Consider the following 106,392-nt stretch of genomic DNA (forward strand, 5'->3'; position numbering starts at 1 on the left):
AGGATAATGTTCATTGTTGTGGCAGAGAGGGACTTTGAAATTAACTGCAATTCATCTGATCACTCGTCACAACATTCTAGAGGTTATGCTAGTTGGCTGTATTTTTATATTGCATTGCAAAACAAAATGATTCTTCCATATGCAAATTTTGCACCTGGTAATTGGAATTGTTCCTAGCTAAATCTGCCCCAGAGATTTAGCAATCTTTATTTGGGGTAATGTGGTGGTTCCTTATTTTTGGGCAGCCCAACCTGTTTCTGATTTATATTTAATTTTTTTTCCCTGTCTTTAGCAGATAACTCAATCTGTCATGTACATGGGTAATCTGTGTGTTACTATATATGGCAGACAGTCACACTAGCCCCAACGCATGAAGACTTGTAGGATGAATCAGCCTTATGGTCCTACACAGTCACCTGCACTTTGGTCACATACAGTCATTGGATGTTTCAAAGGAACTTGATAGCGACGTCTGTCATGTAGTATCTGCACACAGATGCCCTTGCAATAATTATTAGACAATATCTTCTATTCTGATCAATGTGTTCCAATTGGAGTGCAGTTGGATCGTCTAGAACAATTGTTTTGGAACCCTATGATTATCCTGATCAGGACACAAGTGTACTTTTGCGGCTAGCTTACATTTTTTTAATAAAACTACAGAAGGCATCAATAAGGAAACATTTATACCTGTCAGACTTGGTTATGTATTAATTGCTTTCTTGGCAGGATAGAATTAATTGTTGCTTTGTATTTCAGGCTGAGCAATCTCTTCCACGGAATGGATAAGAGCACGCCGGTCAGGTACACCGTATACTGTGCGCTCATAAAAGTAGCAGCCACCTGCGGTGCAATAGTGTACATTCCTACAGATCTTGATCAGGTCAGTGCGTTGCTGGTGTCCTGCGCTGCGTTTTACGTCTATGCGTTGTACTACGTTACCATCTCGTATCTGTGCTCGTCTTCCCAGGTTCGTAAGTGGATTAATGACTGGAGCCTGAACACAGAAAAGAAACACACTCTGCTCAGGCTGCTGTATGAGGCGCTCGTTGACTGCAAAAAGAGGTGCCTTGCTTTACTTACTATAGCTGGGACTTAATCACCGTGTGGGTTCTGCTTTATTTACAAAGGACACTTGTATTTTTTATGTGAGTTTGGTCTCTAGCATTGTTACACTAATAGAAGCTATCGGTGCTGGTTAGGCTTTCCAGAATACTGTAGGTGCACTTTGTAGGCAAATACCTGCAGATACATTGGGGTTTTTCCAGTGTGTTTTTTTATTTTTCTGATTGCTAGCTTTGTCCTGATCAGACAATATGTCAGTTATCAGGTCATACCCATTTACATTAAAAACTCAAAATTGCTGACAAGCTGGTTATAAAGAGCACCTTTTAAGAAAGGGGCAAATGAGAAATATTTTGTGTAAAGAGTGCAAGTGTCCTTTTGCCGCTAGTAATGCCTTGCAGTGTCCTCTGTTGGTATAGGGGTATTTAAAGTACTTGGTTTTTTTTTGTGCAAGGACAGCTATGAGAAACATTCAGATAGAGAATTACTAATTTCTATGTAGCTGTTGTGCAGTGCTAATAACTTTCATGCATTAATCCTGAATCTCCAATCGCACATATGGTGACAATTTAAGCAACATTTTGGTGGCTTTAAATTTGGCTTTGATTTTTTTTTGCTGCTCTAACAAGCTGTCGCTAATTATTGAAATCTCTGGGTGGTGGTTGTGTATGGGCAGGGGACTGGTGAAAGACGCCAACGATCTGCTCAAATTGAGTTTAGGTCTAAACCAGGCCTGTCCAACCTGCAGCCCTCCAGATGTTGTGAAACTACAAGTCCCAGCATGCCCTTCCAGCTATCAACAGGTTGTCTACTGGCAAAGCATGCTGGGACTTGTAGTTTCACAAACACCTGGAGGGCCGCAGGTTGGACAGGCCTGGTCTAAACATTAGTAGTTTACAGAGCATGGTCACAAGAAAACCTCTAAGTCAGTGGTGTACATCTGTACTGAGTGGTGTTGTGCTTCATTGAGGGAAAACATAAGTAATAATGTAGCGAGACATCATAGTAAGAAATATACTTTATTAAAATTATTGTCATAAGAGGATATTAGATGTCTGTTTTTGTAAATGGACAATGCTTTATTTAAATAAGAATTTCCTGAGACGTAAAAATTGCTGTTTAATTTTGGAGGATGGCAGTGATTTGTAGCAGGGCCCAATTCACATAAACTCTGTTATGCATTAAAAGAAACTGAAGATAACGATTTTGTTCTTTAAAGCTCCACTATATTAAATATTTTCACACTACTGCGCAACAGCGTGCGTGTGACACAAGTAGGGACGTGGTCTATATTTGATGGGGAAGGAAATAACTTTTATAACTTATATATTTATGGGGAACACTGGATCTAATAGTTCTAGTGGCATGTTAGGTCCAGTCTGCACTAAATCTAGTGTTTGGAGGACTCCTATGATGCTGAGCATTCCAGGCGATGTCATCATGATGTCACCAGGACCGCCCGGCTGCCCTTTGTGCAGAAAGAGGAAGGGGTTTGCACCGTGTGCTGGCAATCAAAGGGGCGGAAACCATATCGCTCATCTCGCATTACCAGTTACAGAATATCCTTGTGTTAGCGAGAGCCAAATATACTGTGGGCCCATACAGGTTAATCACAGTTCCAGCTGTGAATGATCTGCTGAACACACAATGGGTGGATGAATGCATATAATGGCTTAAAACAAAATGTGGAAAGAAAACTTTCTTGCTAATGTCTGTTAGTATCTTAAAGTACAATATTTTATCCATAATACATCACAGTGGTTATGTATTGTTGCTGCAACACATTGGCCGCTGTTGATGATTATAATGAACGCTTTCCTGCTTTGTAGGGTGCAGTAAAGCTCCCTGATAATGGGCTGCTTGCAGGATGACGTTGGTAGCTAACCCTTTCGGGGTCCGTTGGGTGTAGTAACTAGGCGGAGGCACTTTGTAAGATCATTGAATTGGCAGGAAATGTAGGTCATGTTAAGGACGTGAGTCCGGAAGGTAACTGGAACTTTTGGCCTCTGTTCAGTCTCCCACAACACATAATCTCTTCCTCCGTCCTCTGACAATCTGCGTCCTAGATTGAGCAGTGTCTCTAGTATGAATCAGCGCTCAGCACCTACACCGACCAAGGGACACGGCAAGATGCGGGTTATTTACAAATCCACTATTCCGTCCCTCTGTGACCTTACATTATCTGTGTGTCAGTAATACTTGCTGCTGCTTCAGATGATTTTGGTAGATACTTTACAGTGGAAAGTGAAACAAGCTATTACTAGTATCCTAACTAGGATTACATTCCAGTTTAGTTAGTTACAGTTAGATGGGTTTCAAGAATGACATTTGTAACCTCCCAACTATGACTGACTGACATCTCTAGGTGTCAGGCCAGCTTGTAACTCTCCAAACTTCTTTGGCAACAACTTGATTCATCTTTGGGATAATGGGTTTTGCTTGCTTACTGCTTAATTGTGCCAGCAGAGCATCTCTTGGAAATTGGCTGTGGTAGTCGACTTAGAAGTGTCTTGTTTTATAGTAAAGTATAAAATAATAAAATGCATGCCTCTAATGAGTCTCCTTTTCCAATTAGTGATGATGAAGCCGATCCCTTCAGGTACATTTCATATTCATTCTACAATTACGTTTGAGTACGGGAGTACGGGCTGCGCATGAGCATTAATATGACCCTTTTCTTCACAGCGACGATGCTGCGAAGGTGATGGTGGAGCTGTTGGGGAGTTACACAGACGACAACGCGTCTCAGGCTCGCCTGGATGCTCACAAGTAATATCTCCATCCTGCTTGTGTTTGCATAGAACACTGTGCAAATGTTTTCTTTTGCTCGGCTAAATGATGTAGGTATAGTGAGATGTCTCTAGCGTGCGTCACAGTAGGTGCTCATCCCCTGTCATCCCTCAACTAGCGACAGATGCAAGGCTTAATGTACAGCCCATCCATGGACCTATGTATAGCTGTGGATGTCTGTGACACCTTAGTAGCTGTAGCCTGGTACCACTATGTATATCCACAGTCATTTACCGGATATATGGTTTATTAAAACTGTAATCTCCAGCTACAGAGAGCAAACTTAATTGTGGTACATATTGTAAATAAAATGTTATCAAAGTATTTTAGACCAGGTAAAACATTTCCAGCTATGTAAGTAAAATGCTTTGTATGCACAGACAGAGCGATCTGATTTCTCACAGTCTCTGGTAGTGAAGCAGTTAGTACAGTACGGAGGGGACTTGGTTAAAATGAGGTTTGATAACCCAAAATTGCTTCTCATTCTGTTTGACGTAGGTGTATTGTAAGAGCACTCAAGGATCCCAAAGCATTCTTGCTCGATCACCTCCTTGCTTTAAAGCCAGTGAAGTTTTTGGAAGGAGAACTTATTCATGATGTAAGTACCGTTCTTATTGTTTTAATTTCTCACCACTGTTACCCACCTTCTTCTTTCTCACCCAGATATTACTATTGATTATCTTGACAAAATTGGAGCTTTCTATACAGTTTATTAGTAATGATGATGCTGATCATTTTTGTTATTTTGGGTTTTTTTTTTTTGTTCTTTATTTATATAGTAGCAATATTTTATTCAGCATTGTAAAATAAAAACATTCACATCCGTCTCTGCCCCATTGGATCTTAGCCTGTGTTCCTGTGGTAGGGAAATTAGACTATGAGCAATTTAGTTAAAAGGCAAATTGTATGTGTGTAATGTGCGTTAACTTTTATCCTGTTTATTTCTTCAAGCTCCTGACGATATTCGTCAGCGCCAAGCTCTCTTCATACGTCAAGTTTTACCAGAATAACAAAGATTTCATTGACTCTCTGGGTAAGCAAATAAATTATTTAAAGGTTATATAACTCTTCTTGTATTTAAGATTGTGAGGGGTGTTGTAAATGACCAGTGATGTCATGGTGGTGTGGCCTGAAAGAAGTGTGAGCCCATCAAGGAGAGAGTATGGTGGAGAGACATATTTGAACAAAATAAAAAACATATTCGGTATAGGAGTCTCAAACATTGTCCCAACCTATATAGTTATGTACCATGCATGCTATAACTTTGTTATACCATTGTATGAAGTACATTGGTGCTGCTATAATGGTTTCTCTCTTCTTGAAGCTTTTATGATTATTTCATTACATGGACTTTAACCCTTTTTTTTTTTTTCTCCATTTGTATTTGTTTAATGTCTTAATTGATGAGGATTCATCCTCACACTGTGAAAATGGGTAAAATGCGTGGTCCATGGTGCTGGCAGTATGTGTTAACACATGTTATGTTCGGAAACTTTATACATTGCATTTTTATTTTATAAATCAATGGCGAAAATATGTCTGTAATAAAACATTCATCAAATTTATTTTTAAAGAAATCCAGTTTTCAGGTGTTAGAGGCTGAAAAGAGCGTGCACAGCGATTTGTGTGATGGAGCCAACAATGTATAGGATTTAACCTAGGTTTTATGATCTTGCTTGTGTGTTTGCACGCAGACCTCGCAATTCAGTAGTTACTCATTTTTTTATTATTATTGCAAATAACATTAGACTTCCACCACCTTATTGCTGGCTGTTTGGTCTGGGGAGAATGCTGGAGGACTTAAGCCGCAGGAACAAAATCATGTTTCTACCGCAGTTTGGGTGTAGTGTATGCGGCACTTATATCGGATCGCCTAGTAAGGTGCCACGTTCCCTATACTCTGGCATGAGAATCTGTTCCTGCGACTCAAGTCCTCCAGATCCGTTATGTGAAGTCCCCATAGTCATGAAGACATGAGGCACTGGCAATGATTACACATTGGTTTTATTCATTGCTGAAGAATAGGCAAACTGATGATTGTGGGATGAGGCCGGTTCCTCCACAGTTGTGCGCTTCATGCAGCGTGGGGGATTTAAGTAAAGTGTCAATAGACAGGAGGGGGGGGGCAGAATGTGCTGCAGACTGTGCTCCTATAAACTTGGCCATCTAGTCTGCTGCTGTTAATTTGTTTCATAGCATGGATCTGTGTGATGGAATGTTAATGTCAGCAGCTCTTTTATTTACACACCAAGGAAAAAGGGAGTAGTCATTAACACTGTGACACTCCCCCATTCATGTGTAATTGACTGTTTCAAAGGAGCACAGGTCCATAAGCTATTGCATGCATTTACAATTACATTTTCCATATTGTATTTTTTTTTTTTCTCCCCTCTTTGGCTGGGGGGTCAGAGCCAATGGCAGACATGTTACATTATGCATTTCAGAAATGATGCACTAAGGTTCAGATCGTTACTTTGGACATGAGTTTTTAAGGGAGAAAACATTGCACTGGAAATGCTTCTGGTTACAGACTGTAGTGCTATATATATATATATATATATATATATATGTAATATACAGTTTGTCACGTGGATTATGGCATAAGATTGTTTACACTTGTGACATTGATTATAATCCACTATACACATAAACAATTATACAGACAGTTGGGGCTTATTGGTAACGCTAATATTAAGCACATTTAGAGCTGGTATCCCCCTTTAGTTGTGGGAAATACCCATTCTGCAGCGTTTATTAATATGCCGTCTGGTTCGCCCCTGCCCATTATATGTGCTGAATATGCTTCATCTCTTGTGAGTTGTTCCTGACTGAGGAGGGGTCACTTGACTTCTGTTTTGGTACTGAACCAGCCAATCAGAAGAAGCTTTGACTGGTCCACTTTGATGTGAGGAGCAGGGAATTGTTATGGCGCACCAGTAGTTCATCACTACACATCAATATGGCTTAGGGAATTTCCATCTGTACTCTGATACCAGTGAAGTCGAAAATAATATCTGTCAATCATGACTGGACATCAACATCAAGAACGTACAAATGTGTTGTCCAGTTATAAATTTACAGATGTATATTGTCTATAACTACCCCTACCTTCTTTACCTGGGCTTCCCTTACCCTTTATTACTTTGTTTCTATTTACCGCTCTGGAAGGATTTTTACTGTTTTGCAATAAAATGAAATATGTAAACCTTTCTAATAGCGCTAACTGTTTGGATGTGTTAATGTCGTTTCATACAGAGCTGCTTTTGACACCAGTTTTCTTGCAGCAGTTTAATACGAGCCTTACTTCACTAGTTCTGTAGGAGGATCCTGCACCTTTTACTATATGGATTCCCACTTCCCTCTATTCCCATCCTCGCGCCATTACACTGCTCCTCTGGCATTCATTCCTGTTCTCTTATAATCACAGTAGCGTAATGTGTGACTGCCTCCCACAAGATCAGCATCTGATTGGCTGCAGGTTATTCTGTCCCCACCCCCTTAAAAACATGAACAGGAGTTGAATACAATAAGATGATCAGACCTTAGCACATGTGCCTAGATAACATTGGTTGAGGTAGGCTGCTTGAATTACTCTTGGTTTTGCATTCTGTTAAATCTGGCCATAGATCCCATAAAGAGATGGGTATTTGTAAAATGTTTGGAAGAAAAAAAAAAAAGTCTCATAGCTTTGACCTCTAATGAATTTGTCTTCTTGGAGCTGGTCTGCAGACACATTTGGAATGTTGGTTCAGAATGGAACATTATGTGGATGGTTTGTTGACATTTGCAATGTGTTAAGAAGTGATGACAGTACAGCCCCTCTCACTACATCACATCATAGCAGGACATTACTTTCCCAAGTGTTTGGGGATGATTGTACTCGGAAGTTTATTTTAGATGGCATCTAATTTGACTTGTTAGTTCTGTGACAAGAATGTGCTGATTACTAATTAGAAGAGAAGCGTCGCAATTTGTCATCCGCATCGCCCTTACTTGTACACCCATTATGTGCAAAGCAAGCCCTTTATGCTACACATAGTTAATTGGGTTGCATTTGCTAATTATTTTAATTTGTGCTCATTTATTTTTAGATTTTTTTGGTGATGTCGGATCATAGCCCTTGTGATTGCCTTGAGTTATGACTCTCTTTTATTGGGAGCCTGCCCTCTTGTTGTAATTACTGCCAATTAGTTAATTAGTAAAGCATCTTGCAATTGTATAAAACCTGCAGTACGTAGTTAAATTATGTCTCTTCCAAGCAAATATCATTTTGCGCTTAGTTAGCCATTAGTGATTTTCAATACAGATCCATGTTCTTTGTGGTGTTGGATAAAACATGATGCTGTGTATATCCAGGGAGGATATAGGCACTTTCAGTTACTTTTAGATGTTCAGTAACACATGGGACAGTGATTGCTGCTTGCAAATGTTTTGGTCTGTACTTATCTCCATAAAATGGAATTTCCACACTACATTTATATATTTATTTTTATATAGTTTATCAGAAGAGGGGGGGTTTCATCCCCACTTTTCCCAACATGCAGCAAACTGAAATCTGAGTTCTTCAGGCAACATTGCCTGGAGAAATAAGAAGGGTGGGTGGGGACAGTGGCTGAAATCTGTGGAAGCTGATCTGGTTTACTCCGCAGGAACAGAATTTTAACGTGTTTTTTTTCTCCTATTCAAAGTACTTAAAATTGTTATATAATTTTAATATATTTGAGCATGATTTTTTTTTTTTTTTTTTTTAAAAAACATAAACGTGACCTTATTTTGATCTATAGTGCAGTTGTATATCTAAGGTGTGCAGATACTTAGAACTCATGGAATTTATTCTTTGTAGTTTTATAGAACTGATGTATTACCCAATTAGTACCTTTTTTTAAATTAATTTGGAACGAGGAATTTTCTATGTATGCAGATGTGTTGTAAGATTTTTTTTTAAAGTGAGGTTATATAAATCCTGGAATTTAACAATTAATGTGATGCTAAGATTTTATTTACTTCTAGGTCTTGTGCATGAGCAAAACATGGAAAAAATGCGACTCCTAACATTTATGGGAATGGCTGTGGAGAACAAGGAGATTTCCTTTGATAATATGCAGCAGGAGCTGCAAATTGGGGCGGACGATGTGGAAGCCTTTGTAATTGATGGCAAGTCATTCTCTTTGTATCTAGCACTAATTTGCATGATGCCCGTTTTTACACTTGCAGAAACCAGCAGAGCATGTAATAGTGCAATCTGTTTTACTGTGTAAAAGGTGACTTAACGTTTGGTCCTAGCAAGTTCTGCTAGTAATCTCTTGTGTTTTATCAGGTTTTTACAATTCTTGTTTTAAAATTCTGTACGTTTTATGGAGCTGCGATAGCTGATTAGTTGGCACATAGTTCTAATGTCTTTATAACAAGGGAGTAGTTATGTGGTTGTGATTTAGCTTTTACAAACCCCAATTTTATATGCAAAAAAAATTGGAAATATACTTTATTATAACTTATTTTGCTTTACATTCATTTTAAATCTGAAAAGAAAATCTTGTTTGTAATTGCAGCTGTGAAAAGCAAGATGGTCTACTGCAAAATCGACCAGACCCAGAAGAAAGTTGTCGTGATGTAAGACATTCATTTCTCTTCCGCACTTTGCAATCTAGTGTGTGTTTTAATTATATCACGTAATAGATCTATTCAATATTTTAGACTGTTCCCATCATGTGCTTGTAGTTAAATGCTGGCTATTTATCATAATTTTATTAAAGCCTAGACCTGAATGTGATTAGCTTATTTAATGAAAGTGTCCTATTTTCCAGCACATTTCACTTAATGACCGTGATAGTAGCCTGAATGTTAATTAGCTGCACATCTCTCTCTCTGGCGGTTTTGTATAACGGGACTTGTGCTATGGAACTGCAGGACAACATGACATTGCTGGAAACTACGGTTTGAGTCATTGCAAAGAAAACACGGCTGGGTTTAAAGTACATTTTTATGTTTTTGTCTTTTGTAGTCACAGCACACACAGGACATTTGGAAAGCAGCAGTGGCAGCAATTGTACGACATCCTCAACTCCTGGAAAATGAACTTGAACAAAGTGAAGAACAGTCTCCAAAGTATTTCTACTGAAGCTTGAGCCTTTTTTTTTAGCCTATTAACCCAGCTGAGCATTGCCGCAACTCTGGACTTTATTCATATATGCCTGGACCGGCTGTTCTCCTCACATCTTAAATTAAGTCGCTTACAATTCTCATGTTAAAGGGAAAATATATAGTGCTCTTGTCTTCCTCTTGTGTTATGTAAATATAGCATTGGGTTTCAACTGTGATCCATCTCCTTCAGGTAGGATCATGGCTGAAACAAATCCTTTAGGACCTGTTTATATTCTCTCTCTGCTCCATTCTGGGGGGCCTGATGATATTGGGCTTCTTGCTTGTTACCCAGTCAGAAGATCCTAAAACCTCTTGGCTGTTTCACAGATGGAACCTTAAATAAAGGAACGGAGCATAATATATTTTTCTTTTGAAAATTCCCAACCAGATTGAAATTTGACTACAGTGGACATTGTTTATAATGCAGTCTGATATAAAAAAATTATCAAAAGTCTGTTTTTGGTATTCTGTGTCTAAATGTGTGGAGATTAAGTTTCTGTGTTTTTTACTCAATGTCCAGAGCACTTTGGGCCTGATTCATAAAGGAAAGGAAAGCTGAAAAAAGGAGTAATTTTTTTTTATGCTTTTACTAATCATGTAGCATTGGAGGGGGGAGGTAAATGTAAAATGTGGGGATAGATTTATAGTCGGGGTAGGACATGTCCTAGATCTACTTTAAATTTCAGTGTAAAAATAAAGCTATCAAGTATTTGTGTGCTATATGAAAAAACAGCCAGTATTTTCCTTACGTGCAAAATAATAAACTAATTTACACCCCTTGCATTATAACATGGTTGCTTTACTTTCCTTAATGAATCGGGCCCTTTGTGTTTTGGAAAAGGTATCCCTAATGTAAAATATAGGAATGTTAGAAGTTACAGATGAGTTACATACCCCTATAAAAGCAGAACACAGTATTCTATGTTCCAAGGTGAATTCTGTAATATTTCACAGTAGGGGTGCCGTATTCCTTAATGCACAACTTGTCCAATAAAATGACATCAAAACTCATCATAAGTAATCATTGTTTTATAAATCTATTATTTACTAAAGTTTATACACTTATTTATTACAATACTTTCAGTATCCTATTGAATTTACGTTTGGCGGATCTTGCTGCTATGATGCGCTGAACTTTTATCTATCTATTATATCTAATGCTGCCCCTATACAATGTAATGGGACCAAACACATTATACCATGACAGTCTGCTGATATCATACACACCAAATATGATGTCTGAGGACAAACTGTCATACTACATTACGGGAACTTAGATGTAAGCATGGATTGGACTCTGTCTCCATCACCAGTAATGACTAAGTAAGTTGTATCATTTAATGTTACATAGTAGGATAGCATTGTTCACACCAGGGTACTACATTCCGTACAATGTGGTTAAGGGGTAGGGATATCTCTACATAACACTTGGAGAAATATCAATCTGTACGCTGTCCTTCTGTTTTACATGAGCGATCATTTTGGGGATGAGAAGTCGATATTCATACTAATTCTCCTGCACCTTGTACAAGATAGATCAGTGAGGGTCATAAATATATATAATATTGTCCTCTTGAGTAATACCACTAGTTACCACCCTCATCTGTTTGGTTGCTACAGGTTACAGCACCAGTTATCCTGCATGTCCCAGCATTAATATCTGACCAGTTTTTCATCCATCCCCCTCTGTCGGGTTGGGTTATAACCCTGAAATACACCCATTGGTGATCCTAATATGTACAATGTCCCTCTCCTATTTACAAATCTCTCACAGTACAGGTGTGTTGTCTTTCCTATCCCTACCTGCACTCAATGTTCCAGAGACAGCCCCAGTCTTTAAAGATTTAATTAATAAAAAAAATAAAATTCTTCCAATTTGTTATTCGTAGGCTATTTTACAGTTAATATTTATTATAGTGCAGCAATTAAAAAAAAGAAAACCATTATAAGCAAGTTCGTTTAAAGTACAAAACACTGGGATGGGAGTGTAGGGAGGTCCAGCTAGATCACAGCGAGCACAGAAGCAGCGTTACTGAAGACTTGATACGTTGGCAAGTGTGCCTTTCACTTATTTAGATAAGGTATACCCGGACAAAACGTAATAGAAGTATTGTTTCCTTTCGTATATAAACTATCACTTGTGTTTTATATGAAATAGGATCATTCTGTGAAAATACAGAGAAAAGTCCCGCAGCAACACTGCTGTGAGCCGTTAAAGGTGCTGCTATTCTACTAGTACATAGAAATTAGGGATGTGCACCGGCGACTTTTGAGGTCTCGTGTTTTGGATCCGGATTTTCGTTATTTTTGGGGTTCGGATTTGTCTCGCAAAACACTTGACGAAAGGTCTCGGTTCGGATTTAAGGTTTTGGATTCGGATTTTTTTTGAAAAAAACATAGAAAGTTTAAAAATCAAGTTTTTGGGCTTATTTTCACTCCTAGGCTATTATTAACCTCAATAACATTCAATAACAAGCATTTCCACTAATTTACAGTGTATTGTGAACACCTCACAATATAGTTATTAGTCCAAAACGTTGCAACAAGGTATCTTTCTGGACTGCGTAGAGGAGTGGGTCACCACAATATATATTAAAAACCCTGAACTTTTATGAATCGCACCAATAAATGTACCTGGACTGCGTAGAGGAGTGGGTCACCACAATATATTAAAAACCCTGAACTTTTATGAATCGCACCAATAAATGTACCTGGACTGCATAGAGGAGTGGGTCACCACAATATATATTAAAAACCCTGAACTTTTATGAATCGCACCAATAAATGTACCTGGACTGCGTAGAGGAGTGGGTCACCACAATATATATAATAAGAAAACCATCAACTTGTATGATTCGCACCAATAAATGTACCTGGACTGCCTAGAGGAGTGGGCACTGGGCACCACAATAAAATATATAAAAAACCTTCAACAGGTCTGCATTACACTACACATACGGCTGCTCCTCCATCCTCTCCATCATATACATGTTGGAGTTTTAGCGTGTGACAACCTCTTGTTTTTGATAATGTCAGTGCATTTTGAATATTTTTCAATTTGCCCCACACCACTGAATGTACTTTATCTATGATACGCATCTATCTATCTTGACTGCGTAGTGTGGTGGCCCCGGTACACAATTTGGTACCGAGGCCACAATATAATTAAAAAACCCTCCACGTGTCAGAATTCCACCAAAAAAGGGTATGGACTGCGTAGTGTGGTGGCCCCGGTACACAATTTGGTACCGAGGCCACAATATAATTAAAAAACCCTCCACGTGTCAGAATTCCACCAAAAAAGGGTATGGACTGCGTAGTGTGGTGGCCCCGGTACACAATTTGGTACCGAGGCCACAATATAATTAAAAAATTGGGCATCAACTGTCACCGTTGTTTAATATCTGATACACATAAATATGGACTGCACAGTGGAGTGGCCCCGGTAGTAAATTTGGTGCCGGGGCCACAATACCTCCTCCAACTTCCAAGTGTAGTGTTTATAAAGACAGACAGCGTCGAAGTGTTATTAGTTGACTTTCTTAACCCTAAAATTGTCCCTGTTGCAAATATTCGTGCAATGGACAGTTACTTTTTTATTGAAAGACTCAAGCTTTCAAGTGTAGTGTTTATAAAATATAAACAACAATACAGTAGTTTTAGAGCACGTCAATACCTCTTGTTTTAAATTATGACACGGCATTTTACTTTTGGTTTAATTTCTTGAATTTTTTTAAATTTGGTTTTACTTTTTGAACATGGCAAACGACTGTTGATTGGTCATATAATGCAAAAAAAAAAGGTCCAAGATGGAATTGTCCTTGGGCCCTCACACCCACCCTTATGTTGTTGAAATAGGACATGCACACTTTAACAAACCAATCATTTCAGCGACAGGGCCTACCAAACAACTTTGGCTGAAATGATTGGTTTGTTTGGGCCCCCACACCAAAAAAGCTATTCATCTCTCCCTGTACAGACTAAACAGGCTCTACTGAGGCAAGATGTCGTCCTCATCCTCAACCTCTGATTCCTCTCCCCCTACAGTGTGTACTTCCTCCTCATCACACATTATCAATTCGTCCCCGCTGGACTCCACAACCACAGGTCCCTCTGTAGTATCTGGAGGGCAGTGCTGTACTTCATTGAGGAATTGATTATTCATTTTTATAAACATCATTTTTTCAACGTTCTGAGGAAGCAACCTCCTTCGCCGCTCACTGACCAGGTTCCCCGCTGCACTAAAAACTCTTTCCGAGTACACACTGGAGGGGGGACAACTCAGGTAAAATAGAGCCAGTTTGTACAGGGGCTTCCAAACTGCCTTTTTTTCCTGCCAGTAACAATATGGACTGTCTGACATGTCTACTTGGATGGTGTCAGCAAAGTAATCATCCACAATTTTTTCTATTGTGACAGCATCCAATGCAGCGAGAGTAGACATGTCTGCAATGGTTGGCAGGTCCTTCAGTCCGGACCAGATGTTATCAGCATCCCCGCCAGTGCCTCTTTTGGGAAAACTGAGCTTTTTCCTCGCAGCCATAGATGTGGAAGAAAATGAGGGTGGAGCTGTTGGCATGTCACGGTCCTCTTCAGAGGACAATCTCCTGACCAGCAGGTCTTTGCACCGCTGTAGACTTGTGTCCGCCGGAAACAGAGACACAACATACGCTTTAAACCGAGGATCGAGCACGGTGGCCAGAATGTATTCCTCTGACTTTAAAAGAGTGACCACCCTCGGATCCTGGCAAAGCGTACGAAGGGCTACATCCACAAGAGCTACATGCTTGGTGTAATCGCAATGGCTTACCAGCTCCTCCCTCACTTTCTCCAGCTGCTTCTGCAACAGCCTGATCAGGGGAATGACCTGACTCAAGCTGGCAGTGTCGGAACTGACTTCTCGTGTGGCAAGTTCAAATGGCTGCAGAACCTTGCACAACACGGAAATCAGTCTCCACTGCGCTTGACTGAGGCGCATCCCCACTCCTTTGCCTATGTCGTAGGTGGCTGTGTAGGCCTGAATGGCCTTTTGCTGCTCCTCCATCCTCTGCAGCATATAGAGGGTGGAGTTCCAGCGCGTCACAACCTCTTGTTTGAGGTGATGGCAGGGCAGGTTCATGCTTTTTTGATGTGCCTCTAGTCTGCGGTAGGCACTGGCTGAATGCCGAAAGTGTCCAGCAATTTTGCGCGCCACCGCAAGCATCTCCTGCACACCCCTGTCACTCTTGAGGTAATGCTGCACCACCAAATTAATGGTGTGGGCAAAACATGGGACGTGCTGGAAATTGTCCATATTTAATGCCCGCACAATGTTACTGGCATTGTCTGACACCACAAATCCCCATGAGAGTCTAAGTGGGGTAAGCCACTGGGAGATAATTTCCCTCATTTTCTCTAATATGTTGTCAGCGTTGTGCCTCTTATTAAAGCCTGTAATACACAATGTTGCCTGCCTTTGCACGAGCCGCCATTTTGTAGTTGCTGCTACTGATGCAGCTGTTGCTGTTGCTGCGGAAGGGGATGCATCTACCCAGTGGGCTGTCACAGTCATATAGTCCTTCGTTTGCCCAGAACCACTTGTCCACATGTCCGTGGTTAAGTGGACAGTGGGTACAACCGCATTTTTTAGAGCACTGAGGACACTTGATCGTACTTCTCTGTACATTTTTGGTATCGCCTGCCTAGTGAAGTGGAATCTCGACGGGATTTGGTACCGGGGACACAATACCTCCATCAACCCTCTAAATCCCACTCCACTGATGGCGGACACCGGGCGCACGTCTAACACCAACATTGCAGTTACAGCCGCAGTTATACGCTTTGCAATAGGGTGACTACTATCGTATTTTGTGGTCATGGCAAACGACTGTTGGACGGTCAATTGTTTTGTGAAAGACTTAGCGGTCTTACGACTTCCCCTCTGGGAAGATGACCGACTAACAGCAGCAACAGCAGCAGTGGCAGTAGTAGGCGTACCGCTGCAGGATTCCTCGGATGAATCCCGTATTGAGGAGGACTCAGTCTGGCTGCTGACTTGGGCTGCAGAACTGAATCTGATGGAGATTGTGGAGGAAGTTGACGAGGAGGGTGTTGCTGGTGTGTATCCAACTGGACCACGGGATTTAGCTGTCCCTGTACCGATGAGGGTCCTAGCCCCAGTTCCTGAACTAACCACTGAACTATGAAGGTTATTCAGGTGACGTATAAGGGAGGATGTTCCTAGGTGGGCAAGATCCTTACCCCTGCTTATTTGAGCTTTACATAAGCTACATATGGCCATACATTGGTTGTCTGGATTTGGATAAAAATAACTCCAGACCGAAGAGGTACATTTTTTGGTCTTCTGACCAGGCATGACGATGGGCTTTTTCATCCCATGGACATCAGCTGTTTCCCCCCCTGGTGCCTCATTTACAATAACCACATCACCATCCTCATCATCAAGTTCCTCCACAGCGCCAGCTACATCATCAATAGCCTCCTCCCGAGCCACCTCTTCCCGTACAGTGATGGGAAGGTCAGGCTTGACAACCACCAACATCCTTGGACTCGCCTTGTGGATTTGTGATAATTTCTCTTTAGAAGGCAGAGTTGTTTGCTGTTTTGTTGCTGACAGCATAACTCTCTTCAATTTTTTGTAGGGGGGGGGAGGAGGAGGAGGTCTAAGATCCGTGGGTGAAGCTGAACCACTAGTCATGAACACGGGCCAGGGCCTAAGCCGTTCCTTGCCACTCCGTGTCGTAAATGGCATATTGGCAACTTTACGTTTCTCCTCAGATGATTTTAAGTTTCTCTTTTTGCTACTTTTTCTTAACTTGGGCTTTTTGGATTTTACATGCCCGGTACTACGAGATTGGGCATCGGGCTTGGAAGACGACGTTGATGGCATTTCATCGTCTATGTCATGACTAGTGGCAGCAGCTTCAGCATTAGGAGGAAGTGGGTCTTGATCTTTCCCTACTTTATCCTCCAAATTTTTGGTCTCCATTATATGTAGCACAAGATACTGCAGAATGTGTGAACTTGGTAATATTGCAGTACCAATGGACTTATACTGCTGGATTGGTTTTGCAAATTTGGTTATAATTATTATATATTTTTTTTTTTTTAAATTTTTTATTTTTTTTTACTTTTTTTTTATTTTTTAAAAACTTGGGAATAATGGGGAAATAACTATGCCCTTAGAAGCACAGAGCACAGGACACAGCACCACTGGACTGAACAGGACACGGCACAGGACCCAGCAGCACTACGGAACTCAGCAGGACAGAGCACAGGACACAGCACCACTGGACTGATACTGCAGAATGTGTGAACTTTGTAATATTGCAGTACCAATGGACTTATACTGCTGGATTGGTTTTGCAAATTTGGTTATAATTATATATATTTTTTTTTTAATTTTTAATTGTAATTTTTTTTTTACTTTTTTTTTATTTTTTAAAAACTTGGGAATAATGGGGAAATAACTATGCCCTTAGAAGCACAGAGCACAGGACACAGCACCACTGGACTGAACAGGACACGGCACAGGACCCAGCAGCACTACGGAACTCAGCAGGACAGAGCACAGGACACAGCACCACTGGACTGATACTGCTGAATGTGTGAACTTGGTAATATTGCAGTACCAATGGGCTTATACTGCAGGATTGGTTGTGCAAATTTTGTGGTAATTAAAAAAAATTAAAGTAGTTTTTGGTATTTTTTTAAATAACTTTTTTTTATTTTTTTAAACACAGGGGAATATTGGGGAAATAACTATGCCCTTAGAAGCACAGAGCACAGGACACAGCACCACTGGACTGAACAGGACACAGCACAGGACCCAGCAGCACCACTGACCTCAGAAGGACAGAGCACAGCACACAGCACCACTGGACTGATACTGCAGAACACAGCACAGCACAGCACAGCACAGAACTAAACAGCACAGCACAGAACTAAACAGCACAGCACGAGATCTACCAGGACAGAGGACCACCTAACACACCCTCCCTCTACCCTGATCAATGCCCGAGTGAAGATGGCAGCGACTAGCGGGGAATTTATAGGATCCGAGTATCGCAAGATCCGACAACGGGATTATGAGTCAGAGCCTCAGTTTCAGATTTGAATTTGGCGCCAATACCCGGATCTGTCTCGGATCCGACTCGGATCCGCAACGTTCGGGTGGGCTCGGATTTCATAAATCCGAGTGCGCTCATCCCTAATAGAAATGCAGAATTTTTGGTTGCACACATTTGCAAATGTATGATAAGCCACCCGCCCCGTCAAGGCACTTCTGCAAATAGGGTGGGTGCTAGCTCTAAACAACGAGTCCCTATATACTGGTTCATACCTTCATGTGTTTGTAAAAGAGGTACTATTCTACTTGAGCATACTGTGAAAATATAAGAATATTAGACATCGCTCTGTACTGAGTCATTGTGGTTTGTCCCCTGACAGTAACGTATTTTCCCCCTTTCACTGACAACCACCTGAGATATAAAAGTTAGACCTCTAAGTCAATTTTCACATTTTAGATGTATCATTAAAATGTATTGTGGAATGCAATTCATTACAACCCCCCCCTCCCACCATATATTTTTGAAAGTAAATCATAAATTCAGTGTCCATGATTTTATTCCTGCAACTGTTTTAAAAAGTACATTGTTAATAAAAATTGCACATTACTTAATAAAATAACTTTCCTTCAAAAGTATAAAAGTACAGTATCCCCTAGCAACCACACATTTGGTTTAATTTTCTACCTTACAATTTTAAAATTGCCATTGATTAAAGCACATTTTTCCTCTGCACCAGTTTTCATAAATGTCCCCCATTCATTGTTTTTAAACCACAAAGGGTCATATGCAGAGTTGGATGCAATTTAGGGAGAAGTGTAAATTACATTGCAATGTGTGTAATATGGTACAAGTCTGCATAGTATACAGATCTTGTACCCTAAATATTGATGGGGTACTGGGCTAAAAAAAATAAAGTAAATGTGCTGCCAGCCTAGATGGATAACTGAAAAATAGGTGGGCAAAAAGTGCGGGCCCCCCCTGAAAATACCAATACCGGCACTAGGCTATGCCACACAGTGCTGTTGGCACTATAGCAGGGAAATATGCAGCATAGGGTGCCCTGCCTTGGTGACAACCAGTCCTAGGCTACAGCCATTCTGATACCCTGATGGTGTGCTAAGTAAAATTAAACAGAGTAAATCATTCTTCTATGGTGCCCTGCAGATCCCAGCATGGGGTGCATGTAACGCCTTTACTGTATTTGGGCTATGCCAGTGTGCCACTTCCATCCTATACATATAACCGCTAGATACGGCCAAGTCTGCACATGGATTTAGATCTATGCTATTTTACTCTGCATGCACAGTACAGAAAAGCGCATTAGGCCCAAAATTGTTTAAACATCTTTAATAACAGCTGCTACAAATTTCCTCTACAGTGAGTTAGTGCTTTATTACATTGGATAATTACAACATAACATACTAGATTACTTACACGTTACAACATGTGGTCAGTTTTTGGTTGCTCTGCTTGGACACAATCCTCCAGTTTTCTCCTCTTTGGCCCGTTCAGTCTGTGGTCAATTAAAAACTTCTCAATTGCACTTATCTGACACTGTATACTGGACACTGGGCAATTGTTCTCGTTGCCACACGGTGCCTCTGGCTGTGGTTTAGTCTGTGCGTTTGTTACGTCAGTAGAAGAGTGAAAATCGATGATGACCGGGCAACCATCTAGCTTCTCCATCATATCTGACTAAGTAAGAAAGAAAACCTTAAGTACAAAATAATTCAAATATCTTTTTATAGCAATCGGAAAGGAAAATAAGCAGTCTGTTGTATCTCCATAAATACAGAGAGACATGAGCCATTGAATAGTTGATGGATAAGTCTTAGGCTGGTAAACATTTGCAAAGCTATTATTTATTTTCACAAGAAATGTATAGTTTCACTAGTTAGCATGGCAGAAACAAATAAACATTGCTCCCAAGTCAATGTATCCTGTTGATGCACAATTAATTTTTCAATAAATATATCATTGAGTTACTTGTCTATTTCACAGAAGACAGCAACTTCATAAATCCAACTGGTTGATAATAGTAGAATGTATGTTATACAGCAAAGACCCAATGTAAAGACTAAATGTCCCAATGTCCACTCACTCTCATGATTGTCATCTGTTTATTTATATAGCACCACTAATTCCACAGCGCTGTACAGAGAACTCACTCACATCAGTCCCTGCCCCATTGGCGCTTACAGTCTAAATTCACACACACACACACACACACACACACACACACACACACACACACACACACACACACACACACACACACACAGAGAGAGAGAGAGAGACTAAGGTCTATTTTATAGCAGACAATTAACCTACTGGTATTGTTTGGGAGGAAACCAAGGGAGAACATACAAACTTCGCACAGCTAAGACCATGGTCAGGAATTGAACTCATGACCCCAGTGTTGTGAGGCAGAAGTGCTAACCACTGAGCCACCGTGCTGCCCACAAATGAGGCTAAACCGCACAGTCATTTAGGAGAAACATACAGAGAGTTCATGTGGAGTATTTTTATGGTGGCTGTGCCCGTTTTTATGGGCAATATTCTGACACAGTGTAAAATGAACATTTACACACTTTGCACCAGCATATTTTGTGGTCAGGACACACTAATAGCCAGTTGCAGAATGCTTGTGCAGTATGAACACTTGGGTTTCCACCATTGTAGTCAGAGTATACTGTATATCCTATTACTAGAGAAACAATCAGTAAACTACATTTTCTCCCTATTGTTGCCTGCTTTTACCTAGGTAATGCTTATAAAATAATAAGGTATTTGTTTCAATTTGCCACCAAGAGAAAGGAATGTCTGTCCCTGAAAAAATAAATAAATCTAATTTGAGTAGACTAAGAAATCTAAAAGTTATTCCAATATTAACGGATGAATTCTAAAAAGTGAAAGTTGGTCCAGTCATCCAGTGGTCTCATCTATCAATAAATGCAGAAACCAACATTGTTTCATTATTTAAACCCTGCAACAACAACAACATGACACATTACCCTAGTGACTACGGTGTGAAGGATCCAGCTACTTGCATAGTCGTACATATAGCAGCCATGGGGTTAGATGAGTCAGGGTACAGGCACTGGTGACTTACGTGGTCTGTGGGAAAAGAGGATTTGTGAAACGTCTGCTGTATTGCGTTCCATTCTGCACTGTGATCCTTTCTGGGAACTGGATAGATATTAGTAGACAAGGTGTCAAATGCTCGTCTCTTAGTTGTTGAACCTGACGAATAATGAGTTGAAGCATATTGCATGACAACAGACTTTCAGCAACAACATTCCTTTACAGGCACCTTTTACATTGGTTACCACTGTTGAATGTACAATATGATAATACATAAACAGCTGTGCTAAAACCAGATACATCACTTAAGCTATAAGTCCCTAAAAGAGTTGTGCAACATTATAAAGGATGATGAGAGGCTGCAGGATTTTTATACAACCCTGTAGACATCTTTATAATGTACAGTACAGGAAATAATTTAATACATGCTGCAGTGGTTACTAATCACTGTTTATAGAAATGTGTATACAGTTATAGAAGTATAATCAATACTATAACACACAAGTGATATTAACATATGTATAAACTCCTATAAATAATACTTGTATAGTTTGTAGTTCTTATAATCAGGGAGTAAGTGATATAATCACTTATTTATTATTGATACTTACATAATATGAGAATTAACATATTGTCTACTGTAGATATGATAAATATGTTGTTACCCTGTAGTTATTTGATTTTAAACACAAGCAAGTGGACCAGGCTCTAACAACAAGCCTTAATGGAAAATGGTCTTGATGTAAACCTGTGGGTGTGGTTTTATATAGCCGATGCAAAAAGATTGTTATGTCAAAGATTTATTATCAAATACAACACAGACCCATCCATCTGTATCGAATGCAGAGACTATTCTGGTGACCTATATACAATACAGGCAGCATTCTAGGGACCTCTACATAATCCAGACAGCATTCTAGTGATCTCTATACAATAGACCATTCTAGGGACCTCTACATAATACAGACAGCATTCTAGTGATCTATACACAATACAAACAGCATTCTAGTGATTTCTATACACAATACAGAGAGCATTCTAGTGATCTATACACAATACAGACAGCATTCTAGTGACCTCTACATAATACAGGCAGCATTCTAGTGATCTCTATACAATAGAGCATTCTGGGGACCTCTACATAATACAGACAGCATTCTAGTGATCTCTATACAATAGAGCGTTCTAGGGACCTTCATATAATACAGAGGGCATTCTAGTGATGGATATACAATACAGAGAGAATCCTAGTGACTGATACACAATACAAATTACATTCTAAGGATGGATATACAATACAGAGAGCATCTTAATAAACAATATACAATAAAGAGAACATCTTTAAAGCTGCTATACAATACATAGAGCACCTTTATGAAGAACATACAATACAGTGCTCTCTATACAATAAAAAGAGCATTCTCGCAACCACTATCCAAAGCAAAATTCATACTACTATCTACTGTTCAATGTCAACACTGATCTCGAGCCTACTATAATATGAAGCCCTCAAAATATGTGGTGGTTTTATAATGCAGGTTCCCCAAATCTTGTGTGTCTTTATATGGGCAATATATGCAACATCACATATGGATCAATAGATCCTTAGACCACAGTATTTTACCAGATGTATATTTTCATTCTGTTTCATTTGGATTGCCATATGAGTAGTTTCTGAAAAGGGCCACATCTGGACATACCCTTACCAGTTAGGAGAGCCCTAAACCAGCCAATCCAAGTGTTCTGTTCTGTTTTTTCATAGACGTGAACTGTGTGTTTGTCTTTATATGATTTTTATGTGTTTTGATGGTCATTCCCACTATCAAAGGAAAACTATTACTTAGGATTTACTTGCCTTTGTATCCTTTATTTATCATTACTATCAGAGTAGATGCTGGGGTTAATATCCTTTGCTGAATAGAGGACAGACAAAATATTAACTTATAGTCATACTTCACCCTTAGATGAACGTCTAGCCAAGCGGGAGAGCAGGCCAAACAGCTTCACGTATCATAGTTGAAATAAAGCAGGGAGGTACTATAGGCATAGACACAGACAGGCTTAAGAGAAAATAGTTACTGGAAACGTCCAAAAGCCACCTGACATGATCTGCAGGGTGGAGAGATTGTATAACATGAAATCTAAACTCCTTTCATGAACCATTGCGTGTTATCGCAACGTGGCAAACTGTTCCCAGTGTCGTTTGTTTTAACAGTCTTGATTTGGCAACACCTTTGGTACATGCTGTGGTTATGTCTTGTATTTTATAATTACTTATTTTGTATCATTGTATTATTTATGAACCTCTGCAGCTCAATATGGGTACCATCAAGTATAGATGCGGTGTTCATGTATAAGGTTTCTTTTTATGACGGGTGCCAGTCACCTTCCAATGACTTTTATAGTTATGAAAAGTAACCTTTTTTTACCCTTCTGAAAGATGACTCTTTCTATTCTAGTGTTTGTTATTTGCCTGTTTGTTCACAGCATAGAGTAAAGTCACAATTTAGTTTATTGTATGTATAACAAAATAATAATACATACTTGATTTAAAAACATCTCTATTAAAATGTGATTTATTCCCATGACAGATCATATTAAGGGCTTTATGAGACAATACTCAGTTCAAAAACTCTACAGACAAATACACTGACCAAGAGGAATGTAACTTTCTCTGGTGGTGCCAATGGGACAAACCAGGGATTTCTCAATGCGAGACAACTGCATTGAAATCCAAAGAGGGTATGGGAATTTGAAATGGGGGCTTCATAAGTAAAACCATATGGAAGAACCTTCAAACATCCCGGGCAATCTTTAGACTGAACAAGTAAGAAAACACCTTCATCAACTGAGTGCCAAGTCTGCATACCTTGATGGAAAAAGTCCAATATTTGTGAAAAATAATAATATTGTGGTAAAGTATACAGGATACTGAAACCTGGGGTTATAGGGATGTAACTAAAATTGTGATGTAATAATGTAAAATCTATCTCAAGGCTTCCAAACCTGTCTGCAACGGAGTGAAGTATCTGATCGTGGAACACTCTTTGTGCCTCAAGTGATTACTAAGCAGTGTTTATATATACACTGATCAGCCACAACATTAATAACCACTTGCCTAAAATTGTGTAGTCCCCGTCGTGCCGCCAAAACAGCTCTGAGACCCATGGGAGGAAATCTGACCACCCAGAGAAAACCTACACAAACAGGGGGAGAACACACAAACTTCACAGAGATAGTGCCCTAGTTGGAATCAAACTCATGGACTTGGCAATGCTAAACACTGTACCGTGTATATATATATATTACACTTGGAGATTCCTTGAGGATTTGCATGAGCAGCTAAAGCGAAACTGGCAATTGCTATCATTGTATTAGTGTTCTAAAATGAGATACTAGTTATCAGCACTCTACGGGGGGTATTCAATTGTCCGCGGGATCGAGCGCAGAAAAACTAATACCGTTAATACGGTAATCTCTCGCTGGATTTCTGCTCGCAGCTCCCTGAGCTGCGAGCTGAAATCCAACGAGTAAATTACTGTATTAACGTTTTTTCCGCGCAGGATTACCGTACTAACGGTAATCCTGCGCGGACCGCGGGATTTTCGGCAATCCCGCGGACAATTGAATATGCCCCTATATGTACTAAAATAAAGATGGAAGTTTGGTTTTGTCCATACAGGCACCTATTCAGAAACTTCTCTAGTTGTGTTTCCAAACATCATCTTCTTGTAATCACATCCATGCCATGTATTTCATTGCTCTCTGCATGTCTAGTGAATGTGACATGGCACGGGGATCAATAGATACATTGTTGGCATACATTGCGTAAACATATCAGAATCAACATTGGAAATAAAAATCACGTAAAATAAACATCAGAACTAATGCGAATTCGCTGCGCAGGGCGATGTAAAAGTGAAAGAGAGATCCCCGGTCATCAAAGTCTTCATCATCTTGGTGAGAGTGTAAAACAAACCACGACTTATACCAGCGTGACCAAACTTTGTGGTATTTGTTTAAGGCTTCCCTACTTTCATACATGAACCTTTCAAGATTAAATACGTGATTAACAAGGGCAATCTAGCAGGTGCCATCCAACATCTGGTATAACCTTAGTCAGTGTCATTAAATTGAAGATGTAAGTAAATTGAGGACTACTAAAACAGTCTTCCAGAGTAAGACCAAAGAGACAAATCTGGGGGCATTGGCAGGGGCTACCACCAAAGTGGTTTGAATACACTCCCACACCTTTTCTCAAAATAAAAGCACAATTGGGAAACTCCAGAGCATGTGCCAAAATGTACCAGATGAGGTATTGCATTTGGAACAAGTAGGACAACCATGTCTACCCATTTTGTATAACTCCAGAGGAATGAAGTAAACTCTATGAAAAATATAGAAATGCACTTGTTGGAATCCGAGGCAAGAAATCACCACCTTTGTGCCTCGGACCATTGCACTCCAATCTTCATCAGGAATTACACATAGATCTTCTACCCACTTGGCTCTAAGAGGGCAAGACCTCCCGGTGACAACTGAGGCAGTAGCATAGCATAAAGGACAGAGCCTTATGTGGACCCCTTTCATAGGAGAGTCTACCAGGTGAGGACCATCCTTCCCAATTTAAGCTTTATAAGCGTGGCACAAATCTAGGTAATTTTAAAAAAAGGAAGTGGGTAACAAGAATTCAGCTTTCAACTGCTTAAATGATTTTACCAAATTATTTACATAAACCTGGGGTATGCATCTCCATTTTGCACTACAGTACTGTCTGTGTGAGTGTAGCCATTTCCTGGAACCCACTGCTAGACCAGAGAGGGGTATCTGGCTCCAGGCCTTCACCTCCCATTAACTTATGGGCTATTAACCAGACTGTAGAGGTCTGTCTTATAATAGGATCTACTCCCTGAAGTTTGTGGTCCACCAAAAGTACCTGCAACAGACCCAGAGAGGGGTTCGTCCGCTTGCCCAGAAAGTGCCTAAGAGAAGCCATTGGTGAGCCACAAAGACAATCAAGTAAATGAGTAAGTTGAGAAGCCAAACAATAGATCCTGAGGTCAGGGAGAGCCAGAGCTCCCTCACCCTTCCACCTGCACAAGGAGCCCAATTTAACTCTCACTTTCCTGATCCCCCATATCAGCAACACAATGTGTCTATTAATGATGTGGAATTCTTTATGCGGCAGATAAATTGGACAGTGTTGTATCGAGTACAGATATTTAAGCAGGTTAATTCTCCCTGTCACCATGAGGGGAAGTATTTTCCAAGAATGACATTTACTTTTAAGGTACTCAGTTATTGGGTCAATGTTAAGTTCAACATAATTCTGCGTTGTCCCTGTCACCCATATGCACAAATATTTAAAATTACTGGTCCACATCAACGACAGACATGTAGTAATGCCATGCGGAATGGCTCAGCCTAACGGGTAAATGTGAGATTTATTCCAATTTATCCTAAGGCCAGAAAATTCCAAACTCCTCAACTGCTCGAAAAAAGGCTAGCCACAGAGTCCTCATGATCCAGTAGCATATCGTCCGCATACAACGCTATACTATCAGTGATTTCTACTTGTCAGGATTCCTAGCATGAACTCCAGAGAGATTAATAGCGTGAAAAAAGTGCCTTTATTAGGCAGAGATTTACAGGCAATGTATGGTACAGTAAATGATAATTGGCAACTCAGTCCAAGGCAGCAAATACAGACAGCAGGACTGGCTATTATAGCTTGAATAACTCTGGAAATCACAAATGGTAACACAGTTCATAGAGGCAGTACACAGTAGCCAGGATACCAGACCTAACTCAGAGGCCGGAGAAGCAGAGAAGGCTGAAGACACAGGATGCACCACAGTGTCAGGATAACTGGTTAACTCAGAAGGCACGAGGCACAGAATGAACCACAGATGTCAGGAATAAACCCCGTCTGGTCTGGGTGAGCATCTTCAGAAATAACCCCATTGAGCCTAATGGTTAGATTTTTGGTTTACATCCATGGTAATAAGAGATATAGGGTGATATGAGCAAGGAAGCAGGGTATCTTTCCCCAGTTAGGGATCAATATTATAAGGGCTTTGGACATAAAGGTGGGTAGAGAACCACATTTCAATAAATGGGCAAAATTATCCATAAATCTAGAAATAGTATAAAGAACTTCCTGAATTTCTTATAGGCCTCAATTGGGATATAATCAACACCCAGGGCCTTTATGTTAGGGAAAGAGGTAATAGCCTATACTAGCTCTTCCTCTGTAATAAGAACAACCAGAGATGCAGCGGAGTCTAGGGAGAGCCCAGGCAGCTCATTTTTGGAGAAGTAGTCCGTGAGTTGGGAGGCAATGTATGGAATTTGCGAGCCATATACTGTACAGTAGGTGTTTATAATCGTTAAAAAAACACAATCGAGATGTTATCACCCACATATTGCCTGGAGTTATTTCTATCCAGAATGACTGAAATTGTCCTATTGGACATTTCATCTCCAGCCAGGCAGGCCAAGTAGCTACCACCCAGATCTGTTTGGAAATACTGGTTATGCCTTGAAAACTGTTGTTTACATATAGTTCTATCAAATGGTTATCAATGGTTAGTTTTACACTCCACCTGAGCATGCAGCCATTTCAATCTAACTGATCTGGTGTGAGAGCCAATGCACAAAGCCTCCAAGTCACAACACTCCTGCTCCAACTCAATTTCTTTCCGCCTGTTAAACGTCTTATCCCCGCTACTCTATGTATAAAAGAACCCCTTAAGAAAGTGTCCCATGGCACACCCAGGCAAACCCCCAAGGAGTTACCACTAAAATATCCCTCCCTACAGGCAAATCAAATAAGATCCCAGGTCCCTCATCAGAAAGGGTTGAGCTTCCAGAAATGTATACCCTTGTCAGGCTGGAGATTAATATCAGTCATAATGGTAGAGTGATCCAAAATACCTCTAGGGAGATGATTCACAGTAGTATAAGGGGGGCCAGCCTATGTGAGGTGAGGATTAAGTCAATGCATGACAGGGATTGGTGTGTTTGAGAATGACAGGAGAAATGCTTAGTAGTTGGATTCCAGGACCCCAAAATAGCCCCATATCCACAATAAGTTTACAGAACGTCATTGGCCGCACAGCAGCAACCGAGGGACTCTCTACAAAAGTCTAACTTCTCCTTGTTGTTAGAACTGGGTAGCCGAATACTACACCCTTATCTGCAATCATTGAGAAAAATAACTGAGTGCTAATGAAAACAACAGGAAACACAGAAAGATAAAACACAAAAGTAACTAGGTCTCACGAGGCCTATCTGGACATCTCCTTTCAATTCAGTTCATTCCCTCATGTGGGGTAAAAAAGAATTGTGATCGACCATCAACTACCACTCGCAGCCTGGCTGGAAATAACATTGTGTAAGGCCCAAGGAGATAATGGGGCCCACTGTACAGGGAACTAGTGAGCTGTGGGACCCGGAGCAGGAAAGCGGGAAGGAGGGAACCGAGGCCCACGGCTCACTAGTTCCCCGTACAGTGGGCCCCATTATCTCCTTGGGCCCCAGTGCACTACACCTGCTGTACCAATGGTCGTTCCGTCACTGGTAAGACAGCTGGAGCTCATGCAGCTTTCTCTTGTATAAACTGAGAACCACCACAGCAAAATCATAATCATCATCATCATCAACATTTATTTATATAGCGCCAGCTAATTCTGTAGCGCTTTATAATTGGGACAAAACACAGTAATATATACTATTGTGTAATACAGACAAAGAGGTAAGAAGGCTCTCCTCACAAGCTTACAATCTATGGGAAAATCAAAATCACAAGGTTTTCAAATCTCAAAGGTCCTTGTTGCCTGGTCATTCTGAGAATAGCATCACAATCTTTGAAGTGCAGCAACTTAGCGATACAAGTGTGGGAAGGTGCACCAGGCTGGAGGGGTTAGGGAAAGCAACTGGTGAGCTCTTTCCACAGCAGAGTGAGGGGAAAAAGTCTCTCTACTGAATTCCTGAAAAAGCAAGAAAAGACTCAGCACAAGAGTCTTCAGCTTTTTCCGGGAGTCCAACAAACTGGAGGTTGTTCCTTGCAGTCTACCCACCAACTCCGTCATTTTAACTCTGATTTGTGCTGCTAGGCTGGAGAGTTCTTCTCTAATAGGAGCCGTTGTATCCTCAATAGTAGATATTCTGTGTTCTGCTTCCCCAACATTCTCACGCATCTTTTGCAGGTCACAACGGATCAGTGGGAGATCGGCCTGCACCTCCCCAATTATATCCGTGACCTTCTTTTCAGATGAAGTTATAGCTTGCAGTAGTTGTTGGAGAGACGGGCTGAGAAGGGGCTCAGGCACCTCATTGGCATTATTAGTATCCGGTTGGTGGCCACAGCTGCCGCCACATAACCTGGTTTATCCATATTGATAGGAAATGTACCAAGGACAAAGGTTTAACAGCGCTCTCTACCTAGCCCAGCTGCCATGTTTCAGGCACCACTCAGCAGACCGTAATATAGCCCCCAGACAGCAGACCCCAAGTCCCGAAGTAGTTGTCAGAGAGGCCTATACGTATTAGCCAATAGAGTAAAAGTGTATGCAGGCCCGGCGCTCCCATTAGGCAAGGTTAGGCACTTGCCTAGGGTGCCGGGCTCTGGAGGGCGCCTGGAGGGCGCCACAGAATACTAAATGACTTTAAAACTGTGCGGCGACCGCTGACCATACCTGTCACGGCCGCCGCACAGCATCAGATGGACGGGGAGGGGGGGAAGAGGCTATTTTGTCACCACCGCCGACCTCTCTGCTCCGTCTCCTCCCCTCCACTTACTAGTGTCAGTGAGTGGAGGGGAGGAGACGGAGCAGAGAGGCGGCGGTGGGGAGACAAGGTAAGGAGAGACGGGGTGAGGGGGGAGGAGGGAGGAGGGCGGCGATTTTTGCGGGGGGGGGGGCGGCGATTTTTGCGGGGGGGGGGGCCGCCTTTTTAAAAATGCCTAGGGCGCCGTGGACCCTAGCACCGGCCCTGAGTGTATGCCTTATATAGAGAAGTGTAATAACACTGGTGATACAGGTGTTAGGTGAAGAACAAGCAAGTACACAGTTAGTTGGTATCTAAAGCCGCTAAACTGTCTTCAACTATATTTCATTTGTCACATTAACTGCTGAAGGGATGTGGACTGACCACTGGACGAAAAATTGTTTAACCATTTACCATCCCAATTAGCGCCGAACTTAACCCTTTTGTGGGTTATTGGTTGTCATCTTGTTTATTAAGAGTTTAAAACAGCCTTAAGGAGTTTATTAACTACTTCTCTAGAGAAAGAAAAAGCCGTTTTTCTCCTTTCTCTGCATCTGATAATTGTTCCTCTTCCCCTGGAGCATCTGAGACTCTGGAGAATTGTTCTTCAAATCAAGTTCCTGTGCATGTTGTGATGTCTGTCACTTTTACAGAAAGAGATTCCCCTGTCGGTTTGTAAGGTAAAGGGGCAGACAAAGAATACATACGGCATTGGGAGACACAGAGGATGCTATGATATATTCTGCATCCTCCATCATCATCATCATTTATTTACATAGTGTCCCCAACTCCTTAGTTTTTGTTTTAAGACTTTCACAATTTCTCAATAAGCTATGTAGACTGATGGGGCTGGGGAGTCAGAGGGAGGTCATTCGGAATCAACAGTTACTAGTAGCTGTAAAACTACTGACTTAAACAAGCTGAAGGAGTAGTAGACCGGCTGACATTGCAAGGGGCAGAGGCTGGAGTACTGACATCATACACTAGCTTACTTCCCATGAGACACATGGTTAAAAATCCCCGGCAATGACAAGGCCCAAATGCAAGCCTAGATTTCATAATACTTCCATACATTTGCCATAAAAAATTGTATAAATTGTTATATATTACATTTTTGTGATTTACCTTAGTCTTGAAAAGGTCATTACATGGAAAACACACTTTTTGTGAAGGATATATACCTCTACAGAAGAAGCTGCTACCTTACCATACTCAGCTGCGGTGCATTCATCTTGACTTGGCAGTTTAGGGAACGTACAGTTGCTCTGTTTGCGGAATGAGATGTTTACAGACTGTCTATTCCATGGGTTTGCTCTCGGCAGAGAAAATAATTTTGCAAGGTTGCTACATGTGTCAATTGCCCCTTCATTTTGTGGTTTGGGCTTTTCCTCAGGTAGCCTGTCTGGTTTTGTGCAAGATGTCCCCACCTGTGGTTTCCCACTGTCTCCTTGATCTGTGCAGCTAAGAGCCATATTACTGTCATCCTGAATGCAAGCATTTCCTTTACCTACATATTCTTGGTCACCAATTTGCTGTGTCATCTGTTCAATGTGTTCGTCAGCATGTAATTCTCTCTTCCCATCACTTGTGCTAGATTTCACCATGATTGCATGTTCTTCACTCTCCGGTGGACAACTATCTCCCAAATCTAATTTGTTACCTTTCAAGGTACCTGTGTTCTCAGTATTTTGCAATGACTGTGAACTCTGGTTTTCGTGCTTAGGATCCACAGGAGACGGTAAGGACACACTTTTCATAGGTACCTGACAACTGGATGAAGGATAAGTTAACACTGAAGCAATAGAATGACCTTCTTGGCCTAAACTTTTACTCTCAGTTTCTCCTATTTGGGTATTGTTAAAACGGACATCAAAATTGCTACTCATGTCCTCATAGTCTATTTTGTTTTTTTCAAACACAAATGACTTTTGGTCATCTCTCCCAATTTGTTTACAAAGAGGTGATTCTACACAATCTCCACCGGGACTCTCTTTTGTCTGTTGCATGGAGTCTGTTTTAGACTGTCTACTTTGATCATTAAGACAAGAAGTTGTCTGTAAATTTGATGTGCCCCAGTTCGAACCAGAAGATTGATAACTACTTCCATCCCCAACAGTGCGGGTGTGGCTGCTTCTGGCTGTAGAATCGTCTCTATCTGCCCTCTGCCCATTTATCATCTGTTCTGTAGTTTTAGGAAACAGTTTGGATTCTTGTGTGGGTATCTCATTTACTAAGACACCTTTGCTGTTCTCTGTAATGTCTTCCTTATCAATTGCAATATAAACTACTTCACTTGTACCATCTCCAGATTTACGATTGCTGGAGTCTGTCTGCTGACTTGCATCTTCACTGAAGACAGTCAGCGGTGTATTATTGTCTAGCCACATCTTCTTGACGGATTCCACTGTGACTTGTGTCTGCATAGTGCTGCCTTCAGCTGCTCTCTCATAATATTCATCAACATCATTCAAACAAGCTGTGTCAGCTGGGAGCTCTTCAGTGCATTTCCCATCACAGCACCCTTCTACGCTTTGTTTAACAGTTGCAAAGTTGTCTTTGTTCTTTATAAGGCTGCACTCATCTTCCTGTCCTTCAGAAAGATGTGACTTATCTGTGATTTTATAAACATTTGGAAGGCTGTTCACATCTGTGTTAAAAACAAAAAAGACAGTATATCACATTGCCATCAGAATTTTTTGTCTAAACATAGATAATAAAATATACAGTTTATGCCGCTTTGCTGCAAACTGTCCTTAAGTTCTAAATCAGTATTGTACTATTATAGTTTATTTATACCCCTTTCTCACCCAAATCCCGGGTTAGACAGAGGATAATGAACACTGTTTCAACCTGTGTTGCAACCCTTCACACCACACCTTTGTCCCAGGTATATACCAGATTGCTGCCTGTCACACTGGCCCCGTGTCTGTCCTGCATTATCAAGTTGAGTCATTAAAAGGCAACAGCAAAGGCTCATATAGATGACGTAGCAGAGGCCAATAAACTGCTTTTAACAGAACCCGGCTAGAATAATCCGGGAACACCTTTCATACTACATTGTATCAGGCTCCAACACAGGGACAATCCTTTCAAACCAACATACTACCTGGGTTATTCCTGGGTCCATGGCTCGGTGTGAAAGGGATATTATATAGCACCAACATATTACGTAGTGCTGTGCAATCAGAGAACATCTATTCATCCACTTTAATCCCTGCCCAAGAGGATCTTACAATCTAATTTCATAGCCCAAAGCACACACACCAGGACCAGTTCAGCCATAAACCAATTAACTTGCCAGTATCTTTTCGGACCATTGGAGAGAACAAGGACACACAGGGTAAATCCAGGCAAACACAGGGACAACATACAAACTCCATTCATAACACTACAGTTGGAATGGAACTCAAGATTTCAAAAGAAAATCACAGATATACATAAGTTTGTAAAAAGTTAAACAAAATGTTACAACATTTTAAATACATAAAAGTGTCACACTTGGAATATGAGATACCTTATTTTCTACCTCCCTTTATCAAAACCAGAAGAAATCATTTGCATTACACACTTACAAATTTGATAGTGGTGCTCTTGCTATTGCTATCTATGGGGATTAGCGTATTGTTAAATAAAATAGAAAGGGAAAGGATGAAAAATGTACATGTATAACTGTATAGTATGTAAATACAAATATGCAAATAATGTTTGTATTATTGTAATAAGCTAAAATTGTCTTGTATAGTTCAGAGAGGTTCACTAAGTGGATATTCATTAACTTGAAAGATAACCCATATGATTCTTATTGTGATCCCATGAATGGTCAGAGTTCATGTGCGAACTGAGGCATATGGAGGGATTTTGGAGCAAGTGAAGGGCACGTGGGGGCATTTTGGGATAAGTGGGTACTGAGATAGTTTTGTGGCTGTTTTTTCATTTCTTAAATGAAATATGTGGCCCTTTTGACAGCCCTTAAAGTATATAAGGTCGCACATCACAGCTCTATACTCACTGAACTACAGAATTATTTAACTAAATGGCACACATCGTTTCATTCTTTCTCCATCCTCCTTAAGACAGTCTAGTGAGGTTTAGTGAAAGATCCGACTTAACCTTTCAATAGTCATATTTGAAATGAAAATTTGAAAGTTAATTTTGTTTAATATTAGGGGTATTTAATTTGATAGCACAAAATGCTGCCTGTCAGCTCGTTAACTAAAAGGGCAAATTCTCCCACAATAACCAATTTCAGCAATCGTTGTTCAGTATTTAGTAGTCGCTGCTGATCTCCATCTGCCAGGGTAAATGCTATTTTCTTCTATGTTACTTCTAACCACCTTCTGTTCCTATATTTATGTTGCTTGATGTTTCATATTAGTGCAGTATGTTAGTGTTTTACTATATTATTAGTATATACTTGTAGTCACTGCATCTATATTAAGCAATGTGCATCATTCAGTGTATGGTATTTTAATAAACATATAAGTATTTGACCATCAATCTCACTGACCTTTTGAATCACTTTCTAATTTGCTTTCATCCCTTCTCTGTATTTCGCTCCCTGGTAGACTAACGGCGTTACAGCCGTCCAAGTTGGAGCTTGTTGTATGAACTAAAGGATCATTCTGGATTTTATTTCCAGACGGGCTGTGCTCTGAATCACACTCTGTAATATCCATGTTATCTGCCTGCTGGTGCTCTTGAACCTTTTTTTTTTTTTTTTTTAAAAGCATAAAATAAAGAATAATTCAGTAAATGACACAATGTGATCTACTTCCTTACATTTTGCTCATATGGGTCAGTAAGTAAAAGTAATTTTGTGTGTTAACCTTGACCTAAACTTCTTTATAATTTACATTATGCCAATAAACAGGGAGAAAGCTCCTATTTCTTTTATTTTCACCACTGATATCAATAAATATGAATATGCAGAATTAAGTGCTATGCCCTTTAAACATTTTTTGAAAAATAAACCAAATACCAAAAATATAAATACAATTAGTGTCATTGATTGGCGTGGTCTGTGATTTGCTGTCCAGGTAGGAGGCCACAGGTATTGGAACTCTTAGGAAATAGCCAGTTGAGCCTGTTAATAACATAGAAATATCTATTGTGCAATAAACATATACTTCTACCTCCACTCATCCTGTATCACAGATTGAGGTATATTATACAATGATCCATTGCTGCATTCTCGAAGATGTTTATATACCTCTATTATAGATTGTAATTCATTGTTAATTGCATCATACTCAACACCAAAACTTTCATTCTGTAAGTATCATAATAAAGACAATAGACTATACGTAGATATTGCTGTCTTTCGCTTTACACACACACATGTATGTGTATGTATACATATATATATATATATATATATATATATATATATATAGATACACACACATATACATAATATATATATATATATATATATATATATATATATATATATATATATATATATATATATATATATACACACGCAAGTACACTTCTAGAATTTGTATTGTTGCATTATATGAATAAAGTCTTCAGTCAGCTATAGTTGTTTCTTCTGCTCCCCTATCACTAATCAAAATCAGCGTATTTAAGTTGCAAGTAGCAAATTTTCCTTTTGTAAATTGTGTCTAAATAAACATTTCAGTCTGTGAAGTATCCTCAAATAACTAACCTCTGAGGTCTGGGCAAGTATTTTGACAGCACAAAATATAAAATTACTGTAAGGAACACCTAATTCTCCACTGAGCCCATTGAACATCAGATGTTTTCTCCAGTTGTGTGGAATCTTAAAATGACCATCCAAGACCAGACCTAAGGTTGCATGGGCACACATCCTGTAGTGAGGGCAGCATCAGTAAAACAATATGATTACAGCACTGCTCTAAACAGAAGGAATTTAGAGAACTAAGAAGCTAATCACACAAGCTTTGGCTCCAGAAATACCCAGGAGCAGTCATCAGACCAGAGTTGTTCTGTAGAAATGTCAGCTCTGTGAACATGTATTGTCAGGTCATGGTAGTTTAACATGACTAGGTCTGAGTAAGAATGGGTGTTAATAAATTGCAATGTTGTACCTTTAAGTAGCAGAATTGTAGTAGAAGTCAAGTCCTGTTCCCCAGGATCTTTTATCATATTTACAACTGAAGTTAAGCAATAATGCACTAAACCAACATACAGTGCATCCGGAAAGTATGCACAGCGCTTCACTTTTTCCACATTTTGTTATGTTACAGCCTAATTCTAAGATGGAATAAATTCATTTTTTCCCTCAAAATTCTACACACAATACCTCATAATGACAATGTGAAAAAACTAAGAAATCACATTTACATAAGTATTCACAGCTTTTGCCATGAAGCTCAAAATTGAGCTCAGGTGCATTCTGTTTCCACTTGAGATGTTCCCACAGCTTAACTGGAGTCCACCTGTGGTAAATTCAGTTGATAGGACATGATTTGCAAAGGCACACACCTGTCTATATAAGGTTCCACACTTGGCAGTGCATGTCAGATCACAAATCCAGCATGAAGTCAAATGAATTGTTTGTAAACCTCCGAGACAGGATTGTCTCGAGGCACAAATCTGGGGAAGGGTACAGAAAAATATCTGCTTCTTTGAAGGTCCCAATGAGCACAGTGGCCTCCATCATCCATAAATGGAAGAAGTTCGGAACCACCAGGACTCTTCCTAGAGATGGCTGGTCGTCTAAACTGAGCGATCGGGGGAGAAGGACCCTAGTCAGGGAGGTGACCAAGAACCCGATGATCACTCTGTCAGAGGTACAGCATTCCTCTGTGGAGAGAGGAGATCCTTCCAGAAGGACAACCATCTCTGCAGCAATCCACCAATCAGGCCTGTATGGTAGAGTGGCCAGACGGAAGCAACTACTTAGTAAAAAGCACATGGCAGCAAAATGCACCTGAAGGACTCTCAGACCATGAGAAACAAATTTCTCTGGTCTGATGAGACAACGATTGAACTCTTTGGCGTGAATTCCAGGCGTCATGTTTGGAGGAAACCAGGCATCGCTCATCACCAGGCCAATACCATCCCTACAGTGAAGCATGGTGGTGGCAGCATCATGCTGTGGGGATGTTTTTCAGCGGCAGGAACTAGGAGACTAGTCAGGATAGAGGGAAAGATGAATGCAGCAATGTACAGAGACATCCTGGATGAAAACCTGTTTCAGAGCGTTCTTGGCCTCAGACTGGAGCGATGGTTCATCTTTCAACAGGACAATGACCCTAAGCACACAGCCAAGATATTAAAGGAGTGGCTTCAGGACAACTCTGCAAATGTCCTTTAGTGGCCCAGCCAGAGTCCAGACTTGGACCCGATTGAACATCTCTAGAAGGGATCAGAAAATGGCTGTGCACTGACGCTTCCCATCCAACCTGATGGAGCTTGAGAGGTGCTGCAAAGAGGAATGGGCGAAATTGCCCAAAGATAGGTGTGCCAAGCTCGTTGCATCATATTCAACAAGACTTGAGGCTGTAATTGCTGCCAAAGGTGCATCAACAAAGTATTGAGAAAAGGCTTGAATATTTATGTACATGTGATTTCTTAGTTTTTTATTTTTAATAAATTTGCAAAAATCTAAAACAAACTTTTTTCACATTGTCATTATGGGTATTGTGTGTAGACTTTTGGAATAAGATATAACATAACAAAATGTGGAAAAAATGAAGCTCTGTGAATACTTTCCAGATGCACTGTAGGTAGCGCTCAATTATAGTATTAAGGAATTTAAAGACAGATTTTAGTGTAAGGTTGCACCAAATATGTAATAGAATACTTAAACTTATTTAAATATATTTAAATATTGAAATATATTTTTATTCTAGACTGCAAACTTGAACTATTTTCTTTTTAACTATAAGTATATTAATAATAATTTTCCATATCTAAGCGCCAAAGAGAGAGACTCCATGAGTAATATTCACGTGGAACGGCTTGATAGTGTGCAACCACATTCTCATGAGTATTGGTCTAGACCAGGCCTGGCAAACCTGTGGCTGTCCAGGTGTTGTGAATCTACAAGCCCCTGTATGCTTTGTCATTACAGCCGATATCTAGCAAAGCATGCCGGGACCTGTAATTTTACAGCACCTGGAGAGCCACAGGTTGGCCAGGCCTGGTCTAGACACTAGACCAAAAAAATGGCTGTGTCCATTATGTACAATGGACAGGTGCTCTTTAAATGTTCAGTTGTTTTTGTGACCTGGAAGCAAATCTTAAATAAATGAGGGCTCCAGCCTGAAAGACTGAATCAATCCTACACAGGTTTCCTGGTGTCCCAAACAGCACAAATAGGTTTGTTTTACTCTCCTCCTCAATAGAACAGCCCTCATTCCATTCATTTGGTGTTATTCAGCATATTCTTTGGAATAGCTCAAAAAATGAACACCTTTATATTTACGGATTATAGGTAGGCAGATGTTATAGGTAAGCAGATGTTATAAATAGGTATATGTGTACTTGCTATTGCTTTATTCCTGAGTATAATAATGAGTAGGTTTATTTTTAGCTGCCTCAGTTAATAGACACTCTCCCTCCTGTGCTTCACACTTTCAAAATAGGAGGTACAATTTGAAATATTTCTATTAGTCAGCGATAACGTGAGTGCCATAATATTGTTTTGGCTGTTTCTTGTTAAAGCCCATCTGGAGGTAAAAGCCCTGACCCCAACCAAAGAGTACATAGAGAAAATGAAGGGTCCAGACATTTTGATGGTGCTAAGGGGCAAATTCTCAAAGGAGCAGATCTTACAACACCAAGCTTTTATCAGATGCCAAAAAAGAGGAAGATATAAAGATATATATAGCTTCAACTTTGAGTTTGTTGGTTTGTATATTAAAAAAGTAATAGATTAGCTTCAGACAGAACCACTTATATCTCATAAATAGTTCTAAATTCTAAAAGGATTGTGTGGTTGATCAATAAACGGAGTTAATTACTATCTTCCCAGAAATTGGAAGCACATTTCAATACCATTCAATGGTTGAATTTTCTTCAAAATAGCAAAATACAGTCAGTCTTCCAGGATGTAAAAAGAGTTTAATGCCCTTTCTGGACACTTTATCAGCGACTATCCCTACAGTCAGAGGGGCCTGATGGCATCAGAGAGTGTTACATAAGACTTATCTGCGGCAATGGGAAATTCACAGTCTACATCACACTATAATTGTATATTCATCTTCTTTGGTGGACAGCAAACAACCCAGATCTGAGTACAAGAGATTCCTACTAGACCTGGACTAGACGGGGTAACCTCCGATGCCATATTTCTAGGATAGGAAGATTATTCTTTGGTGAGGAAACACAGGGTCTCTGGGATACAATATGAGAAGGTCATCTAACATAATATAAATAAAAGCAGGTTATCAAACACTGAAATCTTCTGCTTCACGATTGCAAAACTGAACAGTAAAGTTAAGGAGAAACAACACAACAATAATTGTGTACATCTCCAAACAGGAGCATAACTACGTTAAAAGACATAAAAGTACGGATGGTGGGGACAGTAGAGCATCCAAATATAAATCAGGCCTGATATTTCCTTTGTACTTAATTCCACTATAATATATCCATATCATTGTATAATCCTTTCACCCTTACTCTCCTCTATATCTTGTACCCTATTTCTACCTTAACTCTCCCTCCTTGTTGCCCTTACCTACTCTATACTATGACTCTCCTATAAACTTATCAGCACTGCACTTAACACTGGTACTTTTTCCAACACTCCATCAAGGTATCTCCCTTATCCCCACTAATGTTATTTCCAGCTCCTCACTACTACATCCAGAAGGACTTACAGCTCCAGCTCTACATCACCAATAAGACCTCAAGTGAGTGCACAAAATTCTCAACAGCAACGAACAGCTAAGTATTAACCTGCTTTATAGTCTGACTAGATGGTAGACACCGCATTGCTAGCACGCACACACACACACACACACACACACACCCCTACTACAGCTAAGTGTATTATTAAAATACAATACCTTTGTTAACATTATGCCGGTTCCATGTGCAACGCTTTGCAGGAAAGCGCACCTCAACCAAATGCAATAAAAAGCTTGAAACACACAAAAGTGAAACAGGGAATTTAGACACAATGACCTCTCCCTCACCCTCATTATATAATATTGTGAGGGTGAGGGGTCATTAATAAAGTATCTTTGGAGAAAAACGTACAAAATAGTTGAAACAAATAAAATATGTGGTCCTAAATCTGTAGAACTTTGGACTATTTTAGCTCAACTTGGTCAGGTTGTGATGTTTTTACTGTTTTCACCATATGCACTTCCCAGTGCACCTGTCATCCTGCAAACCCTAGAGGCAGATTCTTCTTTTTTACCGGTATTTCCCAACACTGTGAAGAAGGCAGACACCTTGAAATGCACTTGGTGGACAAGTATGCAGAAAAGTATTGCTGGTTTGTAAATGTTGCTGTTCGTAAACGACCCTGGCGGTTTTAAATTCACATCTCATTTTTAAAATGATAAAGAATAATGTACATATTTTAGCCCAGAATGTTTCTTATATTTACTAACTGACTACGATCAAACACAATATTCTTATGCAAAAGCTTTTCCAGCGCTCCAACCTGTTCTGTCCACGTTCTGAAAGCTTTTTCATGCTCGCTCTGAAGAGCCAGGAACTTTTCCTCATTTTCCGTTGCCTTTGCCCTTTGAAGCTCATTATCTCTTTCAAGGGTCTGCAATAAAATTAATTATCCAAAAAATAATCAATACCACATTAATGAATTTCGATGTGTTTTATGTAGCTTGGACCTTTGTTTCTAACATGCTAGAAGTGCCACACAGATCAGTGATAATGTGCTATCAACAATAATTTTCATAAATTAACAGAAAGGTACTTATAGTTTAGCTAACAGGAAACAGTGGGAGTTTAGAGAGAAGAAATGGCAATAAAAGGATATAAAAACACTTGCCATTACTCAGATCCACTGCATGAGTTTTAATGCGCTTGAAGAAAAAAAAAAAAAGTCATATAAAGCGCGGGGAAATCTGAAATGTAGCACCGTGCAATAATGAAAATGCATAATGTAAAGAAATAGGCAATAACTGAAATTATCTCTGTGTACTTATTAATGGAATGCAAAGCGTAATGGCCATGTGAACTATCTGCATAATGAAACATCCATGATCACATGTAATATTTGCATTTATATCCTAAAACATACGGGATATGAAGACACTTCAGAAGTGTTTTTCGAGCGGTGTACATCACGACTCCAACACTGCCAAAGAAGAAGGCTTTATTCCTGCGTTTACTCAACATTAGCTGTGCTGTCACGTTGATAAATTGAGGTAATTCCGTATGAATCAACAGTAACAGTTCACACACAATTCAGGTTTTCTCTGGAATTTTTAGTTTAATCATATTTTTTTCTCAGCTGTGAGGATAAAAGGCTTTGCCTCCATGACAATGAACCGCTTCCAACCTCTAACAAGATGTAAACACTGCTCTAACAGACAATGGCTGTCAATGTATGAAACACTGGATCAATTATATTTATGAGTCCTTGCTTTTATTTTTTTGGATTCACATCAGAGCGGCTAGTCAAGTATGAAATTATAAAATGTAACAAAAATCCTCTCTACTTCTTTTGACCAGAAATTACAGAGGACATTTCTTGAGCTAAAACAGTTTTCGCAAAGTTCTTTTTTTTTTTTAGAGAATAAAGGATGCGTTCTAAAAATCAATATTTAAACTGTCCCGTAGAACAATATATTTCATATCGCCTGTCACTTACAAAAGTAAACTGTGAAATGCATCATAAAAATGATATTGGAATACATTTCTTTTTTTTTATCTAGAATGGACTAGAACAGGTTACATTAAAACACATTTTCTAACACAAGTTACAATGCATATTAAACACATACATGTTTTAACATGTGCTTCAAATATGACTGTAAAGTTTTAAATGCATTGAAATGCTGCAAATTCACAAAAATGGAACAAGTAGTTTTGGAAAAAATGCACCACAATGCTAGCTAAAAACGCAAACAGGTATGGTCTCACTTGGAACAAGGATTTTTCGTGTCACATTTGGTTATGCGCGTTCAACTTGCGTTTCAAACAATGTGTGGTTTCCCTAGGCTCTTCCTTACCTGGAGCCGGGAAATTAAATGCACAGCAGATCAGTCAATCTGTCCAGACCTCTTCAATAGATCTCTATTAAAGGAGGAGTTAACGGTTAACGTACCCCAGTGGGAGGCATCCCCCGTTACACAGCGGGTGGGTGGCTGGTTATATTAATGCTTTGGTGTCCAAAAGTGGAAAAGCACTTAATAAAAAACCAGAAACATATCCCTTTTTCTAGAACTCCTTAAGACCTTGATTAAGAGTACATATATTTGGTATTTATATACACAGGAGGACTAAACAAACACATTTCATGCATAATGTCCTGGGATTGCTCTAAATATGTAACAGTACCCATGGAAATTATTCTGGAAAAGTGTATTTCTTTGTAATTTTTGGTCTCATTTTCCCTAGCGAATGGTTTTAAAATAAAAGGTGACATATTTATTAATCTTACTAAAGGAAGGCCTCTACTTTATATCTATAAAAGGGCATATAATTGTTTTGGTACATTGAAAAATGTAAGTGCAGTTGCCAATGAAACTCATACTGCTCACAAGTATAAAAAATGGTCTGGTCACAGAGGTGTAAAACCCTTGCAGGGGTTAATATTTTTTGCATTATGACAGTATGCGCTATATGTTTATCTCTATGTAAGATTTGTTTTTGCTCAAATAGAGGCGCATGATTGCCCCTTTTTTTGCAGCATTGAAAAACCCAAACCTGTGTATATTTTAGTCAATTTAATAACCCCCCTTCGAGTTACTTCTTCAGACCCCCTGTCAGTTACCACTCTCCAGACATAGTGACCACAGGAGGAAGCACACAGCGATTTGTGACCCGCTGCAGTCACTGTAGGAGCGAATCAATGAATGCTTATCGTAAAACTAGGTACGAAGGGTTTGGGGGTATCTAATATTGAATGCTTTGGGTGACATTTAGGGCTGGTACACCCCTTTGGTTACTCATGTTTTGGAAGTTGCAAGTTTTCAGTCAAGGCACACTTCACAATAAAGTTCTTCCTCAATCAAAATAGACAATTAAAGTCAACAAGTTTGACACAAAGCCTTTCTGAAAATAGATCACTGTTTCACTGATGACTTAAAATGCACCTGTCACCTATACACAGGGGAGGCAGTCATTTTGTGGGTCAAACCATTATTTGCGCATGAATTAACTGGCTACAAGTGAGATCACTTTGCAGTTAGGTGAGGTCACAGGTTCATAGTGTATAGAACGCACAGAAATAATGCCCCTAATGACTTTAGCGAGGTATTAAAACGTGGATAGGTTATGTCACCTTGTAATCTTCCTTGAGTGCCGACAATTGGTTTTCCACACTTATGATGGTCTGATTGTGCCGTTGTACTAATGTCAGCATATTACTCAAGGTTCTCATATTATCCTAATAAAACATAAAATGCACCGAGTTATAAAATACATTTTAAAGAAACATGAACAATATTCCATAAGGTGCAACTTTCATACAGACAAATGCCGATGGTAGTGGGCTTTTGTCAAACTGTAATGACCATATGTTTTACCCAGATCCGTCTATTTATATAGATCTGGAAATTCAAAAAGATTATAATAAACAGCAAAACCTCAGAGGGATACTCTCATGAGTACATATTCATGTTTCCAAAAAACAATATAGAGATAATTGGTCGCTCTTTTATTTTATTGACTTGGAATTGCTGCATATGCAGTTCCACTGTGCCTTTAAAAAATAACAATCAATTAGCTAGACTTAACAATAACATGTTATTCTAGGTGAAAATTGAAATTATGTTGAGTTAATAGAGCAATTAAATTTCTGTGGCCACAATGGGGATAAAACCATGTTTAAATGTAGCTATAACTTCTAAACGACTGTTCACTGTAACACTGGTATAAACAACAGGACACCGCATGACATAAGCAATCCTGTGCCCGCATATTTGGGATTTTTACCTGTTTCTCCTCTTTCATTGCCAAATTTTCTTCCATGATCCTCCTGTTTATTTCTGTTTCCTGCCGAATGATAAATGATCACCACTTAAATATTTCTATAATGGATTATAAAAATAATACATTTGGTATTTAAAAGAATTATAGGCGATTTACCTAGTGAAAGGTGCCTATTACAGGTATCACTGACACCATGGAAGTACACCCCGACTGTTAAAATGTAATCCTGGTGTCAGCAATCCTCGCTTTATGCAGAAGCGTTGACTGCAACATGTTCAGTAATCGCTCTAAAGTACAGAGGAAGTCAACGCCAGCTCTCAACACAGCGGCGAGATCCTAATAACTGGGGCCAAATGTTACAAGAAAAACACATATATACCTTTTGAGCAAAGATAGAAATGTATTTTTTTGACAACAAATTGTATTTGAAGGAATTATTTCAAAGCTGTGCTAATGCCATATACAAACTGCTGCAGGAAGATTTGGCACCTTTAATACCGAGAACGTGATTTTTAGCACTATAAGGGGTTGATTTACTAAAACGTCTAAAAAGGAAAAGTGGAGACATTGTCTACATCAACCAATCAGATTCTAGTTAGCATTTTCAAGAATGTGCTAGATAAATGATAACTACGCTCTGATTGGTTGGTAGAAAATCTATCCCTAAGTGTTAACAACAATTTTCCGTGGATTGCTGGATTCACATAAACATGCCTGTCCAACAGTAAGGAGCATATAAATCAATGTATTTAATATTAAAAACTCCACCAATATGACACATGAAATTACAATAATTCACTTTCCCTGAGCTAATTCATTCCTCAAGGAGGGTCATACAAAGAGTTTACTGGAAAAAATCAGGAAAAGTTAAATTATAAGAGGGTGATGTTTAAATATGAGGGGGGGGGGGGGGGGGGGGGAGTGTGCTTTTAAGTAACTGAACTTTTGCACTCTCCTTTTTTCCCCCTTAAACTTGTTAACATGTTTTTAAGGACATAAGAAAATGATCAGAACATTCTTGGCAAATATCTCACTAAAGTAAAAAGTATCTTTTTTTTATCTACAATGAAAGTCTAGCTTTAAACATTCAAGAAAGACCAGAACTGATTCAGTTTGCAAATACCATGGAAACGTAAGTGGATACATCATTGGAAGGATGCAATCAATTAGAAACAAAAAATATTAGAAGTATGTTTTAATAACACATCATACTAAATGCCTGAGATTCTAGCATGAGCTGCGTAATGAAAGGACATTTCTGTTCATACCGTTTGAAGTCTTTCTTCCATCTCTTTCAGTTGCTGTTCTTTTTCAAAGAGGCTGAACTTCTCCTCACCTGCTCTTAGCCCATGGGTTACTTTATAGTTCATGAAATCGGAAGACAATGTATTTAACTCCTTCAAGGAAGTCAGAAAACAATTGCATTAGTTTAAAGTGTCATGTCCAAGCAATGAACATGTCTGGGCCTGGAGCCTCTAAGTTTTGGACCTAGTAGCAACATAATTAAATAGTAATAGAATGTTAATAAAATATAAACGCGATTGCAACCCCAAATTATTTATTTTTAAAAATAGTTTTTCTTGTAATTCAGTGGGAAATATTCTTAATCTGTAATTCACTGGAGAAAATTTGTAATCCAATAGAATTTGTCTTGCATTCCACAGGAAATATTCTTACTTTTAATCCACATGATGTTCTTGCAAACTACATAATATTAGAAGAGAAAAAAAACCGGAACGGAACATGTCATCCGCTTCAGAATGACTGATCTGAATGAACCTGGACTTCCCTTAGCTACTCAACCAATCAGAAGCGGTTTCCCAAGCTAGCCACGATCTGACTGCTTTGCATTGAGAGAGTTCCATGGACTCCCTTCTGTAATCACACATTAACAGATATTAATGTGTGGGAAAAACAATTAATGCTATGAGGCTCCATTTATGTCAATGGCCCATTCATTTCAGTGGAATTTGAACATGTACAGTAGATCTGCTTTGAAACGGGCCACTGGAATTGATGAGCCATTATCATGAATGACAACATAATGTTGATGTAACCACTCGTTGTAACCCTTAGTGGGTATATACACAATGAGTTTGCACACAGATCAATGTACTTCTAGTGTAGTGCCATGCTATGATCCAAGCATAAATGCAATTTCACTTGCACCTAATACAAGCAAATCATAGAAAAGTAAATTTATTTAGAAACTGTTGCAATATGTGTATTTAATCAGACATTAATTTTCTTATTAGCCAACAACAGTGTTCTTGCAATGAATGCAACTGCAGCAGTGGCAGATCTACTCTAGTTCACCGTCTCAAAACTCTGGTCCTTAGGAACTGCCAAAAGACGATGGTTAACCGGTCTTTAAATGGAAACACGGGTGAAAATAATTAGCACCATATGTGGCGCTTTTAGTATGAATAAGACAATAAGGGGGGTATTCAATTGACGGCGGGATCGCCGCAAAGCCCGCGCTCGAAAAATATTACCGTTAATATGGTAATATTGCGCGTAAATACCGTTAATATGGTAATTTACCAGGGAGCCGCGAGCTGAAATCCAGCGAGATATTACCGTATTAACGGTAATATTTTTCGATCGCGGGCTTTGCGGCGATTCCGCCGTCTATTAAATAGCCCCCTAATAATCCACTTGTGCTCTAGACTGGAGAAGTGGAAAACATGCACTGTTAGTGGTTCCGGAAGACTAGGGTTGAGGATAACTGCTCTTTACTACCATTAATTGAAGCCAATAGTGATTGTTGGTGAATAACCATTCTGGCAGACCTGAATTAGTAGAATATGGTGTCAAAACCTCTGCTAGCCGTAATTGGTTCCTATATATATTGTTTTCTCTTGTTTTAGACTTAGCTCTATAGAACTCTGAGCTTTTTTCACCACCCGTCATTTTTTTTTACATTTGACATCATTTAACAAAAATTACACCACTTGCATCAAACAAATTCTATGATTTCAAAGCAATGGATCCCTTTGTTACCTGCTACATATGACTCTCTCAAACTCCTAGGGGTATATGTACTAAACTGTGGGTTTGAAAAAGTGGAGATGTTGCCTATAACAACAAATCAGATTCTAGTTATCATTTATTTAGTGCATTCTACAAAATGACAGCTAGAATCTGATTGGTTGCTATAGGCAACATCTCCACTTTTTCAAACCTGCAGTTTAGTAAATATACCCCCTCTACCATCTCTAGTATAGCACTGGCCTTATAATGTTTCAAGTTATATATCTCTCCTAGGATGCCAATCCTATTTCATATCATAGTTATTTTAAAAACAAGTTTTATATTTGCAAATTATTGCATCTTCCAAGCAGGGATGACAATGCTATCAAACTCCAGACATTTGCCCTTTTAAGGTACTGCTTGTAAGCCTACGTGCATTGCAATGACGTGATTTTATACTATAGAAACACCACAATTCCCCCATCGTGGGTATAGCTGCATGCACACCAGTTTATAACTATAATGTAGGAGAACAAAAGTTAAAAACATTTGAACAGGAAATATCAGCAGTAAAAACTTGCAAGGCGCTCGCTCCAGCTAATGGAAAGAACACACTAGTAAAGCGTCTTCAGTAGGTGGTAGTGCAGCTTTAAGGATTAGTACTGCTTAGTTAATAGGCTGCTAGTCGTTAATTAATTTCATAGACCATATTACGTAATTGCTCTTTTTTTTTATCAATGCAAACATAAAAGATTTATTGGAGTTAGACTGTATAGTATATATAGCATGTATCGGATGACATTTTTTAGAAAACAAGTTAATGAAAAGCTCCAAGCACAGTAGATACTTTCATCTCTTTGAATAAGTTATAGATTCTTCGGCCATAAATATTGTACCCTTCTCTTGCTCACCCCTCTCCTTTCCCTTACAGGGGTAGTCTGTTTTATATCTCTCTCTCCTTGAGTGCTCTGACATTCACCCAGACGAATAGCAGAGGTTATGAATGCTGTTTGACGATAGTATCAAGAATTCCGCATAATGCCACAGTGGTAACCAAGCATTTAGTGTAGTAATAGTTTTATCTAGCCACAAAGTTTGGTCTGTTTAACTTTTCTCCACAAAACTGGAATTCCATCTTATCATAGACCTGTGGCTCAACTGTTCTGGACAAAATCAAATAACGATATAAAGAAAAATTAAAATAGTCCAATAGCTAAAAATCATAAGCACTTTGTTCAAACTATTCAACGTTACCTTTTTTTGTACGCAACTGTGTACATTATAAGTTTCAGAGTGAGAAAAATAAGTCTGTAAGGTGACCAAAAATCCAGTCCAGGTCTTAAGAGTAACAAACACGATCTTAGAGGAGGCAGTCATTTTATTGAGACAATATACTTAGAACATTCCACAGTACTTCTGTAAATATTGTACTGGCTTCATTTTTGTTAAAAATGTCAAAAATAGAGATTATTATGTACTGAGCAGATATACAGATATGAAACTATCAGAATCAACTTTAAGTAAAACAACTTTCTGACTCTGAATATAGTTTTCGATGTTTGAAGAATATAAGCCAATATTTCCAAAGATGTTATCATACAGGGCTCCCTCTTTATAACACTCCTGTTTTAACATCAGCATTACTTACCACTAGATATATTCTCTGCACAAAAGTACATTAACTCACTAAAACTTTAACTATGATGCATATATTGTTTTGCATGTATAATTTCATGTATAATTAAAATGCATGCTTCCCCTTCTGCACTACTAATTTTAAGGGTAACTATGTAAATATTATATTTGGGCTTTGAATCTTGTACTGTACATTAAATCGATTTGCTATCTCAACTACGCTCCTATTCCAGAATTCACCGATAGGATTACAAAAGCAATTGGAATAGCAAAGATATGATCCATAGATTATACATCTGAGCAAAACACATAAGCAACCTATTCCCACATGAACCCAAAAGATACGGGAAAAGTCCTGCAACGAGGACCTGTTATTGAGGCATAAAATGGCAGCTGATGTCTTTTTGTTTCCTGCAAACTAAACATTGTTTTGAAAGAGTTTTAATGTATTTTATATAGTGGAGAATATTTTGCTCGCAAGATGATATAGATGAAATGTGAAATAAATATGATCACTGTATATGTAAAGATATCAGGTATACTACTTGGGGGGAAAACAATTCTGGCCGATAGCAATACATAGCAGATAAGCACATAAGGGAAATTATTAAAAACAATCAATGTATTTGTGGAAGTTTATTATTATTATTATTATCATCATTTACTTATATAATGCCAACATAGTCTGTAGTGCTTTACCCAAAAAAAAATTGACCCTAGTCTCTCTCTCTCTCTATGTCTGTCTGTGTGTATGTTAGGGGATTTAGACTGTAAGCTCCAATAGGGCAGGGACTGATGTGAGTGAGTTCTCTGTAGAGCGCTGCGGAATCAGTGGTGCTATATAAATAAATGATGATGATGATGATGTGGGTATTACAGACAGAGAGGTAATAGGGCCCAGCTCGCAAGCATAGAATCGATAGGATAATAGGTGTTTGATATATGAGGTCAAGTGCCACAAATTGCATATTGGTTGCAGGAGGGTATGTACAAGTGAATACTGTGACAAAGTCAATGGATTGGTGTTTGAAAACAGGTATACTTCACCAACGTTCCATACCTACTGCTTTTAAAAACCCTAGGAGAATGTTTACAGTATCTGTGAGTTGCTATAGGCTCATTGAAAATCCAGAAAAGGATCCTGGGGTTTATGGATGGAGAGAGAGGGCAGGCTCCATTCAATAGGCCTGTTAACCGGATCTTCCAGGTTCCCAGTGATTCTGCTGGTAAACAGGAGTTACATCTAAATGGTGCAGGTAAAAGGCTGCAGCTCAGTTCAGTCGGTCTCTCACTGCCTGGACAGGTGCTGCAAAGTCTGTGTGAGAGAAAGCCTGATATCTGCCTGTAAGTTACTGTGCTGAAACCTCTTTTGTTTTGTCAGGAGTGACCTATGTTTAGTTAGAGCAGGACGGTAAGGTGTTTATTTTGGAGTTTTCTTCTGTTTTTTACTGAATAAAACTGTCTGAGGCCAGCCTGTGAAGTCTCTCGGCTGTTATAAACACCATCTACCCCAGGAGATGGTACCGGGCTCCCCTAGCCGGTCACAATACATTAAGTGGTATATTTACTAAACTGCGGGTTTGGAAAAGTGGAGATGTTGCCTATAGCAACCAATCAGATTCTAGCTGTCATTTTGTATGACAGCTAGAATCTGTTTGGTTGCTATAGGCAGCATCTCCATTTTTTCAAACACGCAGTTTAATAAATCTAGCCCTAAAAGTCATCTGAGGGTGGACAAACCATTTAAGAGGCTTTGTGAGGTTAGGAGAGAGAGTGTCAGGTATGGGCAACACGGTTGCTCAATTATTAGCACTTCTGCCTCACAGCACTGGGGTCATGAGTTTGATTCCCGACCATGGCCTTAGCTATGTGGAGTTTGTATGCTCATCATCATCATCATCATCATTTATTTATATAGCGCCAACATATTCCGTAGCGCTTTACAATTGGGGACAAACATAGTAAACTAATAAACAAACTGGGTAAAACGGACTAAGAGGTGAGAAGGCCCTGCTCACAAGCTTACAATCTATGGGACAATGGGAGTTTGACATATGAGGTCAAGTCTATATTTTGCATTTCGGCCCATTTTGTGGAACCTGTGTTTGTGTGGGTTCCACAAGGTGCTCTGGTTTCCTCCCACACTCCAAAAACATACTAGTATGTTAATTGGCTGCTGACAATATTAACCCTACTCCGTGTGTGTGTTAGGGAATTTAGACTGTAAGCTCCAATGGAGCAGGGACTGATGTGAGTGATAAATATTCTCTGTACAGCGCTGTTGAATTGGTAAAGCAATATAACTAAATTATGATGTTACCTCTGATCCCACTGTGAGAGCAGGATCATTGCTATAAATAACCAGGTACTTATCCAAGATCTCCTGTGTTGTGGGGGTGTTACATCTTAGAACTGATCCAACCACCCAGCTTGTGCCATTGGGCTCTGTTTGAATTCCTCTAAGGCAGTGGAGGGATAGAGTTGTGGAAGAAGCACCGGACGGCTCTAGTAGCCCAAAATGTAATGAACTAGTTCTCTCACGTATAGGCATACTACATATGTGCAGTTCAGTCAAGGTCTGATGCCGTTTTACAGCTATGAAATAAACATGATGTTTTCTTCTTTCATTTAACATCTTTGAACTTTTTTTATTTATTGTATTTCATTTATTAACTTTAATGAATCAATGAAAACTTCTGATGAATTTCGCTTGTTGTCAGAATTCACAAATTAGAGCCCGGGGGGTATATTTACTGAACTGCGGGTTTGAAAAAGTGGAGATGTTGCCGATAGCAACCAATCAGATTCTAGTTATCATTTATTTAGTACATTCTACATAATGACAGCTAGAACCTGATTGGTTGCTATTGGAAACATCTGCACTTTTTCAAACCCGCAGTTTTGTAAATATACCTCTACCCAGCACTAACCTTGCACCATCCTTCAGCCCTGAAAATCCCCAGTCATGTCACCAGATTTCCCATTCACTAAGGTAGATGCGAACAATATAGTATTATCAGCATAAGGACTTCAGTTTAAAATCTAATCTATCATTCATATGTCATGATGGGAAAATGGCTAACCATGTACAAATGCTTTGTAAATAAAAGCAATCATATGTAAACAACATGTGAAAGTGTAACTCGATGTTTGGTAAAACTAAGACAATAAAAATAAATAATAATTAAAATATCTCCGATAAACAAATGATGCTAATAAGCTGACAATAAAGGTTACATAAATGAAATGTGTCGGGCACACCGAAAAATCCACACAATATAAATCTGTTTGAAATAAAACAAAATGCAAAGTAGCAAATTAACCAAGAAGCGTACATATACAAAGTCAGAAATAAACCATTAAATATCACCAATAACAAACTGAAGAAGTATCTATAATTCTCCACAAAGTACAAGCATCCACTGAGTTATACAGGAGCAATGCATCGAAGAACATAGCAAATCAGAAAGTGCAAAAAACTAACGGATTTTCAAGTGCATAGATTAAAACATGTATTTATATAGTTGCCAAATGTCTTTAATTTCCAGGGAAATTTTCAGTTTTTAAAGACTTCCCTTGAACATATTTGTCCCTGAAAACATCCCTACTTTTCAGTATTTTCCAACTTTTCATAACATTCATATTTTCTGCATGTTACTATTATTCTACATTCTTGTCATCTGTTCTTATTCTGTTTTTCTGTTTCTTATTATACTCTTATCACCTGGTCCATACCACAAACTTAACTGTCCAACTTGTTCCTTCTCTCTTTTCACTCCACCCCAGAGGACAAGCTCTCATGGGAAGGGCTCTGTCAACATTACATCTCATGTTTCTCCACCCTCCGTGTGCCTTGTTTGTCCCTTGTCATGTTTGATGCAGAATTTTCTTGTATTGCATTCAAATTGTTCCGTTAATTGCATTGCATGTATGTATTATTCTGCTTAATGGTGTGCTTACTGCTTTCATGTATGTCTTTTATGTCAATTAGGTCAGGTGACACTGAATCTGAGGGGCCATACAAATTAATTGCTTCGATGATTATTATGATGATTAATATTATACTTTTTGAAAGTTGAAGTGGAAAATCAGTTTAATACTGAACAATGTATTTTATATCTATGATTCATAGCTGAATGATTTAATTTGGGGGTTTTAGTTGCCCTTTAACCTACATTTGGCTAGTGAGATACCACCACCCAAACATGGGCTAACAAGTTGGGTTCAATTTTGGGAGTGAGAAGTTTCAATCTCAGTTGCCTGATAGCCAGATAAAATATTTGACCCATATTATACAGATGAGTAGAACATCTTCATCAGCTAGCGGCTGAGTTCGGCCCTCTTTGAATATACTGAGGGGACCCTTTTTCCTGACTCCCTGAAGTGACCGATTGAGGTGATCTAATTGTTAGCAGTGGGAATGTCTGAAGTGGAGAAACCCAGGAATGACTGTGGGATGGTAACAGTGGGTAGATCAGTATAGACCAAATCACCTCCACATTAAGCCCTGCACATTGTACCAGAAATGCAATGCATATATTTATACCAGCAGTCAGCCAACACATGATTATGTCTGGAGTAACATGCTGCACCCCAACATAAACCAGCATTCCTCATATGTAATTATACCAGCTGTATCCACCCATGATTATACCAGCAGTGCCCAGGTAGGATTGTATCAGTAGCGCCCAGGTATGATTATATCAGCAGTGCCCAGGTATTATTGTATCAGTAGCTCCCAGGTATGATTGTATCAGCAGTGCCCAGGTAGGATTGTATCAGTAGCGCCCAGGTATGATTATACCAGCAGTGCCCAGGTAGGATTGTATCAGTAGCGCCCAGGTATGATTATATCAGCAGTGCCCAGGTGTGATTGTATCAGTAGCGCCCAGGTATGATTGTATCAGTAGCGCCCAGGTATGATTATATCAGCAGTGCCCAGGTATTATTGTATCAGTAGCTCCCAGGTATGATTATACCAGCAGTGCCCAGGTATGATTGTATCAGTAGCGCCCAGGTATGATTGTATCAGCAGTGCCCAGGTAGGATTGTATCAGTAGCGCCCAGGTATGATTGTACCAGCAGTGCCCAGGTATGATTGTATCGGCAGTGCCCAGGTATAATTGTACGAGCAGTGCCCAGGTATGATTATATGAGTATCGCCCAGGTATGATTGTATCAGCAGTGCCCCGGTATGATTATACCAGCAGTGCTTCGGTATTATTGTACCAGCAGTGTCCAAGTATTATTATACCAGTAGTGCCCAGGTATGATTATATCAACAGTGGCGAGATATGATTATATCAGCAGTGCCCGGGTATGACTGTATCAGTTGTGCCAATAAATAATTATACTAGCAGTGCTCTGCTTGGCCAAAAACAAGAAAGAAAAAAAATTAGGGACTGAATACAAAAACTAAGTTTATATCAAGGTGCCAGACTTAAATAGCAGCTATACGAAGAGGGTTATTGTTTACACCCTCAGCAAAGAAGACCCACACCAACAACAACAAAACAATTAAAGGACAGCAATCTGTGCTTTGCTTTAATAAAAACGTGTTTTAAGCCAATTTAATGAGACAGTAAGTTTTGCAATTTTGTTCGAATTTATAGGCTCATAATATATTTTTATACTAAGCGCTGGTCTGTCCTGCTTGGCCCCTCTAGTTATACCACAACATGACCACGCCTATAGTGCCAGCAATTCAACATATGTGCAGTGCCATGCTGTCTTCTGGATTATTAAAATTGCTAGTTGCTGTGTATACTTGGCACAGGGCAATTCTGCGGTGGACATTAGCCCACGCCACGTGTATATATATATTTTATGGCTTTTCACTCTACCCACTCATGATATTTATTTTTGCACCATACCAAGCAACGCGATCTGGCCCCACGGATATCGTGGGTATGTCCTTTGTACATAATAGGTTAGAAGGCACTGGAATGTAAAATGAAATCACTCACAGAGCAGAATGTCCCAGTCAGTGACATATTCACATAAACTCCTCCTCCTTGTGGGGAATTCTTGAACAGCAAAGAGTATTTTTTTTCTCTATTCCCTGAAAATGCCAGATGTGATGAAGTGGGATGTGTAATGAATATACAGGTTATGTACATATGATTAAGGCATAAGATACAGCTAAATTTTCTTGCCAAATGCTAGGATTTGGGATATGTACTATAATTACTAATATATTTTCGCCAGGACACGTCCTACCTGTTATGAGCAATAAAATGACCACAACACAGAACGGAAGCAAATGACTAAACCCATGCTAAATATTACCACTTCTAACACGTTCATACGTCATTTTTCTTTTACCTCTTTTAGATGATCTATTTCAACCTTTTTTTGATTAATTGCAGATTTCAGCTTTTTATTGTTTTGGATCGCAACCTGTACTGAGGAAAACATAATTAAGAAGTAAAACTTGTATTGGTACTGTTATTTACGTACATACACAGAGTAGTTGATACTATCTATTGTATTAGGATTATCCCAAAAGTCTATTAACAATGGACTCTTTGATACACATTAGGGGGTAAATGTATCAAGCTGAGAGTTTTTTGGCGGGTTTGAAAAACCAATCAGATTCTAGCTATCATTTATTTAGTACATTCTAAAAAATGACAGCTAGAATCTGATTTGTTGCTATAGGCAACATCTCCACTTTTCAAACCCGCCGGAAAACTCTCAGCTTGATACATTTACCCCTAGCTATTGTTTACATAAGTGTACTTTGGAAAAGGTGATTGTAAGATACAATTTGCCTTATATAGCTAGAAACATATATAATGGATAAACATGAGGCTATTGTAAGGATTCATAACTGACAGAGCCGTCTTAACACTTGCCAGTTGCCCGGGGGCCCCACAAGTATACATATATATATACTTGTGGGGCCCCATAGGTTTGCCAACTTTTCAGTACATTGTTTGGGGAGATTTATTCGGAACCTTCAAACTCTCTTTATTAAAATGTTTAGATGGACTAATCACCTCTGTATCAGCCGTTATCTGTACATGTGATCTTGCTGTTGCGAATACATATCTTGACCTTGATGAAAACAACGTACACATACTAATTGTACATAAGTGGGTGATTGGTTGTGTAGGTAGGGCTCCAGTGCACTGCTTTGCCTGGGGCAGTGGTAGGCTGTGCTGGGGGGGGCAGGGGGGCATTTGCTCCCCGGGCCGGACCAATAGTGGGCTACCTTGGGCTGGCATACTGGGCCACCTGTATTTTTTTTCCATTAAAATGTTCCTAATAGGTAGCTGAGTCGAGTCTTGCCCCCCAGGCTAAAATTTGTCAGCCTTCCCCTGGCCCGAGGGCCTATAATGCTGATCACTGAACGACCTACTGTGAAATATACAGATTTTAGAAGTCACTGATGTGTTCTGTGGTCACTAAACTCCAAAGGGGATTCTAATACATGATAAAGTAGCACTTGTAAGATGCAATGGCTGGCAATGGTCTGAAAATATTTTTACATATTTTTATCATAAACTGATGTAGAATTTCAGACCCTTCTATTTTTTTTTGTAAACTCTGAAGAAAATGCACAAAAGTTAGATGGTAGCAATAAAGTTTTTTTTGTGCCGTTATAAATTCACTGCTGATAGTTCACCTGAATAAAAATCACTGATTGGTAGTAAACACACTTTCCACAATTTAATGTGGTTTTACTATATGGGATTTACCATTTTGCTCTATCTTTTCATGCACCTCTTTTATCATCCCAAACTGCTGTGTCACATTTCCGAAGCATTTTTCACATTCGCCGAGTTGTTTAGCGTGGTCTTCCTTTGCTAATATGTGCAATTGTAGTTTTTGTTCCTGTATGAAGAAAACATAATAACATAAATTGTTATATAACAAAATAATAACTATTTCCTTCCATACCAAGCCAATATGAATCAGCCCAAATGCCTACCACACAATAACTCATAACAAAAAAAAATAATAAGGTGTTTTCCAATTAATAAAAAAAGTATTAATTAAGTGTACATAACTGCTTAAAAATACAGGCGCGGGGTCACCCAGGCATAGCCTCTTACAACCGAGCAATCTCTATTTTTTATGTCTTTAGATTAAACAATAACACTATGGTCTCATTTAATTACTTTCAATTTCATGTTTGTTAAACACTATTCACAATTTTCCATTAAATCTCTATTAAATAAAGTATATTTTATTTTTTTCATGGTCCAGTTTTTTAAGGTTTAAAAGTACTATACATAGATAAGGATTAGTAATAAAAGGTGATGGTAATCAAAAGGAATGGGTAACATAACATGAGCAGAGTGGAATATACAATGCTCATTGTTCATGTTTTATAAGGTATGAAATTAAACACAGCGCAATAAATGGAATATAATAAGCAAAAAAACAACAACTATTTTAAAAATTATCTCTAACTTTTTAGACTGAATTTGTCGTAAGCCAGTTTTCATTGACATTTTTTAATTACATAATAAAATTGGTAATACAATACTTAAAGCAATTACAACAGCTAGAAAATGAGCTTGTCCCTGCAGTAATATAGTTCCAACTCTACTTATAGCAAGGTGCCTCTGTTCAGAAAGTTTTACTTCATTATAGACAGTATTCAAAGAGGTAAGTATAAAACGAAAACTTTACTGCAAAGTGGCATAAATACCACAATAATGCAGGAGTACGTCCATTGCACACACAGACACATAAATCACACAAGTACACACTTTATACAAAGGAATTCTTTTAAAAGTAAAAACCTGACTATACTAAGTCCATTCCAAAAATGTCATTAGAAAAACATAGGATTAGGGATTGATGGAAATATATATAGTTGTGAATCCTATATTGAAAATGCACTATACCAAGCATAAGGAAATAGGAGCATGACACCAGCTGGTGAATCCATGATAGCCATTCTGGTAATTATGGGGTTGATGCACAGTTGAACGAATGCCCCCCTAAGGGGCAGAGGCAGGATTTGAAAAGGGGGGTTTCCACACCACGCCGCCAGTGGACGTGACCAGCATGCACGGGGGCGTGGCTATAATTTTAGACAGTGCTTGGCTGCTCTCCAATTCTTCCTATCCCCATAATATACATGGGCAATGCTGCGTGTACTACTGTTAGGTGCACACAGCTCTCCCTTTTCAAACAGAGCTGTGTGAAGCGGTAGCAGGGTCCAGCCACCTCAATTAAACAATGCCCCAGGCTTGGAGGTGGGGGGGGGGGGTTCCAGGCACTAGGAAACCCCCCCACGGTTTGCCTATGCCCCTAAAATTACTCATGTACCTATGCCCTGCACGCATCCACACTTGCGCCTGCTTGAACCTGAAGAGGCCTGATGGGGGAGGGAATGTCTGTTCTATCGTAGTACATTAAGGGCATGTCCGCGGACCTGCGATCAATGCACAGACGCAGATACGCCTTTTACAGCCATATGATGATGACGATCACCAACAACTAAACGCTGTTGATTGGCTGATTGTGATTTCACCTCTAAAATTCTGGGTGCTCTTCACAGAGTCTGTAGGAGGAGAGATATGGTGATCATTTCTGTGTGTATGACACATCACCAAACAGCAATTATAGGCTTCTTTTTCTCTGCTGTTTTTACTGGTATTTACCGCAATTGGCCAGAGTCACAGCAGCAATGTGTATTTCAAGCACTTGGGTCAGGAAGAAATGGATTCTTAGTGTCAACTTAGATTGGCGCCAGCAGAATAGAAGAGCAGAGTCTAACGGACCCCCTGGTATTTGCCAGGAACTCCTGCAAAGAAATATGGGCTTAGCTGCAGGGAGCCCGTGGCGAGTCCACAGGGAAACCGTAGGTCACGGCCCTTAAATCTGCCTCTTGGTGGTGATGTGCTGGCACTAACAGGCTGGATGGTAAAGAAAGTGTGGTTCTAATATCAGACGAATGGTAAAACTAGCCAAGGTCAGTAACACAGGAGAGCACAAGAAAAATACTAGAACATTGGAGCAAAGTTGAGACAGAGCTGGCAGGGATGGTGACTGGCAGATGTTGAGAACCAAGTAAACATACAAATTTTATATTTGGGTGGAGATATCCATTAGAAAGGTACCATTCTGTTCTTCTACATGAACCTTAGCTTTACAACCTTACATTGAATCATCAACTTTTAATTATAAGAAGCCACAGAATCCGCAGTGCTGTACAGTTGGGAGACATCAATACAAAACAAATACATACAGTATAGTACATAAATACAATAATAATACATAAACCAGATAATATTTAGGTGCAAATTAGCATAACACAAACATAGCAATACATGCAGTAACATAGTAAATAGCCCTATACAGCATAATCATATGCAGTGTACATTGTAAATGTGACAATAGCCAGGACAGACAGACAGAAGACAAAGGGTAGAGAGGACCCTGGCCATGAGCGCCTTCATTCTAGAAACAGAAGGAGTAGACAGGGAAGATGTGCGAGAGTGGGAGCAGATGATAAAGCAGGAGTCTAAGAGGAGAGATAGTAGGCTAGCAAGAAGAAGTGAGTTTTGAGGGAGCATTTGAAGGATTTAAAATTGGAGGGTAGTCTTGTAGAGAGAGGCAGGAAGTTCCAGTGGTGTGGGGCAGCTCGGAAGAAGTAATGGAAGCTGTAGTGAGAGAAAGAAATAAGCGGAGAGGAGAGGTGCAGGTCAGAAATGGAGTGTAGGGGTTGAACAGGGGTATATCTTGAGATAAGTTCAGCAATGTAAGGAGGAGAGACATTGTTGAGGGCTTTATATGTGTGGGTGAGGAGCTTAAATTGGATTCGAAAGGCAATGGAAAGCCAGAGGAGGGATTTGCAGAGGGATGCAGCAGATGCAGAGCTGTGATAGAGAACGATTAATCTTGCCACAACGTTCATGATGGATTTAAGATGGAAGAGAGTAGTGAAAGGATGGCCAGTGAATAGGTTACCATAGTTGTGACAGGAAATGATGAGCGTGTGGACCAGGGATTTAGTTACCTCCTGAGTGGTGGATTTTGCAATAATTCAGAAGAGCAGGCGACAGGACTCAGAGAGGGCCTTGATGTGACGAGAGAGACTAAGGGCAGAGTAGAGAATCACACCCAGCGGGCATGGGAAACTAGGGAGAGGGTGAGCGGTATGTCGGGGGAACTATTGCATTGGAATGTGGGTAAATAATAAGCTCAGATTTGGACATATTGAGTTTGATTGTGGCGTTGGGTGATACAGGTAAAGGTGGCCGAGCTGAAGTTTGACACATGCATTAAGACAGGAGAAAATAGTGTCATCAGTATAGAGGCTAAAGGAGCATATGTGTTTACATAGGGAGGTGGTATAGAGAGAGAGAGAAGAGTAGAACGGGTCCTTGAGGGACCAAAGGGAAAAAGAGGGGCAGGGGACATGAGGAAGAGTGAGAGGAGAAAACACTGAATGTACGACCAAAGTAATAGTAGGAGATCCAGGAGAGGGCAGTGTGACAAATGCCAATGGATTGGAGATTGTCAAGGAGGAAAGAGTGATCAACAGTATCAAAGGAGGCAGAGAGGTCAAGTAGTATGAGCTTGGAGAAGTGACCTTTAGACTTAACTAGGAGTAGTTCGTTGGTCACGTTGGTGGGGTTGGCTTCTGTGGAGTGGAGAGTTGGACTGTAGAGGGTAGGGAGTGGGAGGAGAGGAAATGGAGCAGATGGATGAATACAAGACTTTCAAGGATTTTGGAAGCTAATGGAAGGAGAAAGATTGGGAGGTAGTTAGAGAGGGAGGACCAGTCAAGAGATAGTATCTTAATAACCTTGAAATAAGAGCATTTTTGAAGGTGGAGGGAAAACGCCAGTGGAAAGGCAGAGGTGCAATAGGTGGGCAAGGTGATGGCATGCTATCAAAGAGGGAGGAAAGGAACTTAGAAGCATATGAAGGAGATGGGAGACAGGAGGTGTGAAAGGCAGCGACAAGGAGGGAGTCAAGGTTGTTAAGATGATGCTGAGTGCGGGCAGCTTTATCTAGGGGTAGTGGAGCAGGGGGAAGGGAAAAATGAATGGACAGGAGGTTATGGTCGAAAAGTGGAAGACAAAATTGGAGAAATTGGAGATGTCACAGAGGTGGGATAAGTCTTAGCAGCCAACTATGACAACTGTACTTTTCTTAACTTTATTGAAAGAATGTGTCTGGTTTATGCTAACATGATTCTGCATAATGTACTTTCCCATATATGTATAACAAACTTTCAAATTAATACAGGTACAGTAATTCATATATTGCTGTTTGCAAACTCACTTCCCCAGTGGACAGAACTCATTATTTGCCATTTTTGCTCTCTATATATGTATGTAAGAATAATATTAATCCCCCCAACTGTGCGGAGCAAAGGAAATTCTTAATACTTTTCAAACACTATAAATTCTATCAGGGAAAACGCAATCTTATCAGTGTACATGAGGCTATTCGCATCTTTTCTAAACATGAAGTTTGGAATCACGATGCACATTGGTCGGAAATTATTAACACATAAGATATGTTTATGTTATATTGGGTGTTGATGTTTAACTTCCATTCGGGTCAAAGGACACGTTATTCAATTTCACCATATTCTGTGTGAAACCAGTCTAGCGTTAAAGATGATTTTCAGCCCAAATGTCAGGGTACTTAAAGCTAAATCAGACATTTATTTTTAAGCCGGTTAATTAAAATCCCCGTTTGTAATAGTCTGACAATATTATCTTTTTTCTTTCCAGCCGAGCAGAAGAATTTTCACAGCTTTTATTCAATCAAGCTTGGCAGCGTGTCCACAGCCAAGCATTTGATATCCGTCATTACTGCTAAAGACCAGACCTGCTGCAGGATTTTCACAGGAAGCTTTGTTTTCATTCAATTTTTTTCCTTGCAGGACTTTTAAATGATACTAATAAATTGTGGAAGCAGCACTGAAATGCTGATAGCTCGCAGAACTCTGATTTGAGTAATTGATGAGATAAGATGACAAATAAGACAAAATGCAAACTAAGTTGCAATATGTTTGCTTTTTATATTCAGCATTCTGAATAAATTGAATACTTGTGAAGTGACAGGTGTGTTTTCTTAATTATAAATTACAAGAATTCATCAATATTTCTAACCGCACTTATGGTCATGGACCAGCTGATCCAACTTCACCAAAGAAAAATTAGGTTGCAACATTTAGGGGTAAATTCACTAAACTGCGAGTTTGAAAAAGTGGAGATGTTGCCTATAGCAACCAATCAGGTTGTAGCTGTCATTTTGTAGAATGTACTAAACAAATGATAACTAGAATCTGATCATCTCCACTTTTTCAAACCCGCAGTTTAGTAAATATTAAAATATACCCCTTAGACTTATTCATGATATGTGCACCCTTGAAAAATGGAGATTACTGTATGGCACTAACCGCCGCGCTAAAACTATTACAGTTACGCGTAATTAACGATATTGCGGTAGTTCTAACGCCGGCTTTTTGCTCGCTGCTCCCTGAGCTGCGAGCAGAAAGCCGGGTTAATATTACCGTGATAACGGTAAAATCTATAATGCGGCGGTACTTCAGGGGGGGGGGGGATTGAATTCCCCCCTAAGAATTTTACTAGGTTTCAATAAGTCTCTTGTCAAACCAATTATTTTTAAACTTACGTTAAATCCTTTTCTTTTAATCCATTGGTGGACACTGGAGAAGTTGCAACCAAGATTGTGAGCAATTTAAAATTTGAATTTGTAGCTCCTCCCACGTTATACATAATGCCTAGAAGAGCTTTAGTTATTTTTTAACCTAGCCCCACCAGACAGAGTAGGCGCAACACATACACAAGGGGAGGAGAACACAACCATGTCCTCCCAAAACAACCAGGGGAGAACTAGAGCATAAAGGGTAGGCGTCTAGTGTCCCCTGTTTAATTAAGAGAAAAGGATTTAACATAAGTGTAAAAATCCTCTTTTCTCAGGAATTCAATTGGGGACTGTCTCAAGGTTGTCTTTACAGGCGGGGACGCTCCGTAGAAGCAGTGTGAAGCACCTCACTTCCAAAACTGGCATCCTTAGATGCAAACACGATAAACCTATAAAACTTGGCAAATGTGTAAAACTGGGGTCCAGGTAGCAGCCTGACCCAGCTGCTCAGCCAAGGCTCAATTCAGTGCACCCAGCAGGCACTGGCCGACCTAGTGGAGTGAGCACCCAGGTCACTCACTATCCTAGCCAAGAGGAAACTCCACTACAGCAGTAATACAATATGGACATTTATGGAGAGTTCATAGTTTTCTAGAAATCAATTTCAGATTAGTATCAACAAGCAGTATGATGAAGAGCAAACCAAGACGTCAAATAAAGCGGTCTATCACTCCGGAAATAAGAGGAAGTCAGTATCAGCGCAACTAATCCACTGGACCTATGAATGTTTAGTATCTATAAATTGGTACATTTGTATTGCATTTATTATTAAAAAAAATTGGGTCTCTGTTACACTCCCCAGGAAAAATATGTCACATTTTAGCATTTGGGGAGTTAAACAGGGAAGATGTAAATTGTGGTTGTAAAACTCTGTCACAGGCCCTCCTGGAGACCACATATTAGTAGGAGGGAAAAGTGTCTTTTAGAAGAAGAGATCATTTACAAGATATTGTCTGTCTTTTGGGAAATCAATCAATATTGATAAACTGTCCATCCTCCAAGCCAATTTCCCTTGATGCAGATTATGCAACTTGTATGTAAGTTTATACACTGAAACTTTATCCTTTTATTTTATATGTTTTGCTTATGTATGTCATGTCATCTTAATTGTTTTATAACCTGTAAGCATTGTACTATTTGTATACTAAATCTAACATTTAACAAGTACTGTCCTTATTGCTCTAAAATAATTCACAGCCTTTTATGAAGAAGATTGTTTGACCATGCCAACCTTTTGAATGCTGATGTGTGAATTGTTAATACATTTGTCTACCAAAACTAATGTGTGACTGCGTGTACATTTGTGTAACAGAGCCTTGAGGTGTTAAGTGTTAACATTTTAATTGCTTGGCGGCCATCCCTGACAGTATACAAAATAAAAAGATAATTGTTGTGGACGCTTGCCCTGAAGACTGCATATTTGTGTGTATCTAGCAAAGTGAAATATTTAATATATTACATCCCTTTTCTAGATGATATAATCCAACAGTTTTCTTCAATTTTGAGCTACAGTTTGTATGGTCCTAGAGAGCATTGTATTCAAAGTTCTGCTGTAACAAGATTCAGTACACTTGTCAGGTCAATTCGGAGCTCACTTAATCTAGTCACATTAAAGATGACACATCAATATTTTAACAGAGAGAGAAGCGTGCTAAATGTCTTCTGTAGAACTGATCAGACAACAAAACTCTTCCAACTGGCTTATACAGCTTGTCCATATTTGAAACATTATATCAGTTGTTAAACCAGGTTTCCGTTGATTCCAACTTTTTAAAATTACTCTAAGGGGTAAATTTATCAAGCTGCGTGTCTGAAAAACTGCAGATGTTGCCTATAGCAACCAATCAGAATTTACACCTAAAACTTGATCATACACTCATTGTTAAGGTGCATGTTTTAAATGTATTAATATCCTTCTCCAGAACTAAATATATGGATGAGGTCTCCACAATCTCTGCTACTTCACTCTATTATGGATTTCTATGTACACAAATGTTACTGCTTATATTATATGATAAATTAAATTAATGAATGGCACAATACAGTCATGCAATAGAACAATGGTATTTTTATTTCCTTAAAGAACACAGTTGTTTGGGGGGGAAAAAACACAGCTTGGTATATCTTTTAGTTGAGCATACATTGAAAACACAAATTACAATCTAAAGAAAACAGGATACATTACTGTAAGGTAGAATGTTAGTTTATGTGTGGGAGTCCTTACTGTACTTGTATGTTTACATTTTGTAGAATAATATTATATAAACAACAAAATAACCTTACATATGGTACAGCAAAGACTTGTTGTCACCTTATAAATAACATCTAAAAACACACGATAATAGTTTATAAGATTACTTACCATTTCTTGTACTTTTTTCTGCAAGTTGTATTTTGAAATCTACCAGAGGGAAAGAAAACATACATGGTACTCAAATCAAAATTGTATTATGAAGCAACTAACTTATTCAATATAATGAAAGAAAATCTGCGATCTTTGTTAAGGTAAAATAACCTTTTGTTTATAATATCATTTATTTTTTGGTGACATAAACCTCATTTTCTGTGTTAATGTCACTTCAAAGTACTGATTAAAATGAATTAAAACTAACTGCAATCTTTACATTTTTCTCCTAAAATATTGTTTCTTCCAGGCTCATTCATCCCGTAAGTAAATCCTGACAGTGGCGGGACATCAGAACTACCTATAAATGTACTTTCCAGTATTAAGTGCGCCAGCCACAAAGATTTGGTATAGACTAATGTTTGACTAGTCACCTCCAACTATGTGTAAACAAGGCTCTATAGCTACCTGGAATCCTAGGAATTGTCCACATCGAAATGCACAATCTCCTCCCACTAAAGCTAATTTAACTACTGTCTTGCATCATTAAATAACATTTTTCTAAATGGACACAATATTGGGTGCCTTCCTGTACCTACCCACATGCAGAAAGGAAAGCCCCGATCCGCACCTTTCCTTCCATCAGAAGGGTAACAATTGACACCATCAATCTTTAATTGGCAATCGATGCGATGACCAATATAAGTGAGATAAACCAGGCTAAGGCGGCATATGATATTATAAAACAATATTTGCATAAACTTCTGATTCTTTTGCCACAATTATATATTAAATCTCAAAAAAATCTTTCCAATTAAAAGTTGGACACAAATACAAGTAAAGTGAAATTTGAACGGTATTTCCAAAACAATAGAAAAATGATCAGAATAATATTTACCTATTTTATAACAAAAAGTAAGAACAAAAGAAAATTGGTTGAGCCATATTTTTTCCCCAATACATTTGCTATAGTTGATAAAGTAACACAAAATCCTCCACCACATTTTCTTTCAAATATTTATTATTCTCATTTAAAAACAGGTCAACTATTTACAAGCAGAATATTATATTTTACTGTGACAGGTATCACTGTTTCATTTACAGGTCAAAATATAATTTAGTATAAAATGTCTTTCTTTCACTTAGAGGCTGCTCTTCAATTTCTCATCTGTCTGTGTATCAGGGGCAGTGGACCATGAGATACACTATACATCACTTCTGCTGTGGCATGCAGTGAACAAGGCAAAACAAATCCTAGCTGATCTCATGTAATAAGGTCATCCCTGTGGGGGCATTTATTTTGGTTCCAAAATGCAACCAGCATTAAGAAGATGATTAAGCATGCTCAGGGTGACAGGGAAAACAATCTATTTGTAAAAGAATTTTAATAAGAATCAAATGCACAGCATACCTTTAATGGCCATTGGTACAATTCTCTAATCTAATCGTAGCCGAGATCAGTTATTTGTCTATATAGTAATATCAATGCTTGTTCAGCTAGATTAGGCCTCTTACCCACTGTCATTTAAACACTTCGTCTGACATTTTTAATGCAAGAGCACAACGCATGTGAAATATAAAATCTGTTTGATTGTATGCGTCAATACCCCGTTCTTGAGAACGTTGATTCATCTCTATGAAAGTGCATTGTGTAAGTACTTATTAGGGGTTTACAAGAGCCGTTTAGCCACTGTTGTGCTGTATTTTTCCCATTTATATAAATGGCCTATTCATTTCAGTGGACCCTATGCCCTAACACCCTGGGCTCGCTGAGACATGTAGTTCTACAAAGTAAAATGTTAAATAAATCACAACTATCTCATTCACACCACATTAGTTTAATTAAAAAAAAAATCCTTAAATAAAACACATTTCCTTCTTTATAACCACATCTCTTTAATGAAACTAATAAAACCCCAAATACAGGGTGATTCAAAAGTCGTAGTACACCCTTTTATTTCAAAAACTCTACAGGAAATTGGGAAACCTGAATACTCCAGTAAGGTATGGGTGACGTGATCTCTCTTTTACGGTATGTACCAAACATGGGCACCATCTTGAAATCGGCCAATCGGCCCAATTCCTGTAGAGTTTTTGAAATAAAAGGGTGTACTGCGACTTTTGAATCACCCTGTACTTACCATCAGATGTCTTCATCTTTATAGGTTCCAATCTTCGATGCTTTCAATCCAATAAGGCTTGTAACCATACCCAAACAAAACAAAATTATTCCCAAAGGTCCTGTAGCTGTCCGAAAAAATTTACATTCCAGGACCAGGATTAGTTAAAAAAAATTAAAATCCAAAATAAATTATATCGCAAATGTTCATGACAAACATCTTCTTTTCTTCAGTCACAAAGACCCCATATTATATTCAAAAGTCCATGCAAACATCTTCTTATCTTCAGTCACAATGACCCCAAAATTTTACAAAATGGCTGTAGAAATCTTTTGCTCTTCAGTCCAAAAGACCCCAGAATAAATCCACTGCAACAGGCTTCGCAAAACAAGAAACCGATAACAAAAAACGAGACTTAGTTCTTCTATGGACTAATGCGTGACTCTGAATGAGAAATAAACGCAAGGTCTATTTATACTGTGGGGGTTTCCCAAGACAGCCTGTCAGTGTTTACAACGCTAGGTTTTTCCTACTTGTCAGTATTTTAATTGTCGGCATTTTAGTGTCAGTATTATTTGCAGAGGAAATATGATTATCACCCATATCAACATATACCATATGTGACACAACCTATACCACATGTGACCCACATATCGAACACATGTGTTTTCATATGCAGTTTGCACTTGTGTTTCTTGACGCAAATCCACTTTCTGGGAGTAATAGGGCTTAAGCAAAGATTCCAAAGGAGCAATGCAACAAGGTGATCAAATAATTACTGAAAATGTTAGACTGCTGGCTTGTCTTTGCCAAACAATGACATATAAAGCACTTTTTGACTAAATATGACAATAACTATTAATTACAAATGTCCCAATGCAATCACACAAGTGTATCCACTATATATTTAGTGTTACAATTTCCATAGCTTTACAGATTTCAACCATTAGTGAAACAAAACCCTTAGCACACACTTGCAAAACAAGATTTCATGTTACATCTCTGGAGAAATGTACAACAGAATGACCATTGTTTGTATTACGCTATTTAATTTCTAAATCTTTGTTTTACCTGCAATGCTTTTATGTCTTCTCTTAAACCAAGAGTCTCTCTTTCCTTTGTTTCTGCAGCCAGCTGGTATCGACCCTTAATTGAGTTAAACACAATAAAAAAACAGTTTAGAAATAGTTAGTAAACTACAAGAAGAGACATACAGTACATGGCCAAAAATATATTTTAATTAGTATTTTAGCAATTTCAGCCACACCCATTGGTAACAGGTGCATAAAGTCAATTATACAGTCTTGCAATCTCCATAGTCAAACATTAGCCTTTGAGGATGCCCCCATTTTAGCCTGACCATGCCCCTATGCACAAAAAGTGAAGTCCATCAGAAAATGGTCTCCTGAGTTAGGTGAGGAAAGTAATTGTCTGGCCTACACAGAGCCCTGACCTCAACCTCACTTTTGGGATGAATTGGAATTCTGACTGCGCCCAACATCAGGGCCAGATCTCACCAATGCTCTTGTGGCTAAATGGATATAAATCCCGACAGCCATGTTCCAAAGACTGGCATAAAAGCCTTCCCAGAAAGGTGGAGGTAGCTAAAGCAGCAAATTAGGCACCAACTTCATGATTTTGAAATAGGATATTCAACAAGCACATATATATATATCAGGGCTGTAACTAGGGCTGTGCGATAGGGGCGACTGCCCAGGCCGCAACGCTAAAGCGGGGGGGCGCAATTTAGGAATGTTTTAGGTTCATTTGCTTAAAATTGAGGTCTAGGGAGGCGCCATTTGTCTTTCTCACCCCAGGCGCTAGAATTCTAAGTTACAGACCTGATTATATATATACACACACACACTGATCAGCCACAACATTAAAACCACCTGCCTAATACAATATTGTGTAGGATTCCTTGTGCCGCCAAACCAGCTCTGACCCGTCGAGGCATGGACTCCATAAGACCTCTGAAGGCAGCAGCAGACCTTTAATACCGGTAAGTTGCGAGGTGGGGCCTCCATGACTCGGACTTCTCAACACATCCCACAAATGCTCGATCGGATTGCGATCCTCAGAATTTGGAGGCCAAGTTAACAATTTGAACTCTGTCATGTTCCTCAAACCATTCCTGAACAACTTTTGCAGTGTTGCTGAGCATATTCTGCAGCTGAAGATGCCTCTACCATCAGGGACTACCGTTGCCATGCAGGGGTGTACTTGGTCTGCAATAATGTGTCGGTATGTAGTACATGTCAAAGTAACATCCACATGAATGCCAGGACCCAAGGTTTCCCAGCAGAACTTTGCCCAAGCCTCCGCCAGCTTGCCTTCTTCCCATAGTGCATCCTAGTGCCATCTCTTCCCCAGGTAAATGATGCACACGCATCCCGTCATCCACTTGATATAAAAGAAAACATGATTCCTCAGACCAGGCCACCTTCTTCCATTGCTCCATGGTCCATTTCTGGTGCTCACATGATATTGTAGGCTCTTCAGTGGACAGGAGTCAGCTTGGGTACTCCTACGATCTGCAGCTATGCAGCCCCATATGCAGTAAGCTTTGATGCACTGTGTGTTCCGACACCTTTCTATCATAGCCATTACTAACTTTTTCAGCAATTTGTCATACTGTGACTTTTCTCTGGGACTGGACCAGATAAGCTAGACTTCGCACCCCACACACATCAATGAGCCTTCTGCACCAATGACCCTGTCACCAGATCAACAGTTCTCTTTCCTTGGACCACTTTCGGTAGGTACTAACCACTGCATACATGGAACATCCCACCAGACCTGTCTTTTTGGAGATACTCTGATCCAGTGGTTTTACGCTTGCCAATTTTTCCTGCTTGAAATACATCAACTTCAAGAACTGACTGTTCATGTGCTGACAAGTGGCATTGTAACAAGATCAATGTTATTCATTTCAGTTTTTTAAATATATATATATATATATATATATATATATATATATATGCACACCTAGCCCTGTTTTCTTGAGCCCACGCATTCTTAAACAACTTGATCTGCATTACCAAGTTATCTGTGTGTAATATGTTATTAGTAGATGTCTGGTATTTGTACAATTGTGTTTAGTTTAATAATGTATTTTGAAATGTATATATATTAAACTGTGGTCTTTGAACTTGTGTGAAAGAAAGAAAAGCATTACCTATCTTTGACCGCATTAAGTAGATATCTTATTTTTATAAGAAACATACTTAGTACCTGCAGAACATGATAAACTGTATGGTTAACGTAGTGCATGCCTCCTTTGATTGCTAAAGGAACACTCCCGGATTACAGATCCTGATGGCAAATATGGGATGGTTTAAGTTCCACTGAAGAACTTCTAGACATGTGTTATGTTACATATATGCTCTGAAAATGACGCTTTTTGCAGATGAAATGTGCCTGTTTGTCACAAATACAGAGATCACAATAACAGAAATTATGAACACTATTATCATTATTAGCCTTTCTGGATACAATATAAGGTTTCCTCTGGCAAGAACAAATTCTTAGAATTAACATTCCTTGCTAGCTGTATGACCTTTATAATCTAATCTGTGTCCCTATAGTCCAGGGTATCTGTAAATCACTGGATAACTGGAATCATTTATCCCTGTCCGCTGTAGGTAGGATTGCATCTATTAAACCTGTAGCCTTCTTGAGGCTTACATAGCCAAAAGCAAGTGTCCCCCGTCAGTGTACACCACACTTGGATGCACAAAAATGTACAAGACAATTAGGTACTGGCAAACTGTACCACAGCCAATTATATGGAGGCAAAACTACCCCAGACATTAGGGTTCTCAATTTGGCTGCACGATCTAAAATAATTGCTGACTGGTTGAATGACCAAGGCGACGTTGCTAATCCCCAACTTGAGGAAGAACACACACCTGCTGCATTGTTACACATTACAGCATCAGTGTTACCTCAAGACCTCCTAGAATATATTTTATCCTATGATACAGATAAAGCATGGCTTATCACATGTAAACATTTAGGTAAAGTTAGTTACACACTACAGGGAATTCACTCGATTATTGGGCCAATCACACAATAAACAACCGTTAAGTTCGATATCGCATTAGTGTGTACGCTCCAACAATCATGTGTTATTGTTCCAAAGCTCATTGTATCATTTGATTAGACTTTATAAATGGACTAACAATCTCTATAAACGATGGGACGATGTCTGGAAAATTTTACAGTGTGTAAGCACTCAGGTGTAAGCAGATCTCCATAGAGTTTACAGAGTCATAATCTTTTCAGCCGATGGTTATGACAGATGAAGAGCACAGATCTGAAGGTAAAACGTGTATAGTGTGTGCACAGGAATCGGCATGCTGGTATTCAGGTATTCAGGTATATAAAAACCCTAAGGTATTATTATTGTGTATTCATGAAGACTGGATTCCTATATTACATTATCCCGATTTTATCCCAGCCCTAACTGAAAACCTTATTATCACTTGGAAAAAACATTATGCGAAAATAGGTGGAAAAGAAGCCCCTCACAACCTTACAGTGTGATAGAAGATCAGTACTAGCTGATATAAAAAAAAAAGGGGGTTATACGTTTTTATGCTTAATGGAAAGCATATTTATTGTAATTAGACCACAATATGAGCCGCATATTTGATATCACAGATTGGTTACTTAAATGCAGAATAAGGGAGGATACAACCTAAGGAGCTGTCAGGCTCACTCATTCATTCAGGTTGACGGATTATACTATATGCATTTATAACTATCTTGGAATCTGACCTTCTAATAATAATAATAATAATGATGTTATCATTCTCCCCCTTCTCCTCCCTCCCATGCGTTTCCTCCCTCTCCCCCATACATTTTACTGTATTCATATATATCTATGTTATATTTTACATGTAATCTTCCTCTCTTGACTAATGTCTACACATACATAACTAATGTGTGATGATGGCTGTAAAGAAACTTTGCAAAATCAACAAATGTTTATAAAAGGCTGGAATGTTGGAGAGGCTTTACATGTTCATAGAAATTAATTTATTATTACTGTTCATGCTCGGTCAGGGCCTGAACAAAGCGGAAGGCTCAGTGAGAGGGTAGATAACATTAGCCATCAGCAGTGTGTCTAGTTACTCTGTTGTCCGAGGCAGTGTACACTGTAAAAGGCAAATATTGTTTTGTATTTACTGTCCATTTAGCAGATGTAAAAAAACAAAACAATACCAAATAAAAAGCACATACCTTTTCCTCTTCCATTGCGCACATCTTTGCCTGCAACTGCAAATTAAAATAGAAAACAAGGTTCAGCAAAGGACAGCAGGACAAAGTGTCTGAGCAGGGTAGAAATGTGCTGTGGGATAAAATCACAACTGGGACTTGCCCATTGACTGACAGGTGTCTAACAGTATCGTTGATTCTGAGTGGCTCAGCGATCATTCAACACAAGTGGGCAGGTACAGAGTATTTTACGCTAACAATCAGCGCTTGCGGTCAACTCATAATAACCCCCACAATCTCCATACTTTGGCGACCATTAAAAATATTTCATCCAGCAACATGAGATCTGATTTGTACATGTGGGTGAAGCGTGCAGTACATTGCTGTGCCCACCCCAAGCAAGGAATGTCCCGATCCACTCATCTCCAGCCATCAAGAGGAGCAAAAAGGTTGCATCACTACAGTCTCTACCGTCCTAATGACCTAAGCCACACACTCACCAATATAAAAGGATTTACAGCTTTGTAAATGATCTTTAAAGAATAATTTCACCCAAGTATTTAAATTTAGGCTTGGTACTTACTACAGGGTTTTCAGCCGATTATCGGGCCAGTTAAACAATAAACGACCGTTCAGCCTGATATCACATTAATGTGTACGCTCCAACAATGAACGATTATCGTTCCAAACCTCATCATATCGTTTCATTTGGTTTTTAAACCAGTCTAAAAATCTTGTTCAATGATGGAACAATGTTTTTCCAATTCTGCAGTGTGTATGCACTCAGGATCGGCAGAGTCCATGGATTTTTACAGAGTGTGTAGAGTCACAATGTTTTCAGCTGATGGTTATGACAGATGAAGAGCACAGATCTGCAGGTAAATCGTGTAAAACGTGTATAGCGAGTACACATGAATCGGCATGCTGATCGGGACTTTTTTTTTTCTTTCAGTTGTTGGTAAAATCGGTAACGGTAACACATCGGGAGACATTTTCTGTAGTGTGAACCAAGTCTTAGGTCTGAGGCAAGTACAATAAAATATGATAAAATGTCCAGTTATTCCTGCCTTTGGTGTGGCAATCCTCCAGTCCAGCAAGTCCCCCCGAAGGCCCTAATGGCCCAGTGCTGCCCTCCCCTCTCCAACTTGAGCTTTAAATTTGCATAAATCAGTCAAACGTGGTAGTAGAAGAGAGTAGAGCAGGACTAGACCAGTCGGAGCCTTAAAGAGGAACCATCAGGTCAGAGTATGGTGCACCGAAGGCAAATAGAACTTTACATTTTATCATATCTTATTTAATTCCATTAAAAAGTAAACTTTAATGTTGAATTGAATTACTTTTTAATGGATACAAAGTCCATGGCACATTTTGCAGTACCATGCTTAACAATTAAGAGATAGTGCTGTGTCATTTATGATGTATGCAGCGTTCAGTGACTGTGTTTATCTGTTTATTCTAATGAATTTCCTCTTTTTCCTTCCCTGTTCCTATTAAAAGCTTAAGTAATAAGTCTTAAGATTAAAGGACAAAGCAGTGAACATTAGCTCACAAATCTGCAGCACAATACAGTTAATCACAAATTACATTAAATGTTTAGTACCTGTTTTTTTACGATAGCCAGAGCATCTTTGTGTCCCTTCTCTAGGATTTCTTCCTGATTGGATAAGGATTCCTAATTAAGAAAAATGTCAGAGATGCAGTAAACTGTCTACCAGGCAATTGCTGACTTTAAGGGAAATAACAAAAAGAATACATTACAGCAGACGTGCACAGCCTGTGGGTCGGAACTACAGGTGCCCAATTGTCAGACATTCTACTGGGAACTGCTTCCTTTGGGGTCCCGGAAAGTTGGCACAGATGTTTTAAAGTATGAAGTGAGCAATATGAAATTAAGCTTTAGATAACTAGGATAACTAGGAGCCCAGGTTTGATCCCTGCTTTCATCTGTATCACATATATCAGTCTCAAGCAGGCAGCAAATTATTAGATCAGGGGTTCTTAGCCTTTTTTGTACCTCAGACAACTTTGGCAGTCTGGTGAAGCCTATGGACCTCTTCTTGTAACTGGAGCGCCAAATATGATATTGTCAGGCACTGCCCAGGGCCGTCTTTCCCATTGGGCACGATGGGCAGGTGCCCGGTGGCCCAGGGGGAAAGGGGGCCCTGGCAGGTCTGCTGTAAAAAATCCTGTAAAGAAAAAAAAAAAAAAGAAACTTACCTTTTGCGGTTGACGATCCGGCTCACTCCCTGGTCCTCTATTCCGTGATGCGCTCGCAGTGAATGTCGGGCGTAATGACGTCATCACGCCCGACATTCGCTGCGAGCACAGCATGGAGAAGCATAGCGACGAAGTACAAGGTAAGTTAAGAGGGGGATTTGAAAAAAAAAAGTGACTAATTTTATATATAAATATATATATTCACTTCTTTTTTTTCACACACACACATACACTAATGGTACAGAAAATCATTTATAAAGGTTATATAAAGATAAATTCCATATATATATATATATATATATATATATATATATATATATATATATATATATATATATAAATAAATAAATATATATATATATAAATAAAACTCTTTTTTTTAACTTATATATTTATATATAGGGGCCCCGGTGCACTGCTGTGCCCGGGGGCCCATTCTGTTGTTAAGGTGGCCCTGGCACCGCCCCCGCATTGCTCACACGGAGTGGGGATGGCCGTCTGCCATTTCCAGCTGGGGTAGCCCTGTTGCCAGGCAACCAGGACTGTCCTTCATCGCATTTTGTGAGTATGCACAGTAGCGCATTCCATTGCTAGGTAACGGGATGCTATTCTCTAGCTTCCTGTCAGGGTTTAGTGACATTACTGACCGCCATCCCATCAGCCCTCAGGTACCTCTATTTAAACCTGACTCTGGTGCCATTATGGTGCCAGAGTATCAGGTCTTACCTGCCTATAGCACTCCTAGTTGTTCCTGCTATTGTTGTTCCTATGTTGACCCGGTTCATTTCCTGACCATTCTCCTGGATACTGATTTGGTTCTGTTGCACTTCTGGTTTTACCCGACTTGTTGCCCACCCATTCTCCTAGATACTGATTTGGCTCTGTTATATAACTGGTTTGACCTCGGCTACTCTGACCTTCCATTTGGATTTCCCCTTTGTACCGCTTCTCCTGATTGGCTTGACCCGGATCGTTTGATTACTCTCACCACTACCACACTGGCAATTGTCCTGGAGAACCGCGACCTGCGCACCTCTTACAGCCAAGCCCAAACCCTCTTGCGGGGGTCCCTGGTGAAAACCAGTGGGGCGTTAGGCTCCGCGTCTCCTTGTTCAGTTGTGCCAATACCAGTTAGTAGCTCCATCCTATATACAATCCTGACAGATATAAACATGACTGTAAATTCTACGAGTTATGTGAATACTATTGTGGTTTGCTACCTACATTCATAATTGAAGGAAATGCTAGAGATTAGTGAAAATAAAGATGTCATTCTTTTCCCATACAACTTCACGGACCCCAGAAATCTATCCACGGACCCCAGAGGGGTCTGTGTACACCAGGTTAAGAACCCCTGGACTAGATCTATGTGAAGCTTAGTCACAACCATGTATAGCTAAATTAGAGAGATCGAGTTGTTCAGTGCTCAGAATGAATAATTGGATCCTATGGGGCTCAATAAGCTGTGGTTGGCTAATGATAGCAAACTAGAGCTGACCACAGTCACCATCCAATCGCGTTGTCCTCCAGCTGTGATCAACATCTAATTGATTTTGTAATTGATAGTCATAAATCTGTGTTTATGGGCAACTTACACATTTCATGGATATTAAGCAGACAAACCCTATAGCAGGTTATAAAGCCTAACATAAAAGTACATGTTTGGAACAAAATGGCTGTATGTAACAGAAACGTATTACAGTATTAATCCAAATGTGCTGAAAATATATATAGCTGTACATACATTTTTCCACATGAGTTCTTGTTTCTCCATCAAAATTTTGCTAATTTGTTCTTCGTACTGAGCATTAGCAAGCTGATAAATACATAGAAAAAAGTCACAGAAAATATATTATTAACAACATGTATGCAGCAAAATAAGCATGTTGCTAGGCTGTGCTGTTAAAATATCAATAACCATAAGGGTACTAGAACAAATCTGGATAAACGGTGGTATAAACATGCATAGTTGTACATACATACATCTGGTGAATGAATTTATTAAATAACAATATAATTATTGTTACTGCCAGTAGAATGCGCACCTTGAAATACTTTGTACAAGTAACACCTAACCATTTTGTCAAACGCTGCATTTATAAACAAGCACACACAAACATACAACCAATCTTAATCTCCCTAGGTTACCCTATTACCACCCTCTACACTGCTAACACAAGACAACAACCCTCTGACCAACATTGCCACACACACAGCCCACTCAATACTTTTAGCTTTGCGTTCTAGCTTGTCCATTGTGCAATATGATGTAGCACTTACCCTTGTGTTTCAAACTCCCATTGTCCCATAGATTGTAAGCTTGCGAGCAGGGCCCTCTTACTTTTTTGTCTGTATGTATTACCCAGTATTGTCTTATTAATGTTTGTTCACCATTGGTAAGTGCTACGGAATTTGCTGGCGCTATATAAATAAATGATGATGATGATAATGATATTGACCAGTAAATTGCCAACGGAAGAAATAAAGATTTATGTACTCTGCATTGCTATGTGCTGGCCTTGTAATCCTCCCTACAATCACCTCAATATATTGATAACTTGCTTGAGAGCTCTGCAAAGAGATCTAAACCTGCTCACAAGCTAAAAACCAATCAATCTGATCTTTTTATATGAAATTGTTCCAAAATTGATATGTGTACGAGTGACAGTCTGATATGATCGTATGAAGATTGTCTCCAGCTTTCGTTGGAAAAATTTCATCCAAGAAGATTAAACTGAAGCTGATTGAAATGTGTGCGCATTATAATTGTGCAATGAATCACTTTTATAAAAGATATTTGTGTTTAGTTTTAAAACTTAAAGTAAACATAGAAGAATGATACAAAACAAAAACAATGGATGTATTAACTGAAAGATTAATATAGAAATTATACATAGGCAAATGCACTCCCTACTGCAAAAAAAAATGTTCCGAATAATACAAACATCCCAATAAAGACTAAAGTCATGGCACCAATTATGGATTCATTAAGAGATGACATCAGAACTGTTTATACAGATATTATATACGGAAGTTATATATATATATATATATATATTCACATCACTTTTGTACTATATACACATGGATCTACAGTGATATTACAGCAATTGGAGTCTAACCATATTGGGTCATGAATTCAATACCGACCATGGCCCTGTCTGTGTGGAGCTTGTATGTTCTCCCCGTGTTTGTGTGAATGGGTGCTCCAGTTTCCTCCCACACTAGTAGGTTAATTGGCTGCTGGCAAAATTAACTCGTGTGTGTGTGTGTGTGTGTGTGTGTGTGTGTGGTAGTGAATTTAGACTGTACGCCCCAATGGGGCAAGGACTGATGTGAATGACAAATATTCTCTGTACAGCGCTGCAGAATTGGTGGAGCTAGGTAAATAAATGATGATGATGATGATGATGATGATGATGGGAAAGAAAAGGAAAGAAAACAGATGGAACACGTTCTCCTCCAGTTTTATTGTTAAAGACTCGCCATTACTAATGTTTATAAAAGCTGTTTTCTCAATCTTTGATAGATTGTGATGTTTTATCCTAAAACGATCTGCCACAGTTACATCATTTATGGCAAAACATTCCATATTAGGAATGTTCCCAGCAGGCATGGCTGTACCTTTCATTTGCAATTGCTACTAACCTAGGGGTCCAAAATTAGTTAGTATTACACGTGCACTGCAAAATGCATTTCTTATGTACCTGATTAAATTTGTTCAATTCTTCATGAATGATGATTTTATTATAATGGATTGTAATGCAAGTGCCTTCATGTGTTTATACAGAAATGCAGTTGTTCGTTCAGAAACGGAAATCAAAATACGCGATTCACGTGTGTCCAGCTTTACATGACGCTGCTTCTATGCTAGTTTTGCATTACGGCTAAGTTTGCATTAAAAATATATTCATTTTTAGAAATGCAACCAATCAGCAAATATATTTAAGTCGCATTATATTAAAAGCTGAAATGTTCTAAATGATACCTACAATTTTATTGTATCTTTTAAGTCACATCATATTTCCCAACAATGCAGACTATATAAAAATGCAAAAAAAACTAGTTCAGCTACTTACAGAACCACAAACAATGTAGTGAAAAAATGGAGCAATTAAGGTTAGATCATTTTCCATCACTAATGTGTAAACACTGCATCAGGAAGTAACCTACTTTACTCCTACATGGATGACAAAATACAATTATTTTGTTTGTGTTTTAAAGAGCTTGCAAGTGGGGGCTGGTTCCTACTAGTTTTGAAATGTTATTAAAATTTGGTATTAATGATAATTTTATGTGTGAAAAGATGAAAACCAACTCTACCATAGCAACAATTTGCAAATACAATATAACTAAAATATAATTTTAGAAACTGCACTTAACACTTTGGGTCTGATTTAGAGTAGGAGCAAAGCAAAGAAAAGGAGCAAATTTGCACCTTGGCAAAAACATTTTGCATTAGAGGGAGAGGTACATTTAAAATGTAGGGACATATTTATAGTTGGGATACAGCATGCCATAGATTACCTTTAATTTCAGTGTAAAAATAAAGCTATCAAGTATTTGTGTGCTACATGAATAAACAAGCAGTATTTTCCTTGTGTACAAAAAAAAAAGTCAATTTGTACCCCTTGTATTGTAACATGGTTTGTTCAGGTGCAAAGTTGCTACTTTTCTTTGCTTTGCTACGAACTCAAAATCAGGCCCGTTGTCTTCACCACCTTCTGAGAGAGAGGATTTATTTAAATCACAACAACAATTTATCTCTTAGATAGATTGTGCGATCTGCAGGGCATTATTATTAATAACTTGTTTGTAAACAGTGCTAACATAATCCACTGTATTAGTAAAATAATCCATTTCTCACAGATCAAGAGACAATACAGAACGAATGTTAATTTATGTATAGTCAAGTAGCTTCCATAAAATTAAATAACTTTCACAGTTTTGATTTTTGTAGTGTGACTACTTTTCCATTGGTGGGTTTACCTCACACCTCTAAAATTAGCAGCATTTTGTTTTGAGAACAGCTCTTCAGGATAACGCAGACAGCTTTTCTGTACAACATAATCCGCAGCATTGTATAACTTGATCACAAGAGAAAAGGCCCCAATGCTATAAAGCTTAGTTGTCTACTATTCCGGGACATTAGAGGAGACTCCCAAATTTTTCGGAGCAGGGCATCCTCCAGCATACTGCTTATGTCGTTGGTGAAGTGGGTGGGGTTGGGGCTAAAATAAAGGCATATGGGTCCCACCCCCTGCTGCAATAGGCCGAATATGATTCAGTTTAACAGATGGGGCGGGGCCTAATGGTGCGATTCGCATGGTCACGCCCCCCAGGATCTCCCCTACCGGAGGCGAGATCTCCAAAGTTGATAAGTATGCTGTAAAGCAACCAAGATGCCACCATATTGTTTTCTAAAAATATATTGTATCTCACTTTATCTTTTTCACTTCATTAAGTGTTGAGTAAACACTGTGGCACAATAAAAATACCATACACAAGAACAGATAAAATAGCGTATGAAACAAAGTTCTAACATTCTACCAAAAAGCCCACTTGCTAAAAAGATGCACGTTAGCAGTGCAAACATGACAAACTTCAGAAACTTTTCCTGCCAAGATAAAATACGTAGTTCGCAAGCTTCCAAACTACATTACATAAAATGAGAAAACTGTTTCAAGACCTTTAAAATGTTTCTTTTTATTACATGCCTTAGGACTACAAGCATTTAAGTGTTTTTATATATAAACACTATCATAACAATAAAAGATGAGTCATTTGATGGTTTATTTACCAGTTGTAACCTTTACAAAGTGTCAAGTCTTCTTTGTTTGCTTCAGGCTGTGGTTTTACAAGCTGGACAGAGAATTGTTCAAGCTTTTTAGCTGCTGACCCAGAACTGATTTAGGAACAGAATACAGCTGGCTCATGTTCACGATGTCTAAAACGCTGATTGGCACTTTTTTAAGTTTTTTTATTTCTAACTTATAATCTGCCTCCTACAAAATAAACCAAGTTTTCATAATACTCAATCAAACCTTTCTTTCGCTTTTTTGACTTTAATACTTCATTAAAACTCCCTCCGCAAAAAAAAACAAAAAAAACAAAACAGCTACCAAAACTGTCCTAAGTACATCAACATGGGAAACAGATTATTTTACTAAATATGTTACTATTAACCTTTATATATAGAACTCCAGCACATTCCGCATCCCTGTACAATAAGATTTAAAAATATCTACAATTAAGTTTGCCAAATACAGTTCTGAGTTGATTGGGACTACAATTATAAATCAGGGTTTACAGAGGAACAAATAATGAAACAAATAATCATTTGTTATATACAGCTACCCAATAATTAGTTACTATAGATCAATGTATTATGTCAACATCGAGCTGTAAAGGAGGATACTGATCTGTCCCTGGTTAGCCAACACTGCTATAGATGTAGCAAGTTTGTATTCTTCCCAACTATGGGCCTATGTAGAGTCAGACGCAATTTAAAAGTGTTAATTGCATCCCGTAATTTACACAGGATTCCAAGTCACAGATCTTTAGATGTATTAGGGTTTATCTACACTGAAGACCTAATTCAGAGGGCAATTGCGCAGCGTATTATTGCTTTTTTACGCCACTGCAGCTATTCAGACCTGCACTTCTTGGCACTTACAACTCCTCACGTCTGAAGAGGCGAGACGGGGAGGGAAGGAGTGTTGTGACATGGGCAGTGTACGGTAAGAGCGTGTTCGAACAATTGCGTACAGATTCAGACTGGGTCGTATTTGCAGATATGGCTGAAAAAGTGATTTTATTTGTGGGTGGTCATGGGTGGCTGTAAACAGCAGATGATGATGACCATCACTGGAACTGCTTGTAATTAGAGGTTAGCAAATGATTCGCTGATGCTTACTGAGATTTTAGTAGTTGCTTGGCCATAGATTAGGCTTTGCAGAGAGCGATAAAAGATTAATTAAAAAAAATTGCGTTTGTAAATTTTAAAATAAAAGTTTCTTTATACACATGTCTGTTATCAAGCACACGTATCTGTTTCTCATTCAGACCTGGATACGTGACCCTAGTCTAAACTACAGAGTGCAATCCGCTCAACATATATATATATATATACACACACACACTGCCAATGTATACACATATACACACATACACACACACATATATATTATATGTATATATATATAAACTGTATTTCCCCATGTATAAGACGCACCTTTTTCCCAAAAAATTTGGGTCTAAAACATGGGTGCGTCTTATACAGGGGTAGCGGGGATGCAGGGGGAGGGGGCAGCGTTACAGTGGCAGCGGGGGGGATCAAGGGGGAGCGGGGCAGCGTTACAGTGGCAGCAAGGGGATCCAGGAGGAGGGGGACAGCAGTATGCATGCATCCAGGAGGAGGGGGACAGAGGCCAAGTGGCAGCGGGGATCCAGGAGGAGGGGGACAGCGGTATGCACGCATCCAGGAGGAGGGGGACAGAGGCACGGTGGCAGCGGGAATCCAGGAGGAGGGGGACAGCGGTATGCACGCATCCAGGAGGAGGGGGACAGAGGCCAAGTGGCAGCGGGGATCCAGGAGGAGGGGGACAGCGGTATGCACGCATCCAGGAGGAGGGGGACAGAGGCACGGTGGCAGCGGGAATCCAGGAGGAGGGGGACAGCGGTATGCACGCATCCAGGAGGAGGGGGACAGAGGCACAGTGGCAGCGGGGATCCAGGAGGAGGGGGACAGCGGTATGCACGCATCCAGGAGGAGGGGGACAGAGGCACAGTTGCAGCGGGATCCAGGAGGAGGGGGACAGCGGTATGCATGCATCCAGGAGGAGGGGGGGGACAGAGGCACAGTGGCAGTGGGGATCCAGGAGGAGGGGGACAGCGGTATGCACGCATCCAGGAGGAGGGGGACAGAGGCACAGTTGCAGCGGGATCCAGGAGGAGGGGGACAGCGGTATGCATGCATCCAGGAGGAGGGGGGGACAGAGGCACAGTGGCAGTGGGGATCCAGGAGGAGGGGGACAGCGGTATGCACGCATCCAGGAGGAGGGGGACAGAGGCACAGTGGCAGCGGGATCCAGGAGGAGGGGGACAGCAGTATGCATGCATCCAGGAGGAGGGGGACAGAGGCACAGTGGCAGCGGGGATCCAGGAGGAGGGGGACAGCGATATTCACGCATCCAGGAGGAGGGGGACAGAGGCACAGTGGCAGCGGGATCCAGGAGGAGGGGGACAGCGGTATGCATGCATCCAGGAGGAGGGGGACAGAGGCACAGTGGCAGTGGGGATCCAGGAGGAGGGGGACAGCGATATTCACGCATCCAGGAGGAAGGGGACAGAGGTACAGTGGCAGCGAGGGGGGCGATTGCAGGAAGAGTGTGCTGCCCGGCTGCTCTGATCACAATCAGAGCAGCCGGCCATTACACTCTCCCTGCCTTTTTTGACAGCTACCGTAATATTTTTTTTTTCTATTTCGGGGCCAAAATTAAGGTGCGTCATATATATGGTAGTGCCTTATACAAGGGGAAATATGGTATATATATATATATATATATATATATATAAACTCCTGTAAATAATATCTGTATGCACAGTGAGTTCTAATTTCATTACTTCAGCATTCATTAGGAAAACATGTATTACATGGAATAATGCACCCCCTATTGTAAATTATTATGGATCTAAGAAGTCATCTCAGATTTTTATGATCTGTATGAAGCCTACAGTCTAATTTATATGGACGCAGAACAACGGTGACTTCTAATATCCATATAATTTACAGTAAGAGGTATGTTATCCCCTATACCTCAAGTCAAATGATACTCACTATGAGAAGCATGAGGACTACAGAAGACAATTTCCTGCACTCCACTGACTAAGAAACATTTGAATGTATGTTACATTTTGGAATTACAAGGTACTTTCTGGACATTTGTGACTGCTACATTGTGACTTCGATATTGGATTGACGCTTTTTAACATTTACTGGGAATTTAAGCAAACGCACAAAAGGTGCCTATAACATTTTTAAGCAAAAGGGAAAGAGCAAAATTGGCCCATAAAATATCACGTACTCGCCCCATTCGTAGTTCTTCCACAGCTTCTAGCAAATGTGCTCTAAATTCAAACAGCTGGATAGGAAGCAGAGTTTCCGAAGAGACTTTTAAGGTATAGGAAGTATTCTTCGTCTCCATTTCACCGTTGTCCATTATTATAATGGCCTGTAAGACAGCAAGATAAAACTTATGTTATCTACTTTTAATATGCATATGAATATTTCTACTTTCATAAATGTAATGCCAATTGGACAAATAGTTTCATTGCATTGTTTAAAAAGACAATAATGAATTTATTTATCTTATGTTGTATACTTAAATATAGGCCAAATTATGTATGACAATTACAGGAATAAAAAATATATATTTATCTTGGCTTTATTGATTTAGAAATATCAGGTTTCCAAAAGAGGAGCTAGCTTTCATTTGGATATATTTTATTCAATTCAGTCCTGCAGCTTGGCTCAGACGATTTAATGTGTCCACAAATGTTATGGCCATTCTGTGATTTGTATCTAATTTGGCCACACACCTGGGTCACAGATTTTACTTTTTAGAAGACAAGCTAAATGACAGGACTCCATAGGGCTCAATAAGTGAGGCTGGTGATGACCTTTAGGGGAGGGCTGGCAAATTTTAGCCTGGGGGCAAGACTCGACTCAGCAGCCTATTAGGAACATTTTAATGGGAACAAAATGCAGGTGGCCCAGTGATCCAGCCCAAGGTAGCCCAATATGGGATCGGCCAGGGAGGCAGATGCGGGCTTATATTTATTAAGCCTCAGCGCCCGTCTGCTTTTTGTTTTGTTATTGATTTCTGACGGGCTCATCCAAGTCCCCTACCTGAGAGGAGTCAGAAGTCTCACTGAGCTCACCTTCCTCCTCTGACGATCCCTCTGAATCAGAGATCGAAATAAGGGGATGAGTGGACCTACGACACTTTCGATGTGTCGCCAAGGGACTAGGTGCATTCATGAACTTATTTATCTGGTCCAAGCCCTTAACTAAGGATGTGGACCATGCGGGCTCCCTTTGGGTGGAGAGGCAACTGTACCAGCAGTAGCCATATCTGTGCCCTCAGCTGTGACCTGTGATAAGGCTGACGTGGATGCCAAGGGAGCAGAAGTCGAGGGGAGGGCCGCCGCCACCGCTGGGGCCTGCAGCGTATGGGTGAGCAGCTGGACTGGAGTTGCCATCAACTGTGTTAGCGTACTTGCCCACACCGGTTCCTCCATCCGGGGGGTAGCACTACCCTGGGACTGCTCTCCCCAGGTTCCCGCCTCACAGCCCGCACACACCGCCTCCGAGTCCTGCTGTCCACCAGGAAGATTTGCTCCACCCTTGGAACTAGTGTCATACTTGACACAGGATATTCCATTGTATGACATTTTCTTATTTCATTTTCTTGGGTGGGAGGGGGAAGCCGCCCTTGGTACCCCCTGGACTTTACCAAGAAAATAAAATGAAGACAGGAAGCAACTGTCATACAATATTATGTCAAAATAGAGCTGTAAAGGAGGATACTGACCTGTCTCTGGCTAGTAGCACAAACAGTGTCTCCCAACCCTTGTGCCTCACAATATCTGTAGCAAATACATGCATATATATGAGTAGGAAGAGTAGGCAAAACTCCCGGACTCTGTAAAATACTGATATTCACGGCATTGAATGACAGGAGGCGGGGCTTAATTGTGTCATTAAGCCCCTCCCCTGCTATTCAATACCTTGAATTGCTGCATTTTATAGTAGGGGCGGGGCTATAGTGATGTAACGACGTTGTCACGCCCCTCCTACCCTCTGTCACATGATCCCGGAGTACAGTTTTATAAAGTAGGCAAGTATGATATAGATATATATATATATATATGTATTGTCCCAACATATACACTGAGTAAATAACTTTAAGATACATTATGTGAGACCTGTATATAGCGTTTATAAACCCCTGTAAAACAGCAGCACACACATCTCCAATATATTATCTACATTAAAGAAAAACAATCTTTAAGGAGGAGAACGGTTCTCAGCCCTCCTATATGGCCCCTCAGAGCAGTGTGAGGAGAGGTCTATGTGCAGACTGTACAGCTGCCTCAGTGGCTGATAACCGGCAGCTGCAGTTTTCCCGCTCTTTTCAGGGACGCACCAAGTCACCACCTTCTGTAGGGGTGTCCTCTCTTTATGCTGCTCCTTGTTCCTCCAATATCCGTTATATTGTGCTTGTCTTGTTATCTATCAGCCTTATGCTACCGTTTGTCTCTCTGGCCCTGGCGGATGCGTTGGCTTCTATACATAAGCCCGCAGCGCCCTTTAGCCCATCTGTGAAAGTGTGCTGTCCAAGTCACCCCCCTCTCAGTACCAGGGAACTTGGTACTGTCCTAAAAATGGCAGCCTGCATGGTCATCTCTCTGCTGACTGGCTCACCCTCCTGTCACTTCTTACAGTGATCTGTAATACCATGCGCTGGCAATGCAGCAACTGCACCTAATCTTAAGTAAAGAAACATTAAATAAATTAAAATAAAATATCTAGGGGTCTATGCATTGAAGCGGTACCAGCAAATATGCATGGCTGCAAATCTCAGTGATGCATATTTAAGTACCGCTTCAATGCACCATGACGGGGGCTACTCTGGAGAAGTGACCCAGGCCCGGCGCTCCCATTAGGCAAGGTTAGGCACTTGCCTAGGGCGCCGGGCTCTGGAGGGCGCCACAGAATTCTAAATTACTTTAAAACTGTGCGGCGACCGCTGACCATACCTGTCGCGGCCGCTGCACAGCATTCAGATGCACGGGGAGGGGGGGGGGAAGAGGCTATTGTCACTAGTGTCAGTGAGTGGAGGGGAGGAGACGGAGCAGAGAGGCGGCGGTGGTGAGACAAGGTAAGGAGAGGAGGGAAGCGATTTTTGCGGGGGGGGGGGGGGGGCGGCGGCGATTTTTGCGGGGGGGGGGGCGCCGCTTTTTTAAAAATGCCTAGGGCGCCGTGGACCCTAGCACCGGCCCTGAAGTGACCCCTGTGCCGCGATTAGTTTTCCCTCTTTACCGGCAGGCTAGTGCACACAGCACTAACATTGTATTGGATTCTGCAAAGCCAGAGAGGCTTCAGCAGAATCCCATAGGAAAAGACAGGTAGCGCTATCCTGAGATGGGAGTCTTCCGGACATTCCGGGAGAGTAGTACTATGATTTAGACAAGACAGTCCCAATTGTAATGCATTGTCCCCTCAGGTGAAGTGTGAGGACAGAAAGGGGACAGAAAGGGGATGTGGCCTGCTCTCCCGAGGGTCTGGTACACCTACCCGAAATTCGGAAGTTTCCTGGACATTCTGGGAGAGTGGACAAGTATGTTCTATATGAATATTGGTCACGCCCACAATATGTATGTCTTGACTTGGTGTAAGGAACAAATTAACTTTAAATGTAAGCAATACAATATTTGCACACTGGTGCCATATTCAGAGCCACTGAGAGTAATCTCGGTGCTGTTGTTACTTGGGGCCACAGTGTAGATGCTGTTCACTGTTGTGTTTAGTAAGTAATGCTTTCACTAACAAAGAAAATGAAAGCTCAGTTATAATAACAGCTATACACAAAGCTGAAGACACACCATTGCTTTGCTGGCAAGAGGACAGCCACAAAATTCTGGTTTAAAAAAAATGTTCCTTGTTCAGTAAAGCCATGCATATTTTGAACGCACACCTGTCGCCTGTTTGCAATGGCGGCAGCCATTTTGTGGGTTGAACCAATAGGCTCGAGAACCCTGCCTATCGATTCCCTAGGAAATAGTGCTTCGACTTATGCATGAGGCACCGAGCACCTCAATGTTGTCATTAATTCCTAGTGAAGTGATGAATATTGGTTCAGTCGACAAAATGGCTGCCTCCACTGTGACTAGACGACAGGTACAATTTAAGTTCTGCCCATACAATCTGACAAAGTTTTAAAGTATTTACGGCTAGTATGTTTCGCACAATAGGGATCATGACACAGAATAAAGAAATTACACTCGCATTTTGCTTTTTAATTATTTCAGGTGTTTCACTTAACCTACAGCCACAACCCTGTGTACACTTCATGCTTAAATTAAGTGGGAGGTCTTCATTCACAGAGATGTAAGCTGAGCTTTCTCCATTTAACCCATCCAGTTATCAATCATGGTCTGGGACAATTGAGCCTGCTCACTTCTCCAGTGTCACAAATGATACTGTGACCCAGGGCCAACATCTTTATTTGCTTCTCCAGTGATTCACTTCAGCAGATATTAAGCAATTTTATAATCCATGAAAGGCAAAATTAAAGGACACCATCCATAAAACAGAATAATTTCCGATCAGCTACAAAGTGATGTCTGTATTATCTTATAAATTATATGGCCGTACTGTGCAGTATTGTAATGAAAGAAAGATCGTAATAATCATAAGCCCTGGGCAGTTACTAATATGCATTTAATCACACAGCACAAGGTAATTTGTCACTACAGCTTGGTGAATGGGTACATAAAGTACAAATATCTAAATAGCAAGATCCTATTATAGTATAGCAGCAATGCCACCCAAACACCTCTAAACAGCAGCACCTTTCTGACAGTGGATAAAATATATTTATTTAGGAATGTTCGAGCAGCAGGATCTGAGTTAAATAAACAACACACACACATACATACATACATACATACACACACGCACATATATATTATTTAATGTAGCCATGATACAATTGTCCCTATTCAAAACTCAGCAACTGCTGTTCTTGGTACCTTCCTGCAGGTATGAACCTAGGGCTGTCATGAGAAATTTTGGGCCCCGGTACAGTAGCTTCTTGGAGCCCCTTCCACACACTTTCCAACATTGTCAAGATGTTTCACTGGAGGTCCGGGGTGCAGGTGTGTGTTGGGGGCCGGGCCCGAAGAATTGCGTCATTAGCCCCGCCGCCAAAACGGACATCACTACTATGGGCCAATAAACACAGGGGGCGTGGCCACGATGATGCATCCATGATGTCAATAAGCCACGGCCCCTCCGTTTAGTTTATACAGCCGGTCAGGTATCAGGGACAATTGCCTGCTCTCCCAGGAGTCCAGGAGGACTCCCAGAAATTCGGGAGTCTCCCAGACATTCTGGGAGAGTAGGCAACTATGCCCTTCTATTGCTGCTAAAGGGGGTGCCACACCAGGTTAGTGGCTCCTCCCACGACACAGACAGGCCAGGGTCCTGATACTTTGTACCTGCTACCCCTGCTCCCACCTCCTCGTGCCCCTGAGTCTACCTGCAGTACTAAACACAGTTATGGACACTGCCATAACAGAGGTAGATGGTAAGAGGTCCACAGAAATGAAGGTTGGCTAGGAAGATCTAAAAATTCTTATCATTACATAGTGGGGAGTGGAGACATGATGACGCGATTCAAAGCATTATCATAGCCTGACGCCAGCGTAGCTCCTCACACTTTTCAAGAAAGAGAAACAGAATGCTTGAGGGGTGGCCCAGGGCCGTAACTAGGGCTGTGTGTGATAGGGGAGACCGTCCAGGGTACAACGCTGAAGGGGGGGGTGCAGTTTATAAATATTTTAGGTTCATTTTGTTAAAAATGAGGGCTAGGGGGCAGCGTTTTTGTTTCTTGCCCCAGGAACTAAAATTTGAAGTTACGGCTCTGGGCTGGCCTACTCTAATCCGGGAAAACTTCAATAAAATTCGGGAGTCAATCGGACATGCTGGCAGTGGCGGAGCCATGGAGGGCGATCATTGTAATCGTCCCTCCTAGCAGGTGCAGGCTGCCTGCAGCCGCACACTATACACTATGTCCCCATCACCTGAGGCAGACAGAGAATCCTGGCTTGCCACTCTGATTGTGGTTTAAACACAATCATCATCAGCAGCAGCTTTATATATATATATATATATATATATATATATATATATATATAGCGCCACTTATTCATCAGTGCTGCACAGAGAACTCACTTCAGTCACTCACTCCATTACAGTCTAAATTCCCTAACATACACACACACATGCACACACAGACTAAGGTCAATTTAATAGTAGACAATCAACCTACTAGTAAGTTTTTGGAGTGTGGGAGGAAAGCAGAGCACCCGGAGAAAACCCACGCAAACACGGGGAGAACATACAGTCTTCACACAGATTAGGCCATAGTTGGGAATCAAACTCATGACCCCAGTGCTGTGAGGCAGAAGAGTTAACCACTAAGCCACATCCTCTGCCTGGACTCTGCCGACAGAGACAAGTCAATATTGTGCTGCCAAAGGCAGCCCGCACCTGCTATAATTGAAAAAGGAGACAGGGCACTAAATCGTACCACCCCTAAGAAAAAATATAGGTCCGTCCCTGCTGGGAGAGTAGGCAAGTATGCAATAGATTGCAACCAACAGGTAACTTGTAGAAGAAAAGAGGCAGTGTCCTATCTACTTGTGCGATTGTGTAAGTAAGAACAGGGGAACGGAGGCAAGTGGACACCCACAGACTGACATATATAAAACTGATAGATTATGGTGTCATACTCACCTCTATATGCAAGAAAGTTCACACATCCAACTTGTTCCCATTACAGTTGGCACTAAGGTGAACTGCTACACTATGTCATATATTTCCATAGTGACCTACCTCATGGGTAGTGTGGAGGTGTGCCCCGCTGCCGTGCCCTGGAAGAGGATGAAGCTGGAACTTCAGAAGAAAGAAGACAACTCACCATCCCTGCGTTCCAGCGCTGGTAAGTCTTCCTCTTCTTCCGCAGGTCCCGGCAGCAGAGAGCAAGTGAGTCAATCAGGGCTCACCTTCCCCCGCTGGCCAATCGGTGGCTGGATAGGTGAGGCAATCCTGGCTCACCTCCGGCCGTTTGAATTATTGGCGCCGCAGCGAGTCAATCAGCCCTCGCGGCGGCGCCGAGTGACGTTAGCGCGGCGGCGGCTATTTAAGCTGTGAGGGAGCAGGAGTCAGAAGTGGGAGCAACTCGGTGAGTATAGCTACTAGGTTTCCCTATTTCCGCGGGGACCCTCGTCTATAGGCGTGTAGAGTACTTGTACTTACTCAAAATAAAATGCATTTTCACCCCTCGCATGGCAATATGGTTTGTCTAGGGACAAATTTGCTCCTTTTTTTTTTTTCTTTGCTTCTAGATCTAATTGAGGCCCACAGTGTGGAATGACAAAGCAAAAACAAAACTGGAAAATTGTATCGTTAGGACATTGCAAAAATGGATTTGAACCATTATGTGCTTATCTCTACCTACTGTGAAGGGGCCAGTGGAGGAGTGTGGAATATTGATTACAATATTCATAGTTGATACAATTAGCAAATGAGGACTTCATTTAGAGTGGGACGCAATGTGCGTCTAGGAGGTGCAGGAGTGGGAGTGTGCCGCAGCTTGGTAGGGTATTGCAAGGGACATGCAACCCCAGTTGCGTCCCACTCATAATACCCTACCAAGCTGCGACCAGTTCCTGCAGCTAGCTAACTACTTGCGCCACCTAATTGCTGCCGCACTTTTTCAGTCTTGTTTGACGTGTGTTCCGCCTGCTTCTTGATCCGACTAGGGTAGTTTTTGCAGGTAGACGCCCATAGTATCTGAATTATGCACGGTCACGCCTACATAACTCCGTGTTCCACCCTTTCCCTCGTACTGAGACGCAAGTTGTCGCAGTGTACACTGTGTCTGAAAAGCAGACGGAAATGCAGGGAACTGTTGCTCACTGCGCGTGCCCGTCAACTGAAATGTGCAGGATGAGCCTGAAATGGACTTTGCGTCTGACTCTATATGAGGCCCTGAATGTACATTTTAGTTCTTCCCCTGTTTGGATTTTTATTTATTGATTTGCCCCACTGTTGCCTTCACGGACAATGTTTTCCTCCTGGGGCTACATACTGATGTCATCTTTGTCACAGTTGTCATCCAAATATCCTCAAATATGAATAGCATCGATGGACTTGCACAACAACATGTACCTCTGAATACTCAATCTTGAAATGATTTGTTTCAAATATTAAACGAAAGTGATAAATTCATTTTTTTTAGAACTGAAACTACCAGCACATTCCCACATTATCTCATTTTTAGATAAAATAAATTCTATGATCTTTCTTAAGTTTGTACATTTTCTTGCCAAAATATTTCTATCACTATTTCGTTGATCAGAAGGTAGAATCATTATTTTAGCAAAACTGATACACAGTCATCATTCAGCTCACACATAATAAGAAGCTGAGAGCTCTTTCCAACTTCAAATCAACATATATTTGGCAGTTATATTTCAGTGGGTCACTGTAGCAATGATAAAAATAGCTTACATACAAGGAAAATATTTCCATCTTTGCACTTTTTTATCAGATTTTATTAAAGTTTTTGCAATCAAGCTCCTACTACTACATGACTCCTATTACTACTACATAACTACTTCAACTACTACTACATAATTACTACTACATGACTGCTATTACTACTACATGACTACTTCAACTACTACTACATAATTACTACTACATGACTACTACTACTATATGACTCAGATTACTACTACATGACTACTACTACTACTACTACATGACTCCTATTACTACTACAAGACTACTACTACTACATGACTCCTATTACTACTACATGACTACTTCAACTACTACTACATAATTACTACTACATGACTACTACTACATAATTACTACTACATGACTCCTATTACTACTACAAGACTACAACATGACTACTACTACTACATGACTACGACTACATGACTCCTATTACTACTACATAACTACTTCAACTACTACTACATAACTACTACATGACTACTACTACTACATGACTCCTATTACTACTATATAACTACTTCAACTACTACTACTACATGACTATTACTACTACATAACTACTACTACTACTATATGACTCCTACTACTACTACATGACTACTACTATTACAGGACTCCTATTACTACTATATAACTACTTTAACTACTACTACATGACTATTACTACTACTACTACTACTATATGACTCCTACTACTACTACATGACTACTACTACATGACTACTTCAACATAACCACTACTACTACATGACTACTACTACTACTACATGACTACTTCAACATAACCACTACTACTACATGACTACTACTACTACTACATGACTACTTCAACATAACTACTACATGACTACTGCAAAATAACTACTACTACTGCATGACTACTACTACTACATGACTACTGCAACATAACTACTACTACATGACTACTACTACATGACTACTGCAACATAACTACTACATTACTACTGCAACATAACTACTACATTACTACTACTACATAACTACTACTACTACATGATGATTACTACTACTACTACTAAATGACTACTACTATATTAATACTACTACATAATTACTACTACTACTACTACTACTAGTACATGACTTCTACCACTATTATCAAAGTGCACTGGATACTGCTAAACAAGTATATTTTCAATCTCTCATCTATGCTCAGGCTTCTAACCCCAAATGCCTTTTTAACACTTTTAAATCTCTTCTCAATCCTCCAACCCCAAACCCTCTGACTACCATCAGTGCCCAGGATCTTGCTTCCTATTTCAAGGATAAGATTGATAAGATCCAGATAGAAATGGTATCATCTCCCTTGACTAGCAATTGGCTCAATTCCTTAACTACTACATAACTACTACTACTACTACATGACTACTGCAACATAACTACTACTACATAACCACTACTACTACATGACTACTACTACATGACTACTTCAACATAACCACTACTACTACATGACTACTACTACTACTACTACATGACTACTTCAACATAACTACTACATGACTACTGCAACATAACTACTACTACAACATAACTACTACTGCATGACTACTACAACATAACTACTACAACATAACTACTACAACATAACTACTACTACATGACTACTACAACATAACCACTACTACTACATGACTACTACTACTACTACTACTACATGACTACTTCAACATAACTACTACTACTACATGACTACTACTACTACACGACTACTATTAGATGACTACTACTACTACATGACTACTACAACATAACTACTGCTACTACTACATGACTACTACAACATAACCACTACTACTACTACTACATGACTACTACTACATGACTACTACAACATAACCACTACTACTACTACATGACTACTACAACATAATTACTGCTACTACTACATGACTACTACAACATAACCACTACTACTACTACATGACTACTACTACATAACTACTACAACATAACTACTACTACTACAACATAACTACTACTACATGACTACTACAACATAACTACTACTACATGACTACTACAACATAACTACTACTACTACTACATGACTACTACAACATAACTACTACAACATAACTACTACATGACTACTACTACTACTACATAACTACTACTACTAAATGACTATTACTACATGACTACTATTAGATGACTACTACAATATAACTACTACTACATGACTACTACAACATAACCACTACTACTACTACTACATGACTACTACAACATAACTACTACTACTACATGACTACTACAACATAACCACTACTACTACATGACTACTACAACATAACCACTACTACTACATGACTACTACAACATAACTACTACTACTACTACATGACTACTACAACATAACTACTACTACTACTACATGACTACTACAACATAACCACTACTACTACATGACTACTACAACATAACTACTACATGACTACTACTACTACTACATAACTACTACTACTAAATGACTATTACTACATGACTACTATTAGATGACTACTACAACATAACTACTACTACATGACTACTACAACATAACCACTACTACTACTACTACATGACTACTACAACATAACTACTACTACTACATGACTACTACAACATAACCACTACTACTACATGACTACTACAACATAACCACTACTACTACATGACTACTACAACATAACTACTACTACTACTACATGACTACTACAACATAACTACTACTACTACTACATGACTACTACAACATAACCACTACAACATAACCACTATTATTACATCATAACCACTATTACTACATGACTACTACAACATAACCACTACTACTACATGACTACTACAACATAACTACTACTACTACATGACTACTACAACATAACTACTACAACATAACCACTACTACTACATGACTACTACAACATAACTACTACATGACTACTACAACATAACTACTACTACATGACTACTACAACATAACTACTACTACATGACTACTACAACATAACTACTACATGACTACTACAACATAACTACTACATGACTATTACTACTACTACTACTACTACATGACTACTACTACATAACTACTACTACTAAATGACTATTACTACATGACTACTACTACTAAATGACTATATTACTACATGACTACTACTACACTACTACTACTATTACGTCATGATTACTACTACTACTACATGATGATGACTGCTACTATTACATGACTACTACTACTACTATATAACTACTACTGCATTACAATTAATACTATTACTGCATGATTACTACTACATGACTAGTACTACTATATAACTACTACATTACAAATAATACTATTACTGCATGATTACTACTACTACTACATGATGATGATGACTGCTACTACTATAATATAACTACTACTACATGACTACTACTAAAGGGCTAGTACTACATTACTATTAATACTACTTGGGAACGCTCTAACTGTACATTGCCTACGTTAGTCCTCCCATTTAACACCCCATTCCGCCATTGAAATCGTAGGCAGTCCTATGTGGCGTAAGTCTCGGGTTTTGTGCATGCACAGAGTGAAAATAGGCAAAATACGCCTTGTAAATGCTTATGTTCCTTAATGAATCAGACCCAAGGTGTACTAAGGATGGCTGCTACTCCAAATTCATAAGGGCTGTTTATATTCAATAGATACTGTTCATATTAGCTTTGTCCATTTTGGTTGCTGTACTAGCACCTGAATCACTGTATTTTGTTTCCTGCTCAGTAATTGCTCATTTTCACCTGTATGGCCTTGTGCAGAGTATCACTTACCTTGCCTAGTAATTCTCAGTATCATATTTGCCAGAAGCCCAGATTTTGCCGGGACAAATTGGGGCATGGTTTGGTCTACCAGGGATGTGGTTTATTTGCCCCAAATGTCCAGGTGGAAATGTTGGCAGTCATGCAGAATTTTATTAATGAATATTTATTGAGTATTTAAAATATAATACTATTGTATGCAGAGGCATGGGCCCCGGTGCAGGGAACCAGGGAGGAAGGAACGGGGACCCACAGCTCACTAGTTCCCGTGCAGCTTTTCCCATTATCTCTGTGGGCCCCGATGCACCACACCGACTGCACCAATGGTAGTTCCACCACTGATTGTTTGTTGGAGTCCAGAAAAGGAATTACTCATGTTACTAGTATGAATTTTTGGTCATTTGTGGAGGTTTAATTAAAATATGGTTCACAATATTATGGAAGAATGATTCATATTATGAATCTGGCCATCCATTATGTTTGACAGCACCAACTTCTCAATACAATATGCACCTTAGTCTTCCACACTGGTATAATGTATGGAGATGTTTTGGCTGCGATTGCTTTCATTATACTGTATACATATACACATAAAGCTTGCCATGTTTCGGCATAGCAATGGGCTCTATAATCGCTCCCTCCTTTTAAAGGTGCACAGTGCAATTAGTTTTCGCGATAGATTACCTGAAAACATTAAAAAATTGACATCATTTACATCACGTCATGTTTCTAACAGTGAACAAAATCCTACGCGCGCACAAAAAGCTCAGTCCATTAGATGACATAAGAACCAAAGCATTGGAAGTCGTCATAACTATTCAAGTCGAATCTATCATCTCAAATCCAGATTTTGCCTTACATTTTAAATGTTGCCCACATTCCATCTCAATAGTATCTATGTTTAATTGTAAAGATAGACACAAAGTATTTCACAATATGGTAAACACAGTAATCAAAAGAATCAAAGGAGTCACAGGAAATAGACAAAATCTATGTTTCATTTCTCTAGAGACCTTTTATCACAATCTTGACAAATTATCCCCAGAAGAATAAAACATTCACTTCTAAAATATTACTTTAACCTATAGAACGTTCGGCTGTTTCCTGTATGTACTTTTTCCATATATTTCTTACTTATTTTTTTTTTACATTTGTTTGCTGTCTAATGGATGGCATCTCTGACTACTATGTATAGACTTGGGTTACACAAGTGAAATATGGAAAGGTGTTGTGCTGCCATGATGTGTGTCCAAGGTCAGCCTCTCCTTTATGATTAGAGTTTGTAGCTTCTATGCTATGTGTTCCTGTATTCTCCCAATGTCCAAAAACCACCACTAGATTTACTTTAATTCCCCGCTCCCTCCAGGTTAAACTATTTGTTCCCATTACCGTTCCCTCTAAGTTGGCAAACTAAAATGAAAGTGTTAACAAAATGAATATGTAAACTTCATTTCATATAGAGGTGCGTTTGACAACACAATCACCTGCGTATATTTGACAGGAGACTCACATCACTACTCTGTGCTGTTTGAGCACCCTGCTCTTTCAACTATCTAAAAATGTCCATACACGGTGCAGCTTTTACAGGCTATTAGGTGGTTTATAACTATTTAACTATACATTGCATCATGTATGGGCCCATAAAACCCATACACACAGATTTGTGTCAAAATCTATTGATGATCTATAAATTGTTGATAGATAAATAGTAAATCCGTCAGACAATGATTACATCTGACTTTGTATGCGGTCAGACAGAACCAATGGTGCCCTGCCAGATCCATTTTGGCCCAAGTGTCAAACAGTTGGATTTTTTTATGTTTGGCCCCATGGGTATGTAGATGTTAGCTAAATCGGACAGAGATCTGGCAGCCTAATAATCAGGTCATTTTGCCATGTGAATCGGCACATTAACTCTTAGCCTATAACTTCCTAGTTACCTCTTTACCCTCACTAACATAATCACATAAGTGGACTGGTCACTGCCTCCCACAAGATCAGCACATTCATCTCATAAGATACTCTATTCTGCTGTCAACATTCTGATTATCTTCTGGGTACTGGATGTTGTATCAACACCCACTTTATAACTTGGTACACACAGTTGAGCAAGAAATGAAACGTGCTAATAAAAATATGCTCAGACCCTAATCAAACTGCCTGTAAAAAAAAAAAATGTTATAAAAAAATCTATTGATCAAGATTGCACTGAACAGCAGATTCTCAATGCGGCCCTTCGGAACGAAGTTATCATTAGATACAACTTTTATTTATTTTATTTCCAGATAGCAAAGCTTAGAGGGAACATGGATTCCCATACATCCCAAATTACCAGCAGATTAAAATCATATTATTTATATAAATTATATTGAAAGCTCATTATAGCTATCCTGATTGATCGGTATATTATCATTTGTATTCAAAGCGTATTTCAGTTATTAGCCATTAATGTTGCTACAAACATTTTAATGGTTTTAAGATTTAGAATGCAAGTATTCCAAAGACTGGTCTCACATCAATATGCTAAATTATATAATACAGTAGTAGTTATCTTTAAATTGGGAATGTAGCCTATTACAATGCTTAGGGTAGCATAAACTCTAAATACAGTCCTGCCTCTGTTGCATACTTGACAACTCTCCCTGAATGTCAGGGAGACTCCCTGAACTAGGGGTGATCTCCCTCACTCCCTGAAGAGTCTGGCATTCTCCCTGATGCTGAGCCAGTACAAGACGTGGTTGGCTTCGCCATCTGTGGCATGATGACACAGTTCAGAAATTGTGTCCTATGTCCATGTATTGATGCCTATGGAGGTGGCCATTTTCATGAAGACCAAGATTTAATCAAAGACTGACAGGTAAGACAACATGACTTCAGTAATGGAGACAGAAATGTAAAAGACACTTCAGTCTCTAGAGATTCATTAGCTGCTTTTCTTTAACGCATAGTTGCCTACTTTCCCGGAATGTCCGGGAGACTCCCGCATTTCTGGGAGACCAGAAGGGCAACCTCCCGGTTCTCGCCCCCACAATAGATAAGTGGCGGGGGGGGCTTAATGACGCAAATATCGTGTCATCTTAGCCCCGCTCCCTGCTGTCATTGGCCAAATTTGTGATAATCCTTTAGGGGTGGGGCCAAAATATTGTGATTTATCAAGGCCCATCCCCGCATGCCCACCTACCCCCGGATCTCCCTGAAACCAACGAGGAAAAGTTGGCAAGTATGCTATAAAGATGAGGGGTATCCCCTGCACATTATCAGAATAGCAGAACAGGGAACCCAGGAGTAAGTGGACCAGTATTGACGCCACCCCCACAACAAACATTTTTTGCAGATGGACGTATGACCTGCATGATTAAAAAGTCTGGCAAATCATTTAACAAAATACAGAACATTGTTGCCTCCAATGTGTACAGTTCCTGCTCAATTTGATTTCGATGTGACCCTACAATGAACTTTTTTCAAAAAAAAGAAAAATAAATAAATTATTGCATCTAACATGCAGAAAAATAGGGATTGTACTGTGTAGTTGGGCACTATTGAAATAGAGGGGCATTCCAGTGGTAAAAATTTAAAGGGACAAATATTTAAAACCTGGGACTGTACCATTAGGAACACTTGGCGTTTAAGCTTATAATGAATAATGTCCTGTAACGAAAAAACACATTCTTTTAAAACATCTTTTAAAACATCTGCTTCATTAGCAAACCTCATTGTGACACATTTGTTTCATGTTTCCATGGTTACTAAATCTGTTTTAAGAAAAAGGTTTTTTTTGAAGTTGTCTCTGAAATCTATCACTTAAATCCCTCTGCTGCCCCCTAGCACAACATCAACAAAACTGTATTGAACAGGCACTGCCTTAAAAATAGCAAAACATTCAACAGTTACTTTAAACTATCTTTGATTTCCTGGAAGCAGTACACTTTTGTCCAGATTGACAATATAGGGTCGTAGTTAAATGGGCAATTAAAGGATAATAGTTAAATGCATAACTACAAGTCATATTGCAATGGCGTTAAATATGTTTATATTTAAATTTTTCTTCTTACCCTCTATTAAAGTTTAGTTCAGCTCACCCACCTTCTGTGCCATCTCCACTTCTGCAGCGACACACTTGTAAATTCCTTTCCCACCTTTACCCTCTCTCTCGCTTCTTTTAATATTAACCTCAAGTTATACTATCCAAGACTCGGGGAGTAATAATATTCTAGGGGCAGATTCAATTCGGCCACTTTAATCTAGGATTAATGCGGCGTTAGTAGTATTACCTTTAATACAGTAATTTTAACCAAAATTTTTACTAGCGGCCCGAGAGGTGCGAGCAAAAATCAGCTTTAAAATTATGGTAATAGTGCGCAGGTTGCATTATTCCTAGAATAGCACGGCCGAATTGAATTGGCCCTTACAAGTTGACTGCAACTTTAAAAAAAAAACATCTTAAAATAAAGATGCTGACCTATGTAATTGCTACTGGGAGACATTTAGAAAAACTGGTTCACAGGACAAACGTACGTAGTAGCAACCAATCAAATGTTTTCTGTAATTTTCAGATATACAGTAGACAAATCAAATAGAATTAGACTGGCTGGTATGGGCAACATCACATTTTACCTTTGCACTAGTATTCATCAAAATGATTTTCAGTTGGAAAGAAAATTGAAGAAAGTTCCATGAAAGTTTTAACATACTTGCCTACTTTTTAAACCTCTGGGTATAGGAGGGGGTGTGGTGGAATACCATTGTGTCACTGTAGCTCCACCCCCTGCTAGGAATTGCTCAAATTCACAGCATTTCAAAGCAACAGGTGGGGCTTAATGACGTGACATTGCATCATTAAGCTCCGCCTCTATCACCTCCGGGAGGATGACTACTCTTCCGGGACTCCGAGGTGACATACCAAAATTCGGGAGCCTACCGGAAATTCCAGGACAGTAGGCAAGTATGAACTAATTAGTTAGCCCCAAGCCCTATCAACTGACAGCCAAAGCTATACAATACATAGCACTTACAGTCTTCAAACAGGGAGAAGACTGCAAAAGGCAAAATGCATTTCTATTTACCGTATATACTCAAGTATAAGCCGAGTTTTTCAGCACAATTTTTGTGCTGAAAAAGCCCCCCCTCGGCTTATACTCGAGTGATGCTTTAAGCCCACAATGCAGGGCCGTAAGGAGGGTGGTGCCTGCCTCCATAGCTTCAGCCCGCTTAAGGGCTGAAGAGAAAGTGAAGGAAAATATTAACGGAGAAGAGTTTGGTGCTTGCCGTTAGTGCCGCAGTGGAACGCATGTGCGTTCCACAGACAGGAAGCTCGGCACTTGCAATGCAAGTGCCGAACTTCCTGTCTGTGGAACGCACATGCGTTTCACTGCAGAGGTTAGTAAACGATCTCTCTCTCTCTCTCTCTCTCATGCAGTTTGTATAACTCGAACTAATTCCTGCTCACATTTGAAAACGCTGAGTAGATAATGAAATGTATAGCTACATCTACCTATTTCCTGGACATCCTTAAACCGCTGATAATAGCAACATGTTTTCATGGGGACCTGCGACATAAGGCACATACGCTTCCCCACATGGCTTCTTCATGTCAGCCAGCATCATTGGTATGAATTTTTAAGCAGCATCTGCATTTTGTTCACTAGTACTGAAGTCCTTTGTTTATAAGCAGCCTTGTATGGAGCTCTAGAACATTTCTGTACAAGTGCAGATCATGAAGGTTACAGTTTTATTTCCTATAAATTGGTATTCTAAGTATTTGTTTACTCTGCCTGACTTGTCCTGAAGTTTTGCAGTTGTATGCTCTTCTGAATAGTGTACCACAGTGTCTTAAAAAGTGTTAGTGTTATTTGATGTTAGTGTCAGTCTCTCCTGCAAACACAGTGGAGGTGGATCAGCAGACAAGTTTTTTTTATTAAAGAAATTTACCAGTAGCTGCTGCATTTCCCACCCTAGGCTTATACTCGAGTCAATAAGTTTTCCCAGTTTTTTGTAGTGAAATTAGGTGCCTCGGCTTATATTCGGGTCGACTTATACTCGATTATATACGGTATGCAAATACGACTAATTGTCAATCTCGCACATATCAAGGAGAATGCCCGGAACATGCCTATATTCTCGTTTTTGGAACTGATCCCATAAAAGCGCTGATTGACCATTGTGGTGAAATGCACGTCCTCCTGGGAATATACTGCAAAGAGTAAAACCTTGATTTCAAAGTCTAACCTACGATCACTTTAACACTACCTCCTTTATTAATTTTAACTTTTCTGTTTTTCTCCTAAAATACTGCTCAATTTAGTCAAATTTTTGTCTGAAATTAGTCACAAGATTGAGGAGACATCAGAGCTGTCTCTATCATGTTTGTCACATTTGTGTTTTTTAATGTTTTAATTACTTGGTGAAAATGTGACTACAAATGTACACTCCTGGCTAAAGATATAAAACATATCTTCTTTGAAAGTATAGACCATGGTTTGGTTTTCACCACCTTTGATGCATAGAAAAATGTTCTGCGATCCCCACTAAACAGGGGACATCAGGAGCCCGCAGGACAGGGTCCGTGGCATCTTGTGGTGCCCCCATTGAAGGGCCTCCAGTTAGCAGACAGAAGGACCAAACCTCTTGCCTTCAGGTGCCTTGGGAACCTGGGTAGCTGCTGCTCTCACCTGGATCCTGTCCAGTAACTCAGAAGAAATAGATGCTCCCAAAAACAAGCCTGGAGGTATAATGATTTCTCCCTCCATAACAGATCGTTCGGGACAGAACTGCCGGGTGAGTGCTTTGGCCTTGACATTGTTGGATCCAGGCCGATATATTATGATGAAGTCAAACCTGGTTATGAATATTGCCCACTGTGCCTACTGAGAGTTTAATCTCTTCTTCCCCTGATTATACTGGAAGTTCTTGTGGTCTGGAGCAGGCCTGGCCAACCTGTGGCTCTACAGGCGCTGTGAAACTACAAGTTCCAATATGCCTTGGGAGCTATCAAGTTGTCAAAAGCCTGATGTACCTGTGGAGTCAATGTGATTATAGTGATAACAACTCTTGCGATATTGTGGATAAAGCCTCTGTAGAGTTGCTAAACCCCACAAACTTTTGGATTGCCTAGATTCCTCTGGGCATCAGCCAATCAAGCACACTAGAGAGCTTCTCCATTTCAATTTCTATGCCATGTGGTGATATTCTGTTTCTCAGGAAGCTCACTCTTGATTGATTGAAAGAACACATCTCCATCTAGGCAAATATTCGATTATCCAGGAGCTTCTCTCACATGATCATGATGTTCCTCAAGCATGTCAGAGAAAATGAGGATATCATATAGCTGCACGAGGACTAATGTCTCCAATAGGCACCTAGAGAGAGAATTCACACATGCTTGGGAGACGACTAGGTCATTGTACAGGCCGAACGGCATGAACCAGTATTCATAGTGGCCATCATTTGTGTTGAGGACCATCTTCCATTCTTCCCCCTCCAAGACACAGATCAGGTTATAGACCCCTCGCAGCTCCAATTTGTTGAAGTCTGTGGACTGGTGGAGCCTCTCAAAAAGGCCAGAGATCAGATAGAGGGGGTAATGATTCTTAAGTTATTTTGTTGAGCTCTCAATAGATAGGGTGTCTCCTCACCGCCAGCCTCATATGCTAAAAGATTGGGAAATTTCTTTTGATAAAAAAAAGCCCATATTTTGGGGTCAATCCAAGTGCAGGTATATTTCCTTATAGGAAACATAACACATCAAACTAATACTTTCCATAACCTATGTTATGAGAAGACCTCTGTATACATTTGTAACGAGTGAAACCAGCGAAACGAATGGCGTTATAAATATATACCAGCCCCATAATGACGTTATAGAGATAATGAGTCTTCCCGAATAGTCAATATAACCTATTCATGTTTACTTTGTATATGTGTGGAATTTCATACCACAGTTCAGTGGTGTCACAGAGAAGGGGCGTTTGGGCAAGCAAAAGAGTTTAAAAGGTGATTAAATCATTTTAGAACATGTCAGTCCTTGCTCCTTGGGGTCTTCTACTGATGAATTGTCCATACTTTCTAGTCTTCCCCAGGTGGCAGAATTACGCATAGTGTAGTATGACCATTTGTTTCAACTGGGATATAACTTCTTAATTTCCTCTTCCCCAGGGGCTGGCTGGGCAGAGGGGGCAGTGCGGGAATCTCCCCTCCCCGAACCGGGCCCATAGTGGGCTACCTTGGAATGGGTCACTGGGCCATCTACATATTTTTTCCTTTAAAATAGGCTGCTGAATCGAGTCTTGTTCCCCAGCTAAAATTTGCCAGCCCTCCCCTGCTCTTTCCCTTAAGGCATCCATAGACTGATGCTATACATAATGACTTAGGCACAAAGCTGCCAACAATTCTCGCAATTTGCATTCTGTTCTTTTGATTGTCTATCTACATGCAATCCCCTTCATTATATGTATGCCATCTACATGCTATTTATTTGTAATGTGTTTTCATAATTAATTGTTCACCCAGTATGGAGGTGAATATATGTAAAATGTATCCTTAGATTTGGAGCAGTGATGTCATTTCTGGAAAATACAACTTACACATGACTCATTTTGAAAGTGTTAACTTAAGATGAATAATTGTCAGTGCAGGTAAAACACATCCCAGTGTTTGCTTATCATAGATTATGCTGCAGTGTTACATATTGTCATACGCATTTGTTATCACGGTTATCTTAATATTTTATCTTGTCAAGTGGTAGTAATAATTCACTAATATTTACTGGTTCTCTCCATCGCATGTACAATGAGATAGGGAACAAAGTCTTAATAGTTCAACCTAGAACTACTTTGACAAATGTGTCTAAAAAGTACATTATTCATTCAATTACAATGAGCTTTGCACTGATACAAGCACTGGAACTCACAGCTTTGAGTGTTTGGTGTATATTTCCCCTCTTCAGTACAAAGTTCCAGGTCTAAAATCTTTTTTCATTTTCTGCAATCCTATATTATGGCTAAAAGACAATCTTCGTCTCTCTGGGTTGTCTGTGAAATGTCTGTGCCCCCTGAAATCTGTGGCATTGCGACTAATCTCATAGGCAAACCGAGGGGGGTTTCCCAGTGCCTGGAAACCCCCCTCCAAGCCTGGGGCACTGTATAATTGAGGAGGCTGGACCCTGTCCCCGCTTCACAAGGCTTTGCTTGAAAAGGGAGAGCTGCGTGCACCTAACAGTAGTGCAGGCAGCATTGCCCATGTATATTATTGGGATAGGAAGAGTTGGAGAGCAGCCAAGCACTGACTATATTTATAGCCACGCCCCCATGCATGCTGGTCACGCCCACTGGCGGCATGGTGTGGAAACCCCCCCTCTACAAATCCTGCGTTTGCCCCTGAATCTTCCTCTCCACATGTCCCTCTTCTGCTATACCTCTCTATAAATCCTCCATTGGCTCCCCATTCCCTCCAGAAGACAATTCCAAGTTGCTTACTCTCACTTATAAAACCCTCTTTAATGTCTACCCACCCTACATCTCCGACCTTGTCAAGAAATACTCCCCTACTCACTCACTATGTTCTTCCAATGACCTTCTCCTCATGACCTATCACCACCTCACACTCCCACCCAATCAAACTCGCCCCCAACCTCGAATGTTTCCCTCAAAACTCTTTTCACACTGGCCCTACCCAGCCCCATCCTAAGACAATTCCCTCCTCATGCTCCACCTGTTCCTTTCACATCGTCTCCATCTACTACCCTAATCCTCTTATTGTTAACGTTCACACGCTTGGTCCTCTCTACCTTCTGACTCCTCATCCATTCTAATGTTTCCTTTGTTCCAGTTGTGTCTTATTAGTTCCTTGCTCTACAGTAAGTTGCATTGGTTTTTACTGATTCTATGGTTTCTTTTGTCTCTATTTTTGTCTCTTCATATTATATGGATTGTGCGGCGCTACGGATTCTGTGACGCCATGTAAAGATGATGATGATGATAAAGTGGTTAAATGTTTTTACCAACAAGATCTGGGGGTAAATGAATCAAGCTGCGAGTTTCCAATGGGTTTGAAAAGTGGAGATGTTGCCTATAGCAACCAATCAGATTCTAGTTACAATTTATTTAGTACATTCTACAAAATGACAGCTGGAATCTGATTGGTTGCTATAGGCAACATCTCCACTTTTCAAACCCGCAACTTGATACATTTAACCCCCGATCATTATTTACTTGATTATTGTTGCAGACCAACCTACATGATGTTAAACCGATCTATCTACACTGCATGCACCGATGACCCGTTTTTCGATATATTACTATGAATGTACACAAATAATTAATGCCTTATAAGGTTTGTGTCTTTTTCTGACCCAGAGTTCATTGCTCTGCTCAAATAAATAAAAGTTCCCAACGCAAACCAGAACAAATCAATAGATTAAAAACAATTATTATTAATACAATCATTGCATTTTATTCAAAATTATTATTATTAAACACTTGGGGAGTTCCAGGATAATCTCTCCCTTTTTAATAAGATACATAATTTACAGTACAAAACCTCCCAAAACAGGACATGACCTTTGTGCAATTTGACTTGTGATAATGCAATTCTTTTATCCTACTGTGCAAATAAAAAAGCATTGACCAGCACATGCCAAAAGGAAAGTATAATGGTTCTGGGCATACAGCTGCAGTTCACAGACAGCGGTTAATGCCAGTCCAGCAAGAGCATATAAAGCTTTAATATTAGGGTAACAGCTTCAAGTTTATCCTACTCCTGCCCTATAGAGGGATATTGGCATTCCCAGTAGTAATTATCTTAATGTCTTGATACTACAGTGTTAACCTCTTCCCTACCAAACAGATACCAGCTATCAGTGAGTCCTGCACTGTACAGCTTATAGGTACCATAGGAAAGGAGACACATTAATAAGCAAAATCAAATATGTTCAATAGCACCAACATGAACAGCTCTGTAAAGAGTAGGGTTCTGCGTCACACTGGCGATATTTGCTTCGTGTTTCTGTGGCTGGAAAAATCGCTGTAGAAGATGACATCTAAAAACCAGTGATTT

At 39.7% G+C, this 106,392-nt stretch overlaps 2 protein-coding genes across 3 annotated transcripts in view; one reads left to right on the plus strand and one right to left on the minus strand.

Annotated features, from left to right (window-relative positions):
• The window catches only part of EIF3M (eukaryotic translation initiation factor 3 subunit M), a 14,110-nt gene extending 3,103 nt beyond the window's left edge, over positions 1-11,007 (plus strand). The window contains exons 4-12 of one of the 2 annotated variants that reach the window (XM_075188050.1): positions 760-883; positions 971-1,065; positions 3,641-3,664; positions 3,751-3,834; positions 4,354-4,453; positions 4,807-4,888; positions 8,866-9,009; positions 9,405-9,465; positions 9,857-11,007. In XM_075188050.1, coding sequence (XP_075044151.1) covers positions 760-883; positions 971-1,065; positions 3,641-3,664; positions 3,751-3,834; positions 4,354-4,453; positions 4,807-4,888; positions 8,866-9,009; positions 9,405-9,465; positions 9,857-9,980 — 838 coding nt within the window. In that variant the 3' untranslated portion in view covers positions 9,981-11,007. The remainder of the gene's footprint in view (positions 1-759; positions 884-970; positions 1,066-3,640; positions 3,665-3,750; positions 3,835-4,353; positions 4,454-4,806; positions 4,889-8,865; positions 9,010-9,404; positions 9,466-9,856) is intronic. The other variant, XM_075188051.1, reaches the window with a different exon arrangement.
• Positions 11,008-19,395: 8,388 nt separating this feature from the next.
• CCDC73 (coiled-coil domain containing 73) lies at positions 19,396-83,381 on the minus strand. The gene is made up of 16 exons (XM_075187480.1): positions 83,240-83,381; positions 75,898-75,969; positions 73,537-73,608; positions 71,961-71,996; positions 67,785-67,859; positions 64,612-64,650; positions 56,300-56,435; positions 54,921-55,000; positions 45,257-45,385; positions 43,992-44,051; positions 43,339-43,443; positions 40,531-40,641; positions 34,426-34,621; positions 31,126-32,565; positions 21,178-21,308; positions 19,396-19,760 (listed from the first exon to the last, which is right to left on the minus strand). The coding sequence occupies exons 1-16, from the start codon at positions 83,372-83,374 to the stop codon at positions 19,503-19,505; spliced, it is 3,075 nt and encodes a 1,024-aa protein (XP_075043581.1). The 5' UTR covers positions 83,375-83,381; the 3' UTR covers positions 19,396-19,502.
• Positions 83,382-106,392: the final 23,011 nt, after the last annotated feature.

This window comes from Mixophyes fleayi, chromosome 10, assembly GCF_038048845.1.
Source record: "Mixophyes fleayi isolate aMixFle1 chromosome 10, aMixFle1.hap1, whole genome shotgun sequence".
Lineage (NCBI taxonomy): Eukaryota > Metazoa > Chordata > Amphibia > Anura > Limnodynastidae > Mixophyes > Mixophyes fleayi.

Coding starts and splice junctions, on each gene's coding strand:
- CCDC73 (XM_075187480.1), bottom strand. CDS start 83,374: ATGGACAACGGTGAAATGGAGACGAAGAATACTTCCTATACCTTAAAA. Junction 73,609..75,897: donor AAGAACTCATGTGGAAAAAT/GTATGTACAGCT, acceptor TTTCTTAATTAG/GAATCCTTATCCAATCAGGA. Junction 34,622..40,530: donor TCAGAACGTGGACAGAACAG/GTTGGAGCGCTG, acceptor AAAAAAAAAAAG/GTTCAAGAGCACCAGCAGGC.